This window comes from Pristis pectinata, chromosome 12, assembly GCF_009764475.1.
Source record: "Pristis pectinata isolate sPriPec2 chromosome 12, sPriPec2.1.pri, whole genome shotgun sequence".
Classification (NCBI taxonomy): domain Eukaryota; kingdom Metazoa; phylum Chordata; class Chondrichthyes; order Rhinopristiformes; family Pristidae; genus Pristis; species Pristis pectinata.
In genome coordinates, this window is record NC_067416.1 from 48,717,902 (window position 1) to 48,862,080 (window position 144,179).

The 144,179-nt window shown below is 44.2% G+C and overlaps 3 protein-coding genes across 15 annotated transcripts; 1 reads left to right on the forward strand and 2 right to left on the reverse strand.

Annotated features, from left to right (window-relative positions):
- Positions 1-4,071: 4,071 nt before the first annotated feature.
- On the forward strand, positions 4,072-20,985 carry LOC127576366 (zinc finger protein 79-like). 4 transcript variants are annotated; one of them, XR_007957232.1, is made up of 3 exons: positions 4,393-4,577; positions 5,020-7,355; positions 20,096-20,985. XR_007957232.1 is itself a non-coding variant. In XM_052026883.1 (2 exons), exon 2 carries the CDS (start codon positions 5,340-5,342, stop codon positions 6,264-6,266), a length of 927 nt encoding a protein of 308 aa, XP_051882843.1. In that variant the 5' UTR covers positions 4,072-4,206; positions 5,020-5,339; the 3' UTR covers positions 6,267-10,641. The 4 variants fall into 4 exon arrangements, 3 of the variants coding, with proteins under 3 accessions (XP_051882843.1, XP_051882842.1, XP_051882841.1); XM_052026883.1 differs by lacking the exons at positions 4,393-4,577; positions 20,096-20,985 and adding an exon at positions 4,072-4,206 and having other exon boundaries at positions 5,020-10,641; XM_052026882.1 differs by lacking the exon at positions 20,096-20,985 and having other exon boundaries at positions 4,392-4,560; positions 5,020-10,634.
- LOC127576365 (zinc finger protein 239-like) lies at positions 12,757-62,107 on the reverse strand. 10 transcript variants are annotated; one of them, XR_007957230.1, is made up of 3 exons: positions 44,682-44,713; positions 40,696-40,809; positions 12,757-14,644 (listed from the first exon to the last, which is right to left on the reverse strand). XR_007957230.1 is itself a non-coding variant. In XM_052026877.1 (3 exons), exon 3 carries the CDS (start codon positions 37,877-37,879, stop codon positions 36,953-36,955), a length of 927 nt encoding a protein of 308 aa, XP_051882837.1. In that variant the 5' UTR covers positions 37,880-38,215; positions 40,696-40,809; positions 61,229-61,299; the 3' UTR covers positions 36,869-36,952. The 10 variants fall into 10 exon arrangements, 8 of the variants coding, with proteins under 8 accessions (XP_051882837.1, XP_051882838.1, XP_051882836.1 ...); XR_007957231.1 differs by having other exon boundaries at positions 40,691-40,809; XM_052026877.1 differs by lacking the exons at positions 12,757-14,644; positions 44,682-44,713 and adding exons at positions 36,869-38,215; positions 61,229-61,299.
- A 12,207-nt stretch (positions 62,108-74,314) lies between these two features.
- Positions 74,315-81,375, reverse strand: LOC127576367 (zinc finger protein 235-like). Its single transcript, XM_052026884.1, has 2 exons — positions 81,326-81,375; positions 74,315-78,831 (listed from the first exon to the last, which is right to left on the reverse strand). Exon 2 carries the CDS (start codon positions 78,520-78,522, stop codon positions 77,596-77,598), a length of 927 nt encoding a protein of 308 aa, XP_051882844.1. The 5' UTR covers positions 78,523-78,831; positions 81,326-81,375; the 3' UTR covers positions 74,315-77,595.
- Between the last annotated feature and the right edge of the window lie 62,804 nt (positions 81,376-144,179).

Below are 144,179 nucleotides of genomic sequence, written 5' to 3' on the forward strand. Positions count from 1 at the left end.
CCCTTACTGTTTGTTATACTGTTTGTTATTATTGTCTGCGTGGGTTTCCTCCGGGTGCTCCGGTTTCTTCCCATGTTCCAAAGACATACGGGTTAGGAAGTTGTGGGCATGCTATGTTGGCACTGGAAGCATAGTGACACTTGTGGGCTGCCCCCAGAACACTCTATGCAAAGATGTATTTCACTGTGTGTTTCGATGTACGTGACGAATAAAGATATCGTGTCTTAATGATCTGGATGTGAATGAAGGGGGTATGATTACTAAATGTGCAGATGACGCAAAAGCTTGTGCTGTTGACAGTGAGGAGGTTAGTTTTGGCTACAGAACAATATCGACTTGTTGGTAGAAGGGCAGAGCAATGACGGCTGGAAATTGATCCTGATAATTGTGAGGTGATGCATCATGGAAGGACAGATAATGTTACGATGTAGATAATAAGCAGTAGGGCCTTAGTGAGTACAGGCTGCCCCCAGATAACCAACGGCTTCTGTGTTTACAGACATCCATAAGTCAATATTGTCTGTAAATCGGAAAATACACAAATCACTTGATGTTGTAACCACACCTCCACAGTCCTGTCATGAATGGCATTGAAAGAACATAGGACTGATAGGAAAGAACAATTGCTGAAAGTGGAGGGAGAGGGGGAAACTAGTTTCAGACATTGGTAGGAATGAACGTATACATGCACGTCAGACTTTTGAATTTAATAACATTATTGGAGCTCGTTTGCCTGTACAGTTGTTGGGTGTTCATAACCCAGGGACAGCCTGTGTTGAAGAGCTGTTGTGAAATCTCTAATTTTTACTACAATAAGAGACGGTAATTCCGAGTTTCGTTCCAAGGCTTTTATTTATACATGGTACCATGGAGAGTGGGCAGCGATCTCTACCGTCACCCAGACTCTAACTTACAGCTGGTTACAAGTTTATTTTATACTGTGAAATAACAGCTTATCCTGTGATTATTTTAGTTACAGTTGTAACATACTTAATCCTTAGTCAAGGTGTTACAAAAGATAAGAACTAGCCAGTTCCTCTTCTCAGCACATCCAAGACAGGATTCACATCCTGTTTATACGAAGGGTCTAGTTTCAGTAGTTCCTGCAGGACTGCTGACTGTAGGACCCAGTTCCCTTGTACAATGTCAAGTATCCCATCAGCCCCAGCATAGTCAAAGAAGGCTATTTTATTCTTCCACAAGAACAGAGGGACCTTGAGGGTACAAGACGAAGGATCCCTGAAGTTGGCAGCACAAGTAGATAAGGTGGTTAAGAAGGCATATGGTAGATTTGCCTTCATTAACTGAGCCACAGAATATAAGAGCAGGGACATTATGAACAACTGTATAAAACTTCAGTTAGGTTGCAGTTTTAGTTGCCATACTATAGGAAAGATGTGATAGCACTGGAGGGGGTGCATGGGTGTTTGACCAGGATGTTAAGTGGGCCGGAATGTTTCAGTTATGAGGTGAGACTGGATGGACTGGGCTTGTTTTCCTTGGAGTGGAGAATGAGGGACCTGACTGAGGTGTACAAAATTAAGAGGGGAATAGATAAGGTCTATAGTTTCCCCCAAGGAGAGCCATCATTGACCCCAGAGTATAGCTTTAATGTAAGGGGTAGGAGATTCAGAAGGGATCTGAAGAAGAATTCTTTCACCCAAAGAGAGTTGAAATCTAGAATTCACTGCCTGAGGAGGTGGTGGAGGCGGTTACTCTCACAACATTTAATGATATGTAGACAATTCGTTGAAATGTCAGTGCAAAAGAGGCTGTAGACCAAGTGCTGGAAAATGGGATTTATCCTTCTGTCCCTTTCTATAAGGAACGTGAATTTACCCTCACTGAACATCTCTTTACATACCTCCAGAGTTCCTACAGTCCACTTTTGTGTATCTTGCCTGTTTATGCTCATATTCTATCCTCCTGCTTTATCTCCTTTGCTGAGTTGTTTCCAATCCTCAGGCCGACTGTTAATTCTGGCAAACTTATAAACCTCCTCCTTGGATTTAATATGTCTTTAATTTCTCCTGTCAGCCACATCAGGATCACTTTTCCTGTCAGGTTTTTATACCTTAAAGCAATATCAACTTTTTTTTTGCAAATGATGTGTTATTTCTTTAAATTCTAGCCACTACCACCACACCTTTCAGTGTAGTTACCCAATCAACCTCGGCCAACTCGTTTGGACAGGTACATGGATTGGAAAGGTTCAGAGTGATATGGGCCAATGCAGGCAAATGGGTAAGCTCAGGAAGGCACCTTGGTTGGCATGGATGAGTTGGGCTGAAGGGCCTGTTTCCATGCTGTATAAAACTCATAACTCAGTTGTTCCCTTTGTTTATATTTCAGACCCCAGTTTCAGATTGAACTCGATCACTTTAAAACTCAGTATAAAATTCTATTATACTATGATGAGTTGTCCTTTAGATCAAGATTATCAATAAACCCTTTCTCTTTGTATATCATCAGATGGAAATAGCCTTTTAGTGGTTCCTCAACATATTGATCTAGAAAGGCATCCTGTATGTATACCACAAATTCATCCTTGACCTGATTACCGCTAATTTAACTTGATGCCTACATGTAAATTAAAGTCACCTGTGATTACTGTATTACCTTCCTGATTTAATACTGTGCCCAATATTACTACTACCACTGCAGCCCATAAATAACCCCAACAATATTTTCTGCCCTTTGTTGTTTCCTAGCCCCGCCCAAACTTATTCTAATTCATGATCTGCAGAGTCAAGATCATTTTTCACCACTGTACTGATTTCCTCCCTGACTGGTATGTATCCCATCTCCTTCTCCATTTTGCCCATCTTTCCTAATACCATAGAACATTCAGCTTCCAGCTTCGTTCAGGCTGCAGATACTCTGTCTAATGGCAATGAGGTCAATCCCATTAATGACTATTGTGCTGTTAATACATCTACTTTGTTGAAAGTCTGTCTGTATTTTGAAAGGGAAGTCATAAAGGAGAGGAAATGCAAATTAGAAAAGTAGAAAAGTTAAAATGCAAGTTTCCCACCCTCCCACCAGGCAGTCTCCTGCCCCCCACTGCCACATCTCAACAACCCTGGCAAACTCCCTTACTGGAGGTGAGAGGCTGGATAGTGTTGATGTTCAAAGAGAACCTGCACAACACGTAAGACCAACATGCAGGTGCAGTGAGTGATGAGGGGGGCAAATTGTATATTAACCTTTGTTTTGATAGTGTTTGAGTACAGCAGTAGGGAAGTCTATATTGCAATTGTATGGGACTGTATCTGGGGTATTATGTACAGTTTTGGTTGTCTTATCCAAGAAAGTCTGTATGCCATAGTATGAGTACTGCAAAGGTTCACTCAGATAGTTATAGGGATGGCAGGTTTGTTGTACAAGGAAAGATTGAGTAGACTTGGATAGCATCCTCTACAGTTTGGAAGAATAAGAGATCTCTTTGAATCTTACAAAATTGTTAAAGAGCTTGACAGACTGGATGCAGGGATGATGTTTCCTCTGGCCAAAGAGTCCAAGACCAAGAGGCACTTTTGAGGATAAAGGGGAGGCCATTTAGGGCTGAGATTAGGAAAGTTTCTTCACTCAGATGGTGAACCTTTTAACTTCGCTACCGAGTTAGTTCAAAACAAAGATCGATAGATCACTGGATATTAAGGGGGACAACGGATTTGGCGATAGCGCTGGAAGAAGGGCAGATGGCCTATCTCTTCAGCTATTGGTTCAAACAGCCCTCATGTTCTTCGGTGTTGATGTTTATCAACTGTTCCCCTGAAGCGCCTCGAAATGATTCTGCTGTAGCAGACGGCGAAATAATTAGAAATTGTTAATCACGCTGACTTCTAGTGCTGGGCTGGGCATTCGGGTTTCCGTAACAGTGATCGATTAGTTTAATCTGTTGCTTCTCCAGTCACGATGAAGTTTGCAGCAGACCCTAGAATTCTGACCAGCTGTAATAGTTTTGGGGGGGCGTGTTTCAATGGCGGTAGATCTTCCCAGAATTCGCTGCGCCACAGGTGGGCCCGTTCTGAGTGCAGGAGTCAAAGGCGCAGGCGCGGGTAATGCTGTGAGCATGCGCGTTGGGGCTGTAGGGGCGGACTGAGGTTGAACGGGTCGGTTGTTAGCTGGGGGGAGAGATGGTCGACGCTGGGGACGAATCGAAGCGCCGTGTGGACCGTCAACTTTTATAAACGTTTGAAGCAGGTATAAGGCTCGAATTAAGGATCCACGGCCCCACCGGTTACAAAGCGGTGCAGGGTCCCTTCGGTCATTACCCGGGGAGTGCGTAACCGGGCGCCATCTTTGTGCAGGAATTTACAGGGCGCATGCGCAGCCTGACTCGTTCCGGCCTCGGCTGCCGGGACTCCCGGGTTTTCCTGAAACCTGATTGGCTGATTGACCGCATTGACACCCCGCCCACGGCGGGTGGGGAGTTGAGCCCAAGCCAAGTTCCACCCTTCATCTGGAGTGCGGCTCCGTGTGGAGGATAGTTCTGGTTAGCGGGCAAAGAAGCCGGCGGGAGTCTTTGTAGAGACTAAACTCAGCTACACGAAGAAGGTACCAGGAAGTGCAAGGTCAGAAAGTGAAGGTGGATTTGTTTATACAACGTAGGGGAGCGCCCTAATAGAAGCCTTCAAAATTGAAAGCAAAGATTTAAATCGTGCGGACACAGTGGCAAAGAGCAGAACCACACGCCATCATTATTAGTGGCCAATGTATCTATTGAGGAATTATGAAGAAACTTACTTACTTGGAGAGCAGTGATACTGTGTCATTCAAGATCACTGAAGTGAATTGTGTTAGGAAGATGGTTATGCTGACAGTTAAAGGAAGAAGGATGGGAGGAGTTTTGAGGGGTGGAAAAGATGGTATGAACTGCTGAGATTGAATTTCCTACATCTTTTTTGTTGGTGGATTGGGTTTAGATTTGAGGAACCAAACTGTTCTATGGTGCCTAGAATTATCTGATCTACATTTGTATTACCGACTTACAATGATGTTTCTAAACTCTTGCAGGACAGTAGAAGCAGAGAATTTGCAGTCAGGAATTTCAAACTAAACATCACATCAAAGTTTGACACAGTCATTTGATTCTTCACAATCTGAATATCGTCGGCTGTGGGAAAACATTACAGAGATTAGTCTAGCTGGAAAAACATCGAGAGAGAGAGAGAAGCATACCTCCTGAGAGTGTTCCAAAGCACTGACCTGTGGAAAAAGGCTTGAACTGGTTGGGTAAGACTATTCATATTTGAGACAAACCATTGACGCGTTCAAAGTGTGGTCAAGGCTTCAACAGATTATGCAGTCTGGAGCGATGCAAGAGTACTTGCACCATGGAGAAACCATGTAAATGTGGGGACTGTGGGAAGGGATTCAGTTACCCATCCCAGCTGGAAACACATCGTCGCAGTCACACTGGGGAGAGGCCATTCACTTGCTCTGAATGTGGGAAGGGCTTTGCTCTGTCGTCCAGCCTCCAGTTGCACCAGCGGGTTCACAGTGACAAGAGACCCTTTAAATGCTCTGACTGTGGGAATTCTTTTAAAATATCTGCAGACCTAATTAAACACCAGCTTGTTCACACTGATGAGAGACCGTTTAGCTGCTCCCACTGTGAAAAGAGATTTAGGCAGTCATCACACCTCATCCAACACCGACGGGTTCACACTGGGGAGAGGCCGTTTACCTGTTCTGTGTGTGGGAAGGGATTCACGCATGCATCCAATCTTCGGACGCACCAGCGCGTCCACACAGGGGAGAGGATATTCACCTGCACTGTGTGTGGGAAAGGATTCACTCAGTCCTCCAATCTCAGGACACACCAGCGGGTTCACACTGGGGAGAGGCCGTTCACCTGCACCGTGTGTGAGAAGGGTTTCACAAATTCATCCCACCTTCTGACACACCAACTGGTTCACTTTGAAAAGAGGGCTTTTAAATGCTCTGACTGTGAAAAGAGCTTTAAAAGCACAAAGGACTTGCTGATACACCAGCGTGTTCACACTGGGGAGAGGCCATTCACCTGCTCCATCTGTGGGAAAGGATTCACTCTGTCATCTAATCTTCAGACACACCAACGGGCTCACAGTGGAGAGAGGCCTTTCAGCTGCTCTGTGTGTGGGAAGGGATTTAATCGGTCATCCAATTTACTGAGGCACCAGAGAGTTCACACCAGAGAGAGGCCGTTCACTTGCTCTGTGTGTGAGAAGGGATTTACTAGATCCTCCCACCTGTTGAGACACCAGCGAGTTCACAAGTGACTGTACGGGTTGGATCCTCCTGTATTCGTTGCTGTTCATCACGAGCAGGACTGCACCCTTCTCGCCCTGAGAGCCTGAATTTGTTCCTGCTGCTTGTTACACCCCTTGTAACTGAGCTGAAGTTTAATTCTGGATCTTCTGAAGTTTGGAAGGATGCACATCATATGTCTGCTTCTACCTTTCAAAAACAAGAGGTTAAATTATGTCCTGTTACTACTAGTTTGATTTTTATCCTCGTGCACTCAAGATTATTTCGGCTGCCGTGCCTGTGGTTCTACTTGTGAACAAGTTCCTGCTCGTCATCCTCTCTATGCATGGGATCAGGGAAGGGATTGACTACACACTCTGGATCCCTATACTCGAAACTGTCTGCAGGTTGCTGTCAGCTCCTGGACTGAGCATCTCTGTTGCCAGCACCATGGGAATAGAGCACCACTCCTGCAAACTTTACAAGAATTTAAATGTCATCCATTCAGTAAATGTATTTAACAAAAGATGAACAAGGAAACAAATAATCTAACTCTAGAAACACAGGACATATCCTTATCTAATTCCTAAATGGTTGAGATAAATGTTTTCAAAACTTGTTTGGAATTTAAATCCACTTGACAAATGTATCTGACTTAAGTCTGTCGACTCTTTGGATGCTGCTGTGCACTTCTGCATTGTGATGGGAAATGAACATGTCCCAGCATAACCTTGGCAGCTGTGAAAAGCTTGTGTACTTTAGAGTCTTGCCTCCTTCCTTCCGTCTACTGCAACTGTATTTGAAAGTGAACGTGTAAACAGATTGTATGTGGAGATATGAAGCAGGAAAACTGTTTGAGTGTGATGTGGTGCCCCAGCCTTCTGGTCAGAGTCAGAAAGCGCTCAGGTATCCAGATTACTGATGGAGCAAACAGATTTTAAAAATAAAAATAGCACCAGTGTAGCCACAGTTTGTTTGGATGGGAGGAGTTAAGAGCATTAAGTTCAGAGCAGGAATGTGCCACAGAGCACCTTAAGCCTTCTCCCACCATTCAGTGAGGCAGAAGCTGATCCAGTGCCTTGAGTCCACTGTCCAGTTGTGTCCTGTTTCTCCATGATCAGGTATGTGTACTCCATATTTCTTTTGTAGAACAGTTGCTAAAGACAGTAAAAGACAAGCTTGTAACAATGTTTTAAAAGACATTTGGATGGGTACATGGAAGAGAAAGGTTTAGAAGGGTATGGACTGAATGCAGGTAAATGTGACAAGCTCAGGCACCTAGGTTGGCATGGAAGAGTTGGGACGAAGGGCCTGTTTCCGTGCTGCATTACTCTATGGCTCTAACAGACTAATTGTACCATCGTTTGCTGCATCGCTGCATCTCTGCCTCACACTTCCATACCTGTGTCTTTTCCACACGGAGACAGAGCCAGACTCCTCCCCTGGGATATACCCCAAATCGGGAAAGGTTGGGTGAATCCAACCTTGCGCACATTCTGGCTGATCACAGGCCACCGTGCTCCCATTATCTTAGCTGTGGCTTTTCTGTTTCTGCTTGGGTAGCTGATCATGGCACTGCAAGTGTTTGAACCTGAGATGAAACCAGTGCTCTTCATCCCATATGCAGAGAAATTAAACTGAAGGAAGTGGACAACCAAACTTAATTTTAAGATCCAATATGGTAATGTGGAATACTTAAAATAATAAAATTGATCCTGGGAGGAAGTTGAGAACATGAGGTTTGAAGCCTATTTCAAGAAATTACAAAAGATCTTGGGTATCCACAGGGATGATATTGTACAAAGCTTTAAGTCAAGTCTCCCCTTTGGCTATTATAATTAGTTTTGCAATAACAACAGCTTGCATTCCTATAGCAACCTTTAACCTAGGAAAACTTGATTGAATCGTGCATTTTTGACACTAGGAGAAACAGGTGGAGAAGTTTTAGGAGGGGATACCACTGCATGCGTCCTTGAAAGTGGAAGGCATGGCCACCAATGGTGGAGCAATTAAAACCTGGGGATATTTGGGTGGTCAGAATGGAGCAGTGCAGAGATCTGAAAGGGTTATAGGGCTGGTGGGGATAGGAAGGGGTAAAACTGTGGAGGTCTTAAAATGTGAATGGGAATTTTGAATCCAAGGTTGTGTTTCACCAGAAGACGCTGTAACTCCACAGGCACATGATGATTTGATGAGTTCAGACGCGGTGGGCAGACCTTTACTGACCTCAGAGTGCCGGGAGTTTGGCCAGAAGTGCTTTCTGGTAGTCGAGGCCAATGATAACAAAGGCATGGATGGGGTGGGGGGGCTTCAGCAGTGGATGAGCTGAGGCAGGGATGGAATCAGATGACTAAATGGTAGAAATCAGTGGTCTTACAGATGGCCTGGAAATGTTCCAGACATCATTTCAGAGTCACGTATTCACTGCGTCTGATTCGCGTTCATTCAGTTGCCAGGGAGAGGATGGAGGATTTATTAGCCATCACAATATAGAGAAAGGCAATTGTAACATATTCGTAAAGAGAGCTCCATATTATAATATGTTTAGACCAGTCAAGGAGATTGTGGCTGATCTCTGACCTGACTCCACATCCATTAATATCTTCAGTTATCAAAAGTCTATTATACATTGATTTAAAAATTAATAATTGACCTGCCTTTTGCTGTTTGTATTAGTGTTTCCTAACTTCATACTGGAGAGCCTGGATCTGACTATATTGTGCCCTCTAGTTCCAGATTCCTCAACCTATGCATATAGTCTTTTCTCTATTTACCTAATAATTTCAAAGTCATATCCTGAAAGTAAATTGTTTATTTACCCAGATGTAACTACAAGTCTAATGTTGACTCTGCTGTGGTCTCTTAGAATGCTGGCAGAATGTTGCTTTTATGTTACTTGCCCTATTTTGCGTTTTCATTTTTGAATATAAAATCGCCTTCCCCACCAGTGATTGTAAAGGAGTATCTGAAGCTCTGAAACAAAGGTAAGATGAGGAGCATTATCCCATGGGCCCGAATACAACAGAGTGAACAATAGCTGGAGGTGCAAAACATAAAATAGGAAATGCTGGAAATTCTCAGTAGGTTGGGCAGGATCTGTGGAGAGAAGCCATGTGACCTGTCATCACAACCGTAGATATCATGTAGATATATATCCACTGATATATGGGGTGAATTCCTAGCAAGTGAACAGCTTGTTCCTGGATGTATATCAGTGAGAATTATCCTGGTCCATTTGTTTTATCTAGAATTTGGCTGTTTTTATTTTGTTGCCCATGTTTAGACCAAGACCGTAATGAGGCTTGAAGTTGGTTCCAGCAGGTTTCAGATTGGGCAGATTCTCAGTGAGTAAGTGCTGTTTGGTAGCCACCCCTTCTCCCTCCCCCAATCCATAACTGCTGGGCTAATGATTGTCCTGATTGGGTTTGATATACTATTTTTTTGTGAACAGGATACACTTGGACAATTTTCCACATCACCAGCTGCACTGGAACAGTTTGGCTAGAGATGGGGCTGGCTCTGGAGCACAAATTGGGATATTATCAAGGCCCCTGGTCAGTTTTGTCCAGTAGCATCTCAACATCACGTGACGTGAATTGAATTGCTAAGACCCGTAATGCTTACAGTGGAGATCACACAAGAAGCTAAGGTACATCTACCAGACACATTGGCCAGTTGCAAACACTTCAGCCTTGTCTGTCTTTTGCACCCGTCTTCCCCTCGTAACTCTTTCACCTTCGCCGCGTGCACAGAGCAGCATGCCTGGAAACCTTGTTAGAAATTTAAATTGGTTTTCCAAATACTGTATGTTTAGCAGTAACCTCGAGGCAGTGAGACCCTGTTTGGGTGCCAGTGTGCTCACTACCTGCTCTTTTCTGTCTCTAATGGACAATGAACATTTATCCCAATGTGACATCTGGGAGTATGACATGGGAGTGCATTTTAAAGGCCCTCACTCTCTGCCATTCCCTGCTTTTATAGTCAAATTGACAAACGAATGAATAACTAGCCTTGTACTTTTAGTATCTAACTCTGAGTTAAAAAACATCGTTCTGAGATCACCAAATCCATTTTTAAATATTTTTTTTGTATCCTGACTATGATGAAAGCAGATGTGTAAACCAGATGACTTTCAGCTGAGATGTGAAATAAGGAAGGGGTTTGTGTGGGCTTCTTATAGAGCCTTGTGGCCACAGTCCCAACTATGCATGGGTAGAGTTGTGGCTATGGTCTGAGTGGGGTAAAATAGCACATATGGTCAACAAGTTAAATATTGCCAGTGTAGATGCAGCTTGTTAGAATGGAACTGGGGAGAAGTATAAGATTGCTCCAAATCCGCTGTATTCTCTGGGTTGGATAACTATATTGTGTATTTTTATTGTAAAATGAATAAAATCAGTAAAAACGCAGCCTGTGATATGAATTCGATTATCCGATACCTGAAGACTTGATGTTTAGATTCAACTAAGTGAAAGGAGCTGGCCAATGCTCCAGCTCATTTTTCCAATTTTCCCATTGTTTTGCAAAAGTCTGTTTTCCGTCAGAGGAACTGTGGGGGGGGGGGGGGGGGGGGGGTCGAGGGAAGAAGTCGAAGGGTAGGAATGAAAGAGGGTTTGGTGTGAGGGAGAGCTGGGGTGCAGGGCTGGAGAGCTGGGAAAAGAGGATGGGAGGTTCACTGCCCATTGGCTGCCTTCTGTCAAATTATAATTGAGTTTATTTTCATGCTAAAATGCTTTGAATCCTCTGTTTAACTGAAGTCAGTCCAAAGGCTGTAGTATGTTGGAGACACTGAGCTGTTTCCAGGTAGTAAATGTGGATGCAGAGTGTCAACAGACGACTTTTGTTTTGAGAGATCATCCTGTGCCGATTAACATTCATTATATTTTGTGGGAGCATCCTGGACCACATGGGAAATGGGTAATGTGACTATCGTGACTGAAGAATATTGCTATTAATCCATTGCTTCTGACGGGAAAATGTGTTTTGCTGTCTCTTGGCCTTCCCAGTTTGTCACATATTGCATCTCAGTTCAGACTCTAAACCAATATCTCACTGCAAGTACGGAAGCAAGCCCTTTGGCCCACTGGGTTCCATGCTGACCATCGAGCACCCATCTACACTTACCCCATTTTATTCCCCCCCCGTATTCAAATCAATTCTCCCCCCCCACCACCCCCCCCCCCCCATCTGCACTCTAGGGGCAATTACAGTGGGTAGTTAACCTACTATCTTTGCGATGTGGAAGGAAACCAGGCTGCCCGGAGGGAACCCACTCAGTCACTGAAATAATATGCAAACCCCACACAGGTGGCAGCAGAGGTCAGGAGTGAACCCAGGTCTCCAGAGCTCTGAGGCAGCAATTCTATTAGCTGTGCCACTCTACCTGGTAACAGCGAAGTACTGTTGAAACGTGCCTGTGGCAGAAGTTAAACACAAGGCTGCTTTCTTCTAGTTCTGAAATACCTCAATTGTGTAACTGTTGCTAATGAAGATTCCTCTCCACTTGTGCTCACTGGCTCTCCATTCACAGCCTGAGCTTCTGATCATTTCTCCACCTCCACCTGCCAGTTTTTCCCACTGGCTTTGAACACTTATCTCACAATCTCTGGTGCATGAGCAGGTGAGGTGATGGGGTGAATTCCTAGCAAGTGAACAGCTTGTCCCTGCTTCAGTGCAGTGGAGTTTCACTTGATCATTTCTGCTGTTAAAGCTCAGAATTCATTTAAAATGTCAGGGAACAAAAAGTTAATGTGGTTAGATGGTATTTCATGGAGCAGGTAGGTGGTTTCTCTCGACTCCAGACTACATAGGCTGGGGCTGTTTTCCGTGGAGTGAAGGAGGCTGAGCATTGACTGTAGAGGTATATAAAATGAGGGACATTGATAAGGTGGATAGTCACAGACTTTTTCTCCCCAGGGTAAAACTAGAGGGAAAAGGGGGCTTGAGGGGCAAGCTTTTCACACAGAGGGTAGTGGGTATGTGGAACGAGCTGCCAGAGGAGGTGTAGAGGCGGTACAATTACAACGTTTAAAAAGAAATTTAGACAAATACATGGATGGGAAAGATTCAGGGATACGCAGGCAAATGGGACTAGCTCAGGTATGAACCTTGGTTGGCACAGATGTGTTGGGTTGAAGGGCCTGTTTCCTTGCTGTATAACCTGTAACTATGTCTAATGTGAACTTTTCCAAAAATGAATTGACTAGAAATGTAATTAATAGTCCAATGGAACTGTGACCTGTGCTCAGGAAAGATTACTAAGGTTAATGTATTTAGTGATCCTATTTCCGAAGTCAACAATCTCGTACAGCTCCTGAGCAGCCTTATCAAGTGCCTCGTCATCTTCACTGACCCCTTTGTGAATACAGATCCTTTCCCCTTCCAGCATGGTTACATAATTAGTAGAAGCAGCAGTTGGCCATTTGGACCCTTGTGACTGCTCTGTCATTCAATAACATCTTTGATCTCTGTCACTAACCCCATATCCTTGATTACCTCAATGTTTAATAATCTATCGATCTTTGTTTTGAACACGTTCAGTGACTAACCTTCCACATCTTCTCAGGTTGAGAATTCACCCTCTGACTGAAGAGATTATTTTATCTCAGTTTGGAAAGGCTGACGCCCTTAATTCTGAGAATGTGATACTTGGTCTGAGACACACCAACCTGAAGGAAGCATCATCCCTGCAACTACCCTGTCAAGTCTGTGTGAATTTTGCATGTTCTCCTAAACTGTCCCCCAACCACATCCCAGGATTCAATACAGTGAACCTTCGTGGTACTCCTATTGCAAACCATGTCCTTCCTCAGGTAGGGAGACCAATCTGTACATCGTACTCAAGATCCAGTCTCAGTAGAACCCCATACAATTGCAGTAAAATGTCTTTATACTCTTGTACTCAAATCCTCTTGCAATAAAGGCCAAGATACCATTTGCCTTCAAAGCTTTAGGTTCAGCAAGCAATAATTCAGTGATTTGTGAACAATGACACCCAGGTCCCAATGAATTTCAACACATTTCAATCTCTCACCATTTAAAAAAACCTCCATGTTTTTCATTTTATCCACCAAAGTAAATTGTCACATTTTTCTGAATTATATTCCATCTTCTATGTCATAACAGAACAGTACAGCACAGAACAGGTCCTTCGGCCCACAATGTTGTGCCGACATAGCTAATCGCTCATCCATTCACTTACCTTGTCCATATCCCCTTCAAATCCCTCGCATCCTCCTCACAACCTAGTACCACCCAGCCTAGTGTTATCAGACAGATTTTCTGCATCTTTGTTAGCTACAGGTGAGCTACCAGAAGCCTGGAGGAGAGCTAATGTTCCTTTATTTAAGAAGGGCAGCAGGAATAAGCCAGGTAACTACAAACAAGTGAGCCTAACATGAGTGGTAGAGAAATTAGTGGAGAAAATTCTAAGGGATCAGAAAAGAATCAGATTTATTATCACTGACATATGACGTGAAATTTGTTGTTGGGATGGTATTTATGTTTGGAAAGGCAGAGGCTGATCAGAGACGGCATGAGTTGATAGAGGTGATTGAAAGGCTCAATGTGAGGTCAGGTTGCATGAATTAATTCCTCAAGATGGATGCCAGAGGGATGTTCTGATCCAGGAACTGAAAATGCTAAAGAAGTTCAAGAGTGTAATTGTCAAAATCCATTCCCACGCTGGGAAATGTTATGAGTGACTGTCTTCAACTGCTGGCGCTTATCAATCACAGTCTGCATCCCCATAATTATCAGGAATTTTGGGGACTCCTGCACAAACTCCTGAAACTTGCTGACTTGCCATTGATTTTTTTTGGGCTGTACCACAAGGTTCCAAGTCCAGCAGCAGAAAGTAAACTTGCTCCAGGCCCCCAGCAGCTAAGCCAAGGAATCAGCCTGTTGGACCTGGACCAGGTTAGACTTGGGCAGGAACCGCAAGTCTCTAAATATGAATGAAGCACACTGCTATGGAAGAGGAGGGCCAGTAGAAGGTAGTTTAAGTTTTTTTAATGGGTTGAATTTGCTTTCATGTTTTAGATATATTTTAATCAAATGGGACTAGCTTAGGTGGGCACCTAGTTGACATAGATGAGTTGGGCCGAAGGGCCTGTTTCTGTGCTGCATTGCTATATGACTATATAATGTAATATTTTGTATTTTTAAAATTGTAGCTTTTCATACTTTAAGTGGGAAGTACGGGCAGACTCCGGGACTTTGGTAACTTGACAGCCGTTTTGTGTGTACTGGCCCGACTACTTGGTAACATTATGTTGGACGAGTTCCTGCCTCAGTGGCACTTAGTCAACATCATGTGGTTGCAAAACGAAGACTTTTTTTCCAGATGCCACTGGTGAAGATAGGCGTCTCGCTATTCTGGCCGATAACGATTTTCTTTGGTCCAGAAGACCTGAAAAAGAGGCACAACCTTAAAGAGAGAGTTCAATCAGAAAGCACTTATGTTGTCAAGGGCTTGTGAAAATCTGCTGTGGATGGTTGGAGAAGACCTTGTGATAGTTCCTAAATGGATTCCACTCAATTCAGAGCAAGCCCCCCCCCCCCCCCCCCCCCCCCCCCCCCCCCCCCCCCCACCCCTCCCCCCTCCTCCCTTCAGCTTGACTTTGGGATATCAAGACCAAAGACCCTTTGGTTAAAACTGTCAAATTTATTTGATGTACAGAAGTAGTAACTTTCAGACATAGGAGTTGTTAAAAATCTACAGAAACAGGCCCTACCTTTTAAAGTGATCATGAGTCAGTCCTGGATGCAACTAACAGCTGCAAAAATGATCATCTGTAATATCTACAGTCACACGTGAACTCGTTGATGTGTCAATAGATGGGATAACTGAGTGAATCCCTTCCCACACACAGAGCACATTAACAGTCTCTCCCCTATGTGAACTCGCCAGTGTGTCAGTAGATGAGATGACTGAGTGAATCGGCTTTCCCCACACGAAGCGGTAATGGGCTCTCCATTGTATGAAACTGTCTGGTGTGTCAGCAGGTTGGATGACTGTAAATCTCTTCACACACACAGAGCAGGTGAATGGCCCCTCCCCTGTGTGAACCCACTAGTGCATTAACAGGTTGGATGAACAGGTGAATCCCTTCCCACACACACAACAGGTGAATGGCCTCTTCTCGGTGTGAATTTGCTGGTGTATTTGCAGGTGGGTTGACTGAGTGAATCCCTTCCCACAGGAGCAGCAAGTGACTGGCCTCTCCCATGTGTGAATACGCTGGTGTCTCAGCAGATCCTTTGAACTTTTAAAGCTCTTCTCGCAATGAGAGCAATTAAATGTATCAGTGTGAAAAAAGTTGATGTTCATTGAGGCAGGATGAGCAAGTGAATCCCTTCCTGCACAAACAGCAAGTGAACAGCCTGTTGCCAGTGTGAAATTGCTGGTGGGCCGAAAGGTTAGATGACTGACTGAATCCCTTCCCACAGTTGGAGCAGGTAAATGGTCTCTCTGCAGTGTGAGTATGATGATGTTTTAGCAGTTCATTTGGGCTTCTCACAATCTGAACACTTAAATGGTCTCTTATCAGTGTGAACAAACTAGTGTTTCTGCAGGCTGGCTAACTGAGTGAATCCCTTCCTGCGTACAGAGAAGAATTCAAACATCAAAGGCTGCTGACATCCAGGTCTCAATAAATTGAGCAACTCATCCAGACTTTCATGTGAATTTTTGGTTGAGTTTCTCATCTGCAAATCCTCCCCTTTTACCCTATAAAAGGAGTTCATAAAAGCCAATCCAGTAAGTACAGGTTGAAGAATCAGATCAGACTATTCCAGGTGCTGATTCTGACTGGGTTCAGTTCCATAACTTTCTAGTTCTTCTGTAAAAGAGTGGCTGACAGAGAATTGATTTTCAGGAGGCACAAGAGACTGTAGATGCTGGAATCTGGAATGTGGAATCTGGAATGTACAATCTGGTGGAAGGACTCAACAGGCTGAGGAGTGTCTGTGGGAGGAAAGGAATTGTTGATGTCCTGATGCAGGGCTATGACCTGAAATGTTGACAGTTCCTTTCCTCCCACAGATGCTACTCGATCCATTGAGTTCCTCCAGCAGATTGATTTTCAGGAATAATGTAATGCTCCAGGAAATAGTGAAATGTGTCTTTGCAAGGATTAGTTGGGCCAGCAACAGAGAATGAATAGATTTGAGTGATTTGTATTTATATTAATAATTATTATTTCACATTTGTTAAATTGGGGAGTATGATTCTGAAGTTGTAATGTATATGGCTTACAATACCTTGGGCCTTTGAGGTACACTGTAAGGGAGGTTGACAGAAGCATCTTTGAATACACTTTGACAGAGAGACGTAATGAGCTATTGCGATAAGGAACCCACAGCTTGGGCAAGGACAAGGTTTGGCAGCTTCTGTAAGGAGGAAGGCAGTGCAGATCTTTGGGCCAATGAAAGGAAGGCACAGACAGTGATGAAATCTGCTGATGAACAGGAGGCCAGAACTGAAGAGTCACTGAGATCTCACAAGGTTGTCAGGCTGGCAAACAGATTGTGAGGAATAAGAAATGACCTGAAGATAAACATGAGAATTTTAAGGCAAGCAGCAGGAAGTCTGTGGTGCTTCATAGAACTGATATCAAATAAAAGTTGACACCAATGGACTTAAGAAGATATTAAGACTGATCACCAAATGCCAGGTTGAGATAGATTTTAGGATGGGGGAGAAATAGAGAATGAAGAGGTTTTCAGAGAATCGAGACTTTGGGACTCAACCACCAGTGATGGTGTGATTAAAATCATGACTGCATGATCAGGGTAGCACTGAGGTTTTGGATAGTCATTGTACTGGAGAAAGTTCAAGAGAGGGTCAAGCCCAAGTTAGGTTTGAAAACATAAATGAGAATTTTAAAATAGAGGGTTTGTGTCCAATCACTATTTTTCTTTCTGTTGGAACTCACTGGTACATCAACCATTATCCATCCTTTACAATCAATTCTTAGATATTTATCTCATACAAGTACTGGATTACTATGCTGACAAAGGGAGCTAATACCATTCATCTACTCTACATCTATGGTTCCCCATAGGTTACAGTAACATGTACAAAGAAGTGGTACTAAAAATCAGTTTCTTCCTCCAGTTCCCTCTTGGGCAGTGATCTGCAGATCTCAGTATACTAGGTGTTTTTTTTCCTTGATGTTCTTCTAATCCAATTAATAAATCTCTTGCCTATGTTCCCTAGTTAACCACTCTTTACTGAGGGAAGCATAATCACACTGCTCATCTTGTCTAAGTCTCTCATAACTTCATTAATCTTCATTACATTTCCTTTCAATGTCATGTTTTTCCAAGAAAATCATCCCTAGTCCAGCCAATAAATCTCTTCTTACATTCTTCAGGATTGGGAGAATCCTGGAAAATCTCCCGTGCCCTATCCCTGGTGCTATGAACGTCTTTCAATAAAGTGGTGACTATCTCATTAGCTCACTACCTTGGGTACTTGTCCTGCTAGGCTCCGTGGACCGCTATTCCAAGTGTCCTCTACACTTCTCAGAATCCTCCTGTTTTACATGTGTTCCCGTGTCTAATTTGCTTTCAACGATGCATAACCCTTTTTTTTACACTTGAGCAGTCCGTTGACATCTTTCTACAGGAAAATACTTTTTTTCTCTCTACTAATCAAATGCCCAGTGTCGGTATTATTCGCAAACTTCTTAATCGTTGTTCCGTTATTTAAGACCGCATCAGTACTGTATACTACTTAAGTGCAAGACATTCAAAAAAGAATCGGCCGACCAATATTGCACCATTTGAGGAGTTTCATGCCCAGTACCATTTCACCTGCACTTTATAGACGTCCCCTGGGGAAATTGATTTAGCGACGGTCCCTGAGTTCGAAGCTCGCGTCGCGCATGCGCTATCGGCGCCAACCGTCGCTGCGGGCGATTCGTCCGGAGCGAAACGGGAGAAAGCGGGTATTGGGACCGGGGAACAGTCATCGGTTCAAATTGGGGTCTGGGGGTAATGTTGGCAGTTTGATATTCGGATCTGGTGCCACATCCAGTGTTTGTGAAACCGATGTTTTGTTGGGAGTTTTTTCACCCATTCCCTGGCGGTCCCTTACCTCCCACGTCAGCATTTATCACCGTGGTTTGCGCATGCCCCGCTATCAAACTGCGATTTGATTGACGTTAGCTGTTGACCAATAGAAGGAATGGAGGAGGAAAAGGTCACCTGGTACTCCAACTAATCGGAGCGGGGCAGAGGCGGGACCTGGGCTGAGCCTGCAATGCTTGAAGCTCACCTTTCTGTTGCAGGTTTACACTGTTGAACTCCTGTGGGTGGGCCAAACATTGCAAAGTACATCCAATAAGGATCACCTGTGACCTCCTCCAGTTTTACAACCTCCAGATTCTTGCAGCCTGACACTGCTGTGTATCCTCGACTTCCTGAGCCCCACCACTTGCCACTGCCAATATTAAGTAACGTTTGTTTATGAGCCACTGCAATGGGAGAAGAGCGAAGCACATCTGGATCCAGTCTACATTTGACAGCTTCTCATTCTACACTTGCTCTGGATGTTAAGAGTCATAAAGTTGTACAGCACAAAAATGAGCCCTTGGTTGTTGTGAAAACAGATGTCTGGGAGTTTACACCACTTTGGGGGAGCTATGGACTTTAAGTCCAATGTCCCTCTGCTCATCAACATTCCATCAGGCCCTACCATTTACTGTACATTTCCTACCCTTATTTGACTTCCCAAAGTGCATCAACTTGCGCTTCTCAGAATTAAATTCCACCTGCCAATGCTCTGCCCAACTTTCCATCTGATCTAATTTCTGCTCTACCCTTAGACAACCTTCCTCGCCATTCACACCACCACCAATTTTCATGTCATCTGAAAACTTACCAATCATACCTCCTACGTTCATGTCCGTCATTATCATAGACCTGTGGTACACCACTGATCAAAGGTTTCCAGTGAGAGAAGCATCCTTCCACCACTGGAGTGTCCCGGCAGACCTATTGTCTCTGCATGCTATTGCCCCACGGAGCTCGTATCCTCGTACCTGTACACTAACATGTCCCCCCTCATCCAATCCCTTCCCACCTACGTCCGTGACACATAAGATAACATTATTAGTCGCATGTACATCGAAACACACAGTGAAATACATCTCTTTGCGTAGGGTGTTCTTGGGGGCAGCTCGCAAGTGTTGCCACGCTTCCGGCGGCAACATAGCACGCCCACAGCTTCCTAACCTGTACGTCTTTGGAATGTGGGAGGAAACCAAGAGCACCCAGAGGAAACCCACGCAGATACGGGGAGAACGTATAAACTCCTTACAGACAGTGGCCGGATTTGAACCCGGGTCGCTGGCGCTGTAAAGCGTTACGCTAACCACTACACTACCATGCCTGTCCGAACTCACCGGCTCTTCCATAGCTTTTAAGTTCTTCATCACGCACAACCACATCTTCACCATGGATGTCTGGTCCCTATATACCTCCATTTCCCATCGTGACAGCCTCACCACCCTCCGCTTCTTTCTGACCACAGACAAAACCAGTCCCCTTCCACTAACACTCTCCTCCGCCTGGCTGAACTTGTCCTCACCCTAAACAACTTCACGTTCCATTCCTCTCACTTTCTACAGACCAAGGGCATAGCTATGGGCACTTGCATGGGCCCCAGCTATGCCTGCCTCTTCGTTGGCTACATTGAACAGTCTCTGTTCCAAGCCTACTCTGGCTCAACCCCTCTTTTGTCCACCTATCTCTTCTCTGCCTTTCCCCCCTATAAAAGGCTTCCCCTTTTCCTATCTTCAGTCCTGAAGAAGGGTCCTGACCCAAAACGTTGACCGCCTGTTTTTCTCCACAGATACTGCCTGGCCTGCTGAGTTCCTCCAGCAACACAGTGTTTTTCATCTGGAGTCGTTTGTTTCTTCTTCCACTACTGTCCTCTGCCTTCTATCATCAAACCAATTTTGGATCCAATTAGACAGCACACCTTGGATTCCATGTCCCTCAACCTTCTGGACCAGCCTACCACGCAGGACCTCACTAAAATGCCTCACTAAAGTCCATATGGACAACGTCTGCCACCTTTCCTTCATCAATCCTTTTAGTTACCTCCTCAAAAAACTCAAGTGGAACTCCTATTTATTGCATCTGGTGTTTGTGTTGCGGCCTCCTCTACATCGAGGCTGGAAGCAGATTGGGGGACCGCTTCAATGAGCACCTTTGCTCCGTCCACTGTGCCAGCCAGGATCTCCCGGTGGCCAGCCATTTTAATTCCAGTTCCCATTTCCACACCGACATGTCTGTCCTTGGCCTCCTCCACTGCCACGTCGAGGCTAAGTTCAAATTAGAGAAACAGCACCTCATATACCCCCTGGGCAGTCTGCAACCTGGCAGCAAGAACATTCAAATTCTCCAACTTCTGATAACTGCTCCCCCTCTGTCCCTTTTTCCTTTCCTCTTTTCTCTCTTCTCCTGATCCAACTGGCCCCCATCACCCCCTCCCTTTCCCCTCCCCCACTCTCTCCATTTGCCCATCACCCTCACACTCCTCCCACTGGTTCCCCTCCCAACCTCCCTCCCTTTATTCCACCATCTCCTGTCAGATTTCATCATCTTCAGCCCTTTGTCACTTCCACCTATAACCTCCCAGCTTCTGACATCATTCCCACTCTTCCCCCTCCCTCATCTGCCTATCACCCCTCCTCCCCTGGATCCATCTATCACCTGCTCCACCCCCTCCTTCCACCTTTTTATACTGGCTTTCTCCCGTCTATCTCTCTGTCCAGATGAAGGGTCTCACAGTTAGTGTTAACGCTATTACAGCGCCAGCGACCCGGGTTCAATTCTGGCCGCTGTGTATAAGAAGTTTGTACATTCTCCCTGTGTCTGTGTGGGTTTCCTCCCACATCCCAAAGACGTACAGGTTAGGAAGTTGTCGGTGTGCTATGTTGGCACTGGAAGCATGGTGACACTTGCGGGCTGCCCCCAGAAAACTCTACGCAAAGAGATGCATTTCACTGTGTGTTTCGATGTACATGTGACTAATAGTTATCAACCCGAAATGTCGACTGTCCATTTTACTCCACAGATGTTGCCTGACCTGCTGAGTTTGTCCAGCATTTTGTGTGTCGCTCCAGCATCTGCTGTCTCTTGTGTCTCCTGGTGGGACAGGACTTCCCCTGCAGAAAGCCATGCTGATGAACCCTGATCAACCCCTGCCTTTCCAAATGTACATGAATCCTATCCAATAATTTCCCTACCACTGATGTAAGGTTCACTGGCTAATCCCTGCTCCAGTTATGACCGCACTCCAGCTCCACGCACCTAACCTTTGGGCATAGTTATGAAGTGAGGCAGATCAGTCAAAGGGACCACTTGGGCCTGGCCACAGTGACCATCCACTGGACCAGGCTGTGTGATGTCAGGGGGGGATCATCCACCTTTGTCTGCCTGCTTCTCCTCCAAGATTATGTTCATGGTTAGGTGTCCTTGGAGAGAGATGGGTTGTGTTCACTTCAGGCCTTTGCAATCAGTGGGTGCCAGAGAAGCTGGAGTGCACCTTGGACACTCAGGACGTTAAGTATAGGGTAGGTGGGTGACCTTCCAAGTATAGGGCAGGTGATCTACCACCTACAGGGCAGGTGGTCCTCCAAGTACAGTGCAGGTGATATCTATGGAGGGAAATGGACAGTCCACATCTCAGGTCGAGAGCTTTTACCTGGACTCAGACCATCTGGTCTCGACCCCAAAATGTTGACTGTCCATTCTCCTCCATAGATGCTGCCTGACCCACTGAGTTCCTCCAGTGTTTTGGGCATGGTTCCGGATTCTCACTGCGTCACAGCTTGAAGTGAAATGTTGGGAGCAGTAGCAGCCTTTTTTTTACCTCACCAAAGCCTTTCCACCAATTAGGAGGCACTGAGGAACACCCTTCAGCTGCTCAGTGAAATTCGTCTCCATCACCTAGACCACACGTGCAAGCCCTGATATTTACCAATGGATCTACAACAGAAACACTTCAGAACCAATGGGAAGCTACACTCCGGGACCAAGGACACCCCAGACCTCAGCAGTCGAGCGATGATAATTGCGATTGAACACAGAACGGGTCTTACACTCAACACCAACAAGACTAAGGTTGTCCACTCACCTGCCCCTGCAGTGCTACACTGCTCTCTAACAATAAAGGTTCACAGCAAGACCCTGGAAAACGTAGACCACTTCCAATTTTTTGGGAGCCAGCTCTCAGTGAAGGTGGAGATTGAAATCCATCACAGCCTTCAATGCAGTGACACAGCCTTTGGTCGATGAAGGAAAAGGGTATTTGAAGATCAAGACCTCAAACCTGGCGCAAAACTCAGGGTCTGTCAGACAACAGTGACCTCTGCCTTCCTTTATACTTTTGAGACAAGGACTAGCTACAGCAGGTACCTCAGGATACTGGAAAAATACCACCGATGCTGCCTCCACAAAATCCTCCAAATTCACTGCTAGGTTTAGCATACCTATATCAGTGTCTCTTCCAGGCCAACATCCTCATCACTGACGCTCTAGTTACTTTCAGTTGGCTAAGTCGGGCGTGCCACATTGTTCACATGCCTGACAATATATTCCCAAAGCAGACACTGTATTCTGAGGACTGTGATGGGAAGAGATTGTCAGGCAGAGAAAAGAATTCATGGACTGCTCAAAGCGTCCCTGAGGAAATCAATTTCTCCTGCACTATTTTCTTACCAAAATTAACTCACTTTACTTCCTCACCTTCATTTTATTCTCAGTTCCGCAAGATTTCTATAAAGCTTTTTGTATTTTCCTTTGTGATCTCAGAACCAAAATATTTGTTTAATTGCTCCACAAGTTCCCTGTTTCCCACTTTGAATTCTCCATATCTGACTGTCAGAGACCTACATTTGGGGTTAAAACAGAAAGTGCTTTTGATACTCAACAAATATTCCCTTTTGTTTTGTACATATTTATAGAAGCTTTTATAGTCCACTTTTATGTTCCCTGTAAGTTTATTCTTGGCTTTCTTTGCTGAGGTATGAACTGTTCCCTGTCCTCAGGTTTGCTACTTTGTCTGGTGATTACCATATTTCACTCCCCTTTAGATTCAATACAATCCTCAACATTTTGTTTGTTTGCCATGATTGAGTTGCTTTTCCTTTTGGATTTTTATGCCAGCCTGGAATGTATAACTGTCATTCCTTCATTTGTTCCTTGCATGTTAGCCATTGCCTATCCAACCTCATGCCCTTTCATGAAGCTCCCCATTCTGTCATAGCAACTCCCTCCTCATACCCTCGTGGTTTCCTTTGTTTAGATTTAGGAGCCCAGCTTCTGATTGAACGAATACACTTTTCACTTTAATGAAGAATTATATCATGTCATATTTATTAATATTTTTGAAAAATCATTTGATGCAAAATGACTTCCCAAATTAATGTACTCCTGGGTCTTTCTGAAATATATCCCAGTGTATAAGTGCAATGTGTTGCATTTTGGGAAGTCAAGCCAGGGTAGAACCTTTGCAATGAACGGTAAGGCCCTGGGGATTGTTGTAAAACAGAAGAACCTTGGAGTACAAGTACACGGTTCACTGAAAGTAGTGAAGAAGGCATTTGGCACACCGGCCTTCATCAGTTAGGACATTGAATATATGAGTTGGAATGTTATGTTGCAGTCATACAAGACGTTGGTGAGCCGTACCTGGAATATTGTGTACAGTTTTGGTTACCCTGTTATAAGAAAGATGTCATTAATCTGGAAAGAGTGCAGTGAAGATTTATGAAAATGTTGCCAGGGCTCGAGGGCCTGTTATCGGGAGTGGTTGGGTAACGTAAGATCAGATTAGATATCTTTATTAGTTGCATGTACATCGAAACACACTGTGAAATGCATCTTTTGCGTAGAGTGTTCTGGGGGCAACGCGTAAGTGTCGCCACGCTTCTGCCGCCAACGTAGCATGCCCACAACTTCCTAACCCGTACGTCTTTGGAATGTGGGAGGAAACCGGAGCACCCGGAGGAAACCCACGCAGTCACGGGGAGAACGTACAAACTCCTTACAGACAGCAGCTGGAACTGAACCTGGGTCGCTGGCGCTGTAATAGCGTTACGCTAACCGCTACATTAGGACTTTATTGCTTGAAGCGTAGGAGATTGAGGGGCGACCTTATAGAGGCAACTAAAATCATGAGGGGCATAGACAGGGGAATACACACAGTCTTTTTCCTAAGGAAAGGGAATCAAAAACTAGAGTGCATAGGCTTAAGGTGAGAGGGGAAAGATTTAAAAGGGACCCGAGGGGCAACTTCTCCACACAGAGGGTGGTGTGTATGTGAAACAAGCTGCCAGAGGAAGTGGTTGAGGCAGGTACATTAACAACGTTTAAAAGACATGTGGACAGGTACATTGATAGGAAAGGTTTAGAGGGACATGGGCCAAATACGGGCAACTGGATCTAGCTTAGAAGGGCATCTTGGTCAGCAGTTCGGCTGAAGGACCTGTTTCTTTCCTGTATTGCCCTATGATTCTCTGGCTCTAAATGCAAAATCCCCACTAACTCCTGGGAATCTTTGGCTGATGACCACTCAAACCGGAGAAGGAGTATTTAGGATAGTCTTGAGTCCGTGCACCAGGAGTACACGGAAGTCCTGCGTAAATGGTGGGAGGAACACACCACCTCACAAACTGCCGACCCACACACCTGCCATGTCAAGCACTTCCCACACCCTCTGTGGAAGAGTCTGTAATTCCCACATTGGTCTCGCTGTACATGTGAGAATCATAAAACCCAATGGAAGCAAGTCGTCCTTGATCCTGAGGCAATGCCTAGGTAGTAGGGTCAGGAGCCACAAGGATTGCTTGCAGAGAAAATGAGGGGTCGCTGCGCTAAAGGAAGGTGAGGTGACATGTTAGGGAGCTGGGTAAAGAACAAATAAAAACCAATGCTGGACTCGACGCCTCTTCTCTGCCAGTTCCCCATAACCCTCAATTTCTTGGCCTTTCAAATACTGGACTAGAGGGCCTGAGTTATAGGGAGAGGTTGGCCACTCTGGATTTTTTATTCCTTGGAGCGTAGGAGAATGAGGGGTGACCTCACAGAAGTTTATAAAATCATGAGGGATATGGATAAGGTGGGCGGTCACAGTCTTTTCCCCATGGTTGGGGAGTCCATAACCAGAGGACACAGATGCAAGGTAAAGAGGGAAGAGATTTAAAAGAGACCCGAGAGGTAACTTCTTCACACAGGGGGTAGTGAGGACCTGGAACGAGCTGCCAGAGGAAGTAGTCGAGGCAGGTACAGTTGTAACATTTAAGGGGCATTTGGATAGGTACATGGAGGGGAGGGGCTTGGAGGGTTATGGGCCGAATGCAGGGAACTGGGACAAGCAGGGAGCATGCTGTGGTCGGCATGGACCAGTTGGGCTGAAGGGCCTGTTTGCAGGCTGTGTTACTCTATGACTCTCCTTACCTATCTCCACCTGAGATACATTTAATGATCTGACCTCCACCATCGTCTGGGGCAGAGAACTCCACAGATCCACTACCCTCAGAGAAGAAATTTCTACACACCTGTTTTAAATGACCGGACCATTATTTTGTAACCAGGCCCCCTTGTTTATGTCTTTACCACCAGCAGAAACATCTCAACACCTATTCCATCAAGCCCCCTTGTGATCTTATTCAATCATATCAGATCCTCTCTCATTCTTCTAAACATAAAGACCCAGGTAGTCTTGCCTCTCTCAATAGGACAACCTTCTCATTCCAGGAATTAGCCTAGGGTAGAAAATGAGAAAATGGTGGTCAACAAATGCTCTTTAGACTGGATGGATGTAAAGGGAAGTCTTCTATAGTCAGTGTTACTCTAAATATAAAGAGATCAACTGGTATCTTGACAGGCAGGATCAAGAAGGATGGTCTGTGAGTGTACTTCACAAATTAGCAGGTCAGTTGGGTCAGAGGACACCAAAGGCTAGAAAATGGGAAGTGATGGATTTTGGGAGGGCGAAAGGGAGAGGAAATTTTCAGTCAAAAGAGCATTTCAAACGCAATTTTGAAACTCAACAATTCATACAGAGCTTGACAGGGTAGGTGCAGTGTTGATCTTTCCTCTGCTGGGTTGTTTAGAATTAAATTGGTTTATTATTGTCACATGTCTTGAGGTACAGTGAAAAACTTTGTTTTGCATGCCATCTGTACAGATCAATACATTACAACAGTGCATTGAGGTAGTACAAGGGAAAACAATAACAGAATGCAGAATAAAGTGTTACAGTTACAGAGAAAATGCAGTGCAGACAGTAAGGTGCAAGGTCATAACGAGGTAGATTGTGAGGTCAAGAGTCCATCTTATTGTACTAGGGTTCAATAGTCTTATAACGTCAGGATAGAAGCTGTCCTTGAGACTGGTGGTACGTGCTTTCAGGCTTTTGTATCTTCTGCCCAATGGGAGAGCAGGGAGAATGTCTGGGGTGAGTGGGGTCTTTGATTATGTTGGCTGCTTTACCGAGGCAGCAAGAAGAGTCTATGTAAGAGTATATGAAAATAATAGTGACACACTGGCGTAGCTAAGTAGAGCTGCTGCCACACTGCAGCAGAGACCCAGGTTCAATCCTGACCTCGGGTGCTGTCTGTGTGGAGTTTGCGCATTCTTTCTGTGACTTGCGTGGGTTTCCTCTGAGTGCTCCGGTTTCCTGCTACATCGCAAAGACATGCAGGTTTGCAGTTAGCTGGCCACTGTAAATTACCCCTAGTGTGTAGGTGAGTGGAAGAATTGAGGTGGAGTTGATGGGATTGTGGGGACAATACAGAATGGTATTAATGTAGGATTAGTGTAAATGGGGGCTTGATGGTCAGCATGGACTCGGTACGCCGAAGGGCCTGTTTCCTTGCTGTCTTTTTCTGTGACTCTAAGAGTCAGCCTTTCATTTCTGAGAAGAAATTTCTTGACCCAGAGGTATTGAATCATTGGATTTATACAGCACGGAAACAGGCCCTTCAGCCCATATTGTCCATGCTGACCAAAGTGCCTGTTCACTTTTGCTTGCATTTGGCCCATATCCCTCCAAACCCTTCCTATCACAAACCTGTCTAAATTTCTTTTAAACATTGTAATTGTACCCCTCTACCACTTCCTCTGGCAGCTTGTTCCACATCCCCACCAACCTCTGTGTGAAAAAGTTGCCCCTCAGGTCCCCTTTAAATCTTTCCCCTCTCACCTAAAACCTATGCATGCTTTATCGAAGAGGGCTGTGGAGGCTCAGTTGCAGAGATCAGAAGATTTTTGTTTATTATGGAAATGAAGGGATATGGAATTAGTGCTGGAAAGTCAGCAGAGGTAAAAGATCAGACATGATCTTGTTGAGTGGAGGTGTAAATGTTCATGAGGAATAGAGAAGCAGAGAGACGAAGGGGTGTCGGTTCACTAATCCCTTGTGTCGCTAATTCTATTCCAACGTCAGCAACTTTAATGGAAATCTAAACTACAGCAGATGCTGAAAATCTGAAATAAAGACAGAACAGGCTGGGAATACTTAGCAGGGCAGTCACATTCAACAACTCCAAAACAAAAATCAGCCATTCAGATCTCATACTGGTATGGCAACTGTTCTGCCCAGGACCATAAGAAACTGCAGAGAGTTGTGGACACAGCTCAGCGTATCACGGAAACCAGCCTCCTCTCCATGGACTCTTGTCTATACCTCTCGCTGCCTTGGTGAAGCAGCCAGCATAATCAAAGACCCCACCCACCCGGGTCATTCTCTCTTCTCCCCTCTCCCATCGGGCAGAAGATACAGGAGCTTGAGGGCACATACTATCGGGCTCAAGGACAGCTTCTATCCCACGATGATTGGACTATTGAATGGTTCCCTTATACGATGAGATGGACGTGTGTGACCTTGCACCTTATTGTCTACCTGCACTGAACTTCCCTGTAGCTGTGACACTTTACTCTGTATTCTGTTATTGTTTTTACCCTGTAATACCTCAATGCACTGTGTAATAAATTTATCTGTATGAACGGCATGCAAGACAAGTTTTTCACTGTACCTCGGTATAAGTGACAATAATAAACCAATACCTCAGATTTCCAGCATTCAGTTTTGTAAACTCCCTTCTCTTCTGGTAATTCAGATTTACCTCCTTCGAATGACAGCTCATCCAGACATTCTCTTACCACCATCTCTTTGCCACCACTTGTGTCGTTCAATCTCTCCTGGTCTCCACCCCACCAACGACATTCCCTTTTATTCTGTCCATCCTTCTAGCCTTACTCTGTGGCTTGTTTCATTGCAAGTTTCCTCCAGGCTCTAAGGAAAGGTCATCGACCCGAAACATGTTTCTCTTTCCGCAGATGCTGCCTGACCTGCTGTGTACTTCCACGGCTTCTGTTTTTATTCCAACAGCTTTAGCTTTGCATTTCTGCTCGCCGCATCGCAGGAAGGATGTGGAGGCTTTGGAGAGGGTGCAGAAGAGGTTCAGGAGGATGTTGCATGAATTAGACAATATTACCGACAAGGAGAGGTTGGACAAACTGGGATTGTTTTCTCTGGAGTGTTGGAGGCCGAGGAGACAACCTGATAGAAGTTTATAAAATTAAGAGAGGGATGGGTGGGGAAGACAGTCATTTCCCCGGGATGGAAATATCAAATGCTCAAGGGGAAAGCTTCAAGATGAGAGGGGGAAAGCTTAAAGGAGATTTACGAGGCAAGTTTTTATTCTCACAGAGAGTGGTAAGCACCTGGAACACGCTGCCAGGGAAAGTGGTGGAAGCAGGTATGATAGCAATAATTAAGATGCATTTAGACAGATACAAGCAGGGGAAGGAGGGATATGGACCATCTGCAGGCAGATGCACAGTTTTAATCGGCATCATGGCCGGCACGTACATGGTGGGCTGAAGGACCTGTTCCTGTGCTCTGCTCTTCTCTGTTGTAACTTTAATACCTTCATAGTAAGTTCTTCGTCCACTGCTGTTTCTTACTTTGACCCACAAATCCAAGCGATCATGAAAATCCCGCAGGTCTGCATTAACCTACAAGTTCAGTTTGCTGGATGATCTCAGGCTCCCTGAGTTTGTTCTTTGATGATTCTGGCCTCCATTTCCCCCCTAAAACAATAACTCCCTTGTTTTTATACCACGTAGTGACCCATTTCAGACCCATGACCTCTATTCAGTTTTAGCGGGAAAAGGGAGCTTGAATTCCTCTCATCTATTAATTCCAAGGACTCCTTCCCTGATTATCAGCTGTTATTTCTCTTCAGTATTTTTTTCATTATCGCTAAAACTACTTTTAGTTACCTTATCCCTTAAAGTTTCATGACTTCAGGTCTAAACACAAGACTTTGCGACCTAATCTTTAGATTTAAGTTAATATTCTGCTTAATAACTCAGAAACTGCTCGTCCTCCTCTTCTGATTAGAATTCCTACTTGAGTCTGGGGAATGAAATGTCTCATCACCATTGCCATAGCACCCTGCCCGCAGTGAAGCAGCTGTTTGAGTTTCTAATTCAGGCTGACCTTCTCTTTCTCATTATTGTGTAAGAGCAATAGTGTTATAGCACTGGGGAATTTTAACTTTTGTAGTAAATTTGTCAGAGTTGTACAGCACAGAATGGGCCCTGGTGATCATTGTACCTATTTACGCTCATCCAATTTGCCCACATTAGGATTGTATCCTTCTATGCCTTTCCTATTTGTGTCTGACTAAATGCTTCTTGAATGTAGTAATGGTATCTGATTCCATCACCTCGTCTGTCAGCCTGTTCCAGCATTGCCTGGGATTGTCTTAGTTCAAGGGGTGTAGAGGGGACCAATTTGTTCAGTGCGTCCAGCAGATGTTTTCTGAGACAATATGTAGACTGCTGGAGACGGGAGCAGCACTCAACCATATCTTTGGAAATGAAACTGTAAATCAGAAAGCAAAAATTGCAGATGCTGCAGAGTGTATGTTAAGTTCCAGACAACATGCACAGAAAACACAGCACAAGAAGAAAATAGGAGTAGCAGTCATCTGCTTGGTCTTGGATGGAATTGGATAGGCCTTGGATAAGCTGAAGAAGAAAATCACTGTGGTGACAGCATTGGAGAAACTGGGGCTGATTTCATTCAAACAGAAAGGAGATCTGAGGTAGTTGTTCAAAATTCATTCAGGGAAATCAGGCTTCCATAGAACCATAGAACCAAACAGCAAAAAACAGGCCCTTCGGCCCACCATGTTATGCCATCCATCAAACCACCCTCACACTAACCCTTTCCTCCCGCATATCCCTCTATCTCACATTCCTCCATATGCCTATCCAACAAACTCTTGAACCTGTCCAATGTATCTGCCTCCACCACCACCCCAGGCAGTGCATTCCATGCGCCAACCACTCTCTGGGTGGGAAACCTCCCCCTGACATCTCCCCTGAACCTCCCACCCATAACCTTAAAGCCATGCCCTCTTGTCTTGAGCATTGGTGCCCTGGGAAGGAGGCACTGACTGTCTACTCTATCTATTCCTCTCAATATTTTATATACCTCTATCATGTCTCCTCTCATCCTTCTCCTTTCCAGTGAATAAAGCCCTAGCACCTTAAGCCTCTCCTCATATTCCATACGCTCTAATCCAGGCAGCATCCTGGTAAATCTCCTCTGCACCCTCTCCAATGCCTCCACATCCTTCCTATAATGCGGCAACCAGAACTGAACACAGTACTCCAAGTGTGGTCTAACTAGAGTTTTGTAAAGCTGCATCATCACTTCGCGGCTCTTAAACTCAATCCCACGATTTATGAAAGCCAACATCCCATAGGCCTTATTAACTGCTCTATCCACCTGTGAGGCAACTTTCAGTGAACTGTGAATATGAACCCCCAGATCCCTCTGCTCCTCTACACTGCTAAGTACCTTGCCATTTACCCTGTACTCTGCCCTGGAGTTTGTCCTTCCAAAGTGTACTACCTCACACTTCTCCGGATTGAACTCCATCTGCCACTTGTCAGCCCAGATCTGCATCCTATCAATATCCCTCTGTAAGCTCCGACAGCCCTCCACACTATCCACAACACCGCCAATCTTAGTGTCGTCCGCAAACTTACTAACCCAGCCTTCCACCCCCTCATCTAAGTCATCTATAAATATCACAAAAAAGTAGAAGTCCCAGAACCGATCCCTGCGGGACACCACTAGTCACTGCCCTCCAATCCGAGGGCACTCCTTCCACCACAACCCTCTGCTTTCTACAGGCAAGCCAATTCCTAATCCACACAGCCAAGCTTCCCTGGATCCCTTGGCCTCTGACCTTCTGAAGAAGCCTACCATGAGGAACCTTATCAAACGCCTTACTAAAATCCATATAGACCACATCCACCGCACTACCCTTATCAATCTTCCTCGTCACCTCCTCAAAGAACTCTATCAGGCTTGTGAGGCAAGATCTTCCCTTCACAAAGCCATGCTGGCTGTCTCTAATCAGTCCATGATTCTCTAGGTGTTCATAGATCCTATCTCTTAGAATCCTTTCTAACAGCTTACCCACCACAGACGTGAGACTCACCGGTCTGTAATTCCCTGGACTATCCCTACTACCTTTTTTGAACAAGGGGACAACATTCGCCACCCTCCAATCCTCCGGCACCATCCCCGTAGACAACGAGGACTCAAAGATCCTTACCAGCGGTTCAACAATCTCCTCCCTCGCCTCTCGAAGCAGCCTGGGGAAAATCCCGTCAGGCCCTGGAGATTTATCTGTCTTCATATTATTTAACAACTTCAACACATCCTCCCTCTTGATATCTACAACCTTGAGAACATTACCCTTACCAGCACTCCCTTCCGCATCATCAAGACCCCTCTCCTTGGTGAATGCCGGAGAGAAGTATTCATTGAGAACTTCTCCCACTTCAGCCGCCTCCAGGCACATTTTCCCACCTTTGTCTTTAATCGGACCTACCTTTACCCTAGCCATCCTCCTACCCTTCACGTATGTGAAAAAGGCCTTGGGATTTTCCTTAATCCTACTAGCCAACGCCTTTTCATGTCCCCTTCTAGCTCTCCTCAGCCCTTTCTTAAGTTCCTTCCTCGCTACTCTATATTCCTCACGCGCCCTGTCTGAACCTTGCTGCTTATACCTTATGTATGCTACCTTCTTCTCCCTAACTAGTCGTTTCACCTCTCTCGTCACCCACGGTTCCTTCACCCTGCCATTCCTTCTCTGCCCCACTGGGATATATTTATCCCTAACATCCTGCATAAGATCCCTGAACATCGATCACATCTCCATAGTACATTTCCCTTCAAAAAGGACCCCAAGTTCTCTCCTTATAGCCTCATAGTTCGCCCTTCCCCAATTAAATATCTTCTTGTCCTCTCTACACCTGTCCCTGTCCATGACAATTTTAAAGGTTATGGAGCAATGGTCACTGTCCCCCAAATGCTCACCCACCAATAGATCATTCACCTGTCCCGGTTCATTTCCTAAAACTAGATCTAGCATGGCTTCAGTTAAATTGTTTCATCAAGAACTCCCAGGACAGGCACATCATAGGTTTGATACAGAGTGTAACCGCCTCTGCTCTGTGCCATCAAACAGTCTCGGGGGGCAGAATTTGCAGGTACAGAACGCAAAACAACGTAAAGCTCCTTCTGCCATGTCCCATTAAAGACTCAAAGACAGGTACAGCGCAGATTAAATACCGAGTAAAGCTCCCTCTGTGTTACCCCATGCAACACTCACAGCCCACAATGAGTGGGGCTCAGGGAGTTTGGTTGCCAAACAATGCAGTGACGACACAATGCGGGGTCAGTCAGGGATCTGGTATTCTCCTCGTCTCTTCCACAGTGCAGAGCTGGGAGACAGTGTCTCAAACACATCCTGTCTGGTTATACTGAGAATCCCGGGGCAGAACCCAGAGTATGGAACACAACCATGTGGGGAAGGAAAGAAGGCCCAGTAGGTGATGTATTGACTCAAACCAAGCTTCAGTTTTAGAGCCTTCAGACCTCAGCAGGGGTGATTGAATTCAGTAGCTTTCAGATTTGGAGGTGGGGGGGGGTTGGAAGAAAGGGACTATACAGCCATAAGATATAGGAGCAGATTTAGGCCCTTCGGCCCATCGAGTCTGCTCCGCCATTCGATTATGGCTGGTTTATTTTTCCCTCTCCACCCTGTTCTCCTGCCTCCTCCTCCTAACCTTTGATGCCCTTACCAATCAAGAACCTGTCAACCTCCACTTTAAATATACCCTGGGGCTAGGAGAGTGGTGTGCAAGGCAAGATTGTGTGAGGCATGTATTGGGGAATGTAGGAAGGAGAGGAAACATCAGAAGGTCAAACCACTGCATTGCTGTGGCTTAACGCAGGGGAAACCCAATGGTCTGGAGCAGGACCTTGCAATGTGTGTTAGAAAAGTGATTTCTTTTAACGAATAGAGTTTATTGACAGCAGCGAGTTAGGCTGTACATTAGAAAGTTGTGAGGATTTACTGATAAGATAAAGGGAAAGGGCAGAAACTGTAGAAGGGGATGCGTATTGTGGGGAAGTGAGAGCTCATCCAGTTTGGAGATAAGCAAGAAATATGTGATCACTGTCGAAATGCTCAGCGGTTAGGAAACATCCATGGGCAGAGAGATTTAGGGTTCTAAGTACAGTGGTGGATATGTGCAAATAATAATTAGAGGAGTGAATGTTGTGTTGGCCTTTGTTTGAAGGGGGCTGGAATACAAAGGGAACTCTGCTCCTCTGCAGTGATTTATTGGCCTTGGAGTGGATGACTTTGGAGATTCACCAAACTGACACCGAAGCTGAGAAAATTTAATTATGAGGACATTTGCTGGATGATGTTTCTATTACTTTGATTGTAGATGATGACCGTGCAGTCCCATGGAGGTGCATTCAAGGCATTTGTAGAGAGAAAGCATTTCCGCTGAGTTCAGGGCAAGGGGCGCAATCAAAGTGAAGGGGTTTACAGGTGATGTTCGGAAGAACTGTTGCACCTGAAGGGTGTGGAAAACCTGCAGCAATGCTCCCCCAAAGGGCTGCTGAGGTTAATGGTTAAATTAAATATTGAATAGCGAGATTTATAGATCTGTTTTTGATCTCAGCTAAAATTGCAGATTTTAGGTTTTCAGGTCTTCAAAATGAATTGATAGGGGAGATTATTTTTCTCGCTATGAAACTTCTTGAGAGAAGTTCCATGAGAAAAGTTTTTCTTCTACAAACCTTTTCCTGTTCAACAGGACACAAAACATTAAAATCAGAGCCAGGCCAATCAGAAGAAAAATCAGGAAACACTTGAGCACAGTAAGGGTGATAAAAGTGTGGAACAGTCTCCAATTAAAATTGGTGGAATGTGAAATAATAATTTTAAATCTGAGATGAACATGGTTTTGCCGCACAACAGCCTTAAAAAAGATGGAATGATCAGCCACAATGACAATGAATGTTGGACCAGGTCCAAGGGGCTGAGTGGTCTTTTCCTGTTCATATATTTGGCTGCAGGATGAAATGAATCGCACCTCATGGAATGGAAACAGCAGAATTTTACAGATAGTTGTGAAGTTATTGGCACTTATCATCAGAATAAATAATGATTGATCATAGGGAAGCAATGTAGGGCAGGCAACAGGTAGTGTACCAGTTAGCGTAACGTTATTACAGCGACAGCAATCTGGGTTCAATTCCCGCTGTTGTCTGTAAGGAGTTTGTAGGTTCTCCCTGTGTCTGCGTGGGTTTCCTCCGGGTGCTCCGGTTTCCTCCCACATTCCAAAGATGTACGAGTTAGGAAGTTGTGGGCATGCTATGTTGGCGCCAGAAGCGTGGCGACACTTGCGGGCTGCCCCCATAACACTCTACGCAGAAGATGCATTTCACAGTGTGTTTCGATGTACATGTAGCGAATAAAGATATCTTATCTGGTTCCATGGAGGGTTGGTTATGTTTGACTAAATGCATTGTTTTATTTAAATTGCAAGCAAGACATACACGATAGCGTCAACAGATGATATCTGAGTGGACTTTCAGGAGAAGCATTTGATAAGGGTTCGGGAAAGATATAACCAAAGGTCACAATAGGGTAACAAAAGATTTGTATTCGTGAGGTGTTTTCACAATCTCAGCTGAAAGTGTAGCACACTTGTAATCATGGAAATGTGGCAACCAATCTGTACCCAGCAAATTCCCACAGGGGCAACGTGATAGTGACAAGATAATCTGTAATGTTGGGGAACAACAATCTGTGCCCACACACACTGTGCAGGTATACAGCCTCTCTCCTTTTAAAAATTGAGGCTGTTTCCTCCATTACTTTTGCTCACTGGGGCCCTATTTCCCAAATCCCCTTTCCTCATCTAACTCGACTCCCTCCTCTCTCACACTACCCACGTTGACCACTCCCTGTTGTTCACCTTCTCACCACTGACTGCAGCACATGGTTCTTCTCGTTGGATTTAAGAGAGACTATCTTTATTTGGTGGTCTCTAGTTTTTGCACTTCCCTACCAGTGAAAACATTCAATAAAAATCTTCAATTTTAAAAGCTCTGAAGGTGGCTAAATGGAGATTTTTTTTTTCCAGAAAGAAAGCCAAGATGTTCTTCTGCTCTTTACAGACAAAGGGAATAATGTTGGGAGAAGGAGTTCAGTGTGGGATCCCTTCTCAGGAAAAGTGTGTTCCATTCTGGGCTCTGATCCACAGGAAGGATATTTTGTCTTTGGAATGGTGCAATTCAAGCATCAGATTGAAACTGGGGTTTGAAAGGTCGAATGAGGACAGGCTGCATAAACTGATCTTGAGTTTGGATGGCAGTAAGTTGGTCTGATTCAGGAGTTCAAAATGTTAAAAAGATTTGGCAAAGGGACAATATAAACGGCGTTCATGCAACAAGCAGTCTGCTGGAGGAACCCAGCAGGTCGAGAAGCATCTGTGGTGGGAAAGGAACTTTTGAAGTTTCGGGTCAAAACCTGCATCAGGATGTGATGCTGCTTGATGCCCCCCACCACCCCCACCCCTACCAACCACCCCCCCACCCCCACGTTCCTCCGGCAGATTGTTTAATGCTCCAGATCCCAACACCTGCGTTCCCATTAAATTATTTTCACAGGTGGAGTCCAGGAAAAATTGCTGCATCACCAAATTAGAATTAATATTCTGGGTGTAACACCAAAGAGTACTTATTTTCTTAATTTTTCTTGTCAACGTCTACCCTGAATGATTGTAAGACAAGATCTTTATTAGTCACATGTACATCGAAACACACAGTGAAATACATCTTTTGCGTAGTGATTTTGGGGGGCAGCCTACCAGTGTCGCCATGCTTCCGGCGCCAACATAGCATGCCCATAACTACCTAACCTGTACGTCTTTGGAATGTGGGAGGAAACCAGAGCACCCGGAAGAAACCCACACAGACACGGGGAGAACGTACAAACTCCTTACAGACAGTGGCCGGATTTGAACCTGGGTCGCTGGCGCTGTAAAGCATTGTGCTAACCACTATACAGAAAATTCTATGATGTTAGACTTGGCCAAGTTGTAGATCCATCCTTAAATAAGTTGAAGGACTCACTTCTCAGATGGATTCCACTCCATACACATTGTTTAAAAAAAGCCTATTTATTTAACATCTTTATAGAGTATTAATAAATTGTACAAATATTCTGTAGTTTAACAGCATCAGAATCAAACCCGAGAATGATCAACAGTCACAGCAGAATCTTGACCTTTGCAGTCAACTGTGAATTCTCTGGTGTGTCTGTAAATTAGACAACTGAGTGAATCCCTTCCCACAGATGGAGCAGGAGAACGGCCTCTCCCTCGTGTGAACCCGGCGGTGCACCAACAGGTTGGACGAACAAGTGAATCCCTTCCCACACACGGGGCAGGAGAAGGGCCGCTCCCCGGTGTGAACTCGCTGGTGCACCAACAGGTTGGAGGAGGAAATGAATCTCTTCCCACACACTGAGCAGGAGAACGGCCGCTCCCCAGTGTGGACTCGTTTGTGTATCAGAAGGCCGGCTAATTGGTTGAATCCCTTCCCACAGACGGAACAGGCGAATGGCCTCTTCCCAATGTGAACCCGCTCGTGAACCAGGAGATTGGATGAACGAGTGAATCCTTTCCCACACATGGAGCAAGTGAACGGCCTCTCCCCAGTGTGAACTCGCTGGTGTCTCAGCAGGTCAGATGACTGGTTGAATCCCTTCCCACACTTGGCACAGGTGTATGGCCTTTTCCCAGTGTGAACCCGCTCATGCAGCAGAAGGCTGTACGAACGGGTGAATCCTTTCCCACACACAGAGCAGGTGAACGGCCTCTCCGTTGTGTGAACTTGCTGATGTCTCCGCAGATATTGAGAGCTTTTAAAGCTCTTTTCACAATTAGAACAATTAAATGTTTTCTCGTCACTATGAACTTGGTGATGTGCCTTCAGCTTGGATGACTCGGTGAATCCCTTCCCACAGACTGTGCAGGTGTATGGCCTCTCCCCAGTGTGAATTCGCTGGTGTGTTAGCAGGTGGGACGAACGAGTGAATCCTTTCCCACACATGGAACAGATGAACGGCCTCTCCTTGGTGTGCGCCCGCTGGTGAATTTCCAGCTGGGATGGGTAACTGAATCCCATCCCACAGTCCCCACACTTACATGGTTTCTCCATGGTCTGAGTGTCCTTGTGACTCACCGGGTTGGGTAATTAATTGAAGCCTCGTCCACACACACACAGAACAGGTGCCAAGTTCCTTCTTCTTGCGAATATCTTGATGTTTGCTCAGGCCGTGCATCTGGTTGAACAGTGAGGGTACTGGGACATCCTGAGCCTGTGTATGTGTGTCTGTTTCTCTTTGTGCTTTTCCAGTCCCGCTGACACTTCCATGCACAGACAGACTTTTACTCAAAGGCCAACGGGTTGTCGTAACTTGATAAATCTCAAGTCAGATCTTGATATGAAGTTTAATTCAAGTCTCCCATCAGCAAATCCTCTGCAGATAACACTCTGTAAAGGAGTTCACCAAAGTCATCACTGTAAGTACAGGACAGATTCTTGGAACGGACAGTTCTATTCTTCTGTGATGCTTTATCAAAATAAAATTTAAGAGCCACAGAAGAAAATCTAAGGGCAAGTGACATAAAGAGGATGAATTTACAGAGAAAAGGAAGAAGTTCAGGAAGGAACTCCAGAGAGTATGTCCAAGCAGCTGAAGGCATACATGAGGGTGATGGTATGACTAACTGTGCCTGAATTAGGGTGATCCTGAGATCTTCGAGGTTACAAGGCCAGAGGAATTTATAGCGCTAGGTTTTGAAAACAAGGAGAGAATCTGCACCATGTCCGACCTCTACTTCTCCTTCCTCTGCTGATGCTCCCTGCCCCTTCAACAACTTCCCAATCCTTCCAATCTCTCACAGGTTCACTGACATTTCAGATGGAAGGAGGCTGTTTGACCCATTGTATTCATGCTGCCCGAAAGAACAACCACATCGTCCAAACCTGTTTCCCAGGCCTTTATCTCTATCAGTGTACATTACAGCATTCCAATGGTTCACCCTTGTGACATTTAAACCAAAGAAGGGTTGCTACCTCCTGCACAATTTCAGGCAGTAAATTCCAGACCGGCATCATTCTTCTCATGAAATAAGTATCCTCATGCCCCCAGTAATCCTTAACTCTATGTACCCTAGTTACTGACCTCTGTGCTAATGGGAATAAGTTCCTCCTTATACATGTTGATTAAATCTCCCATCAGCCTCCTTTTCCCAAAGAAAACAACCCCAGTCCAGCCAATCTTTATTAACAGCCAATATTCAACTGCCCTGAAAAATGGCAGATGGAGTTTAACCCAGACAAATGTGAGGTAATGCATTTTGGGAACACCAATGAGGCTAGGACATGCACCATGAATAGCAAAGTCTTGAGGAACAGAGGGATCTCAGAGTACAACTCCTTGAGGGTGGCAGATCCATGGGTAGGCAACGTGGTTGGGGAGGCTTACGGGATTCTGGTCAATGACTACAGAAGCATGGAGGTAATGCTCCAACTTTATAAAACCTTGGTCATACCTCAGCTGGAGTGCTGTGTGCAGTTCTGGTCATGAAGGTACAGGAAGGGACAGCGTTGGAGAGGTTGGACAGGAGACTCAACAAGACGTTGCCTGGGATGGAGCGTTTCAGTTACGAGAGACTGGAGGCGCTAGGCCTGTTCTCCCTGAGCAGGGAGGCTAAAAAGGGACATGACTGAGGTGAGACCTAAATGATGTGTGTAAAATTATGAGGGGATGGGATAAAATAGGAAGGATCTAGTTCCCCTAGCAGAGGAGTGAAAAACACTGCAGGTCTGAAACTATAGCACTCAGCAGGTCAAGCAGCATCAGTGGGGAGATAAACAGTTGGTGTTTTGGTCCTCGCCTTTTCTGTTTTTAGGGCAAAGTTGTACAGCACAGAAACCAACCCTTCCGTCTACCACATCTTTGCTAACCTTTTTGCCCATCTACACCGATCGCATTTACCTGCATGAGGACCGTATCCTTCCAAACCTTGCCGATTTAAGCGTCTGCCTTAATGCCTCTTAAACAAAGTGTCACAGCGTTATACAGCATGGAAACAGGCACTATGGCCCAGCTCATCCATGCCAACCAAGATGCCTTCCTGAACCAGTCCCATTTACCTGCATTGGACCCATATCCCTCCAAACCTTTCCTGTCCATGTTCCTGTCCAAATGTCTTTTAAACATTGTAATTGTACCCGCCTCTCCCACTTCCTCTGGCAGCTCGTTCCATTTACCCACCAACGTCTATGCGGAAAACTAGCCCCTTAGGTCCCCTTTAAATCTTTCCCCCCTCTCCTTTAACGGATGCCCTCTAGTTTTAGACTTCCCTACCCTGGGAAAAAGACTATGTCCGTCCACCTTATCTATGTCCTTTGTCATTTTATAAATGTCTGTATGGTCACCCCTCAGCTTTCTTTGCTCCAGGGAAAACCATCCCGGCCCATTCAGTCTCTCCTTATAACTCAAGGCCTCCAGTCCCTGCAACAGCATTCTGAATCTTTTCTGCACCCTCTCTGACTTAATCACATCCTTCCAATGGTATCGTGACCAGAACTTCCACATGATATTCCAGGTGCGGTCTCACCGATGTTTTGTGCAGCTGTAACATGACATCCCAACTCTTGTACTCAATGCCCTGTCCAACAAAGACAAGCATGCCATAGGCCTTCTACAAACCCTTGTTTACCTGGGTTGCCACTTTCAGGGAACTATGTACTTGTACCCCTCGGTCTCTCTGTTCCACAACACTCCCCAGGGCCCTGACATTCATTGTGTATGTCCTGCCCTGGTTTAATTTCCCAAAATGAATTACTTTGCACTTGTCTGAGTTAAATTCCCTGCACCTTTCCTTTGCCCACTCTCCCAGTTGATCTCAGTTCACTGGGGGTAATGTACAGCATAAAAAGAGAAGTTACTCAACCCACATCACCTCCATTCCAGAACCAAGGTAGCCACGATGACAGTTACCAAGCTGCTGCATCCAGATGTGCTTACATGTGCACGCTATTGGAGGACGAGCTCCAACACATCATCGACTCGTGCACTGAAACAAATATGAGAAAGGGCCTTGTGCTTAATATCTGGAACCAGAGGTCCTCTACCAACCTGTTCCCCCCGCGCTCCCCCGCCCCACTTGGAATGGTGCCTTCTGACCATAAAGATCATCAATGAGACCTTGAGAAACATGGGACAATTGCCATATCCCAGGAGCCAATCTCTCAGTGAAGGCCGACAGTGACAATACCCCTTCAGTATCAGAAAATCAGATCTCAAATGTAGCATAAAGTGACCAGGCAGCAGTGATCCCTGCCTTCCAGAATGCTCCTGAGACATACAGATCCCTTCTTTCCTGTAGGCTCCTGAGGCATACAGATCCTTGCCTTCCTGTAGGCTTCTGAGACAACACCGACATGTGGCACAGATAAGCATTGCACAGATACCTCCAATACAATAAAATCCTCCAAATCCTTTCGAAGGTCAAGTGAACTAATATCAGCATCCTTTCCCCAGCCAAATCTTTGGGACTGAGGCCCTATTGACACTCACTTGGCTCTGTTGGCCAGGTTTGCATGTCTGACAGCAGACTCCCCAAACATATCATCTATTCCGAGCCCTGTCATGACAAAAGAATTCCAGGTGGGCAGGGAAATTGATTCAAGGATGTCTTAAGATCATCCTTGAAAACATGAACCATTCCCACCCACTCATGGGAATGCCTTGCCTTTAACTTCTCAAAGTGGAGGAGCATTTGGGATGGCATTGAGAACCTGCAGTCCATTTGTAAGGAGCACACAGAATCCCAGTGCTAATGGTGGAAGGATTGCACCAATGCCCAACTATGGTAGAGTCCACAGATCCCACATTGGCCTCATCAGCTGCCTGAACGTCCACAGAATTGGAGTGGAAGGAAGTCATCCTCAATACCAAAGGCAAAGTTCCATAACACTGGGTTCAAGAACAGGGTCTTGGCCCAAAACGTAGACTCTTTATTTCCTTCCCTAGATGCTGCCTGACCTGCTGAGTTCCTCCAGCATTTATTGTGTATTACTTCCCTTCAACCATTCGGTTCTTGAACCAACATGCACAACCCTAATTACTACCTCAGCACAGCAACACTATGATTTTGTATAGAACACAGAACAGTACATCACTGACAGGCCATTCGGCCCACAATGTTCTGCCGATATCGATGCCAATTTCGACTAAATGTCCTCCTCCTGTGTATCATCCATATCCCTCCATTCCCTTCATAGTCATGTGACTACCTAAAACTCCACCAAACTACCTGCTTCCACTACTACCCCTGGTAACCCATTCCAGGCACCTACCACTCTCTGTGTAAAATATTTGCCCCACATGTCGCCTTTAAACTTCCTCCCTCTATCCTAAAAAGCATGTCCTCTGGTGTTTGACATTTTTACCCTGGGGAAAACATTCTGTCTACCCTATCTATGCGTTTCATAATTTTAAAAAACCTCTATCAGGTCTCCCCTCAGCACCCAAAGCTCTAGGGAGAACAAGTCAAGTCTGTCCAATCTCTCCTTTGTAGCTCATACCCTCTAATCCAGGCAGCGTCCTGGTAAAACTCTTCTGCACCCCTTCCACAGTCTCCAGATTCTTCCTATAATGGGGCGACCAGAATTGCACACAATACTCCAAGTGTGGCCTGACTAAAGTTTTATATAACTGCAGCATGACTTCCTTAGTCTTATACTCAACACCTCTACCAATAAAGGCAAGAATGCTATACACCTTCTTTATCCCACCTTATCCACTTTCAGTGAACTACTGACTTGGACCCAAAGATCCCAGAGTACTTCAATGCCTCCCAATAACTGTATACTGTCTCTTTTCATATGACCTCCCAAAGTGCAACATCTCGCACTTACCCGGAATAAATTCCATCTGCCACTTTTCTGCCCATATCTGTAACGTGTCCATATCCCGATGTACTCTTTGATAGTCCTTTATAATGTCCACAACCCCCTCAAGTTCTGAATCCAAACTTGCAATTCACCCTGGATCCCATGCTTCTGAATCAACCTACCAAGACGGACCTTGTCAAATGACTTACTGAAGTCCATGTAAATGACATCCACTGCCTTACCCTCATCAAGCACCTCTGCCATGTCTGCAGAAAAACTCAATCAAGTTTGTAAGGCATGATCTGCCCCAAAGCCATGCTGACTGTCCCTAAGAAGGCCGTGCCTTTCCATACATCCTATTCCTAAGTATCCTCTGCAGTAATTTCCCTACCACTGATGTAAGGTGCACTGGCCTATAATTACCTGGATTATTGAGAAACAAAGCACTGCAGATGCTGGAATCCAGATGAAAAACACGATGATGCTGGAGGAACTCAGCAGGCCAGGCAGCATCCGTGGAGAAAAGCAGGCAGTCAACGTTTCCGGTCAGGACCCTTCTTCAGGACTTCTTTTCCTTTCTATCCTTACCTTTGACCCATCCCCAGGTGGATCTGCTCTCCCCACCTCCCCCGCACCTATCTCTCACCTGCATCTACCACCACCCTGTGCCCACCCCGCCTCCCCTCTTTTGTCCACTTATCACTGCTCTGCTTTTCCCTCCTGTATGTCGGGCTTCCCTTTTCCTATCTTCAGTCCTGAAGAAGTGTCCTGACCCGAAACATTGACTGCCTGCTTTTCTCCACGGATGCTGCCTCGCCTGCTGAGTTCCTCCAGCATCATTGTGTTTTTGTTTACCTGGATTACTCCTATTTCCCTTCTTGAATAGAGGCAGAATATTTGCTACTCTCCAGTCCTTGGGGACCTCGTCTGTTGCTAGTATGGATACAAAGATCTTTATCAAAGCTCCAGCTATCTTTTCACTTGCTTCCTTCAATATTCTCCTCCTTAATCTCAAAATGTCCCAGCACATTAGCATGTCCCACTCTGTTTTTACTACCCTCCAAATCGTTCTCCTCGATAAATACCAATGCAAAATACTCATTTAGCACCTCAGCCACTTGCTCTGACTCCAAGCACAAATTCCCTCCTTTATCCTTGTGGACCTGCCCTCTCCTTAGTTATCCTCTTTTTTTCTTGATACAAGTATAAAAAGCCTTGGGATTCTCCTTGACCCTGCTCACTAAGGCCATTTCATGGCCCCTTTTGGGCTTCCTAAACACCTGCTTGAGCACTTTCCTGCTACCTTTATATTCCATAAGGACCCAGTCAAATTTTAGTTTCCTAAACCTTATGTATGCATCCTTTTTCTTCCCAACTAAATTTAGGACCTCTCGGGTCATCCAAGGTTCCCCTACCTTACCATCCTTGTCCTTACTAGAACATGCTGTTCCTGAACTCTGATCAGCTGTCTTTAAACAACTCCCACATCTTAGATGTGGACATGTCTAATAGCAGCTGCTCCCATATAATTTATGTTTTTCTTGTGGATGTTGTGTCTGATGCTATGTGCCCGTGATGCTGCTGCAAGTTAGTTTTTCACTACATACATGTACTTGTGCATATGACAATAAACTCGACTTTTGACTTTTTTTGACTTTTGATGTACAACAAAGATCTGATTTTGGCAGCTGTATATTCATGGAATCATACAGCACAGAAACAGTCCTTTCGTCCTATATGTCCGTGCCTTCCAGCAATCCTATGTATTCAATCCGTATTTTTCATTTTGCCACCTATTCGCCTTCACTTCCAGACGTCCCTCAAGTTGCGGGGCAGGTTGCGCATGCGCCTTGGGCCTTCCCGGCCCTTTCGGGAGATTGGCTGGGAGTGAATCGGGAGAAAGCAGAAAGTGGCGGCAGGCGTGGGGGAAATAGTCACCGTTTCATATCGGGATGTTGGGGCAAAGCCTCTGTTTTATCTCCGGCCAGACAGCCTCACTCGGTGTTTTGGGAAAGTGACGCCTCCCCGGAGATTACAAACCCCCTCTTACCTCCTGCGTCAGCCTGTCACCGTGGAGTGCGCATGCTCAGCTGGCTCTTCTCTCCCGCCCCCTTCCCTGTGAGTGACGCGCAGTCTGATCCAATAGAAAGCGGGGAGAAGGGATTGATTGAAAAGTTAACCTATTGGGCTGTGTGGAGGGCGGGGATGTTACTCCAAGGGAACAAAATGCACTTTTCATTGGTTATAAGGGGGGGAGGGGGGAGAGTCGATTCCATGCAAGCTCTGTGGCAGAACAACCTAGCTAGTCCTGCAAGTTCTTTCCTTTTAAACGCTTGAATTGGATCGGCATCTCCCACCGTACGTAATTCAACACCCTAACCACTCACTGTGTAAAAAGTTTTTCCACATCTTTGTTTTGGTTCTCTTGTCTTCATTCTATGTCCTCTAATCCTTGCCCCCTTCGACCAACGGGAACAGTTTCTACCTGTTCTGTATCCTACAGCAGTACTTTTTTCCAGATTTGAACATCTGCAGGCTGTTCTGTTTTCGTGATTTTAAATACCTCCACTAAATCCCTTTGTGACCTCTCGGGAAAACAACTGCAGGTTCTCGACTTTATCCAGATAACTAAAGTCCCTCACCACTTTCATAATTTTGATAATTCTGTTCTGCGCATTTACCAAAGCTGAACCATCTTTCTTAAAGCGTGGTGCCCAGAAATGAACGGAACATTTCAGTTGCAACTGAACTCTTTCAGAATCATAATCAGAAACTTTAGTCTGCACTGTTATTGTTTTTACCTGTACTACATCAATGCACTCTGTACTGACTCAATGTAGCTGCACTGCGTAATGAATTGACCTGTACAATCGGTTTGTAAGACAAGCTCTTCACTGTACCTCGGTCCAAGTGACAATAATAAACCAATACCAATATCACTGACATGTTGTGAAATTTGTTGTTTTGCAGCAGCAGTACAGTGTAAGACATAAAGACATAACATCACTATAAGTCACAGAAATAAATAAATAGTGCAAAAGAGGAATAACGAGGTGGTGTTCATGGACCATTCAGAAATCTGAAGGCAGAGGGGAAGAAGCAGTTCCTGAAACGTTGAGTGTGGTTCTTCAGGCTCCTGTACCTCCTCCCCAATGGTAGTAACGTGAAGAGGGCATGTCCTGGATGGTGAGGGTCCTTAATGATGGATGCCACCTTCTTGAGGCACCGCCTCTTGAAGATGTCCTCGATGGCGAGGAGGGTTGTGCCCGTGATGGAGCTGGCTGAGTCTGCAACCCTCTGCAGCCTCTTTTGGTCCTGCACATTGGAGCCTCCGTACCAGGCAGTGATGCAACCAGTCAGAATGCTCTCCACTGTACATCTATAGAAATTTTCAGGTCTTTGGTGACATACCAAATGTCCTCAAACTCCTAATGAAGTAGAGCTGCTGGCATGCCTTCTTCATCATTGCATCAATGTGTTGGGCCCAAGATCAATCCTCTGAGATGTTGATGCCCAGGAACTTGAAGCTGCTCACCCTTTCCACCACTGACTCCTCAATGAGGACTGGTGTGTGTTCTCCTGACTTCCCCTTCCCGAAGTCCACAATCAATTCCTTGGTCTTGCTGATGTTGGGTGTGAGGTTGTTGTCGCGACACCACGCAACCAGCCAATCTATCTCACTCCTGTATGTCTCCTTATCGCCATCTTAGATTCTGCCACCAACAGTTGTGTCATTGGTGAATTTATAGCTGCCGTTTGAGCTGTGCCTAGCCATGCTGTCATGAGTGTAGAGAGAGCGAGTAGAGCAGTGGGCTAAGCACACATCTCGAGTGTGTGCTTAGCCCACTGCTTTATATATCCTATATAAAACTCCTTTTATGTCGGTTCAACAAAGCTTCCCAGCTTTTGTGCCCTGTGCTGCATATTTATAAAACAATGTCTAAACCCACACAGCCATTTTCAATGAACTATGAACATATACAAACCCCCACCCCCAGATCTTTCTGTTCTTTTATCCATATTAGAATTTTGCCAAAGTTTACATTACCTCTCATTCTTCCTGCTATTTCTCAGCATTAAATTTCAAATGTCACCAATTCTCAATCTGGTCAATATCTCCTTGAAATCCATTACTATCGTCATAGTTCACGACAACTTCAAGTGTTGTGTCATCTCCAGATTCGGAATTTTTGGCCTGTACACCCAAGTACAAGTCATTAATTTGTAATAATATTATGTGGTTCCCAACACCAGGCTCTGGAAGCAGCACTCACCGCTTCCCTGCAGTCTGAAAAACAACCTTTCCCTGCCACTCAACAGGTCAGGCAGCACCCACCGAAAGAGAAACAGAGTCAAAGATCCTTCAATTTGCCTGACCTACTGAATTTTCAGCGTTTTCTATTTTTTTTATTTCAAATTTCCAGCATCTGCAGCTGCAAGTAAGTTTTTCATTGCACCTGTCCATATATGCACTTGTGCAGGTGACAATGAACTCCACTTTGACTTTGCCTTTTTTGATTTTCTTTTCATACTGCTTCTTGTGACCCAGCCAATTTTCTGGCCATGCTGTAGCAGCCCATTTTATTCCTTGGCTTTTAATCTTGGTTACAAGCACACTATGTTGCATCTTATGAAACTCCTTTTGGAAATACCACATCAACCTCATTTCTCTCATTGACTCTCTCTGCAATTTCATCAAAAAAACTGGAGTGGAGCAAAGCATTTGAATATCTGTTAGTAAAGTGACTTAGATGAAGGAATGGAGAGATGTTTAATGAGGTTTGTTGACAACACCAAGTTAGGTGGCTTAGTATATGTTGTGGCTGGGAGCAGGAAGTTGTAATGGGACACTGATCAATACAGCAAATGGGCAAAACTGCTCGAAGAGCTCATTGTAGGGTATTGAGATACCCTGGAGAGAAGAAATGGCTAGAAACATAGGAAATGTGAATGTGGAGGGATAATAAAGAGATCACTTAAAATGGGTGGATGCATACAGAACAACAATGGAAGTGAATGATGCTCCGGCCTGTATCTCAAGTGGGCTGTCATACAAAGGGATGGACATTCAGACCACTGCTTCTGGTGTGAGAATGGTTTTGGGAGATTCACCAAAATGGTACTGGAGCAATGAGGATTAAACATCAACTCGGTTGACAGACAACATGCAACACTTACATATGGAAGATCAGCATAGATTCATTCTGAGATGTTTACTGTCATCAAAGAAGTTGACAGACAGAATTATTTCCCATGAGGCAAGAACAAAGCCCTAATTTTAGAGTTGAGAGTTCATACCATTCTATTCAATGGTAGCCAATCCCACGGTCTCACCTGGCCCTGAATAGAGATGTTACTTCTGTATTCTCTTTTGAACTTCTTTCTGACTAGCTTATATTGATTGTGTTTATTTTGTTCTTCCACAGATAGAAAAAACTCTTTCTTCAACTCTATCAAAATGTAATTCTATAAACCCCTATCACATCATTCTTCAGCTTTTGCTTTTTAAAATGTTGGTTCAGGACATTCTTACTTTGCTGACAGATGAAGTGTGTGGGAAATGCTGGCAGCAAAGCATACTCACCTCTGAAAACCCTTGTTTGGTACTGAAATACAGGAAGGTCTCAGAGCAGGTTCAGTGCAGATTCACCAAAATGATACTGGAAATTGAAAGATTCGATGTGAGGTTGTTTTTCTTTAAATAAGTACAACCTGTGTGTTATGGAAAGTGTGACATCACAGAGTAAACACAATGAGGGTGGTCACTGAGGTCACATCATCAGATCAGGTGTACGCTTTGTTGTGTTATTGAAGTGGAATTACATGAGTGACCCCGTGTCTCTTTGCAACCTCAAGTAGTTGTCTGACTGATTTAACAGTAACATAATCATCATTCAACTATAAAGTGCTGACCTCTTTGCCAATCACAATTGCCACTCCTGATTCTTCCTCTGTTCTGGTCTTTTGTTTAAAATGGAGCAATTCTTTTTCACTTAACTTTTTTGCAAAATGATTGCCATTGCAGCATATGATGACATTTACCAAAATCAGGAGATCACTACCTTGTGCTTCCTTCTGTAGTTCCAAAATGTCTGTGTTGACCAGGATCCTTCAGCCTTATCTTAAAGCTTACTTGTTACACCTTGAGATATCCTTACGTTTACATACACTGCACTCACATTTTATCTCATTGCCTCACTGATGACTTTAATTTGAGCCTCCATACTTTCTGCCACATACAAATATCATCTGACTTATCGAAGGGCAGGTTAATCTCTTGAAGCAACCTTTCATGCACCATTGAGTCCACAACTCCAGATGGTAAACTCTTGGATGATAAAACACCACTTTGTTGAAGTCAGATGATTGAACATATTTAATTTTTAAGATGAAAATTCCTGTCTCAGAGAATTCTAGTTTTATCAAGGCTTTTAATAAACAAGTCCTTCTTATAATTTAATTCACTTGCTGCCATTACGAATTCACGTCTCTGGATCAATAGTTCAAAACTTTGGCAAATAGAGCAGTAGCAACCATTACCTCACTATACTTCCTACACAAGATAAAAGAATTGGACTAGTCCATCTAAAGCTTATTCCCCCATTCGATAAGATCATGTCTTATTCAGCTAGTCGTTACTTTCCTGACTGATCTCCAAAATCTTTGATGCCCCTGTCGTCTAAAAGATCTGAGCCCTGAACAGCACTCAGCACTCTCTGCTTACTGGGGTAAAGAATTCCATGTACTTACAAGTTTCAGTGAAGAAATTCTCCTCATCCTGATTTGGGTGGAGCAGCAAGGGACAACTAACCTGGGTGGGAGTGGTGAACAATGATTGTAAGTCATAGTATAACAGTGGAAATTAGAAGTGCATGCAATAGGAGTTAGACAACAAGCACTGAGGAATTTATGTATCAACTGGGGAAATCAAATTAGTACAGACATGAGTATTCCTGCATTGCAGAGTCATAGAGCACAGAAACAAGCCCTTCAGCCCAAGTTGTCCATATTGACAAAGTTGCCTACCTGAGCTAGACCCATGTGCCTGTGTGTGGCCCATAATCCCTCTAAACCTTTCCCATCCACATACCTGTCTAAATATCTTTTAAGTGTTGTAATTTGACCTGCCTCTACCACTTCCTCTGGCAGCTTGTTCCATATATCCACCTACGTCTGTGTGAAATAGTTGCCCCTCAGGTCCCCTTTAAATCTTTCCCCTCTCACCTTAATACTATGCCCTCTAGTTTTGGACTCCCCTACCCTAGGGAAAAAGAATGTGACCATTCACCTTTTTGATTCCCCTCATGATTTTATATACCTATATAAGGTTACCCCTCAACCTCCTACACTCCAGGGAGAAAATCTCCAGCCTATCCAGTCTCTCCTTGTAAGTGAGATGATTTCAATATGAGGGACTGATAAATGAACAGGCTATTTTAGATTTGGTTCTATACAATGAGAAAACATTAATTAATAATCTTTTTGTAAAGGGACCCCTTGGAAAGCATGACCATGACATTGTTCAAAAATGATGTGGCTCTCTGTGAAAACAGGGTTTTCAATCTCAGCGGAGTATGAACAGGATGCGAGGATCAGGTTGACCATGATTGATTGGAAAACCACTTTTCAGGATATGACAGTGGACAGGCAGCAGCTAGCTTTTGAAGAAATAAAGAAACGTAATTGTTGCAAATTATTTCTTAAGACAAAAAAAGGAACTGTGGCCCAACCATGGATTAAAAGGAGCAATTAAGTTAGTATTCAATATATGGAAATGTCTTATAAAGTTGTTGGAAAAGTTAGAAAGCCCAAGGATTGGGAATGTTTTACAAAGACGTCAATAGAGACAAGAAAGTAGAATGAGGTTAAACTAAAAAACAGACTGTGAGAGCTTCTGTGAAGTATACAGAAAGTCCAGTGAGAGCAAATGTGCATTCATTACAGATAAATCAGGAGAATTTTATGATGGGGAGTAAGGAAATAGCAGAGAGAATAAACAAATATTCTGTGTCTGGTTTCACAAAAGATCCAAAAACATCCCAGAAATGTTGGAGAACAAAGTCTCTGATGCAAATGGGGAAATAAAATTAGTATCAGCTTAAAAAACTCTACATAAGTTAATGACCCTAAAAATTTTAAGACTTTTGTAGAGACATAGAAAATGTGGTTATCAGCTGACCCATTTTGAATCAAACTATTCCAAACTATTGACCAAGAATTGTCTTAATCTTTTCTGGCAAATAACCTTAAGAAATTCTGCAATCATCTTGATTTCTGAAAAGTTTTGGAAACAATTAAAAAGAGCCAGCTAGCCAGAAAGGAAACTTGACTTTGGCAGTGCATTTATTTGTGAGCACATCTTTCTCTGCTATCAACATATCAAAACATTATCAGAAAAAGTCTTGAGGCACATATGCATCTAGAATGCGGTAAATAGAGACCATTCCCAGAACAGTCTTTTGGAAGCAGTGTAACACATCACATTAATCCCGAGAAGCATCCAAAAGCAAACCTATATTGTTTTCTTTTACTTTCTAAAGCAGCGAATATTTTTAAATCTATGATAAAATATTGAATGTATAAAAAAATAGAGATTGTTGCTGAGTTTCTTGGATTGATAAAGGCTGTACACATGATTTCAAACTATGATAGCAGACATCTATAAATATCAGTCACAATTTCATATTTTAAAAAAGGAAACAATTATTGGCTTGTTTTTGCTAGAAATCTTAGCAGAAAATATATTTATGTCTTCATGTCTATGATTAAAAATATCAGTATCCATTTACATATGAAAATATTTCATGAGTGAGATTTGATTTGGATTATTAATCTGGTCCTGGCTGTGAAAAATACAGGAGAGGTATTGTAGATCTCTCTCTTAACAAGCTGCAGGAATTCACTTTAAAGATGGATTTAGTTCAGCTTTTGAATTTCAAGGAGTAAACCCCAGTTATTTAAAAGAAAGCTGATCCTTACACTTTTATAGAATATGAAACTCCAGATGAGATATCGATATTACAAACAGAATCAAACCCAAAATGCCAGAATGATCAGCTCTGGATGTGATTCACAGCTGTTGTAAGAACAGAACCAAAACTCTACAATCACTTGTGAAATTGCTGGTGTGACAGTAGTCGGGACAACTGAGTGAATCCCTTCCCACACACTGAGCAGGACAGAGGTATCTTCCCAGGATGAATCCGCTGGTGCCGCAGCAGATTGGATGAATGACTGAATCCCTTTCCACAGACAGAACAACTGAACAGTTTCTCCCCCGAGTGAACAAGCTGGTGACTCAGCAGATCTCCTGAGTTTTTGAAGCTGTTCCCACATTTGGAGCAATGAAATGTTCTCTCATCGGTGTGAACTCGCTGGTGGTGGGACTGCAGGTGGGATAGCTGAGTGAATCCATTCCCACACAGGGAGCAGGTGAAAGGCCTCTCCCCAGTGTGAGCTCTCTGGTGTGTCAACAGGTTCGATGAGCAAGTGAATCCCTTCCCGCAAATGGAGCAGCTGAATGGCCTCTCCCCAGTGTGAACTCGCTCATGTATCTGCAGGTGGGTTGACTGTGTGAATCCCTTCCCACACACATTACAGGTGAATGGCCTCTCCCCTGTGTGTATACGCTGATGTCTCAGCAGAACCTCTGAGCTTTTAAAGCTTTTCTCACAGTGAGAACAATTAAATGTTCTCTTTTCAGAGTGAACGAGTTGATGTTTCTGGAGGCTGGACATCTGAGTAAATCTCTTCCCGCACAAGGAGCAGGTGAAAGGCCTTTCTCCAGTGTGAACTCGCTGGTGTCTCAGCAGGTTGGATGACCGAGTGAATTGCTTCCCACAAACCGAGCAGTTGAATGGTCTCTCGCCTGTGTGCGCGAGGACATGCGTCTCCAGGTGGGTTGACTGAGTGAAACCCTTCCCACACATGGAGCAGGTAAATGGCCTCTCCTTTGTGTGTGTACGCTGATGAGTTTCTAGCTGGGATGGATAACTGAATCCTTTCCCACACTCCCCACATTTACACAGTTTCTCCATGGTCCGAATGTCCTTGTGTCTTTCTAGATTGGGGAATGAATGGAAGCCTCCTCCACATGTGGAACCCGTACACAGCTCCTCTTCACTGCGAATGGTGCAAATTTTATTTCAGGTTGTTCATCTGCTTTAAGCTGTTTCCACAGTTGGTGAACTGGGACACTCCCAGTTCAGTACACGTGCCTCAGTGACACTCCATTCACCCTGATGTTAGAAACATTTTCCACAGGCAAAAGAGGTAAATATTCTCCTGTTCTGTTCAGTGATATCCAGATCCTGGTAAATAGAGTGACAGATTTTGATGTGATTTGAGTTCCCCATATGCAAACCCTCTACAAATAACACCATGAAAAACAAGTGTTAAAAATATCATTCAATAACTACAAAACAAGACTTCCCAACAAACAACACTACTTCCATGAAATATTATTTACGCTCATTCTTCCAAAGCTGCAGATCTGAGAACCACAAACTCTCCCTCCGCCCTGCAACAAAATTCGTATTTCTCACAATACCTCAAATATGTCACCCAACTTGTTTTCAGATTTGTTTCCTCCCCTAACTGGCTGGGCACTAACTAGTTCCTATAATACAGTGCAAAAGTTTATGAATTGAAGCCATGATCTTCAGGAATGAGTTTGTGGTCCAAGGAAAGTGAGAAGTAAATTGATTTATTATTGTCACATGTACCGAGCTACAGTGAAAAACCTTGTTTTGTACACCATCGATACAGATCATTTCATCATATCAGTACGTCGAGGTAGTACAAGGGAAAACAATAACAGAATGCAGAATAGAGTGTTGCAATTACAGAGAAAGTGCAATGCAGGCAGACAATAAGGTGCAAGGCCATGATGAGGTACATTGTGAGGTCAAGAGTCTATCTTATCGTACAAGATTGTGCCTCTTCAAGGAAAGAGTGAATCAGATCAGCAACAATGATTTGTAAACAGACGTGTACTAACCCTATGATGGGTGCTAATGTAATAATCTGAATGATTGTATTTACATTCATAGTTTCCCATTCAGTTTTCTGTACAGGGAAGTATGATGCCAGATTTGAAAAGCAACACGCTGCAATTATTTTCCACCTTCACTGTAGCAAACCTTCCCGCACTCCAGTGGGTGTATTATTTGATAATAGGCCCACTGGAGCATTATCAAATGAACTTTGACAGAGATACATAGCGACTCACTGAGACACATGAAAGAAAGTTGGTCAAAGAGAGGCTAATTTGCTTCATCTTTGTTTAATACATATTTTTCAGTTCTCCACTTGTTTCCTTCATGCCTCCTTTTATCCTTTGCAATTACAACCTATTAACAATATGCATTGATGGCTAAAATTGCAATATGGGGTGCTTCAAACCAAATTGTCAGAGGAGTGCTAATTGGTCATTGGCTTATTATTGTCACGTGTACTGAGTTACAGTGAAAAATTTTGCTTTGCATGCCATCCACACAGATCATTTCAAAACATAAGTACACTAAGGTAGTAAAAAGGGAAAGGCAATAACAGGTTAGAATTTAGATTTAAAAGAGTAGAACGATTATAACATATGAAATAAGTAGATCTGCTGAGAGCAGCTTGCAAAGAGTCTCCACGCTCCGGCACCATCTTGGGCACATCATGGAACAGCAGAAAGGAGGGATAAGGCGCCCATATATAGCATCAGGATAGAAAGTAGTACAGCATTAGGCAGACTGCAAGAAAGCCATGGACAGGTATAGAATGCATGTATGGAAACACACAAAGTATTGTAAATAATGTTGGTGAGTTGCAAGCACAAATAGCTCTGTGGGAATAGGATATTGTGTTAATGACTGAAATAGGTCAAAACAAAATACACGACTAGCCACTTAATATTCCTGGATACAAGATGTCCGGGAAAGGTAGGGAAGGGGGAAAAAAAGGAGACTGGGTTACAATACTGATGAAGGAAGATGCTGTGGTGCTGGAGAGAGAGAAAATGCACTTGAGGGATCAAGAACAGAATCTGAAAACAAAATAGAAAATGCTGGAAATAGCCAGCAAGTCAGACAACATCTGTGGAGGGAGAACTAGCCAACTTTTCAGGTCAATGACCTTCCATGAAAAAGTTAGAAATAAAACAAGTTTTAGGATGCAGAGAAAGGGCAGAACACAAAGAGGAGAGAATAAATGAGAAAAGGGGAGGAAAAAAAAGCCAGGTGAAAGAGAGCTGTAAAGATATTAGTGAGAAACAAAAAATGGTTTGGAGGAGGTGTAAATAGAACATAATTTAATTCATTAAGGATCAATAAAGCCCCTTTTGCACCACCAAGGTCATACTATAAGCGATAAAAGTGAGTGGGAGATAAGAGGAGCAAACCTGCTGGGAAATTGCAGTGTGTTGGCATCTACCTAATTCTGATTGGGATAATGTTAAAGGCAATAAAAAAAAAGGAATAACTTCCTGAAATGTAAATTTGGGGTCATACTATGAAGAGAATATTTGGACTCTTGTTGTGGGATGTGAAGAGGTTTAAGGACTGGGCAAAAATACTTGGCAAATGGAGTATAATGCAGTAAAGTGCAAAGTTATGCACTTCAATAAGAGGAGTCTAAAGGCAAACCATTATCTAAATAGAGAGAAACTGCAAATTAGTGGAGCACAGACAGATCTAAATGTTGTGCATGAGGCACGAAGTGTTAGCACACAGATGCAGCAAGCAGTTAGGAAGGCCATAGAGGCCAACACTCCATTTGAAAGGGGGCTGGAATTTTAAAATTCCGGTGTTGTTACAATTGTACTGCATACAGTTTTGATCCCCTTACTTAAGATATACAGGCAGTTCCCCAGTTACGCAAGGGTCCGTTCCTGAGAACTGTCCAGAAGCTTATGTCTCCGTAATTCAGAAATATTTGCTTTCCGCAGCTACTCATTTGTATTGCTCTGCATACACTTGCTATAATTCTTTTATTTCACTGAATATCCACTCGAATACTACCCACAATTAAACTAATGGAATATATACCGTGTTCAGTCATTAATGAATACCATGCCTCAATGACTACTACCGACTAGTGGCTCTGAGATCCGCCATCATGAAGTGCTTTGAGAGGCTGGTCATGGCACGCATCAACTCCAGCCTCCCAGACAACCTCGACCCACTGACAATCCGCCTATCACCAAAACAGGTCTACAGCGGACACCATCTCCCTGGCCCTACACTCAGCTCTGGAGCATCTGGACAGTAAAGACACCTACGTTAGACTATTGTTTATTGACGACAGCTCTGCCTTCAATACTATAATCCCAAGCAAACGTCACCAAACTCCGAGACCTAGGACTCAACACCTCCCTCCGTAACTGGATCCTTGACTTTATAACCAACAGACTGCAATCAGTGAGGATAGGCAGCAATACCTCCGGCATGATTATTCTCAACACTGGTGCCCCACAAGGCTGTGTCCTCAGCCCTCTACTCTACTCCCTATACACTCATGACTGAATGGCCAGATTCTGCTCTAACTCCATCTACAAGTTTGCAGATGATACCACCGTTGTAAGCCGTATCTCAAACAGTGTTGAGTCTGAGTACAGGAAGGAGATAGAGAGATTAGTGGAATGGTGTCATGACAACAACCTTTCCCTCAATGTTGACAAAACAAAAGAGCTGGTCATTGACTTCAGGAAAGGGGGTGGTGTACATGCACCTGTCTACATCAACGGTGCTGAGCTCGAGAGGGTTGAGAGCTTCAAAGTTCCTGGGAGTGAACACCACCAATAGCCTGTCCTGGTCAAATCACGTAGATTCCACGGCCAAGAAAGCTCACCAGCACCTTTACTTCCTCAAGAGGCTAAAGAAATTCGGCGACACTCACCAACTTTTATCGATGCACCATAGAAAGCATCCCATCTGAATGCATCACGGCTTGGTACGGCAACTGCTTTGCCCAGGACCACAAAAAACCGCAGAGAGTTGTGGACACAGCCCAGCGCATCGCGGAAACCAGCCTCCCCTTCTTGAACTCTGTCTTTACCTCTCGCTGCCTTGGCGAAGCAGACAGAATAATCAAAGACCCCACCCACCCGAGGCATTCTCTCTTCTCTCCTCTTCCATCGGGTAGGAGATACAGGAGCCTGAGGGCACGTACCACCAGACTTAAGGACAGCTTCTACCCCACTGTGATAAGACTATTGAACTTATACAATGAGATGGACTCTGACCTCACGATCTACCTTGCTGTGACCTTGCACCTTATTGCACTGCACTTTCTCTGTAGCTGTGACAGTTTGTACTGTTATTGTTTTTACCTGTACTACCTCAATGCACTCTGTACTAACTCAATGTAACAGCACTGTGTAATGAATTGACCTGTACGATCAGTATGCAAGACAAGTTTTTCACTGTACCTCAGTACAAGTGACAATAATAAACCAATACCAATTCCAGGGAAGATGGTTTTATAGAGTCATACATTAATACAACATGGAATAAGGCACTTTGGCCCAGCTCGTCCATGCCAACCAAGATGCCCATCTAAGCTTGTCCCATCTTCCTGCATTTGGCCCATATCCCTCTAAACCTTTTCCATCCACATAGCAGTACAAGTATCTTTTAAATGTTGTTATTGTACCTGCCTCAGCCACTTCCTCTGGTAGCTTGTTCCATATAAGCACCACCCTCTGCATGAAGTTGCTGCCTCTCGGGTCCTTTTCAAATCTTTCCCCTCTTATCTTAAACCTCTTCCCTTCCTCTGGGAAAAAGACTGTGTTGCTGAAATATCAGTAGAAGGTGAGGTGAGAGAAATAACGGATGGGGTGAAAATTGATGTGGAAATGGTACGAGAAAGGCTGGCTAATAGTCATCCGATCAGGATGGGATGCATCCCAGGCTGCTGAGGGAATTTATGGAGGTTGCCGAGAGACATGTCGTAACCTTCCATTTTTCTCTAGGTATAAGGTAAACGTCAAAGGACAGGTAAAAGGCAATTATAATAGCTGTTCAAAAGGTGCTGCAGGGACGTGCAGACAACAACGATAGAGTAGCCAGTTTAAACAAGTGTGGAAGATGCTTTGAGACACAATAATGAAGGAAAAATTTAAGTGAACTTGATAAAGACAGCTGGCATAGGTCTGTGAGGCATAAATCAAGTCTGACTAACCTGAATGATTTTTTTTTAAAGGGAGGTAACGGTGAAGGGAGCGCTGGAGATATCATCTACATCGATATTTTAGAAGGCTTTGATAAGGCTGTTTAGAAATATTGAAGCCATAACATAAAAGGGCACCTTGGACAGAAATTTGGCACAGAACAGGAACTGGTTGGAAAAGTTGCTTTGCAAACCGGGAGATGGTAGACAGTGGTATTTCACAGGAAACAAAGTTAGGACTGTTAATATGTGGGTGTGCAGGGTAAAATTTGAAATTTGAAAACGATACAAAACTTGGAAGTGCGATATACACTGAGGAGAATAGTAACAGAATGCAAAGGATTGCTGGCAGATGATAAGTAAGTTTGCAGATGACATGAAAATTGGTGGTGCTGTGATAAAGAGGAGGGTAGTCTTGGGCTATGTGACTATATTGATCAGTTAGTAAGATGGGAAGAGCAATGGCAGATGGAATTTAATCCTGACAATGCAGATTCTGCTGAGAGAAGTTGGATGGAGGTTGCAGAGAGACCACCTACTTCTCCCTAGGTACAGTCCCTGGCCCTGCTATTCATAGTAGGGCCAGGGACTAGCAAGGAACAGAATGTGCACAAATACAAGGATCCCTGAAGATAGCAACACACACATACAAAGCAACATAGAAGGCATACAAGATACCAGTATCAATTAGTTAGTGCATAAATTATAAGAGCAAGCAGAACTTTAGACAAACTTTGGTTAGGCCACAGCTGGAGTACTGTTTGCAATTCTGGTTTCAACACTGCCAGGAAGACAATGATTACACTGGCAAGAGTGTCGAGGAGATTGAGCAGGATATTGACAGAGAGTTATAGAGCAATACAGCACAGAAATAGGTCCTTCAGCTATCACATCGACTCTTTGGTACTTAGCTTACTGTACCTTGGCAATTCAGATGCAGGTGTTTCTTAAGTGTTATGGGAATAGCTACATCCACCAACTTCTCATTCATCCTCCAGGTCAACAAATTCTTCCTCAGATCTCCTCTAAACACTTTGTTCCTTAAACCTCATCATTTTGTATATTGCTATCCAATATTGCCAGCCTCCTCTGCTACAAGGAAAATGAACGCAGCCTACCCAGTGTCTGCCCACAACTGAAGCATTCCATTCCAGGAGCATCCTAGTGAATCTCTTCTGCACCTCTCCAGTGCAGTCACATCCTTTATACAATGTGGTGACCGGAACTACACACAATATTCTATAATTTTGTGTTTCAGTTGTGAGGAGTGACTGGATGGGCTGGGTTTATTTTCATTGGAGGCTTGGAGGCTGAGTGGGGAGCTGATAGTGGCACATAAAATTTATGAGGGCATAGATATCAATAAGCTTGAAAGAGTGCAGAGAAAATTCACAAGGATGTCACCGGGACTTGAGGACCTGAGTTATAGGGAAAGGTTGAAAAGGTTAGGACTTTATTCCCTGGAGTGCAGGAGAATGAGGAGAGATCTTACAGAGGTAGACATCTTATGAGGGGTATAGATAGGGTGAATGCAAACAGGCTTTTTCCCCTCGGATTGGGTGAGATGAGAACTAGAGGTCATAGATTTAGGGTGAAAGATGAAATATTTTAGGGGAATCTGAGGGGAAACTTCTTCATTCAAAGGGTGGTGCGAGTGTGGAACGAGCTGCCAGCGGAAGTGGTAGATGCCGGTTCAATTGTAACATTTAAGAGAAGTTTGGATAGGTACATGGATGGGAGGGGTTTGGAGGGATATGGTCCGGGTGCGGGTAGATGGGATTAGTCAGAAGATCAGGTCGGCATGGACTAGATGGGCCTGTTTCTGTGCTGTAGGACTCTATGACTCTAGATAGGATAGATAGTAAAAAGCTTTTTCTCCAAAGAAGTATGTAAAACTAATAGTCATAGGCTTAGGGTAAGAAGTTTAGAGGGGATCCGAGGAAGCACTAGCCGAGGGATGGTGAAGACAGTTACTCTTACAAAATTAAGTATCTAGACAGGTTTATTTCCTGTTTATACTGTGTTTAATTCCAATAGATGCTGCCCGACCTGCTGAGTTCCTCCAGCATTTTGTGTGTGTTGCTCCAGATTCCAGCATCTGCAGAATCTCTCATGTATCTGGACAGGTGCTTGAATTGCCAAGGCATAGAAGGCTATGGACCAAGTGCTGGTAATTGGGGTTAGTAGAGATGATGGCTGGCATTAGCATGTTTCTGTATGTTGCCTGACCTATAAAGTAAAATGAAAACACAAAATAATGGGAGTGTTACACTGTAGAGCATCCCAAGGTGCTTCACAAGGGCTCAGTGCTGTTGGTTCAGCACATAACATCAGCAAATTTGCAGATGACACCAAGACTGGGAGCGTAGTGGACAGCGAGGAAGGCTATCAAAGCTTGCAAAGTGATCTGGACCAGCTGGGAAAATAGGCTGAAAGATGGCAGATGGAACTTAATGCAGACAAGTGTGAGGTGATGTATTTTGGGAGGACAAACCAGGGTAAGACTTACACAGTGAATGGTACGGCACTGAGGTGTGCGGTCGAACAAGGGGACCTGGGAATACAGATCCATAGTTCCTTGAAAGTGGCATCACAGGTAGATAGGGTCGTAAAGAGAGCTTTTGGCACTTTGGCCTTCATAAATCAGGGCATTGAGTACAGCAGTTGGGATGTTATGTTGAAGCTGTACAAGACATTGGTGAGGCTGAATTTAGAGTATTGTGTGCAGTTCTGGTCACCTACCTGCAGGAAACATATCAATAAGCTTGAAAGAGTGCAGAGAGAATTTATACAGATGTTGCCAAGACGAGGACCTGAGTTATAGGGAAAGGTTGAATAGGTGAGGACTTTATTCCCTGGAGCGCAGGAGAATGAGGGGAGATCTTCTAGAGGTATACAAAATTATGAGGGGTATAGATAGGGTGAATGCATAAGAACTGGAGGTCATAGGTTTAGGGTTGAAAGGCGAAATATTTAAGGGGAACTACTTCACTTAGAGGGTGGTGCGCGTGTGGGACGAGCTGCCAGCGGATGCGGGTTCAATTGTAACATTTAAGAGAAGTTTGGATAGGTACATGGATGGGAGGGGTTTGGAGGATATGGTCCGGGTGCAGGTAGATGGGACTAGGCAGATCAGGTCGGCATGGACTAGATGGGCCGAAGGGCCTGTTTCTGTGCCGTAAATGCTGGAAAAACATTCACAGTTGGTCATCTGCAGTTTTTATTGATTTAGAGACGCTCCCCGAGTACTTCCCTCAACAGAGACGCTCCCTGCCTCACGTTACGCATGCGCCGTAGATGTCAACCACCGTTTCTGGAGGTTTGTCCGGTGCGAAACGTTAGGAAGAGGAGTGTGGCGGCGATGGTTAATGAGGAAAACAGTTATCATTTTAAAAGTTGGGGTCAGGGCGTAAAGTTTGCAGCACTGCGTTCGCAGCTTCCTACCTGCAATTTACAAAAACAATGATATTTCCGCAGTTTGTCAAGCTGCTCCCTCACGGTCTCCTACCTGTTGCGTCACCCTCCGGCACCGGAAATGCGCATGCTCAGTTGACATTGCCCGTGTGATTGACGTGTGTATCTGCACCAATAGGATGAAGGGCGGTCTCCGCTGGCGGCCGGTCGTCCAGCCAATTGGGGACGTGCGGCAGCGGGAAGTGAGCGCGTTCGCTGAAAACCTGCGTCGGTATTTAATGTGAATTATTTGCACATTAACTGTGTGCAAAAGTTGCACTTTTCAGTGTTGTCTTCAAGCGCTTGATATTCTTGCAGTTTGAAACAAATCATCGCTCTGAGCGTTATGAGAGAATTTAGATAAAGGCGCATTTTAAACAAAGTTTGTGGAAAACATTAAGGGGCGGAGTAAATAGTGCAGATGGGAACAGAATTGCAAAGGAACGTTGATGGACTCAATGAGTGGGCGAAACGGCAGCAGGATAAGTTCACACTGAATTTATCCTGCTGAAGACCCGACTGAAGATTTCCAACCATCCGATGCACCTGTGTGCAAGTTTGGTGTCTTATTGGGGTGTGGTTTCCAGAACCAGGAATCAGCCTCATAATTAAGGACTTGGATGGGAAAGTACTTCTTCATCTTGAGAATCAAAATTGAGATTGCTTCCATAATATCGGATGACAGGTCCTGGGCCCAGCATATAGATGCAATCATAAGGAAAGCGCGCAGGTGTCTTCACTTTCTGGGCAGGTTAAGGAGGTTCTGCGTATCACTGAACAGTTATACAGATGTACTGTTGAAAGTATCCTGACTGGTTGAATCATGGTCTGGTACAGCAATTTTAATGTGCAGGAATGTAAGAAGCTGCAGAGAGTAGTGGACTCAGCCCAATACATCACGGGCACATCCCTCCCCACCATCAGTAGTATCTATAGGAGGCGCTATCCATCATCAAAGATCCCCACCATCTGGACCATGCCATCTTCTCGCAGCTAACATCGAGCAGAAGCCTGAAGTTCCACACCGCCAGGTACAAGAACAGCTACGTCCCTTCAACCATTTGGTTCTTGAACCAACCAGCAAAACCCTAATCACCACTACAGTTTAGCAACACTATGACCACTCTGATCACTTTGCACTAAAATGGACATTGTTTTTCTTGTTCTAATTGTTTTTATTCATGTAAAAATTGTGTATAATTTGTGTTTATGTTTTTCTTGTGAATGCTGCTTAGATGATGCGATGTGCCTGTGATGCTAAGATTTTCATTGCAACGGTGCATGCATGTACTTGTGCAGATGACAATAAACTCGACTTTGATTTAATATCCATTGAAAATCTAATGTATGTGTGGTTAGTGCAGGAAAGTGACACTGAGGTAAAAAGATCAACCATGATCTTAGTGAATGACCAAGCAAGAGTAATTTCTTATGTTTTATGACGTGTCAGCCTAAGAATCAGAATGGATTTTTTTAAAACGAGATAGAGGTCTCTGGCTGCCAATTTTGTGGGGTACCAGAAATAATTTGTTAAGCTATCTCATCAGAGAAAGATTGATAGAATTAATATAGGGATTGGCCATAATCTCATTGCATGGTGGAACAGACCATGTTCGGCAACGGAACAAGTTGCCAAATGGCCTGCTCCTATTTCTTGTTCAATCTCCAGAGTGTGACCAAAGATATTAAAAGAAACCACGGAGTTGATCACAGACAGTCCATGTGGATTCAGAAGGGATGGCCTTGTTTTGACCATCAAAGTTAGACAATGTGAAGGAATGGGAGGCACAGTGGCCCTGCTCCAGCAGCTTAGGTTTGGTTCTGATCCAGGGTGCTGTCTGTGTGGAGTTTGCATATTATCCCTATGACTATGTGTATCCCCCAAGATGAGTTGGTTTCCCCTGTGGATCCTAGAGGTGTGCTACTGGTAGGTAGGTGGCAGGAGAAATGGTGCGGTGGGGGGGTTAGTTGATGGCCATGTGAGGGGAAATGGGGGAATAGGACTGATGGGAATGCTCTCAGAACTAGAACAGACCTGATGGGCTTATACATCTCCTAATTTGTCAGAAAATATCTGAATAAACTAACAAAGTGGACACTGAGGCGTCGACGGCTGTTCAAATGAAAGGTTTGACTTGAGACCATCAGCAAAACTTGTGCAGAGACACAAGATATTCTGCAGATGCTGGTATCTGGAGCAACACAGACAAGATGCTGGAGGGAAATGAAGAGTCGACGTTTCTGGTCGAGACCCTTCATCAGGATTGGAAAGGAAGAGGGTAGAAGCCAGAATAAGAAGGGAGGGGGAGGAGCACAGGCTGGCAGGTGACAGGTGAGTCCAGGTGAGGGTGGAAGGTAGGTGGGTGGGGGAGGGGATGAAAGGGAGTGATGTACATTTTATTTTATAAAAGGGGAAAGTCTGGAAAGTAAGGGGATTTACAAATCAACGTTCATGAATTAGACCACACAGCACACATTCCCTCATGGGAATGGAATATTGGTCTTTATCCTGTGGGCTGGAATATGAAGGGTTGGAATTTATTCCTCAGTTTCATTTGGTGAGTAGTTTGGTAACATTTATTTGATTGTACAACTTAACCCTGAAAAGTTTATTGCAGTGGTGTCACAAAACTTCCAAATTGGCTAAAACAGCGTTTTCAATGAAGAATGCATCAATTCATTCCACTGCCACTTTCTACACTTAAACTATGTAGTAACTTGTTGAAAACCACTTTATTTGATGTATTTCATGGTGCTGAGTCGTTTGGTACCATATTCAGTTCTGATCCTTGGGGAGGATATAGCTGTCTTGGAGTGGGCATACTTCACATTTGTCAGAACGATACTGACAGTTAAAGTTGAATATGAGGTTGGTTTGCATTGACTTGGCCTGCATGCCCTTGTTGGGTGCTCTGATTCGGCAGTTCCAACTGAAGGGATTTCAATAAATAGTCATATAAACTATTCTCTCTGGTGATGGAGTTCTGAACAAAAAGTTAAACTTTAACTTAAGAGTTGGATATTCTGGGAACAAAATTAGAAATCAGAAAGCACCATTTTCGCAAAGGATGTGGAAATCTGCTGAGAATGATTGATGTAATTTTTTGTTCTGTCCAGACTTGAACAACTTATAGATACATTTTTAACACATTGTAAGAACTTGGTTCTAAAAGGTAGAACAGCTTGGTTTTGCTCATATCAGCAACACATTATTTGAAAGCAAGTTGATTTAACATTTACAGAGGAGATTAAACTCCAGTTTGGATAGAGGAGTTAATAGCATCCACAGAATCAAATTCCAGCTATCAGAATGATAGCTCAGTTCTAGATGTGATTAACAGCCACAGTAAAAGCAGAATCTAAACCTTGCTTGCGAATTCGCCAGTGTGTTTGCAGCTGGGATAACTGAGTGAGTCTCTTCCCACGTACAGAGCAAAGGAATGGCTTTTCTCCAGTGTGAACCCGCTCATGCACCAACATGTTGGGTGAATGAGCAAAGCCTTTCCCACAGCGGTTGAAAGGCCTCTCTCCAGTGTGAACTCACTGGTGTATCAGCAGGCTGGATGAACAAGCCTGCAGTGTGGGCAGGCACGGTAGTGTAGTGGTTAGTGTAATGCTTTGCAGTGCCAGTGACCTGGGTTCAATTCTAGCCACTGTCTGTAAGGGGTTTGTACGTTCTCCCCTTGTCTGCGTGGGTTTCCTCCGGGTTCTCTAGTTTCCTCTCACATTCCAAAGACGGACAGGTTAGGAAGTTGTGGGCATGTTATGTTGGCACTGGAAGCATGGCGACACTTGCGGGCTGCCCCCAGAACACTCTATGCAAAAGATGCACTTCACTGTGTGTTTTGATGTACAGGTGACTAATAAAGATATCAAGTGAATCCTTTCCCACACACCGAGTAGTGGAACAGCCGCTCCCCACTGTGAACTTGTGCGCGCGTCTGCAGGTGGGTTGACTGAGTGAATCCCTTCCCGCACACAGAGCAGCTGAAAGGCCTCAGCCTGTGTGAATATGCTACTGTCACAGTAGTTCCCCCTGAACTCTTAAAGCTCTTCTCACAATCAGAACAATTAAATGTTCTCCTATCAGTTTGTAACCCATTGGTGTGAATGTAGATGGGAGGACTGAGTGAATCTCTTGCCACACTCTGAGCAGATGAACGGACTCTTTCCCCTGTGTGAGTATGCTGGTGCCTTAGCAGATCTCCTGACTTCTTAAAGGTCTTCCCACAATTAGAACATTTAAATGTTCTCTTATGAGTGTGTACTCATTGGTGTGAACGTAGCTGGGAGGACTGAGTAAATCCTTTCCTGCACACGGAGCGGGAAAAAGGCTTCTCCCCACCATGGGTTCTCCAGCGCCTCAGTAGGATGGATGACTGAATGAATCCTTTCCCACACACCGAGCAGGTACACAGTCTCTCCTTGGTGCAATTACACTGATGAGAGTCCAACTGAAATGGGTACTGGAATCCTTTCCCCACAGTCCCCACATTCCTACTCGTTCTCCATGGGCTGAGTGCCCTTGTGTCTCTTGGAGTGAAGCCTTGTAAAATGTGTACTGTTTCTCACCACTGTGAATGGGCTGATAATTTTTCAGGCTGTGTAGGCTGACAAAAGCCCTTTCCAGTCAGTGCATAGAAAAACTCTCACTCAGGCATACAAGCCTCAGAACCAAATAGAATGGATAAATATTTCTCCCTTCTTGTTCAAAGACCAATGATATCCAAGTCTTGATTAATTGAGAGACAGATTTTGATGTGATTTGGTCTGTTTCCTGTCTGCATATCCTTTACTTATATTTACCCTATAAAAAGAGTTTCAAAGGTCATGACTGTAAGTATAAGATGGAAATTCAGAACAGAAAATTCTATTTTCAATGGAATATTCCTACTTGTTTTCTCGAGGTTGTAAATTCCCACTCCACAAATTCTCCACCTATGCTTAAGTTCAAATTTCCTACAACATCTCCAACACTCATTCCTTCACCCTCTGTTTTGTCCTTCCCCAGAAGAAATTGACACTGGCTGGCTTCAGTTGTACACTCAATGGTTCACACTGGTGGGTGACAGGGAACCAACCGCATGGTGTTCAATAATGAGTTCAAAACCCAGGAGACAGTGGGAGGAGTTGAATCTCTTCAAGGAAAAAGTAAACCAGGCCCACACCTGTGATTAGGAAATGGACTTCCATAATTTTTCTTAGAGTGGACGCATCGGAAGGGAGTAGGGGGGGGGGTGGAGGGGGCAGTGGGAAACCCTCTTGAGGTAATCAAAAATACGAGGGGCATAGATAGGGTCGATATCTATAGCAGAGTTATCTAAAACTAAAATCATAGAAATGTATAGCGGCTCACCTTGTCTTTGCCAACCATGATGCCAGTCTATGCTAATCTCACATTTGCCCTGCATCCCTCTAATTTCCCATCCACCTACCCAAGCACCTTTTAAGTGCATCTGCCTCCACCACGTCTGGCAGCTTGTTCCTCTCTGTGGAAAAACTTACCCCTCAGATCTCTTTTAAGTTTCTCCCCTCTCACCTTAAACCCATGCTCTCTAGTTCTACACCCTGGGAAAAAGGTTCTATCAGATCTGTGTTCCCCAAATAAGGGCAGAGCTTTAGGTTAAAGGGGTAAGAAGTTTAGTAAGGAACTGAAAAAGAACTTTTTTTTCACCATGAGGGTGGTTGAACTCTGGAACACACTGACTGGGTGGGTGTTGGAGGCAGGTACTTTCACAATATTTTAACAACTATGCAGAGAAGAACTTGGATCACCAATAGATAGAAGGCCACAGACCAAGTGCTGGTAAATAGGGTTTATCCGGATGGATACCTGATGGTCAGAATGAAAATGATGGGCCAAAGGGTCTGTTTCTTGTTGATGACTCTCTGACACAAACTATGAAGAGTAAGGAATCTGATGTTGGCGTGGCAAGATAAATGTACCATTTTCAGGTCCATCACCATTTCTCTTGGATTGAGCGACCCTCCCTGACTTCCATCTTCCTTTGATTTAGGGACGCCCCCTGAGTGCAAGGCTCACCGCGAATGCGCGCCGGCAGCCACCTCCGGAACGAAGCGGGAATATTCATCATTTCATTTGGTGGTCAGCTTTGGAGTTTTATCTTCCGGCCCTGGAGCCGCAGCCACGGTTTGTGTCAACAACGGCCCGTCCCGGGTTGGATCACCCGCCCCCATCGGCCCGACCTCCGGCAACGGCTGCCGGCTGTCACACGTCCGCGCATGCTCAGCTGGCGCTGCCCGAGTCTGGAGGAGCAAGCGAACTGGAGGTCCTCCGGCTTCAGGGGGCAAGGCAGAGCCGCTCTAAATCACCAGCAGCAGAAGTTCATAAGCCTGAAAAGCAAGGACCTGGTGATATGCAATCCAACGTTTTTAAAGAGTTGGCTGTGGTGGATGCTCATCTCCCAGATTTCTATGGATTCTGGATTGATTCTTACAGACTAGAAGGTGGCAAATGTGACCCCACTCTTTAAGAAAGGAGGCAGAGAGAAAATTGTCTACAGACCTGGTAGCATGACATTGGTAGTAAGGAACTTGTTGGAATCTATAATAAAGGATGATATCAAGAGACTTAGAAAATAATGATATGATTGATTGAACAGAACGTATTCATGAAAGGGAAAACCTGTCTGATTTCCATTTCTGTGCACCTGTCGGAGTTCTTTGAGGATGTGTCTACAGTGGAGGTGAAGGGGAAACCAGCGGAGGTCGTAACATTGGATTTTCAGAAAGCCTTCAATGTGGCCCCACACTCAACATCGGTCAACAGGTTACAGCCCATGGAATGGGGGTAATATACTTATGGATTAAGAATTGTTTAACAAATAGTAATAAATACGTCTTTCTTGGGTCAGTAGACTGTGAATGGTGGGATAGTAGAGGGATGTGTGAATGGGACCCAACTATTTACAAGCTGTATTGACCATATGGCTGAGTGGATCAAATGTTCCACTCAAAAGTTTGTTGAAAAGTCAAAACTAAGTAGGAATGTGATGAGGCTTCAAGGGGATATAGACAAGCTAAATGAGTACAATGTAGAAAGTGTGACTCTGTTCACTTTATTAAACAAAAATCAGAACTGCTGAGTATTTTTAAATGGTGAGATGTTCAAGGGAAGTGACTGAAAGCCAATGTGCAGGTGCAGCAGGCAATTAGGATGGCAAATGATACGATGGCCTGTGTTGCAAAAATGGAAAGTTAAAAATGTAAAAATAAAATTACATAGGACCTCAGTGAGACCACACCTGTCACCTGGTTCTTCAACCACACTAGTGTTTGGGGCACGTGTTTGACTATGTTTTGAACGCTGGCCGGAGCAATGCAGGCAAATAGAACATAGAATATTACAGCACAGTACAGGCCCTTTGGCCCACAAGGTTGCCCACAATGAGAGCTTCAAGTTCCTGCGAGTGAACATCACCAATAGCCTGTCGTGGTCAAATCACGTAGATGCCACGGCCAAGAAAGCTCATCAGCGCCTCTACTTCCTCAGGAGGCTAAAGAAATTCGGTATGTCCACTTTGACACTCACCAACTTTTATCGATGCACCACAGAAAGCATCATATCTGGATGCATCATGGCTCGGTACGGCAACTGCTCTGCCCAGGACCAGAAGAAACTGCAGACTTGTGGATGCAGCCCAGTTCATCATGGAAACCAACCTCCCCTCCTTGGAATCCGTCTTTACTTCTCGCTGTCTTGGTGAAGCAGCCAGCATAGTCAAAGACCCCACCCACCCAGGTCATTCTTACTTCTCTCCTCTTTCATCACGTAGAAGAATCAGGAGCCTGAGGGCACGTACCACCAGGCTTAAGGACAGCTTCTGCCCCACTGTGATATGACTATTGAATGGTTCCCTTTATACAATGAGATGGGCTCTGACCTCACGACCTACCTTGTTGTGACCTTGCACCTTATTGCACTGCACTTTCTCTGTAGCTGTGACACTTTGTACTGTTATTGTTTTTTCCTGTACTACCTCAATGCACTCTGTACTAACTCAATGTAACTGCACTGTGTAATATAATGTAATGTACGATCGGTACGCAAGACAAGTTTTTCACTGTACCTCTGTACACGTGACAATAATAAACCAATACCAATACATTTTATCCTGCTCTAAGATTTATCTAACCCTTCCTTCCCACATAGCCCCCCATTTCTCTATCATTCATGTGTCTATTTAAGAGTCTCTTAAATATCCCTAATATATCTGCCCCCACAACCTCTGCCGGCAGTGTGTTCCATGCACCCATGACTCTGTGTATAGAAAACTTACCCCGATATCCCCCTTATATCTTCCTCCAGTCACCTCAAAAGTATGTCCCCTTGTGTTAGCCGTTGTCACCCTGGGAAAAAGTCCACTCAATCTATGCCCCTTATACCCTATACTCTGCTTCTCATTAAATAAAAATAAAGAAAAAAAATGCTCAATACAAGAGGCCATGGCTTTAAAGTAATGGGTGGGAAGTTCAAGGGAGATATCAGAGGGAGGCTTTTTACCCAGAGAGTGGTTGGGGCATGGAATGCGCTGCCTGGGGTGGTGGTGGAGGCAGGTACATTGGTCAAATTGAAGAGATTGTTAGATAAGCATATGGAGGAATTTAAAATAGAGGGATATGTGGGAGGAAAGGGTTAGATAGTTGTAGGTGAGGTTTAAAGGTCGGCACAACATTGTGGGCCGAAGGGCCTGTATTGTGCTGTACTGTTCTATGATTCATCTTGTACACCTCGATCAAGTCACCTCTCATCCTCCTTCTCTCCAAAGAGAAAAGCCCTAGCTCAGTCAACCTGTCCTCATAAGACATGCTCTCCAATCCAGGCAGCATCCTGGTAAATCTCCTCTGCACCCTCTCTAAAGCTTCCACATCCTTCCTATAAAGAGGTGACCAGAACTGAACACAAGTAACCAAATGAATACTTTCAAGGAAATGTTGCAGTGCTTGTTACATTTGCTGCACTCTCCCTTCTGATACAAGGTCTCTCTTTGCATCTTGCATTTCTTGGAGTCAAAGAAGGAGTTCAGGAAGATGTTGTGGGAGTCACCAACTTCCTGTGCTTGAGTTTTCACAGAGTGTCATTATCATCGGGAATTCTTCACATGATAACTGAGCAATATTTTTACTAAACCCCTCAGCTGTGTGTTCAGTATCCAGTGCTTCTAGGTCATGCTTGGCTCTTGGAGTCTTGAGCCTCCTTAATGATGGTATTTTCCCAGGAGTACAACTTCTAGTGTTCTACCTTCTCTCCAACTGTTTATTGCGTTGGTGATGCCCTCTCCTGTGTTTTCAATGGACCTCTTACTGTTCTGATCTCAATATATGTGCTTCAAGCATTCTCTGTGTCAGAGGACAACTGGATGCTCTGACGTAGATGTACTCTGTAGTACAGTTAAATAGCCAGACTAAAAATTCAGAGGCCTGGACTAATAATCCAGATTCCCAGGTTCAAATCTACCACAGCAGTTGTGGAATTTCACATTCAGCTAATCTGGAATTTGGGGGAAAAAGTCTTCCTAAAGCCACAAAAAATAACCAATTGTGGTAAAAACCCTGCAGATTCACTAATGTCAGAGGAGGAACATCTGCAGTCCTTACCTGGCCTCAAAACGACTTCACACCCACCAGTGTGGCTGATTCTCTCAAAATCAGACTGCATTTGGAAGATTGTAGGCAACTTTGGACCCGGTATCTGAGGAAAGACATGCTGGCCCTGGAGACAGTCCAGAGGAGGTTCACAGAAATCATCCTCACAAGAATCATTCACAAGAAAGGCTGAACCTACGAGGGGCATTTGATGGCTCTGGGCCTGTACTCGATGGAGTTCAGAGGGCTATCTCATTGAAACCTACCAGATACCGAAAGGCCTAGATAGAGTGGGTGAGGAGAGGATGTTTCCATTAGTAGGAGAGTCTGGGCTCTGAGGGCACAGCCTCACAATAAAAGTACTTCCCTTCAAAACTTAGATGAGGAGGAATTTCTTCAGCCAGAAGGTGGTGAATCTGTGGAATTCATTGCCACAGAGAGCTGTGGAGGCCAAGTCATTGGATATATTTAAGGTAAAGATTGATAGGTTCTTGATTGGTAAGGGGTTAAGGATTAAGGGGAGAAGGCGGGAGAATGGGGTTGAAAAAAAGTCAGCCATGATTGAACGGCCGAGCAGACTCGATGGGCCGAATGGCCAAATTCTGCTCCTATAATCTTATTGCCCTATGATTCTCAAATGCCATCAAACACAGAGCTCAGGGGCAAATAGGAATGGCAACAATGCTGGCTTTGCCAGGGTCTCACCAGTCCTGGAAAACAGAATACATTGGCACAGTTCCTAGTGGTTTGTGGAGCTTTGAGGAGCTCTTAATGCATTTGGCAGATCATTTGACCGCACTGACAGGTTCCATTCCAGTGATGTTGGCCTTGAGCAGGTCCACCCTTTTCTGCTCTTGATTCTCATATATTGAAGGTGGAGAATTACAGATGCTGCATTGAACTTTACTATAACTCACTCATGGGAATGCTGGGGAAAACTTGTTCAGAGAAATCAAGAAACTGTTGGTCCCTGTCTGGCTGAGGAGTGTGGCTGATATTGACACAGGGATGGCCTTCTGCTTTGAAAGGAAAAGCTTCAAGGATTACATCCTGTTCCTGGTGCACACTAGGGTGATGTTTTGAAGATGGTGTTGAGTATCACATCCACTAGTGACCAGATCCAGCAAGTGTTAATGTCCACAGTGCAGAGGTTTCCAGGACACCTTAGGCCATGATTTTTTTCTGGAAGTATTAGTTACACAGAGCTCAAGACATCAAAATAGCTCAAGTACTCTCTGTCCATTTTCATTTCTATTTCCCAGGGCACAGTGTTGAATGCGTAGGCTTTGCCTCATGGTCCACTTCCATTCTTACTGGTCTGTGTCTGGATCAGTGCTGGGACCTCATATATGATTAGGTGGAAAACGTAGGTGGTCCCACTAGTAAGTTTGCAGACGACACGAAAATTGGTGGATTTGTGGATGGTGAGTTAGTTTGTCAAAGGATACAGCAGGGTATCGATCAGTTGGAAATTTGGGCAGAGGAATGGCAGATGGAGTTTAATTGGAACAAGCGTGAAGTGTTGCATTTTGGAAAGTCAAATGCAAGAGGCAAATATACAGTGAATGGCAGGACCTTTAGGAGTATTGATGGATCTTGGAGTGCAAATCAGCAGCTCCCTGAAAGTGGAAACACATGTGAATATGGTGGTTAGGAAGGCGTACATCATACTTGCCTTCATCAGTCAGGGCACTGAGTACAAAAGTCATGAAATCATGTTGCAGCTGTATAAACCCTGAGTTGTGCCACAGTTGCGTACTGCATGCAGATCTGGTCACCACACTGCAGGAGGGATGTGGAGGCTTTGGAGAAAGTGCATAAGAGGTTTACTAGGATGTATACATTGGAGAGTATTGGCAATAAGGAGAGATTGAAAAAACTTGCAGAGTTCTCTCTGGAGTGTTGGAGGCCGATGGGCGACCTGAAAAATGTATATAAAATTAAGAGAGGCACACATAGGGTCAATAGCCATAGTCTTTTCTTCTCCAGGATAGAAACGTCCAATACTACAGGGCATGGATTCGTGAGAGGGGGAAGGTTTAAAGGAGATTTTTGAGGCGTTTGTTTTTTTAAAAATCCAGAGAGTGGTAGGTGTCTGGATTGTGCTCCCTGAGGAGGTGGTAGCAGATATGATAAGTGTTTGAGAAGCATTTAGACAGACATATAAACTGGCAGGAATTGTCAGTGTTTCGGGACGAGACCCTTGCACTCAGAGAGGGAAGATAGAGAAGAGGGGAGGGGTCAGACGGGCTGGTAGGTGATTGGAGCACCGAGGAGGGGTGAAGGATGAGGGACAGAAGCAGCCAGGTGGGGGAGGGGGGAGGAGTGGAGCTGGGAAACAGGTGGGTGATAGACGGAAACAGACCAGGGAATAAAGGGGCAGATGGAGCCTCTTCTTCTACTGATCCATTTTCAGGAAGTCTACTCTCTTGTAAGGCTCTGTTGATGTTGCACGTCAACCTCCACTGTCTTGCGTTGTCAATCAGTGGCGGGTCATCTACTAATCCTGTGCATACTGGTCATCCCCAGGCTATGGCAGGGCTGTGAACGATTCGTAGGCCAAACAGTTCGCAAGTCGGAAATGTGGCCGCAAACTGAGTTCCCAGGCGGCAGAAGGTGCCTGCATCCCCACAGCACCCATGATATCCATCCCACTGGTCTCCCAAACATTCATTCATATGTACAGACTGTACACAGGTCGGGCGTTCTAAACCGGGCAGATCTGTATGCCGCTGACATACTAACTTGGCAAACAGAACAATGGCAACTCTAATTGGCTAGTGTGGTGCTTCCAAGCACCATTGAAGGAGTTGGACGGTGGCAGGTCAGCACTCAGCTTGAACTGACCTATGGGACTAAATGGCCTCTTCTACTAGTGGAGGTAGCACTTGACCTGTTCTCTATCTTGCCGATCAAGTTGGGCTCATCTTTCATTACTACGGTCTCCTGTGTTAACACTTTATATACAGATCTTCTACAGGGTGAATCTATGGACACTCAGGGCTTCATAAATGTCAGGGTTCCCCCCCCACCCCCCGCCACCTCTCTCGACTACCCCAGTTGGTCTTGTTAAGCCGATTTTGAAGTTCCCCTTCTGTCTGTTGGAAGGCATCTTAAGATATGAAAACAGTTATAGTTTATTAATCCTACACCTCCTCAGTCTAAAGGAACACAGTACAACATCTGGGGGTCAGCTTGGTTGCAAAAGTTGCCAGAAAGATGACAAGTTAGTCATCAATACACAAAAAGTGCTGGAGGAACTCAGCAGGTCAGGCAGCATCCATGGAGGGAAATAAACAGTCAACACTTCAGGCCGAGACCCTTCATTAGGACTGGAAAGGAAGAAGGCAGAAGCCAGAATAAGAAGGTGGGGGGAGGGGGAGGAGCACATGCAGGCAGGGGAGAGGTGAGTTCAGGTGATAGGTGAGTCCAGGTGAAAGGGGGAAGGAAGGTGGGGGTGGGGGGATTGAGAAGATGTAATTAGCTGCACGGAAGGGGAGCAGTGAGAGAGGGTCCCACAGAACTCTCGTCAAAGAGAGGAGGAAAACTTCAGGGTAGGCATCCCTGGAAGGGACTTCGGAGTGGAGCAGCAAGATGGAGATACAGAGTTCTGTAGATGCCGGAATCTGGAGCAATACACAAAATGTGCTGGAGGAACTCAGCAGGCATCAGTTAGGCATCATTCGCCTTTGGACATCACTTAATATTATATCACCAGGAAAACTAAGGGTGTAACCTCTATCTGCCAAGGTACCAACAGACAATGGGGCAATTTATCCATAGCTGAGGATTGATTCACTACAACCATGGGGTCCTCACGTCTGTCCCCGTGGGCTGCATATGTGGGACTGAACCTCCCAAATCTTCCTGAAGCATCAGCCTCAGACCACAAGGTTCCCTGTCACCATATGGAGGTGCAAGTGAGCACTTCTTGAAGGACAGGCTATGCACCAACAGGACAAGGCTTAATCACCTGGCATCCCTACCAGCCAGTGGAATATGCACACACGCATCTAACAGTGACTGACAAACTAACATCTTTCCACCTGCATGGTGGACCATTATATTCATCCGCGATACACTGGAATGTGGGATATGGAGTGCATGTCCACAAAACCCTGAAGGCAGTAGAACAGGTAGATAATAATGGCCAAGGCAGAAAATGAGATTGGCCAGTCATAAATACTAAAGCAGGCAGGATATGTCAATCTGTACAAAACACTGGTTTGGCAAGAATGTACTGTGTGTGCAGTTCTCTCCACCAGACCACAAGGAGGATGTGATGGCAACAGAGAAGGTGCAGAGATTTACTCCATATGGTCAGAGCTGGACAATTATAAGGGACAAAAGACCAATCGAAGCGTACAAAGTTATGAAGGCTTGGACATGGGAAAGTACCAAGGACCAATTCTCTTTGCAGGGAGGTCGGTAACTAGGTGACATAAATGAAAGAAAATTGGTGGATTTTCCACTTTTTTTGAGTGGAGTTAATAAATATTATTTCATTCAATGTGTGGTGGGTCTGGAACTCACTGCCTGAAAGGATGGTGAAGCAGGAACCCACAAGAAATTGACAGAAATTGCCTGGGTTGGCGATAGTCCACAGGCAATAGACCAAGAGCTGGAAGTGGGATTAACCCAAATTCCATTTTGGGTCAGCACTTATGTCCATGATGTACATTCATGTCCTTCTGTGATTACAATAGGCATTTAGCAAGAAACTTAACGTTACCACGCTATAAATAAAATTCAAATTTTAAAATCTTTAAAAATCCAATATCAGTGGATTGAAAGACTGAGAATTGTGACATAATGGGATTTGGATGCCAATTATTAAAAGCTAGAAGAGAGAACATTACAGCACATGAACAGGCCCCTCAGTCCATGATGTTGTGCCAAAATAATTAAACGCCTAACTAAACCAGTCCTTTCTGCTTACAAAATGTCCATATCCCTCCATTCTCTGCACATTCATGTGCTTACCTGAGCCTCCTGAATGCATCTATTGTATTTGCTTCCACCACCACCACTCTGCAAAAACTTGTCCCTCTCACCTTAAGTGCATGCCCTCTAGTGTTAGACGTTTCAACCCTGGGGAAAAATACCGACTGTCCACTCTACCTGTGCCTCTCATAATCTTATAAACTCTATCAGGTCTCCCCTCAGCCTCCGCCGCTCCAGAGAAAACAACCCAAGTCTGTCCAACCTCTCCTTATAGCACATGCCCTCTAATCCAGGCAGCCTCCTGGTGAACCTCTCCTACACCCTCTCCAAAGCCTCCTCATCCTTCCTCCAACATCCCGACTCTTGAGCTCACTGCCTTGGAAAAGAAGACATGCCATATGCCTTCTTTACCACCCTATCAACTTGTGCAGCCACTTTCAGGAAGCAACGGACTTGGACCCCAAGATTCCTCTGGACATCAACACTTAAGGGTCCTGTTGTTAACTGTGTACTGTTCCTTTACATTTGATCTCCCAAACTGCAGCACCTTACATTTGGTCGGATTACGGTAGTGTAGCAGTTAGCGTGATGCTATTACAGCGCCAGCAATCGGGGTTCGATTCCCGTCACTGTCTGTAAGGAGTTTGTACGTTCTCCCGTGTCTGTGTGGGTTTCCTCCGGGTGCTCCAGTTTCCTCCCACATTGCAAAGACGTACGGGTAGGTTAATTTGGGTTTAAAATGGGCGGTGCGGACTCGTTGGGCCAGAAGGGCCTGTTACCACGCTGTAAATAAAATTTAAAAAAATTTAAACTCCATCTGCCACTTCTCTGCTCATATCTGCAACTGATTTATATCCTGCCTATCCTTTGGCAATCTCCTACACTATCCACAACACCACCAATCTTTGTATCGCTTGCAAACTTACTAACCCACCCATCTACATTTTCATCCAGGTCATCTTATATACATCACAAACAGCAGAGGACCCAGTATGGATCCCTGCAGAACACCACCAGTCATGGACCTCCAGCCAGAATAAGTCCCATCAACCACCACCCTCTGTCTTCTATGGGCAAGCCAATTCTGAATCCAAATGGCCAGTTCACCATGGATCCCATGCATCTTAGAGATCAGATGTAAAATTTAACCATATGGGCTGATGGAATATTTATCTTGAGGGGCTGGAATAGAAATAGACTTCCCTTGGCCAGAAAAAGAAATATTGTTCTAAGCTGGTCCTCAGGCCTTAGAGGGAGCATTGTCCAGGTTCCAGAGGAAAACACATCCAGCAGTTATGCCCTTGAGACAGAGGTTAGGGCTGGGCAAGTAATCCAAGTGAGAGAAGGTTCTGACGGAATGGACATAGTAAATTATTTCCTCTGGCGTCCACAACAAAGTATATTCCATCATAGTTACGAGTTAGGCAATACAGCGATTAAATCAGAAGCTATTCCCTCCACACCCTCCCAAACCCCAACAAAAGATTAGTGAAGATCGGCCCCTGATATTGAAGTTGAAGTGATAGCAACAGAATTTTCTGTCTTGAGAGACATGGAATTCTTTTAGATCCACATTTTTACAAGGTGTAGGAACTCTGCTCAGAGATGGGTTCCATTTACTTAATATAGTCAATCTGGTAGACATTTGGAGAAAAACACCTGATATTTACTTGACATGAAAAGAATATTAGACCAGATCAGAGACAAGAGTTAATGGCACCAGCAAAATTACTCATCTTTCAGAATGATCACGGGTCTGTTCTGATGCAGTGAACAGCTATTGTAGCAGCAGGATCCAAACCTCATCATCACTTGTGAACTCGCTTGTGTGACTGGAGATGGGAGAACTGAGTGAATCCCTTCCCACACACAGAGCAGGCGAATGGCTTCTCCCCGGTGTGAACCCGTTGGTGTATTAGCAGGGTGGATGAACAAGTGAATCCCTTCCCACACACAGAGCAGGTAAATGGCCTCTCCCCGGTGTGAATTTGCTGATGTTTGAGGAGGCTAGACGAACAAGTGAATCCCTTCCCACACATGGAGCACGTAAACGGCCTCTCCCCTGTGTGAACCAGCCCATGTATCTGCAAGTGGGTTGACTGAGTGAATCGCTTTCCACACACAGTGCATGTGAAAGGCCTCTCCCCAGTATGAATGCGCTGATGCCTAAGCAGATCCTCTGAGCTTTTAAAGCTCTTCTCACAGTCAGAACAATTAAATGTTCTCTCATCAGTGTGGACACGCTGGTGTGCCTTTAAATGGGATGACTGTGTGAATCCTTTCCCACACACACTGCAGGTGAATGGCTTCTCTCCCGTGTGAATGCGCTGGTGTCTCAGCAGAACCTCCGAGCTTTTAAAGCTCTTCTCACAGCTAGAACAATTGAATGTCCTCTCTTCAGTGTGGACTTGCTGATGTGACTGCAGATGAGATGACTGAGTGAATCCCTTCCCACACACCATGCAGGAAAACGGCCTCTCTCCGGTGTGAATTCGTTGGTGTCGCAGGAGATCAGATAGCTGAATGAATCCCTTCTTGCATGTGGAACAGGTGTACGGTCTCTCCCCAGTATGAGCTCGCTGGTGTCTCAGCTGGTCAGAAAACTGCAGGAATCTCTTCCCACACACGGTGCAGGTGAACGGCCTCTCCTTGGTGCAGGCGCATTGATGGTGTTCTAACTGAGATGGACAGCTGAATCCCTTCCCACAGTCCACACATTTACATGGATTCTCCATGGCCAGAGTGTCCCTGTGTCTCTTGAATCCTCATCCACACACATGCACTATTCCTCCCCACTGTGAATGTTTCTGTTCCTCCCCAGCTGTATAATTTGTTGCACCTCTTCCCACAGGCAGTGCACTGGGAGACTTTTACTCCTGTGCCTCAATGCTTGTCCAATCACAGTGTGCAAAATCTTTTCCAGAAACAAGAACAGATAAATAGTTCTCGTTTTCTATTCAAAGGCCAATGATATTGAGGTCCTGATAAGTTGTGTCACAGTCAAATACTAAGGTGGTCTCCTTTGAATTTCCCGTTGTAATATCCTGTAAAAAGAGTTTGCAAAACTCATCACCAACTACAGAGAAGAAACTCAGAACGGTTAATTCTATACTTCAGTGAAATTTACATTCTACTCATTTTGCCAAAGGTTTAAATCATTATCACACACATTCTCTCTCCATCCTGTACTGAAATTCAAATTTCTTACATCTCCAATCCTTATTCCCGGCTTCTCTCTTTTCGGGTAGTGCTGACCTGCTGTGTTCCGTTCTGGTACTGTCTGATTCCAGTCCTACAATGATGGTCAGTGCACTGATGATGTGGCATTCAGGAATGAGATCATGGTCCAGAAATGGCAAGAAGAGTTGATTCTCTTCAAGGGCAAATCAGACCAGCTACAGCAATTAGAAAACTGACCAACCTGATGACTGGTGCTAACATATTGTGAATGGTTTGACGAAATGAACTTATTATTTAACCTTTGTTAATCAGGGAAGTACAGTTCTGTAACTGTAGTATGATAGACCAAAGACAGTTTGTTTTTAAATTAATCTTTGGGAACTGAGCATTGCTAGCAGTGGTTTTTAGTCAAGGTACATCCACAGTGCTAGTGGGGAGGGAGTTCCAGGATTTAGACCTCACGATGAAGGAATGCCACTGTATTTCCAAGTCAGGATGGTGTGTGACTTGGAAGGAAACTGCTGGTGGTGGTGTTCCCATTGAAATCTAACCTTTCAGCCAGTAGCACCTTGTAATGTGACATCACTGTTGGTTAATTAAATAACCTAACTGGAAATGTTCAAAGAACTCAGGAACTAACATGGGATGAATCTCAAACCCAGGGCAAGGGTAAAGAGATTTTGAAAAGAGAAAACCAAAGCCATATTGCAACAAAATGTTTCACGTGGAATAAGATTTAAATGACAAATGTTTGACCAGAGAATGAAACAGGAAATTAGACTATTCCCATCAGACCAAAGGAAAAAGAATTGTTAATGAAGAATCCAAGTAGGGGACTGAGGTAGTTCTCCCGTTTTGAGTGTTCTTGAACTTTTGATCTCAAGAACTAATAAGAGAAAAATACGCCCCATCTTGGAATAGCTAAGGGTCTACAACATACTATAAGAATTTGGATTTGAAAGCCTTGATGAACTTAAATGCCAAAAGGGACCTGTTCCATTACAGAGTACCAGTCACATCTAACTGTGTGGTATTAAGTATCCTCACTTTTGATCCTTAATGATCCAAGAATCCCATCAATTTTAAGGCCAGATACAATATCTGTAAACTAATAAAATATTCCCCATTATATCCAACCCAGCAGTTTCAATTGTTTAATGCACAACTTTCAGTCCCTTTTCCTGGCAAACCTCCTTTTGTTTCTCACTATTGCAACTGGCAACTTGCAGGGACCTTTAACGTGGTCCTTATAGGAGTTTTACCAAATAAAATTTGAACCCAGCCACATAAAATACCAGAACATGACCAAAACCTTGGTCAAAGGGGTAGATCATAAGGATTATTAGCGAGTCATACAGCATGGAAACAGGCCATTCAGCCCAACAGGTCCATGCCAACCAGTCTGCACCCAGCCATATTAATTACAGCTTCCAGCACTTTGCCCCAATCTTCTATGCCCAGGTGATTCAAGTGCTCACTCACACACTTCTTTAATGCTGTCAGTGACTCTGCTTCCACCAGTGTCTTCAGCAGTGCAGTCCAGGTACTCAACACTCTGGGTGAAAAAGGTCCCCCTCAAATCCCTCCTAAATTTCTTACCACTTACCCTAAATCTATGTTCGCTCGTTTTATCTATATCTGATATGGGGAAGTGTTTCCTGCGGTCTACCGCATCTATACCCTTCATAATGTTATATACCTCAATCACGCCCGCTCTTACCCTTCTCTCTGGGTGAAACAGACCTAGCCTTTCCCGTCTCTCCTCATAACTGAAATACTCCGTCTCAGGCTACAGCCTTTGCATCCCCTCCAGCGTTATAACATCTTTCCTAATGGGGAGGTGATCAGAAATGCACATTATTGAAGAAGAGGAAGTAGAAGACCTGAGGAGATGGGGGAAGGTGTCTGGGACTCAGGGAATTGAAACTGAAGACGCAGTCAATGGTGGTGCGATTCCACCTGCGCCGAACTTGTGTGTGTGGCAACTAAGGAGGGCTGAAGGGATCACAGAAATAGGTCAAGCCCAAATCGGGATTTGAAAACATGTACGACCAATCCCCATAATATATGAAATCTCTAGGTTCATCGGCATTTCTCAATGTAGAGATGCTCCCTGACCTTGTGCACGTTTCCTTGATTTAAGGACGCTCCCTGAGGGAGACCAACACTGCGCATGCGTTGTAGACGGCCAACAGCCGTTCCCGCAGCAAAACGGAAGAGAGCAGTGGAAAAGATAAATATTATTTCATATATATTGTGGGGGGCGGTAAAATGCGCAGTTTTATATTCGCCTGAAGAGGCACAGACTGCAAAGCAGACAGTATGACCAAAGTCTATCAAAACAGTCCTCACTCTTACCTCCGTGCCGCAGTCCAGTATCACACCCTGCGCATGCTCAGACGACGCCGTTCCTGTGAGTGACGTTATCCCTGACAAATAGCGAACAAAGGTCGGGGAAAGATGCGTACGTGAGTGGCAGCTTCTATAACCAATCGGAATGCGTGGAGGGTGGGGGTTCGCCCGTTTTCGCCTTGGTGGGCGGGGCTTGTGACCCTAGTGGGCGTGACTAATCCTGGATCCCTCTTTGCTTCAATTCTGCATTGGATTAAAACCTCGCTGTCCTCGGTTGAGAGGAAACAAAGGTTGCAGCCTTTGGCAGTAAAGTTATCTTTCTTTTAATCCATTCACAACACGAAGGTTTTTTTCTTTGACAAACCCAATGTAGAAGCTGTTTATTGCAAGGGTCAGTTTGTAAATGCCAGCGAGAACCAGGCAGATTACAAAAAGAAACAGAAGGGGGAGAGAAAATTAGAATAAAAGAGGCAAAGGGAGCGGATGTGAAGAGGTTGGGAATCCAAAAGTTATCTACAGGTATACAAACAGTAAAAGGGTGCTTTATGGAGGAGTGGGTGCTATTAAAGACATAGATGGGAACTTGCACATGGATGCAAGTTCATTAGGACAAGGAAGTACACGGAATACTCAAAATCTCGTTAAAACTATTTATAATTGGAGCAAGAGATGCATCCTCTTGTACTCAAATTCTCTTGTAATAAAGGCCAACATGACATTTACCATCCTAGTTGCCTAATACACATATACTGTATGTCAGCATTCAGTGATTTGTGTACCCATGTTACTTTGAACATCAATATCTCTAAATCTCTTACATTTATATAAAAAAAACTGTATTTCTGTTCTTTTTTCAACCAAAGGGGACAATCTGCCACTCACTTGTATTGAATATATTTACTTGAGGCCTGTTTCCTCGTCCTTAATCACATTCCCTCTTATTACATTTAACCATCTAAGCCAAAATCCTTGACATAGATCGTGAATAGTTGGGGCCCAAGCACAGATCCCGTAGGATCCCACCAGTCACAACCTAACAATCGGAGATGGGTCCATTTATTCTTACTCTCTTTTTTCTATTTGTTAACTCAATCCATAGGAGTATATCTACATATCCCACGTGCTCTAGCATTGTTTATCAACCTCCTATGTGAGACCTTATCAAAGGCCTTCTGAAAATCCAAATCCTCCACATCTATCGGTGTCTTCTCGTCTACTCCTCTAAATACATCCTCAAGGAATTTCAATAGATTAGTCAAACATGATTTCCCTTTCATATTTCCCTGTTGACTCCGCTAAACAATATTATTTTCTAAGGTCTTGATATCACATCCTTTATGATTGATTTCAGGATTTTTCCAACTACTGGTATCGAGCTAACAGGTCATTAGTTCCGTGTTTTCTCTCTCCCTCCATTCTTAAACAGTGGGATCACATTTGCTACCCTCCAATCAGCTCATCTATGTTTTCATTTTTGTGGATCCCACTGGGAAGACGAACATTTATCTCTCATCCCTACTTGCCCTTTCGAAGGCAATGTTTAGTTATCTTTTTGAATTGCTTCCGGTGAAACTAATGCTGGGCAAGGAATTGCAGGACTTAGACTCAGCAACAATGAAAGAACAGTAATATATTTCCAAGTCAAGGTGATGTGTGACCAGGGGAACATGCTGATAATTACGTTCCCAAGTGACTGATACCCTCGTCTTTCTCGGTGATGGAGATCACAGATTAGCAGAGTGCTGTCAGAGCAGCCAGGGCGAGTAACTGCAGTGCATTTTGCGGGTACTACACATTGCGGCCACCGTGCAGCGGTGGAAAACATGTCCATATTTATTTAATTAAGTAAGTACAGAGAATGAAGGGATTGGAAATAGTGACTACAGATCAGTAATCAAGGCATTTGGATATTAGTCCAATAACTTAGCAACTGTGCCACTTAGCCCAATATGTAGTCATAGAGTTTTACTGCACAAAAATGTCCCTTCGGTCCACTCTGATCATGCTGACCATCAAACATCTGTCTATACTAATCTAGTTTACCAGTGCTAGCTCCGTGGGCTTCTGTGCCTTGGTGATTCAAGTGCTCATCTTGATGTATCTTAAATGTTGTGACCGGAGCTGCCTCCGCCAGCCCCCAGGAGATAAGTTCTGTGTTCCAGTCACCGTCTGGATGAAAAAAAATTCTTCGTCAGACCCCCTCAGAACCTTTTACCCCTTCCCTTTCCGATGCCTCTAGGTTTAGATACTTCTGATATGGAGAAAACTACAAATCCATTCTTTAAATCCATGGGGAGGTTGAGATTACACTGCAGCAATATCAAGCATTGGTTAGAGTGTTGAAACGTTCTCTGCACCACACTTAAGGAAAGATGGATTTGGCCTCAGAGGGAGAGCAACATGATACTCCATCTTAACACCTGGACCTATTAAATGATGAGAAGATGTTACAGAAACTAGAGCTGCATTCCTGGAATTTGCTAATTCAACAAACTCACAAGAAAGTAATAAAAACGCCTTTTTCTTGGACATTTCCATGTTGTGCTGCTCTTGAATGTAACTTTGAACAAGCTCTCCAAGTCAGTGACCTTACATTGAAGACCCATCAGCGTTACAGTACGAATGGCCTCCCATGTGGATTTTTTTTTACAAAATTCCAGTTAATAGAATTGTTAACAAAAATTTAAGCCCACGTGATTGAAGGGCTGGTTGGGCGAATGGTAATGAAGTTCACGAGGAGACAAAAGGAAGTGTAGTCATAAAATTTAGTTGTCACATATTATATATAGTATGTTTCTCGCATATTTGTTTCTGACACAGAGGGGAGACACTCAGCTCGTCAAGTCCACGGCTACTCTTCCAGCACTCCAACCACTTCTTTCCCTATTGGCTCTTCTCAATAATTGGAGGGACGTAATTATAACTTACCCCCCACCCGCGACCTCTCCAATTCTGTGGCCACCCACCTGCACCAGGGACAATTTGCAGTTGACAATTGACCCATGAATTCAATGCCAGTTGGGAATACTTCCCTTTTTGATTTCCTGATGATATTAACCTTATACCTTTACGAAACAGCAAGGATGATAGTAATAGTCTTCAGAGGGCCTTACACAGACTAAAGAAAGCAGGCAGACACCTAGCAAATAAAACTGAAGGCAGCCAATGGTAATAAATTACATTTTGAAAGGTGGAATACATAGAACATTACAGCACAGTAGAGGCCCTTCGGCCCACGATGTCGTGCCAACATTTTATCCTGCTCTAATATCTATCTAACGCTTCCCTCCCACATAGCCCTCCATTTCTCTATCATTCATATGTCTATCTAAGAGTCTCTTAAATGTCCCTAATGTATCTGCCCCCACAACCTCTGCCGGCAGTGCGTTCCATGCACCCACCAATCTCTGTGTAAAAAACTTACCTCTGACATCCCCCTTATGTCTTCCTCCAATCGCCTTAAAATTATGTCCATTTTCGCCCTGGGAAAAAGTCTATATTGTTGTAATATTCAACGTATGCAGGAACAAATGGAACAGAAGTACTCTGGGTTTCATGCTCCAAAATCTTTGAAGGTGATAGGATGCGTCGAATGCATAGTTAAAAGTAGAAACATCATTTGGTAAATAACTGGAAGCAGAAGGGAAATGACGAAAGTGACTAAAGCTGCATCTTTAAAAATCACTGGTTGAATTTTCATTTGATTTCAATTGTGAAAAATTCTAATCATCACAATTTTGGAAGTGGAACTTCTGTGCACTGATAGAATTGTAACATAGCTATTCAATTGTGGACCATACGTATGAGGTAATTAGACTCCGCTCCCTCCTGCAGACCAGGGATAGATTGGATAAAGAGGCTTCTGTTTGACCCGAGTTTGGTCGCGTGAGAATGATTACGTTACTCCACAGCAGGTGGATGAATATATACGTTTTGCATTGTAGGATTCCTGTTTGCAAGCATAGCATAGAACATAGAAGAGTGCGGCTCAGGAACAGGCGCTTCAGCCCACGATGTCGGGGCCGATCATGATGCCAATTTAAACCGCACATCTGCTTGCACGTGGTCTATATCCTTCCACTTCCTGCCTGTTCACATGTCTGTCTAAATGCCTCAAACGTTGCTATTGTATCTACTTTCGCACTCCACCGTCAGCACGTTCCAGACACCTACCCCTCTTTGCGTAAAAATATTGTCTCATAAATCTCACTTCAAAATCTATGGCACCCCAGTATTTAACATTTCCACCCTGGGAAAAATACTCTGCCTACCCCATCTATTTTTACAGTTTTATACACTTCAATCAGGTCGCCAGTCAGCCTCTAACGCTCCAGAGAAAACAATCCAAGTTCAGAACCATAGAACCATAGAACAATACAGCACAATACAGGACTTTCGGCCCACCACTCCTAAGACTATCTAACTCCTTCCTCCCACATATCCCTCTATCTTAAATTCCTCCATATGCTTATCTTTATTTTTCAATCTTATTAGTTTTCAAATTAATACAGATTAATATATCAATGTTTATACAAGTAATACAAAGAGATCAGAACAATCATGACATGGATAATCATAAAGAACAATAAAGTATAAAAAATCTGTAGATCCAACGATCTGTTAGTGAATGAATATAATATAAAAGAAAAAAGATTTATTATAAAATATAAAAGAAAGAAAAAAAGTCCCCAAAACAATACGAAAAATTATAAACAATATATCGAACCAAACTAAGCTAAAGAAAAAAAAATTAAAAAAAAACAGAAAAAAACTGGACTAAAATTTCTCAATAGAAACAGAGCAATATTGTGTTGTCAACTCCGTTCCTCTAAATCTAAAGGTTACTGTGTGGATCTATATCATGTGAAAATATTGAATAAATGGACTCCAAACTTGCTCAAATTTAAGCGAAGGATCAACAGTACCACTCCTAATTTTTTCCAAGTTTAAACATGATATAGTTTGAGAGAACCATTGAAAAGTAGTAGGGGGTATTGGATCCTTCCTTTTAAGCAAAATGGATCGTTTGGCCATTAATGTAACAAAGGCAATCATACGGTTAGCGGAGACAGATAGATGGCCAGATTCTATCCTTGGGAAACCAAAAATTGCAGTCATAGGATGAGATTGTAAATCAATTTTCAATACATTTGAAATAATGTTAAAAATATTTTCCCAATATTTTTCCAAAAGAGGACAAGACCAAAACATTTGTGTCAAAGAAGCCACATTTGATTCACATCTGTCACATATAGGATTTATATGTTGATAAAAACGAGCTAGCTTATCTTTTGACATATGGGTCCTGTGAACTACCTTAAACTGTATCAAAGAATGTCTGGCACACATTGAAGATGTATTAACTAACTGAAGAATTTTCTTCCAAGTCTCTGTATGGAGTTCACTTTCTCATTCATTCTTAACTTTGTCCAGTGGTTCTGAACGAATTTTCATAATTAAATCATAAATTATTGCTGTCAAGCCCTTCTGACAAGGATTAAAACCAAAATTTTTTTCTGTAGTTTCAGTATTGTAAGGTGTGGGAAACGAGGGTATAGTAGCTTTTTAAAAAATTCTAATTTTCAAATATCGAAATAAGTGTGATCTAGGCAAATTGTATTTGTTAGGCAATTGCTCAAAAGATGAAAAATAGTTATCAATGAATAAATCACCAAAACATACTATTCCCTTCCTTTTCCATATGGAAAAAGCTGAGTCAACTCTGGATGGATGAAAGAAAAAATTGGATTGAATGGGACTTGATAGATTAAATTTATTCAATCCAAAAATTTACGAAATTGAAACCATATTCGTATTGTATGTTTAGATATGCTTATCCAACAATCTTTTGAACTTGACCAATGTATCAGCCTCCAACATCACCCCAGGCAGAGCATTCCATGCACCAACCACTGTCTGGTGAAAAACCTCCCTCTGACATCTCCCTTGAACTTCCCACCCATTACCTTAAAGCCATGTGCTCTTGTACTGAGCATTGGTGCCCTGGGAAAGAGGCGCTGGCTGTCCACTCTATCAATTCCTCTTAATATTTTGTATACCTTATGTCTCCCCTCATCCTCCTTCTCTCCAATGAGAACAGCCCTAGCTCCTTTAGTCCCTCCTCATAATCCATACTCTCTAATCCAGGCAGCATCCTGGTAAATCTCCTCTGCACCCTTTTCAACGCCTCCACATCCTTCCTAAAATGAGTCGACCAGAATTAGACACAGTGATCAAAGTGTGGCCTAACCAGAGTTTTGTAAGGCTGCATCATTACTTCGTGGCTCTTAAACTCTATCCCACGACTTATGAAAGCTAACATCCCACCAGTTTTCTTAACTATCCTATCCACCTGTGTGGCAACTTTCAGTGATCTGTGGATATGAACCCCCAGATCCCTCTGCTCCTCTACACTACCCAGAATCCTGCCATTTACCTTGTATTCCGCCTTGGAGTTTGTCCTTCCAAAGCGTACCACCTCACACTTCTCCGGATTGAACTCCATCTGCCACTTGTCAGCCCAGCTCTGCATCTTATCGATATCCCTCTGTAAGCTTCGACAGGCCTCCACACTATCCACAACACCACCGATCTTTGTGTCATCTGCAAACTTGCTAACCCACCCTTCGACCCCCTCATCTAAGTCATTAATAAATATCACAGAAAGTAGAGGTCCCAGAACTGATCCCTGCGGGACACCACTAGTCACAGCCCTCCAATCTGAATGCACGCCCTCCACCACAACCCTCTGCTTTCTACAGGCAAGCCAATTCTGAATCCACACGGCCAAGCCCCCCTGGATCTCTTAGCCTCTGACCTTCTGAAGAAACCTACCATGCGGAACCTTGTCAAACACCTTACTAAAATCCATGTAGACCACATCTACTGCACTACCCTCATCAATCTTCCTGGTCGCCTCCTCAAAGAACCCTATCAGGCTAGTGAGGCAAGATCTTCCCTTCACAAATCCATATTGACTGTCCCTAATCAGTCCATGATTCTCTAAATGATCATAGATCCTATCTCTGAGAATCCTTCCTCGCAGCTTACCCACCATAGACGTAAGGCTCACTGGTCTGTAATTCCCTGGACTATCCCTACTACCTATTTTGAATAAGGGGACAACATTCGCCACCCCCCAATCCTCCGGTACCATCCCGGTGGACAACGAGGACTCAAAGATCCTAACCAACGGTTCAGCAATCTCCTGCCTCGCCTCCCGAAGCAGCCTGGGGAATATTCCGTTAGACCCCGGGGACTTATCTGTCCTAATATTTTCTAACAGCTCCAACACATTCTCTCTCTTGATATCTACATACTCTAGAATATTACCCTCACCAACACTGTCCTCAGCGTCATCAAGACCCCTCTCTTTGGTGAATACTGAAGTATTCATTGAGGACCTCACCCACTTCCACAGCTTTCAGTCACATCTTCCCACCTTTGTCTTTAATCGGACCTACCTTTACTCTAACCATCCTTCTGCTCTACACGTACGAGTAAAAAGCCTTGGGATTCTCCTTAACCCTACTCGACAAAGCCTTTTCATGTCCCCTTCTCGCTCTCCTCAGCCCCTTCTTAAGTTCCTTCCTTGCTACTCTATATTCCTCACGAGCCCTATCTGATCCTTGCTGCTTACACCTTATGTATGCTGTCTTCTTCTTCCTAACTAGTTGTTCCACCTCCCTTGTCAGCCATGGTTCTTTCACCCTGCCACTCCTTCTCTGCCTCACTGGGAAAAATTTATCCCTAACTTTTTTGCAATTCCATTCTCTCTAATCCAGGCAACATCCTGGCGAATTTCTTCAGCACCATCCCCAAAGCCTCCACATTCTTCTTGTAATGTGGCGACCAGAACTGAACACAATGAATTAGAAGGATATGTTGGAATCTGTTCCAAGTAACCACTGTCAGTTGTATGGTAAAAGGGATGAATAAGTTATGGTTTGTAGGTATGAATTGAATGCCATCGGTGGGAATACTTCCCTTTTTGATTTGCTGATGATATAAACCTTATACCTTCACGAAACAGCAAGGATGATAGTAATAGTCTTCAGAGGGTCTTACATAGACTCACGAAACAGGCTAGTTTGTAGATATGAAGTTTTTTTTTAATAGGAGATTTCTGTAAGATTCTGACCCCAGAAACAGTTATCCGTTCCAATACAAAGGCGATGAGTATGAGGCAAATATTGTCATGAAACACGGTCTTTTACAGAATAAGGCAGATGAGTTTGCCCCGAAGAGCCCTGGTATTCTACAAGACGAAGCACTGTACTGTACTCAGCAAAAATGCACCTCCAGGGCCCCAGGTGATTGACGTGATAATGGGATTGGTCTGCAGAAATTTCACCCTTTGAATTGTGGTCTGTATTCGGACAACGCCCGTCCGAATTCGGCCGCCCGTCAGCCCCTGGGAGGTGTAGGATGCAAGTGATGAAGCAATGCTTGTCCACCTGAACTGCAGCCAAGTGATATCACGGGATACGCGATTGTTGTCTGCCCCCAGGATCTTGTGCGCACTACAAGATCAGTATGATGAGCTTGATCCTTATTTTTTTCTTACGGAGGTAGAATTGGGTTCGTAGGACCCCATCCCGTAATTGATGTTTATGAAGAACAACCCAAGTTGTTCTTCATAAAGCAAATAGATTTATGGATGTCCGACTCTCTGAATTCTCTATGATACAAAACGAGGAGAGCGATTTACATTTGCACAGAATTTACAATCTCTGGTCATCCCATAGCGATTCACTGACTACGAAATGTTTTTGAGGTGTAGTCGCCGTTGTAATGTAGGAAACGCGCAGATAATTTATACACAGCAAGCTCCCACCAACACCAATGTATGAATGACCTGGTTCGACCTGGTTTGATAAAAACACCCGGAATAATTCGCCAGCTGTACTTCAAGAAGCTGCCAAATGGGACCAGATATGAAGTGGTTGACAAGATCCAGGGGAGCTGTAAGTGAAACTTCAAGCAGTGATCGGTTTTGCTCTGGGATGCAGTTCCTGAAAGTTTAGTGGATGCAACAAACAAACCACAGGGGGAACTCAGCGAGTCGAGCAGCATCTGTGGTGGTGGTGGGGAGGGGGGAGGGGGGAGGGGGGGAATTGTCGGCGTTTCGGGTCGAGAACCTGCATCAGGACTGAGAGTGGAAGATAGCCAGTACAAAGAGGAGAGCGGGGTGGGGAGCTGGGGACGTGTTAGGTGGACCGACGATGGGCGAGGGATGACGGGCAGGTTGTGACAGGTGGGGGAGGAGGAGGATTGGAGTTGGGAGACAGAGGCAGGTGGGTGATAGGTGGAAGCAGACAAGGGAAAAAGAGGCAGATGGGTTAGTGGATGCAGACTCAATGGTGCCTTCTTCTGAAAGACAATTAGATACGTATATGTTGACCGGGAAAGAAGACAGACTGGATGGTTCTACAAAGTGGAAGGAGAATCTAAAGGATTGAATGACCTCTTTATTCAATGATTCAATTTACATTCACCTGTAAGCAGAGAGCGGACCTCGGTTTAAGGTGTCATACGAAAGACCATACATACGCCAGAGTGGCACCCTCTCAATAACGCATTGGAATGCTGTGTAAAATTTAGTCTTCAAGCCTCTGAGGCGACATTTCTACTCACCACTTTCCAGATGACGGGAGTGACGGATGACAAATCATGGACATGTCTTCCTTTGTTTCTGCTCCTAAGAATCCCCGCCTTTCACAGAATAAAAGTCACTCTCTTTTTCTGAGGTGTCTATCATAGTGAATCCTCGTCTATTACTGGACAACCGAAATGGTTTGCGTGAGTCTGTCACGCGTACGCGTTTTTGTCACTGCAAAAGAGAGGTGCATCTTTAATGTTCTGCGTTGGAAAGGACTTGACTATCACGGGAAAAATGTATTGGGTCGGGAGGGGATCGCATGCAAGTTGCGCCATGAGCAAAATTAGTCTGTGGGTGGCTTATTGCCGTGAGAATTGGTCCTCCATTGGATAGGAAACGTAGGAGTGATGGAAACTGTCTCAAGGAACAGTTGTTTTCATAGGATACAGTGAAGAGATGGTGATGCTTGTAACCCAATGTGCGTTAATGGGCGTTAATCTAACTCATCAGGACAAACAAACGTATTCTCTGAGGACAGGCCCTGTTCAGTTGTGAGTTGCAGATAGGTCTTAGCAAGCAGTATGAATGTACTGGGAAGTGCGTTAATATCACGATAACAATCCTTGACCTGAACAGGGGAAAATCAACTGGTGCCCTGGTATTGAACATGAGATTGACTGATCCAACAATTCAGTTTTATGTGGAGGATATCAGAGATACTTTTCCATGCGGATCCCGCACTGGATTGAAAATTTGGGAGATTCTGCGCAGGAGTGTGACTAAAACCTTTGTCCCCATTAACTCGCAACTGCTGGAACTATTTTTAAAGGTGAATTATTGCACATGGTTTGCATAGGGACGGAAGTTCCTCCGCACACTATGCGTGTGATCCGTGTCCCAGCTGTCATGTCAGTCAGTTCGCCGCTTAGAGAGAATCTTCTTGAATTATGAACTTTACTGCTTCACTGAAAAGGCATCAAGCAGATTATCGGACTGCTGGGAACGCGAAGACGATAATTTCAACATGAGGATTAAAAAAAAAACTTTATTCCAGATCTAATAAGCAGCTATAGGTTGTTCGAAACTCAGTACCCCACACGCACTTAACATCAAACAAGGCCTACTTTAGGGAAAGCCCGGAGCAGATCATAATGAAAGTGCAGTTTATATCCGCCAGTCTCTAGGGCCCAAACCGGAATGACTTGAAATATCCCAGAGCACAAAGTGGTGACCAGTTTCTGTGCTAATAAGAAACACCAGTAAATTGGGATGTTTTGTTACATAGATGCATAAATGTCACCTCACAACTGGGATGTTTTATTTGTCAGTGGCACAGTAAGGTGGTCCGTCACATGACAATGCTCGTGGCTGGTAAAGGATGGCCACCAGTCAGTAAATTGGGATCGGCTCTGCCACCGGACAGGAAGGCAACTAGTCGTAAATTGTGAGCCTAGTTATTGCTGTAAGGCTATTTGTCAATAAACTGGGAGCTCTGTTGGAGGAAGTTCACTTATGCCTCAGATACGGGAAGCGCATCCGTTAGTAAACTGAGATGATGTCTCTAATACAGGAAGTCACCTCTCAGTAAACTAGGATATTTCCACTCCAGGTCAGCTGCCGGTAAACCAGATGGTTATGCATCGATACAGATCAGTAAACTGTGACATTCGCGCTTTAGAATTTCAAGTCACTGCATGATCCCGACCTTAGATTATAATTACCTTACCGATACCACAAAACAATGACAGATTACGTATTCCGATTCTTCAATTTAGAAGCCCATCTTTCCCAAGTATTCATTTCTGAGCGGTTGCTATTTGAATGACGTGGAATTCATGTTGGGATTTATTTCTTTCGCGGAATAAATAATTTAGAAATCAGATTCAGTTGGTACTTGGCCGCCTTCTTTAACTCCTCTCTGAATTTGCTCTGGATCGCTGCATAAATAAAGGTGTTGGTGCAAGAACTCAGGAGCTGAAGCATGTTTCCGGCTTCCTGCAGAATAAAGCGGGGGTCACTGAAGCTTTGGAAGTTATAGTCATTCATAATGCGCACCCGCAGGAACTGAATAACATACGTCATCCACAACAGGATGAAACTTGCCGAGATGGTAAACAGTAAAACGATGGACTTTTTCCGGCTCTCCATCTCTGGGTCACTCTGGGTCTCTCCGTTGCTCTGCGCCCGGAGCCTCCGGCGGGCTCTACTGGCCGCCAGGATGTACCTGACCGTCAATGCATTGAGCAGCAAAATCAAGAGGAACGGGAGACATGGGGTCAAAATACTGTCGAACCAGTCAAATGCCGTCCATACGGGCGAGGTGTAGCGGATTTCCTTCATTCGGCAATACCACGGCACATTGTCAACTATATAGATCGGTTCGTGTATGAAGTAAAAAGGAATGTTGGTTAAACAGCCCAGCGTACAGATGGTGGCTGTAACCACCGCCGCCGTCCGTTCGGTGCAATATTTTGTTTTTAGTTTCTGGCAACAAATAGCTACAAATCGATCAAAGGTAAAGCTGACTGTCAACCAGACTGAACTGACCCTGGCTGCAAAAGTTAGCACGTTGCTGACACTACACACTGGGGTGATTGACAGGAAGCTGCCCGGAAAATACATCCCACCGAGCCGGTTGATGATCACAGCGGTGACAATGACCAGCAGATCGGTCACCGCCATGGATACCAGGTACCTCGTGATGCATCGGGAGAGGCCGCACTTCCCTCTGGACAGGATCACAATCGCCACTAAATTCGCTGCAGGGGAGGGAGAGAGAGAGAGGATGATAACCACGGGGTTATAGATATGCACGGCGTAGAAGGAGCCCATTCAGGCCACTGCGTTCACACTGGCCAATGTTGGAGTTACCCTGGGTTACCATCATTCGATCACTAGATCGGTAGAAACCCAACGGCGTGAACAGTGAAATCTCAGGTAACCCGCACCCCTTCTGTTCCTTACCCCCCCCCCACCCCGATCCACCCCCAACCTGTTAACCAGTTAATTTCCCCTCCCATCTGCATATCACCCACAAACTCTACTGTCACGAACCAGCAACAAAAGAAACACACTGATTCAGTGTTAAAAACTATTTTATTAATTACTACTTATGATAATACGTAAAATAAAAGTAAAAATGTTAGTATGTTAGAATTCAAAAATGTTAAACCTTGAATGTTAACCCCCAAAACGAAACTCTTCGTGTGTGTGTGTGTGTGTGTGTGTGTGTGTGTGTGTGTGTGTGTGTGTGTGTGTGTGTGTGTGTGTGTGTGTGGCAAAGTCCAAAACTCCCAGTTCCGGAATGGTTCTTAAAGTTCAGTTCCGCAAGCCATAAGGTGAAACATGAGCAAGGGCTTCTTCAACAACCACCGTTGTCTGAAGATAAGACGTAGATGTAGAGAAACATAGGGAGAGTAAATACGAAATCCAAATGTTCCACGATGGAACCCAAGTGTTTACTCGGTAGTGACTTCCTCATCCCGAAAAGCATCCGAATCGTGGTCGTCCACACACAAATACCTGTTTCCTTCTGCAGGTCAGCAACAAAGTGAACTCCACCGGATTACTTCCAACTTCCATACATGGATTTCAGTGGCAGACGCAGTTATCGTTTCTCATCCATCGATAGAGAAGACTAGCAGGCTGGTGTCTCTCTCCCTTCTCTCTCTCTCTCTCCTACCTCTGACCTCTTCAACAACGTCATTACGTCCTTTATCTTCGATAGACGTAAGCACGCCCCACACACACATTCTCTATCTTAAAGGGACTTTCACTGAGTCCGTAACACTACCCACTCGGTCCCCTTTCCCCTCTCCTACCCCACTGATCCCATCTGACCAGCGCCCCTCCCTTATGTGGTTCGACGCATCACCTTCCTCACTCGTCAGATGCCATAATCTGCAGCCCTTCCTTGTCTTCACCAATCACCTCCCAGCCTCTGTCGCTATCTCCGCCCCTCCCTCCCCCAACATCCACCTATCGCCTGCCAGCCCCTGCCTCACCCCTCACCTCTCTATACTGGCTCTCTCCCCGCTACACCCTCATGCCTGATGCAGGCTCTCGGCCCGAAACGGCGACTATCCCTTTGCCTCCATACAGGCTGCCGGAGTTCCGTTGAGTTCCTCCAGCAGATTGTCGTTTTTTTTTGGTGTTTTGTTTTACACTCGATCAGTGGCTATTCGGGTAGTTATTCAGGCACTTTGTAAATGTCATCACGGTTTCTGGTCCCGGCCTTTTTAGAAATACCAGTCCTCACTGCCATCGGATGATCTTGTTTTCTTCATTGTCTCTTCCTTCTCCGACCTGACCTTAGATCGACGCGCCCTGGCTATCGGCCAAAGGGCCATTCTTGTTCAATGCTTTATTCACTTCAATTAATCTCCCCCCACCGCCACCCCACTTATTCCAGAGAAATTAGCTCAGCCTAGTCAGTCTCTCTTCATAATTCTCCAGCCTGTCAACGTTCGCTCTACCGTTGGCACATTATCCCTGTTGTGCGGTGAGCACAGCTATGCGCTGCAGTCCAGGAAATGTTTTATACATTTCTGGCTTGACCTCGCTGGTCTTGTCTTCTGTTCCTTGTTCGTTAAAGTAAGCACGTCATATCCCCTCTTAGCCATCTTCTCTACCTGTCTTGTTACCTTCAAGGATCTGTGAACGTCCACTGCAAGGTCCCCCGATTCCTCTACACTTCTCAGTACCACCCCTTTTTTCATGGATTCCCTTCCCTTATTACTTTCACCAGTTGTGTTCGCTCATACATCATCCGATTGAATTCCACTTGCCACTTCTGTACCAATAAAGCAGTCCATTGACTCCTTCCTCCAAAGTGGAACTTTCTTCCTCATTACTGAGTACACTACTAATTTTAGTATCACTTGCAAGTTTGTTATTCTTGGCCTCTACATTTATTTGTCATGAATAAAAAGTGATCTGGTACTGAACATTACATAACCGCAGTGAAAACAGTCCACCTGTCTCTAAAACTCCGGTTGACTATTTGCCTTTAATTTCTGCCGTGAAACCAATTTTCAATCCAATTTCCCTCTTTCTGTTTGATCTCGTGGACATTTACTTTGCTGAGCAATCTGAAATGTGGGACTTTGTTAAAAGCCTTGTTTTTGTGTGTCTTGATTTTGCTAGGCTTTTGCGTGTCACTCCTTGTTAGCTCCTCAAAAATCCAGTTTGGTGAGACACGACCAATGCTGACCAATATCAATGCTGACCGCTCTGTTTGACTAGGTACTCGACTGAGCGAAGGTGATCAAGCTGAGATTGCACTGTGGACTTTCTAAAACCACCAAAAGTTTTGATAGGGTAGGAACTTGGAAAAATTAGAAATAAACTGGTTATTTTCCAATTGTCAATGTCCTTTGGGGTGCTGCAGGGATGGATGCAGGGGTCCTCTTCCTTCACCGTTTATATCAATGAGTGTCAAAATGTATCGTGTCTAAAGTTGCTGATGATACAATGATGGGTGGCAGGGTGAGTTGTAACGAGGAGGAGGAGAAGATACAAGGGGATATAGGCAGGTTAAGGGCATGGATCCGGGCATGGCAGATGGAATATAGTGTGGAAGAAAGAGAAGTCATTTACTTTGGTAGACAAATATAGAGAAACAGAATGTTTTCAAAATGCCAAGAACCTGAGAATTCCTGGGTTTCAGAGAACCTTTCACAAGAAGCACTGCCAGTTAACGTGGAGGTCCAGCGTGCAAGTAATGAGGGAAAGATATGTTGGGCTTTCATGCAAGAGGATTTGAGTACAAGAGCAAAGACTTCTTTCTGCAATTGTTTAAGGCTTTGGTAAATAAAAGTGGTTGGAAGACTGTGTACAGGTCTGGTCTCCCTACCTGGGGAAGGATCAACATGATAAAGAAGGTGTAAAGATGGTTCCCTAGATTGATTCCTGGGACGGGGGTACGGATTGTCTTTGGAGAAACATTAAGCAGAATTTAGACGAATGAAACATCATTTACCGAGGCAGCGAGTATATACAGAGACCAGCCTCCACTCCATGGACTCTGTCTACACTTCTCACTACTTCATTAAAGCAGCCAACATAATCAAAGACCCCACCAACCCCGGACATTCTCTCTGCTCCCTTCCTCCCATCGGGCAGAAGATAGAAAAGCCTGAAAGCACGTACCAGCAGGTTCAAGGAAAGCTTCTATCCCGCTGTTATAAGACTGTTAAACGGTTCTCTAGTACAATAAGGTGGACTCTTGACTTCACAATCGACCTCGCTATGACTTTGTACCTTATTGTCTGCCTGCACTGAACTTCCTCTGTAGCTGTTACACTTTATTCTGCATTTTGTATTGTTTTACCTTGTACTACTTCAATGCACTGTGTAATGAATTGATCTGTACAAATCGTATGCAAGACGTTTTTCACTGTACCTCGGTACAAGTGACAGTAATAAACCTATTCCAATAATTCCAATCATCTTTTGAATCATACGGAATTCTTACAGACTTAGTCGTTGAGTATATATAAGACAGAGATCGATAGATGTGTGAATATATGGGATGTGGTTAATACAGGGATAATCAAACTGATTGAACAGCGGAGCAGGAACGAGGGTCCCAATTGCCTACCTCTGCTTCTACTTAATATGTTTGTAAGTTTCTGCAGAATTTACACAGTACTCACTCCTCCGCGGATATATCTGTCCTCGCACACACTGCCCAGGAGTGAACAGATTTCATCAGATGAGCTCTGATCAAGTGCTTGTGTAACTGTAACCCAAATATTACCCTTTTACAGTCCAGTCCTCGCGAAGTAAAGGCTACAGTCTCAATAATTAATAAGTAAATCATTGACGTCGTTTACCTGGGATAGCGATTGCGGCAAGAGCGGTGTAGTAAATGGCATAGGGTAGTCCCGTAGGTGGAGCGTGCATTTTCTGTTCTCAGCACCCCCTGTGATCTGTTCAACTTCCAAAGGATCTCCCTTTATAGCTGATTTCAGTATGCCCCTATGGACAGCCGGCAAGCATCACCATTGAAGTTAGTTAAATTAAGTTAATAAACAAGGTTACATCATCACTAATATTAGTTACAGCGACTGAACAAACAGGGAATAAAGGTGGGTATCAAGAGTTTTAAACCGAAATGTTCGATCCTTTGGAGAGCGAATATGTCTCCGAAACCCGTTTGACCTTTGTGGGGTTCCCGTCTCATGTTAAGACAGAGCAGGTGGCGGTGACAGCCTCACACTCCTGACCCCGCCCTCTGTCCGCCCCCCGTGACCGTGCGGGGGACCTCCCCGGCGTAAAACCCGCGCCATCACGGGGGGTTAATTGACCACTGTAAATTACCTCTTAGTGGAAGCAAGTGGCAAAAGCGAATCAAAGGCGAGTTGATGGGAATGCGAGAGAGAATACGTTGTACATATAAGGAGAGCGGGATTGTATTGGTATTAGTTTATTATTGTCACTTGTACCGAGGTACAGTGAAAAACTTGTCTTGCATACCAATCGGTCAATTCATTGCATAGTACAGAGTGCATTGAGGTAGTACAGGTAAAAACAATAACAGTGCAGAGTAAAGTGTCCGAGCTACAGAGGAAGTGCAGTGTAGTAAGGTGCAACGTCACAAGGTAGATCGTGAGGTCAGAGTCCATCTCACTGTATAAGGGAACCGTTCAATAGTCTTATCACAGTGGGATAGAAGCTGTCGTTAAACCTGGTGGTATGTGCCCGCAGGCTCCTGTATCTTCTACTTGATGGGAGAGGAGAGAAGAGAGAATGACCCGGGTGGGTGGGGTCTTTGATTATGCTGGCTGCTTCGCCAAGGCAGCAAGAGGTAAAGACAGAGTCCAAGAAGGTTACTCTGCGGGGAGCCGGCATGAACTCGTTAGCTTCTTTCTGTGTCGTGCTGAGTAAATATGGCTGTCTATTAACTCACAACTCACAGAATTGTACATCAGAAGGAAATAAATGGATTGCTGGGCTGCAGCTTGGGATATGTGTCAGAGCCAAACTGAAGGCACATCCGGCTCCATTGATCCTCTCGCTTGGGCATTGGAACAAGAACTTTGAAAGCTTCCTGGAACCACCCAATATTTCCAACACGGAATAACTACCAGTCAACATGCTTCGCCCCGAAGTCACCACAGAGGGGCATGTCCTGTCCTGCCCCACCAATGTGAAGGCAGAGCGATATGAAGCCAAGGTTTGATGGGCAGGAGACTGGTTACGTAGTAGAATCTGGGGGTCGGGAGTTAAATGGGAATGTGACGAGAATTAGTTAGGATTAGTGTAAAAGTGTGCGTGATGGTCGGCACGGACTCGGTGAGACTGAAGGGCCTGTTTCTGTGTTGTATGACTCTGTGACGCCTTAAGTGGCACCTAAAGTACTGAACATTTGAGCTGCACTTCATACAATGTCACGACTTCGGGTTCAAACATGGGCGGGGACGCCGGCTGCTGTGTTAAACTGACTGCCTTTCCTCCAGTGAAGAATCAGCAGTTCGCCAAGTTGAAAACAACAACGAGCCACGGAATATATTCTGGCGGATACTTCAGCGTGCACCAAGAAAGTTGTCTCGATGGATCCACCACTGACCCAGATGGCCTCGATGTGAAGGACACGGTCACTAGATAGGGCTTCCACAGAGTGAGCTACAGTGTCAAAGAAGTCTGACACTCAGGGTAGAGATGAGAATTTCTTTTGGTGGAGAATGAACGGCGCTATGGAGCCTCAGTTGCTGAGTATAATCAGTAAAGGGAAAATAGACTTTTAGATACGAAAGGAGTTAAAAGGCATGTGCGGGACAGTGGCACTCTAGTAAAAGATCTGACACCATCTCGTTGAGCTTCAGAGTACGTAAGAGGGGCTGAATGGCCCACCCTGTCTTTCTATTTCGAATGAGATAACTAAAACAAATTTGTCATCTACTTGCATGGCTTTCGCCGCTCTACCTCCCATGGATGCACTTGCCCACGAATGCAATTGAAATAGTTACAGGGCGCACGGTCGTCATGCGCTGAAGATGCCCACCGTTGCGTCTTGTGACTTTGCTGCTCCGAGAAGTGGCTTTGATGAAGAACGGGCCTGGGCGCTCAGAACGTGGGTCCAAGGGGTGCTTTTGTCTCATCAGCCGCAAAGAAGTTTCATTTCACCGCAGGTAACCCACCATATCCTTCATTCTTTCATCTTCCTGAGCTCAGTCATGCATGGTTTGAGGAGCCGTGTGGAAAATCAATAATATCCATTCCCGAAAATGAAGAGCGGAACTGTTGAGATTACAACGCGGAGCCACAATCTACCTTGTTTGACCTTGCACCTTATTGTCTACCTGCAATGCACTTCCCTGCAGCTGTGACACTTTACTCTGTATTCTCTTGTGGCTTTTACCCTGTACTACCTCAGTTCACTCTGTACTCCCTCAATGCATTGTGTAATGAATTGATCTGTACGAACGGTATGCGAGACAAGTTTTTCACTGTACCTCTGTACAAGTGAAAATAATAAACCAATACCAATGCATACATGTGGACAACATCAGCTACGGTCAGTATTAGTCATTCAATTGGATTCTGTTCGCTATTAATAAGCCCCTAGCGTATCAACACCTTAACCTGGCGGCTACAATTCCCTTAAAGTCTTTACCTAAAATATATTAAAAGAAACAATTTTGAAAAAAAATATTTGGCATTGATAACTTTTTTAAGGTGTGTGTGGGGGGTGCGAACGAGTATTACTCTTCGTGTGAAGTGTTTCCTGACATCATCTGCCAAAACTTAAGACTATGCATCCTTGTTCTACACTTGCTCGGCAAATAAAATAATCATACAGTCATAGAACAATACAGCACAAATGCAGGCCCTTCGGCCCAATGAATTCATGCCGACCACGGTGCCCACCCACTTCGTCCCAATTTTCCGCGTTCGGCAGGAAATTGGGACAAGACCCAAGCCCCGCCCCTGCATGTACCTATCCAAGTGCTTCTTAAATGATACTATTGTCCCTGCCTCAACCACTTCCTCTGGCAGCTAGTTCCATATACTTACTACCCTCTGCGTGAAAAAGTTGCCTCTCAAGTCCTTTTAAATCTTTCCCCTCTCACTCTAAATCTGTGACCTCTATTTTTGGACTCTCCTACGCTGGGAAGAAGGTAGGAGAGTCCAGAAACACTGCTACCATCCACTTTATTATGCTGTCATGATTATATAAACCTATATAAGGTCACCCCTCATTCTCCTACACTCCAAGGAATAAAGCCCTGCCCTGGCCAACCTCTCCCTATAACTCAGGCCCTCTGGTCATGGCAACATTCTCCTAAATCTTTTCTGCACTCTTTCCAGTTTAACCACGACTTTCCTATAACAGAGTGACCAAAACTGTACTCATCAACGACTTATACAACTGCACATAATGATCCAACTCCAATACTCAATGCCCTGACTGATGACCAATGTGCTAAACGCCTTTTTCTCCTTCCTGTCTACCTGTGACGCTTCTTTCAACGAGCTATGAACTTGTACTCCTAGGTTCCTCTGTTCCATTGCACCCCCTATTGCCCCAACATTCATAATATAAGTCCTAAGCTGGTCTAAAACGCATCAGATCACATTTATCTGTATTGAAATTCATTTGCCACTCCTCGGCCCACTTCTCTAACAGATCAAGACCCCCCTGTAATCTACAATACACTTCTTCACTATCAACAACACCTCCAGATTTCGTGTCATCCACAAACTTACTAACCAAGCCTCGTGCATTCGCATCCAAATCATTTATGTAAATAACGTATAACTTATACAAATAACGAATAATTAACGAATAGTTTACCTCTATCCCATTAGACCGTCCAATCAGCCCAAAGGTCCAATCAGATCATCCTTCTACCCGCGAGCAAATGTATATCTCTGCAATCTAAACTGTCCTCAAATTTAATCCTTTGAGCTTTGTTGACACATTGGTAAATCTGCTTTTTACCAACTTCAAGGCCGAAATATCCTTCCTGGGGCAGTGTGCCTGTAACTGAATGGGGTGGTGAATAGCATCCTTCCTCCACCCCGCATCTACCCAATATCGTATGTGTATGTGTTATGTGCACCGAGTTATGTGTACCTGTTATTTGACCCTGAGATGAACTCCTGACCACACGTCCATTGCATTTCGCGAAAACCTCCCACTCCCACCAACGCAACATCTCCCGAATTGTTTCTGCTTCACCTCCACCATGGCACCAAGGAAAGAAGGGATAACTTGCGTTCAACTAGGGCAATTCGCAGCCTGGGGAAGTATCAAACCAATCCGTAGTTGAATAACTACTTTAGACGTGCGGTGGCCTCCGAAGCAACACTTCTTGCAAAGCAGTAGAAATCAGAAAGATTGCCACGGTTAGACCCATGCCTATTGCAAGAGAAAATGTCTGTGGTTGTTGGATTCCAGTGAACCCACCCATCAGACTTCATCGTCTTTGGTCCTGGCATTATCACCTCTTTTCTTAATGTATTGTCCTCCGTCAGATGACCAGAAAACCACTGGCGGTTCCTCATGTAATGAAACAGCCCACTCCCACTACAGACTCGGCTTCACGTGGCAGAAACCTGCAAACAAGTTCCAGGCAATGGCCATCTTCAGGCTAACGGTGGGAAGGACCGCATTGGTGCTACTGTCTGCTCTCACAGGGAACTCCGATGTTCATCACCTTTCGTGTCGATATTCACCTGTCTCTAACTTTCACATCTCTTCCTTTCACTTGCTTGATTTCTCTGAGGATAGTTTCGTGACTAATATCCATCGGAAGCTCTCCGGCTGTCTTGATCACACCTCCTCTTCCTGCTTCCTGTGAAAGATTTCTTGCTTTCTCCGAGTTTCACAGGCTCCATAGTATCTCGTAGTATGACGGCACTTCCGACACCAATGCTTCCACTATATCTTTCCCTTTTCTCATCCGTGTAGTTGACAAGGTTCTCAACCTCCTCTGTTCCATTTCCGTATATCTGCCACCCACTCCTCCCACCCAGAGCAAGGAGACTGTGCCCCGTCCTTACCTTCTACCCTACGAGCATCGACAACCAATTCCCGCCATCTCCGACGCTATTCCACCTCCAGGGAATCTTCCGCTACCCTTCATTTCCAACATTACAAAGGAGTTGTTCCCCCCGTGACTCCCTAGTTCACTCTTCCATTCCCACCAACACCTAATCAGTTCCTCAAAACACCTTCCAGTGAGTCAATAAATCAACACTAGCCCGTCTTTCCCTTTCACCACCCAGGAACCTAATCACTCATTCCAGGTTTAAAAGCGATTCATTTTTGCTTCTTCCAATTTAGTGCATTACGTTAGGTACCCACATTATGGTTTCTTCCACACTGGATTGATGCAATGCAGATTGGGTGACAGCTTTAGAGAACATTTCTGTTCAGTCCGCAAGGATTACCCCAAATATCCAGCAGTCTGTCACTTTAATTCCCTGTCTCATTCTGACTTCCTGGTGTTTGCCCTTACACCGTTGCAACAATGCCCAACATCAGCACGAGCAACTGCAAATTATCTGGGACGTTACAGTCTCGAGGGCTCAACCGTTTCAGATGACCAGCCTTTCCAGTTTGTATCAGACTCGAGAAACAAAGGACTGCAGATGCTGGAATCTGGATGAAAGACACGATGATGCTGGAGGACGACGTGCGGATTGTAGAACAAGAGTAAGGACTGTACAGGGTTTGGTCACACCACAGCTGGAGTGTCTTGCAAAACGTTGCTCTTCTTATCTCAGCAAGAAAGCACTTGCCTTTGAGGCAGCGCAACCAGTGTTTGGTAGACTAATCCATGGAATGAGAGGGCATATCAGGAAATTTTGAGACACAAGGGACTGCAGATGTCGGAATCTGGAGCAGCACGCAAAGCGCTGGAGGAACTCAACGGGTCGGGCAGCATCTGTGGACGGAAATGGGCAGTCGACGTTTCGGGTCGAGACCCTGCATCAGGACCAAGAGTGGAGAGGGGAGATAGCCGGTATAAAGAGAAGAAGGGGATTGGTGAGAAAGAGGCCGAGGACAAAGACAGAATCCAGCATCTGCACTCTCTCGCCTTACATTTTATTTTCAGGCAATCAGTTGGTCTAAATTAGATTTTAGTTGAATTGATTAAATTTATTGAACATTTTAAATGCTCAGATTTCTGTATTGAAATCCATTTGAAATAGTTGCACCGCCTTTATTGTTTGGAGAGCTCTTGCTTTCTTTGAATATTAAGGACATTCCACGCCAGTGACCTCTCTGACAGCCAGCCCAGGCATAGGCAGCGGGTGAAGGTTTGTGAAGGGTTTCATCAGTTCTGTAGGTGGGCTTGTATTTAATCCATTTCTCACGTGATATCATCAGGACACTGAGCACGGGCTTCGCCATGGTATCTTGAGTGGTTTTCCTCTGGATCTAACCCCTAGGTGGAAAGTCCAATCACTGCGGACTTGGGCGGAAAACTGCTGACGGTAAGTTAGGAGTCAGTATATCCTTAATTCCATATGCGAAAAGGATAGGTAGGAATGTAAACCCCGAAGTATTGCAAAAGGCTGAAGAAGCAAGTGCATAAAATTGCGGTTAATGGACATGATGTCGTAATAGGAAAAGGGAGTTTAAAACGTTCAAGAAGCGTGATATGTTGGTGCTCGCAGAGACTTCGGAGTCTTCCTTCGTGAATTGCAAAATAAGTACACCGGACCATTAGAACGACGTGCGGATTGTAGAACAATAGTAAGGCCTGTACAGGGTTTGGTCACACCACAGCTAGAGTATCTTGCAAAACGATGTTCTTCTTATCTCAGCAAGCAAGCACTTGCCTTTGAGGCAGCGCAACCAGTGTTTGGCAGACTAATCCATGGAATGAGGAAATTTCAGGAAATATCAAGAGACTGCAGATGTCGGAATCTGGAGCAGCACGCAAAGCGATGGAGGAACTCAGCGGGTCGGGCAGCATCTGTGGAGGGAAATGGGCAGTCGAAATTTCGGGTCGAGACCCTGCATCTGGACTGATGAGGAAATTTTGAGCTGATTCGGCCTTTATCTTCTCCATTTTAGAAGCAGGAGAGGTGATATAAGATCCTGAAGGAGACTGACAACGTGGATGCCAAGAGATTGTTTCCCATTGGTTGGAAACAGCGACCAGTCTCAGGAGGTCAGATATTTAGCACTGACGTCAGCAAGAATTTACTGTGAGCCTTTGGAATTCTGTACCCCAGTGGATGAAGCACTGAAGGCTAAAATCGATAGATCGTTGGCACCCGAGGGCCACAAGAGATAATGAAAGGAAAGGGCAGTGTGATCTTCCCTCCTTATACTTCTGTTCGTATTAGCTTCGAAGCAATTCACCTATTTTTCTGTTGCCATTTTACAAGGGAGGGAGGCACATTGTTCAGGAGACCGATCTGGTCGAGCAGACGGCTGACCTGGTCCGTTCAACTGTCACTGAAAGTTGGGGGATTTAATAGAGGAAGGCAAGGTAAAAAAAAATGTGCAAGCATAAATTAAACGGTACAATTTAAAGTGAGTGCAGGATCTAAGAAAACGTGAATACACCTCCTGAAATTTGTGAATGTGGGAGGAGAAGTCGTGAGGCGGTGAGAAATCTGGAGCCGCTTTGGCTTCATTAACCAAGGCACGGGATAGAAAACGAATTCTTGTTTTGCCGGCCCTTACCTAATTTCTCTGAAATTTGTCCATTCCCCCACCCCGCCCCCACCCAAATCCTGATAAATCTCATGAAGTTAATGCCAAGGTTCAATATGTGTACGGTTGTCCTGCGAACTACTGTCTTTTGCTACATTCACTGAACGCATCTTTCTGCAAAAATTAGTGATCTTCAATGTCGATAAATTGTTAAAGATTACTTCTGGAGCAACGCTGACGAGGCTCGTTAACAAACAGGGAGAGCGAACTGTGAACTTTGGAAAACGGGCGCTGAAACAACCAGCTCGGAAGATTGATTGTGTCTCCAGTGGTTCCGCACAGTCGCGTCACGGAGTTATCCGCCATGGAGTGGCCCGTCGCTTCAACCCATCCATACCGACGGTGAGGCCGAACGACGCGGATCCCTTTTGCCTATGTAGGGCCCGTATCGGTTTACAACTTCCATATACCCACCACCCTTGGTGTGATAAACCTGCTTTCAGATCCCCTTTAAATTTCTCGCCACTCACCTTAAACCTATTCCCCCAGGTTTTAGACTCCGCTAACCCGGCATAAAGACTGACTACCCTATGTGTGCCCCTCGTAATCTTATAAATCTCTATAAAGTCATCCCTCAGCTACCCAGCGGGAACAGACCCAGCCCATCTAATCTCTCGTCGTAAATGAAACGGTTCATTCCAGGGAAAATCCTGATGAATCTCTTCTCTCTGTTGCTCGTACGTGCTTCCTGCAGTGTCGTGACTAGAACTCCAGACAATACTCCAAATGGAGGAGTAACCAGTTTTGGCCTGAGCCACCAGCTGCGACCGACTGCTAGAAACGTAATTGGAAGCCCACTCGGAAGGTAACATAAATTCATTCTCGACACTTCGCTTCACCTCTCTGTCAGCTGATCTCATAAACACTACTCCAGAGCATGACTTTCAACGTTGGTTTATTGATGATGAAAATCTCTAAAGATCTGTTTGTTGGAAATAACAGATGACAACAACTCGCAGGAAATGCCGTGCAACCGTTGAACCTTGGTATGAGCTTCATGGGAGGTGCCAGGATTTGGGGGGTGGGGGGGGGGGGTGGGTAGGGCTGATAAATTTCACAGAAAGTAGGGAAGGGATGGCAAAATTTCGGAATTTGTCCTCCGCTAAATTCTGTAGTATGTTTACATTTGCCCCTGTTCTTTAGGAATTAGTTGTGCCCCTCTCTCTTCCTCGGCACGGTTTTATCGGTAACATTCATTCTCAAGGAACGAAGCGCTCATTTTGAGATTTCAGTGTGACAACATACCTCTGTGAAAATATGCACCATTTATCATTTTTAGAGGCTGAGGTTACGTAATTTGGTAGTTGGTTTATTATTGTCACATGTACCGCGGTACACTGAAAAATTTTGTTTTGCGTACCGCCCATACAGATCATTTCATTACAACAGTGCATTGAGGTAGTACAAGGGAAAACAATAACCGAATGCAGAATAAAGTGTTACAATTTCAGACAAAGTGCAGTGCAGGCAAACAATAAGGTGCAAGGTCATAACGAGGTAGATTGTGAGGTCAAGAGTCCATTTTTATTGTAACAGGAGGCCGTTCAATAGTCTTATTACAGCGGGATAGAAGCTGTCCTTGAGCCTGGCTGTAGGTGCTTTCAGGCGTTTGTATCTTCTGCCCGATGGGAGTGGGGGGTGGGGGGAGGAGAAGAGAGAATGTCCGGAGTGGGAGGGGTCTTTGATTATGTTGGCTGCTCTACCGAAGCAGCGAGAAATGTAGACCATGGAGGGGAGGCTAGTTTCCGTGATGTGCTGAGCTGTGTCCGCAACTCTCTGCAGTTGAAACTATCCCGCGCGGCGTGGCCAGGCCACTTATTGCTGCTGTAACGTTGGGGAAAATGTTTCAGCCTCAAGAATATCAGGGCCGCATGCAATTGCCTCTGAAAAATATCGAGTGTTATTCTCTCAGAATGGTGGTTTTGCGGTTCTTGAAGCAACCGGCACAATCCTAATCACTGCTGTTTCGCAATACTATGACAACTTTGCACTAAAATGCACTTTGTTTTTGTTTGTTATAATTGTGTTGTTTCTTGTAAAAACTGTGTTTAATGTATGTTTTTCTTGTGAATGCTGCTTATACGATGCTATTTGCCTATGATGCTGCTGCAGGTAAGTTTTTCATTGCACCTGTGCACACATGTACTTGTGCACATGACAATAAACTCGACTTTGACTTTGCAATGTCATGTTTTTAGAGAATAAAAGCAGTAATTTTATAAGTGTATGTATCTTTTAGTTAACTTAAATGCAAACCTATGTGTATCCCCATCCCTTTGGTTTCATTATCGGCAAAATTATAAAAGGTGGGTGCAAATTTGGAGTATATTGCCCCAACGTCTTCACATGAACGTCTGCTCAATCTGTTTATGACATCACTGCTTTTTGATGTCAGAAATCCGCATAGATGACAACGATATTAAATTCGCATTTGAAAGGGGGAAATATGCATTGCAGAGGTTGATGGATCTTAGCTGGAAGTTTTCTTTACGACCAGAAGTAAACAGAAGCATCTTACCTGATTTAGAATATGAAATACAATATATTTTAAAATCATTTTGCATGCACGTTTACCCCTCAACATCCTTCCTGAACTGTCGCACCCAAATCGGAGCACAATATTTTATATAGTATTTTATGACTGTCTGCCTTTCTTCCATTTTTGTTGCACTCTAAATCTTGATTTATAACGACAGGATGCCAAAAAATAAAACTAAAAAGGAGAAAGAGAGTAAACGGGGAATTAAAGACCAGACAGGCCGACATCAGTTACAAGGAAAATGCTGAAAACGGCTATTCAGGAAGCGGTAACAAGGCACTTAAAATTAATAAAATTAATGCCAGCGCGGATTTATAAAATAGACATCATGTTTGAGGTTGTAACCGGCAGACTAAACAAAGGTGAAGCGGTGGGTGGGGTGTATTTAGACTTTCAGAGGGCGAAAGATAAGATGTCATATCAGAGATTATTGAACAGAAATAGAGCACATGGTCTTAGAGATAATAAACTAGCGTGGATTGAGACTTGAGAGTTGGTTAACGGCTGGAGTACAGGGAGTCAGAATAAACGGGTTATCAGGGATTCAGTAGTTATGGAATTATGTGAGTGTAGTAGACATTAATTCAAGCAAGGGCCAGTCTTCATTTCTTAATGTAAATTGCAAGCAGTAATTAGTTTGAAGTTAGAAGGACAGCTTTGTAAACTAACAGCACTGTCTACAGAGCACAGGCTGCTGCATCGCAGCAGGGGGTTGGCTGCTCAAGAGACATGGTTTGCCGTGTGATGTGACCACGAGACGTTCTCATAAGCATCAGCGAAAAGTAAGACAATAGAGGTATGTTAATTGGCCTACATCAATCCGGGCAACTGTGGTTAAGTTATTTTTCACCATTGTGACCGAGATCAAGGAAGCTTGCAGACCAGACTGATATTGTCACTCAGCACATCAAACATGGTCACAGGCATATTTGGTCAATCAACAGCTGGGATATTTGTGCACTCAGAGAGTCAGCCCTCACAGAATTAATTTTGGGTGTCGGGGTTCTCTGTCCTCAGAAGGTTTCAGACCATCTGTGTGAATTACTTTGTCCCCGTAAAGGTGTTTGAACATTGAGAGGTGTCTCCCATTGGTATTGGTATTGGTTTATTATTGTCACTTGTACCGAGGTACAGTGAAAAACTTGTCTTGCATACCGTTCGTACAGGTCAAGTCATTGCACAGTGCATTGAGGTAGTACAGAGTGCATTGAGGTAGTACAGGGTAAAACCAATAACAGAATACAGAGTAAAGTATCACAGCTACAGGGTAGTGCATTGCAGGTAGACAATAAGATGCAAGGTCAAACAAAGTAGATTGTGAGGTCAAGAGTCCATCTCATTGTAAAAGGGAACCGTTCAATGGTCATCACAGTGGGATAGAAGCTGCCCTTGAATCTGGTGTTTTGTGCCCTCAAGCTCCTGTATCTTATGCCTGATGGGAGAGGAGACAAGAGAGAATGACCCGGGTGGGTGGGGTCCTTGATTATGCTGGTTGCTTCACCAAGTCAGCGAGAGGTACAGAGAGAGCCCATGGAGGGGAGGCTGGTTTCCGTGATGCGCTTGGCTGTGTCCACAACTCTCTGCTGTTTCTTGCGGTCCTGGGTAGAGCAGTTGGGGCACCAAGCTGTGATACATCCAGATAGGATGCTTTCTATGGTGCATAGATAAAGTTGGTGAGTGTCGACGGGGACATGCCAAATTTCTTTAGCCTCCTGAGGAAGTAGAGGCGCTGGTGAGCTTTCTTGACCTTGGCGTCTACGTGGTTGGACCAGGACAGGCTATGGGTGATTTTCACTCCTAGGAACTTGAAGCTCTCAGCCCTCTCAACCTCAGCACCATGTAGACAGGAGCATGTACACTGACCCCTTTCCTGAAGTCAATGACCAGCTCTTTTGTTTTGCTGACATTGAGGGAAAGGTTGTTGTCAAGACACCATGTCACTAAGCTCTCTATCACTTTCCTGTACTCCAACTCATCATTATTTGAGATACGGTATACTACAGTGCTGTCATCTGCAAACTTGTAGATGGAGATAGCACAGAATCTGGCCACACAGTCATGAGTATATAGGGAGTAGAGTAGGGGTCTGAGGATGCAGCCTTGTGGGGCACCAGTGTTGAGAATAATCGTGCTGGAGGTGTTGCTGCCTATCCTCACTGATTGCCGTCTGTTGGTCAGAAAGTCAAGGATCCAGTTGCAGAGGGAGGTGTTGAGTCCCCGGTCTCGGAGCTTGGTGATGAGTTTGCTTGGAATTATGGTATTTAAGGCAGACCTGTAGTCAATAATCAATAGTCTAAAGTAGGTGTTTTTACTGTCCAGATGTTCCAGAGATGAATGTAGGGCCAGGGAGATGGTGTCCATATAGACCCGTTTCGGCGGTAGGCTAATTGCAGTGGGTCGAGGTTGTCTTTTGTCTGGGAGATATGTAACTCATTGTAACTTTTGTTAGACTCAAAATATTGGAGTGAACAAAGTCATTATCGCCATTGAAATTGTATTCAGTCACCTGCTGTTACCATTGTTTGAAAGAGTATAAAAATTTGATGTACAAAGTGCCTCCAAGAGAATGCCTGTTCATTGTGATGAATAAAGAGTTTTATATCACCAGCTTCAGTGACTCTCAGGTTACTCAGTTCACAGTCACAACACGGGTCTGTTTCGGGTTGGGAGTTGGTGGTTCCTGGGATGTCATGAGGATCAGTAATGGGGCCCCAGCTGTTCACAATCTATAGCAATGATTTGGTTATACAAAGGCAGTTGATACTTCGGGCTGTGAGCAGGGTGAAGAAGGGCTTTATAGGTGGATGCAGGCTGATAAAGTGAATGGGCAAGGGCATGGCATAGAATAATGCCTGTTAGAAAAGACGGTGGTGGCTTTGTTCCTGTGGGAGTTGAGTAAATGTAACATTGGATCGGTTCATGCTGGATGCAGCCTGGTAGCTCGGACTCGCCGGCCTCCCTACATCATCCTGAAGTTATTAGCCACTTCAAATATCACATTTGCCTAGCTCTATTCGCACTTTCCAGTACATTTTACAAATCCTGAATGTGTAGATTGGTTAATGAATTGGATCTTTAACATATTTCAACAAGGCGCATATGGATCACAATTGCGTAATTCCCACTAACCTGAAAACAAGTTTTCCTCTATAGTATCCACGTTTCAGTCAATTTGATGTCCATATTGCCGCTTTCAATTTAATTTTACTTTATTGACTGCCTTTTGAAAGTCCGTGTGCCCAGCCCGACCCTCGCTCTCCTTTTCATTTAATTTCATCGTACCTATTAGTTACAAGGATTCTATTTTTAGCTGAATCACCTTTTATTCGGTCTTAAATTTTAGCGTATTCTACTGGATTAATTAACATAGCGTGAAAACGACTGCTTTAATTTGTTTGTTCAGAAAATTGTAATGAACGATTATGATGATACAAGCTAATTGCCACTATGGTAGTTGACATCAGATATAAATAGACGTGGCAAAGACATTTCTTAGAGACTAAGACTTACCACCGCGTCGTCACGAAACATGCATGCGCCTGGAAATGGACCAGTCTTTGCGATTTATTATTCCGTTCTTGCAGCCTTCGGTGTTCTAGGTAAAGTTTGTATGAATAAGAGGACATTGAGTGTTTGACCATGTTGTCGCTGAATATACGGTTATTAAAACTTTCCTTTTCAGCCGCCACCTGGGTGCCGAACTCAAACAGTGTTGTACCCTGATCGTCCAATGTTTATCCGTTAGGTTCTCTTCATAAAATACGAAGGTAACCAAGTCTGTTGACGAAGGGAAGCTCGTTATAATAAATATTCTCTTTATATTATCACAGGAAGAATTTGCTTTACAGCATCGTCTCGTGCTTGCAAGCCACGTTCAATGTATAATCATAGAAATCTAATGTTGTTCTGAGGTCAGTTTTAATAATTTGTTGAATGCTTCTTGTTTTACGTCCAGCTTGACTTCCTCTAGGTTCACTTTCTACCCGTTGGATAATTGGAGTGCACAGCAGTTCACAGAGTACTCTGCTTCACGTTATATAATGGCAATAATTCTGTCACGATGATGAATTCTGCAACTGGGTCGTTAAAATGATCACCTGGCATTATTTTCTGCATCACTTTCCTTCTATCTCCTTCTCACCTGTTCTTCCAGTATCAACTGCTTATTATCTACCGATTGACTGTTATTGGTTTTGTTTTGGGTATCCGTAAAATAGTTATTCACTGCAAACAAAAATGTGACTGGGGATATTAAACTAACAACATTCATGCACATTGTAGATGCATTATCTGTATCACCTTCTGCTTCTGTTTCCCCTTTACGGATGCTTTCTGACTGGTTATTTGCACCTAATTATATTAAATTAATTTCCTGTTACTGGTTACATATCGAATAGGATTTTCGGTGAATTTTATAACAAACTAGTATCAAGACAACAGATATCTGCTTTTCTTCTCATTTGTTGTTGAAAGCCGAATCCAGAGCCGACAATAGACATATCTACTTTTCCAGGGGATATAAGGTTATCGGACGCCAAACCTCACTGTATTTACACGTAATGGCTTTATTTAGTGAAGTACATCATAAAATCATAACACGTATTCAGAAGGTCTTGTGTTCGATTCCGATCAATTCCAGAAGGTTACGAGCGGAGCACCGTCTGACCTGTGGCCTTGCTAACGAGGAATTTGACTACGACGCCAGAGGGTGAAGGATCCCGTCTATTTCTTGTCTGTGAAAGCTGAAGCATTCTTGTGACAAAACCAGGGAAAGGAATAACAGTAGGAAAATCTTTCAAATATTATGTGCTGTTTCAAGACCTCGCTGGCCGCTGCAGGACAGAATCGGAACAAACATCTGATTTCCTCTTGACATGTTTCCATTATTCAACACGCACTGTATCAACGTCATTTACTGAAGAAAATTTCTTGTATCTTCATTATTTATGGCAGTTTATAATCAGATTCAATACCTTTATAGTTCTGTTTGGTTTCTTATTGACACTGCGACTGTATAGTTCACTGTTTGTATTGTAATTTATTAGAGGTCTTGTTTAATATTATTGGTCGGTTTGACATTTTAATGATTGATTCGTTCTGATGCAATACAGGAATCTTCATAAGCGTGGAAATAATTTTTACGTCTTATTTTATATTCGATATTTCATGTGCGTTTGGGATAATTATTTTAATGCAGGAACATATAACCATCGATAAACCAATCAAATTTAATCGCCTAGTCAACTGTCAAAGTTGCGAATTTGGTATTGGTTTGGTATTGGTATTGGTTTATTATTGTCACTTGTACCGAGGTACGGTGAAAAACTTGTCTTGCATACCGATCGGACAGGTCAATTCAATACACAGTACAGTTACATTGATTTACTACAGAGTGCATTGAGGTAGTACAGGTAAAAGCAATAACAGTACAGAGTAAAGATTCACAGCTACAGAAAAAGTGCAGTGCAGGTAGACAATAAGGTGCAAAGTCACAAGGTAGATCGTCCATCACATCGTTTAAGGGAACCGTTCAATAGTTTTATCACAGTGGGATAGAAGCTGTCCTTGAGCCTGGTGGTATGTGCCCTCAGGCTCCTGTATCTTCTGCCTGATGGGTGATGAGAGAAGAGAGAATGACCCGGGTGGGTGGGGTCTTTGATTATGCTGGCTGCTTCACCAAGGCAGCAAGAGGGAGACAGAGTCCATGAAGGAGAGGCTGGTTTCCGTGACGTGCTGGGCTGCGTCCACAGCTCTGCATTCTCGTGCGGTCTTGGGCAGAGCAGTTGTCGTACCAAGCCGTGATGCGTCCGGATAGGATGCTTTCTACCCTCCTCTATCTAGTAAGCTTGCCAGTAGACTGACTACTAATTGTCTTCTGGTCTCTCCGTCTCTCTTACAGCTAACTTTGTGACGATTGTGATCCTCTCGCAAGGAAAGTGCGGCCTCTCGAAATGTATCACTCGCTACCTGGTGTTCATGGCGGTAACGGATTTCCTGGTCATCATCACCGCTGTGATATTAAGCCGGCTTCGGGCTATTTATTTCCCAATTAGTTTCCTGTCCACCACCCCGGCCTGCAGTCTTGTTATTGTCCTCAGCTGCGCTTCCAGAGACACTTCCGTCTGGTTAACGGTCGCTTTCACCTTCGACCGCTTTATCGCCATTTGCTGCCAACAGCTGAAACTAAGATATTGCACCGAGAAAACCGCCGCTATTGTGATCGGAATAGTTTGCGTGCTGGGCTGCTTGAAAAATGTCCCCTTCTACTTTATATATGAGCCGGTTTATGTTACGAATAACGTACCCTGGTACTGCAGCATAAAAGAAATAAATTACACTGCAGTTGGATGGAGAGTTTATGACTGGCTGGACCGCATTTTAAACCCCTGCCTCCCGTTCCTCCTGATCTTGCTGTTTAACGTTCTGACAGTCAGGTTCATTCTCGCGGCCAGTCGAGCCCGCAGGAGACTCCGCGCCCAGAGCAATGGGGAGAAACAGAGTGACCCCGAGATGGAGAGCAGGAGGAAGTCCATCATTTTACTCTTCGCCATCTCGGGCAGTTTTATCCTCTTATGGTTGATCTATGTAGTGAATTTTGCGTTTGTTCAAATAACAAGCAACACCTACTCCGTCGTTTCCAATGGCAACGACCCGAAGTTTATCCTCCAGGAGAGCGGATACATGCTGCAGCTTCTCAGTTCCTGCACCAACACGTGTATTTATGCAGGGACGCAGACCAAATTTAGAGAGCAGTTGAAGTGCGCGGTGAAATATCCATTCGATTTAATTAGCAAACGGTTCAAATAACGGTATTGGAGGGAAAAGATGTTTCTTTCAATTGCAATATCAATAAAGAGGAAGAATAAAGTTAGTCCGTATTGGAACTGCGTGTGAGCTGGTGCCTTACAATTTACCGTCAGCTACAATGTTAATAAGAGGTGCCTATGAAGTACAGGCAATGTAGACCGTAGGTTATAGTATAGGGGTGCAAATAGTTTAAATCCCCAGGTTAAAAATTTCGAAATAAAAATCCTTTGAATTAAGCTTGCATTTTCTGTGGTTTTTTTGTAAAAATAACGATTTAAGGATTGCTGGCAAGGAAAACTTATATTGTTCGTCAGTTCATCGCAACCGCTTTGCTGTATATTTGGAGTCATGTATAGGAATAAACAAGACCATGCCATGCACTTCATGGTTCAAAGGACATTATTGGCCGGGATTCTACTGACGTGCAGCCGCTGGCTAGATCGAGAACGACCGGCCAGTGGCATCGCGCAGCTTAGAGTTTTCCCGACTTCTTCTGCTTGACCTGCTGGGTTCCTCCAGCACTTTTTGTGTATTGCTCTCGACTTCCTTGCCTGACAGCATGAAAAATTGAGACGCATGAGAGGTCGAAGGCCAACGCATCTGAACGCCATCTCCTCTGCCCGACCCCGCACTGTGGCCACGGCTCGACTGAATCGTGTTGATCTAATGAGCCAGCGATCACATTTTTCTGACCCTTCAAAAATGGCTTCTGTATGGATTGCTTCCCCATTAGTTCAAACTGAGCCTCTGTCCTGGATTGAAAAGGAGAGCGCAAGTAAGTTATTTAAATTGTAGTTATTATTAAGATGAAAATATCTAAATAATTCCTTCCAGTTTAACGTATGTTAAAGTAAATTTGTATTGAATTATTTTGATCATCTTAATTTTTAAAATGACTTGAATCTACTTCATCGGGTTTTAAACGTCTTCCATCATTAAAAAAAAAACGTTTGGAAAGAGTTGAGCGGGCGTTTGACAGCAGCAGCTATCCAAAAATCGTCAGGGTCAGGACAGGGCTATAGCATCTCCGCGAGTAGCAATGATACACCTCTTCAGTTCTCGGGACGTCGAGGGCAGCGAGAAAAGGCGCTCGATTTGGCCCGTGGTGTCCAAAATTCAATATGCCAATGAGAGGGGAGAGTGCGAGGAGGGGCTGGATCACATTAAATTCCGTCCAATGAACCAGTTGGATTTGAGGACAAAGTATTAGTTCCCGTGGTTTAACTGCATTGAAATCGCCTAAGTTATGATGAAATTTGAATTGTTCAGGCAAACCCTCTGACAATCAGATCAGTGAATTGAGTTGAGACTTGGCATCAGAAAGTGTTGGTGAAATGCAGGATCAAAACGAATTTAAGACGCACGAGTACGGAACAAATGCAAGGACTCTCTTGCCCGCTTCATTTGCGGCTGATTTTCTCCTGCAGCTCCACCGTCGCGTCCGATCCCCGTATCTCTTCGTGGCCGTAGACGCCCCCACCCCTCTGCAAAAAAATCTACCGATATTCGGCTTCGATAGCCAACAAATTTATCCTCCGTCTTCTGGGGACAGCACACCAAAGACCTACAGGCCCTGAACAAAGAAATTCTTGCTTCAGTCAATTACCTTTTATCCTGAGATTTCGCTCTGTGTTTTCAACTAAGATAAGAATCTTTTCTGCATCCGCATGATCTTGCCCTTCAGAATTTCATGGCACTTCTAATTCTCCCGAAAATAAAGGTCTATACAACTCAATATTTTCTAACGTGAAAGTCGTTTCTTGTCATGGAAGTGATGCGGCAAAAATCGTTGCACTCTCTCAAAAGCAAGTGCATGCTATCTGAGGCAAGGAGAGCGGAGCTGCTCAGAGTGCGCTGCTGTAGACTCAGCTAAAGCCTGCACTGCCTCAAAAATGCTTCCTTGCTCTTGTTCTCCAATTCCTTGTCATCCTGGACTTGATGCATCCGCAAAATAACTGTTTGTGATTCATGGATGAGGTCACCACATTCTCCCGGAACTATGGAATTTAATACCTCCTGTGTCCCTCCTTTCTTCTTCCGATGCACCACCGGTCCTCTCATTTCTGTTCCCTTTCCCATTACCTCCCCTCCTATCCCCCTTCACCCCTTTCGTCCCTCTCCCACTCCTGGTTCTACTCACCTACTACCCACACATTTCACCCACCGGATCCCTTCGACCCGTCTAGTTCCATCTGTCCTTCATCTCTCCCCTAATCATTCACCTTCCTTACTTATTGCAGCACTGGCTTATCACCTTCCAACCGCTGTCTCCACCTCCACCCTCCCCTCTTCCTAACTGGCTCCATCTGCCTTTTATCTCCTTGTCTGCTTCTACCTGTCACGCACCTGTCTCTGCAGCTCAACTCCACTCTCCCTTCTCCCCCACCTGGCGTCATCTTACCGTCATCTGCCCTTTACCCCTCCTCGGTCCACCTATCACCTGCCGGCCCCTGTCGCACCACACCCCTTCTCCTTTTTATGCGGGCTTTCTCCTCTCTCCGCTCTCAGTCCTGATGCCGGGTCTCGACCCGAAACGTCGACAATTCTATTTCCAACCTCAGATGCTGCTGGTCCAGCCGAATTCCTCCTGCAGTTTGGTGTTTTGCAATGTGATTTAATAGCTTTTAAATTTTCATTTCCCCCAACTAGGCAAAATAAGATTACACTAAAAAAAACATTCCGGAATTTAGGCATCGGTGGTACAGCCGGCATTTATTGCCCTTCTCTAAAATCGCTTCAGAAGGTGGCGCTGAGCTACCTTCAAGAACCGCCGGAGTCCTTCTGGTGAAGTTACGCCGACAGTGCTGTTGGGTGGAGAGTTCCAGGATTTAGATCCAGTAGTGATGAAGGACCTATGATATATCCCCCTCGTCAGGATGGTGGGCGATTTAGGGAGGAACTTGCAGGTGGTAATGCTCCCGCACTCAGGCATCTGTGCATATCCCTTCGCGATCTCTCTGCATCTCCAGAAAGATGTTTCTCCACCTAGGTTTCTAGTACCTGAAATGGAACACGCATTGCCCTGTAATCTGCAGTCAGAGATTTGCTGTACATGCTCACTACTGACCTGCGCAGAGGTCGGACAATACACGTGATATTTCCCAAGTGGGAACGGGTGAAGAGCATCGCTGGGTCTGGATTGTGCAGAAACTCTGCGGACAGAGTCTTGGATGACCTGTTAGTATCACGCCAGCAAGCGATAATATTCCTACCCACAGAACTGATGAAAAATCTTTGACAACCGTTCGGCTACGGCCCACGTCTATGCCTGCTTTCAAAGCTATCTGAATGATCTAAACGCGAAAAACTTTCAAAAATTATTAGAAACTGGGCTCACTACTTTAAAAATACATTTAAACTGGAGCATGTAAAACACATAAGGTATTAATCAGTTGAAATGAAAGCTATATTAAGTAATGCAGCTGTTCTTGATTTTTCCAATGAACGGAAAACCTGACGCTTTGATAGGTCAAACTTAGAGCAGAATGTCCCTACGGGTTCCCTAACATGGCTTCAAGGGGACCAGCATTGGAGCAGCAATGTGAGAAATTCTGCAAAATCTGCGGAGTTTCTCTATTCGCACGTATGGTTCAAGCGGCTGAAAGTTATCAACGGAATGTTGACGGTTCACCGGGCGCCGAAATAGCTTCACTGTGATAAAAGACAGAAAATGCTGAAAACACTCAGAAGGTCGGGTAACATCTGTAGAAAGAGAGCCAAGAGGTAAAGTTTCACGCTGAAGGCTACTAACTGCAGTCCCCTCTTTAAAATTTCTAAGGTCCTGACAAAGTGCCTTCAACTTGAAAGGTGAACCTCGGTTCCCTTTCTAAAGCGTAATCTGCTGAATGCTTCCACTACTTTCTGTTTATATCACACTCACCTGAATTATTAACGCAAATTGTAAATAGATGACCCCAAGAACTTTTCACTCACTATCCCAATAGTTCCAACCAACCTGAAAATTACCTTGTACATTTTTTTTCTTGCTAATATGTCACTCCAACGGGAGCTGGTCGTTTACCTGGCATCTTTCTAAATGACATATACATGTAGAAACAATCTTATTTCCCTTGCTATTTCCAGGCATCCACAAAAACACTATTATATTATTGCACAATTTCCTTTTCCCCAAACCATGTTGAATCTATCTAATCGTGATGTGCCTTTCCATAACCCATATTATTGCTTCCTTTATTATGGATTTTCGCGAAAGTGGTGCGCAGATATTTGTTTTTTTATTCAGCATCCATCCTTTCTTGGGTAGCGTTGAAGCACTTGTAGCTTTCCCATTCTGTTGGTGACTTTTCCAGGATCTGAAAGTAGATCACAATCTACCCGTCTGTTATCTTTGCAGCCTAGAAAATCTAGCTCCAGACCTTCTATAGGGAATTGCAGATGGATGATTAAAATGTAGAAGCAATTTGGAGACATCAGTATAAATGAGCAGGCAATCACTTGTCAGTCAGCAAGAGTAATAGCTGAGGCAGCGGAATAACTGGTCAATGACAGAGCCTGTGAGGAAGCAGTAACATAAAATTTAGAGACTGTGTGTTGGCAGTGGTGTAAATATTACAGACAATATTCAGACTAGGCGGAGACAGAATGTAGTCGGGGAGACAATGTGCACCAAGGTAAAAGAGATAGGTGTGAACACAGCAACTTGCATATCGGGGGCTTTGTTTAAACAGCAGGATAAATCAGCGAGGACGTGAGGAGATGTCAGCAACAACGGTTGAGGGAACCTGATGGCAACAAACAAAAATGCGCTAAGTAATGTGAATACATCGGGATAAATGGATCGGGCAGTGCGGAGACCACGGAGCTAATTGGAGAGGTGCTTTTTATCAAGGTTAAGTAGTATAGGAAGTCGGCGGATGGGATGCTAACTGGTAGGAACAGCGTAGAGAAAGCAGGCAATGAGGACATGACAACATAAAATATAGTCAGCGTAGCGGCAGTTATTTAAAAGTTAGATGCGGAGGTAGCAGGATAATTGTTGCTGCCTGTGTAAAGGCAGAAGGAGAAATATGAACGAGGCGGGAAGACAGGCGGCAGAGAAAGTAGACGAAACAACGTGATTACCTCAAGGTGAACGGACGAGCAAGCGTAGAAGCAGGAGGCCACATGATGGAGATGACGTATCGACATGGCGCTCAATGGTACACAGTTTACGCACGCACCAGGTGAAATGGTAGAGGGGTGTGTGGAGTTTAAATGAGACTGACAGTGTAAAGATAGCATGTTCATTGCTTGAGGCAGTGTGGGTTCCACAGGATAAATGCACGGGGTAGTGTTGATGGACAGTAAATTGGAAAGGCATCAGGACGAACAGCGGAGACAACGTGCAGATTAAACGGCAGACGCGATGTGAAAACAACTCGGTTCATGTTCCTAATATTTAAAAAAAAACTGCTGATGTTGGAAACCTGAAGCAAAAGCAGAAAATGCTGGAAACACCCAGCAGGTCAGGCTGCGTCTGCGGGAAGAGAAACAAGAGTCAACGTTTCAGGTTGGCGAACCTTTACTCAAGTGGGGAGTTGGGGGGGGGGGGAGGGATGTCTCCGGGAGGGTAAAACCGAGGTGACCATTGGGATAAGCTGTAAACAATGTTATCTAGTCAATGAGTGAATATTGAATTCTACCTCAGGTAACTTGATTTTTCCTTCTGTATCAGTTATCCTGCTGTAATATTAGCCCAGCTTGTCTTTTTTTCTTCCCCGTTTCTCTCTGGGAGCGGAGGCATGCCAAACCTGACCTGCCGGGCTTGTCCTTCCGCTCTCCATTTCACTCATTGACTAGATAACATTGTTCTATTGTCTATCTTCTCACTCTCTCACTGCTCCCATTCACTCATCAATCAGATAAGACTGTTTGCAGGTTATCCTCAGGACAAGAGGTAGTTTTATCCATTCAGAGACCCCCCCCCCCCCACCTCCCTGCTGCTCTTCGCATAGCTGTGGCCCGGCTTAGTGAGTATTTCCAGCACTTTCCATTTTTGCTTTAGATTTCCAATCTCTGCAGTTTCTTTTGATTTACAGCATTAATCCCGTCGTACAGGGCCCCGTACAGGGCAGGCACGGTAGTGTAGCGGTTAGCGTAATACTTTACAGCACCAGTGACCCGGGTTCAATTCCAGCCGCTGTCTGTAAGGAGTTTGTGCGTTCTCCCCGTGTCTGAGTGGGTTTCCTCCGGGTGCTCCGGCTTCCTCCCACATTCCAAAGACGTACGGGTTAGGAAGTTGTGGGCATGCTATGTTGGCGCTGGAAGCGTGGTGACACTTGCGGGCTGCCCCCTGAATATTCCACGCAAAAAAAGTGCATTTCACTGTGTGTTTCGATGTACATGTGACTAATAAAGACATTTTCTCATCCACATTGCGTCTGCCTTTTAATCTGCCGTCTGCACATTGTCTCTGCTATTCGTCCTATTCCCTCTGCATTTTAATGTCCCTCAACACTACCTCGTCCATTTATCCTGACCTATCCACACTGCCCCAACCATTGACCCTGCTATTATAAAATATATAGAAAGTAGAGGTTATACTTTTTATTCATAATCTGCTCTGTGCTTAAGATGGCTGCTGATCTCCTTAAGATGGCCGCTGGGCCTCCTTCTTCTTCAGCTCAAGCGCGGGAAACTCTTAGTGCGGGAAACATATAGCTCATTAAAGAAATAGTTAGACCATTCTTAGGGAGACGCTTTTGATTTAGTGTAGTTCATTCAGTGTAATGTAGCACATTACTAGGAAGACACTATTGATCTATTGTGTAGCTAAGGGTAGTTAGGGTTAGAGCGACTAATGATTCTACAGCAGTTCTGAAGCTGGTAGTTTTTTTTAACTGATAAGCCAGATGCTAGCAAGTCTCAGAGGTCATAGGTTATAGGGGCACATCGTAATGTTTTATAACCACTAGCCTTGTAGCGAATAAGCCTAGTATTGTTTTATAACTGATAACTCTGCAGCCTAGTACCAGGACTCCCAATGCCCATAAATAATTGGGGCACCCTGTGACTGAGTCATAGTTCTGTAACCTAGTACCAATACCCCCAATACCCATAAATAATTGGGGCACTCTGCGATTGAGTCAGGAAATGACTGTGCGAAAGACAAATGGTTGTGAGCTAGGAGACAATTGTGAGAGGAGGCAAATGGTGAAGGATGAAACTGTGAAGATAAGAGAGAACATGATGGATTGTAACAATATAAATAAGCTAAGAAAAAGGTATAAAAAAGGCCCTCGAGCTTTGCTCGGGGGCAGTCAGAGAGGGCAGTAGTCAGAGTGTGACTAGTAACTGACTGCCTGTCACAACTTTTCTTTGCAAATAGAAGTTTAACTTCTTGAGTAATCTTCTGCTTCTCCTGGTCATCTATCTATTGCGGGTAACCACGACACTATCTCTACACTGTCAGTCTCATTTAAACTCCTTCTTTAATTTCTTCCTTGTCCTGACAAAGTCTTCGACTTGAAACGTTAGCTCTTTTTCTCTTCACACAGATGCTGACTATTCCCAGCATTTTCTATGTTTGTTTGAGGGTTAATGTTGTAACCTCGGCGAAAGAATGGTAAATAGATCACATCGCGTCCTTACCTGGTAGAAGCAAAGTGTTCCCTGACATACTCGAAAACTATAGATTACACTGAAAGTTTTCGAACAAGAGTGTATTTATAGCACAACAACACTCCTGAGAAATACCCCACTGGACAGCACTCCGTCGGGTCCCGTTCGATTGGTGACTTCGCCTTTTAGGACAGGTATTTTCGCCCGTTTCATGACAGGTAGGTAACATTTTTGAGACATCCGCTGCAGGATGTTACAGCTCTGTTTAAAGAGAAAAAGGATACCTGCCGCATGCTGAACAATTATGCGATAAGATTAAAAGGACAAATGTCACCCTCTGCTGGTGAATTCTGAACGACAGTTGTGTTGCAGGAACTACGCGTGCGACCCGAGAAGACAAGATGCGGATCCTACTAAGGCAGAACGTGTTTCAGCATAACCTGCAGTGCACAACGGGTTCAGCCACGACGGAGTGTGGGCTTTGGTGCTCAAGGGACTTTGGTGAGGTCAGAGCCACTGTGCAGCTTTACATTTAAAGAATGGAATAATTTCAGATTTCCTTATGACATAGAAAGAGGCCATTCAGCCCAATGAGTCTCGCTTGTGCAACCCCATCCCTGCTGTTGCTCCACTTACTTTCCTGCAACTCATTGCTTCGCACATGCCTATTAATGCGAGCTTTATTTCTCCCATGAACGTTCACAGTGGGGGTATTCAGAGCAGCCAATTAATCTAACAACATACACACTTTTAGAATGTGAGAGAAAACCGAATCACTGGAAGGAAACTCACAGTCACAAGGAGAACATGTAAAATCCCACACACCCTGTAAAAGAGGCCAGTATTACACCAAGACTGACGAAGCTGTAAGACAGCTGCACTACCTACAGCTCCACCAGTTAAATCCATTACATAACTTAATTAAATTCCGGAATGGAAAGGAAGGTAAGGCTGCAACCGTATGACGTGGGAGTGAAGGAACCCTTTGTGATACACAGCCACGACATCTGCAGTAAGCTTCTGCATCTTGAGAAATTTTGGCTCGGAGCTGCTGAGTTGGTGTCAGCGATACGAACACCACGAAGCATGAGGAACGTCTTTGTGCGCATGTGTGTGACTGCGCGCGCACGTGTGCGCGGTTTAGTCATAGAGTTATACAGCACGGAAACAGGCCCTTCAGCCCAACTAGTCCATGCCTACCAAGTCAGTCCCTTTTGCCAGCATTTTGCTTCCAATCCATGTACCTGCCCAACTGTCTTTTAAAAGTTGTTATTGTACCTGCCTCAACCGTCTCCTCTGGCAGCTCGTTCCACATAGATACCAGCGTTGGTGTAAAAAAAAGTTGCCTCTCAGGTTCCTAATAAATCTCTCCCCTCCCACCTTAAACCTGTGCCCTCTAGTTCTTGATTCCCCAACCCTGGGAAAAAGGCAGTGCATATTCACCCTATCTATGCCCCTCATGATTTTATACACCTCTATAAGGTCATCTCTCAGTCCCCTATGCTCCAAGGAATAAAGTCCTACCTCTCCTGTCCAGCCTGTCCAACTCCATTTGCCATTCCTGGGCCCAATTACCCAGCTGATCAAGATCCTCCTGTAATTTTTGGGGGTGGGAGCGGAGTGTTCTGGTAAAGGGAAATCGGACAAAGTCAGCGATTTGTGTATTGACAACCAGATCAATTGGTAGGGTAAGTGCATACAAACATTGGCGTGGTTCTCCATTCAGAATCAGTGGAGGGGAAATAATGTAGAAGGTCTGAGGTTCTTCACATGAATTCACGGATCATTCGTAACAAGATAGATGAAATAATGCAGCAAAGAACTGAATAAATTGGTAGGATCGAGTAGCTATTCGTGACAGGTGTTTGAAAAGTGACCAATTTTGGGAATTAAATATTCAGGCATTCTTCACATGTGGAAGAGATGAGCAGGATTAGTAGAGGAGTGACATTTGTAACAAAAAATGGGAAGAATCATAGCTTGGAACATTAAGAAGTAGAAATAGCTTGAGTGTATCTACGTAACTGTTAGGGGCAGAAAACGTTGTTGAGAGCGAACTGATATATATAAAGACATTGCTGGGCATTCTTTATATCATGAAATTAGGGAACATGTAACAAGGTAATAGCATAATCATCGTGTACCTTAATGTACGTACAGACTGGGTAAAAACGAAGTGGCAATAACGGTGTGGAAGATGAATTTATTGGGTACATAAGAGATCGTTTTCCAGCCTCGTATGCTTAATAACTAACAATAGTACATGTTTTTACATATAACATTCTGTAATGAGAGGAGAATAACTAGTAATGTTGGAGCTAAGGTGCCTTTAGAGACTGAACACAATATGACAACTTTTTATATAAAGATTGAAGGAATTTACTCAATCTGAAACCCGGGCCTTAAATCTCAGCAAAGCAGACTAGGAGATGATGAGTCATGTGTTGGCTTTGGTAGATTGGGAAGCTACATAACAAGTAATGACAGTAATCGGGCAATGCTAACATTTAAAGAACTAATACTTAGTTTGCAACACAACTGTAACACTGTATTCTGCATCCCGTTTTCCTTTTCCTTCCAACCCCCTCGATGTAATTATGAGTGGAATAATCTGTCTGGATGGCATGCAAACAAAAGGTTTTCACTGTGTCTCGGTACATGTGACAATAGTAATAAACCAAACCAAACCTTAAGCTACAAAATCGGAAAGTGGTTAGAGAGAAACATAAAAACTTCTGTGGATACGTAAGAAGTAAAATATTAGCTAAAGAAAATAAGAGGAAAGAAACTTTTATTGGGGAATAAGGTAATGACGGAGAAAGTAAGCATGCATTTTCCATCCGGCTGCATGGTAACCATCTCAGAAAACCTCCCAGAGGAATTCAAAGAAATTAGGATTAATGAAAATGATTAGTTTTAAAGAACTTAATGGGACAGAAAGATGATAAGTTCCCAGGACCTGATGATCTGCACATAATGGTATGCACGGGGGTGGCTATGGACGTAGTCAAGGCACTGTGTCTCACCATCCAAAATTCTATGCTGTCCAGAATGGTTTCAACAGGTTGGAAAGTAACACATGTAACACCATAATTTTTTTTTAATAAAGGGGGAAAAACACAGAGCTATGGACCATTTAGATTGATATCAGTGGTAGTACAAGTGCGAAAATCTACCATTGAGGGCGTTGTAACAGAATAGTTGTGAAAATATTGGACAATATTGAAAAGGATAATATTGACAAAATTTTGAAAAGGGTTGGACAAATTCAACGCGGTTTATGAACGCGAAATCATGTCCACCGTAAAGCAAACTTCAGCGGGTCAAACAGCATCTGTGGAGGCAAAGGGATGGTCGATGTTTTGAGTCGTGAGCTGAGAGTGTGGAGGGAAGATAGCCAGTGCAAAGAGGTGAGAGATATGGGTGGGACAGGGCCCGGTAGGTGACAGGTGAAACCCAGGTGAGGTGAGATGAGGACGGAGGGTGGAAAGTAGAGGCAGAGGCTGGTAGATTACCTAATTTGTGAAATAGTTTTAAAATGAGGAACGACGAAAAGTTAAAGCTATTTGACCCGACTGGTTTCGTCCAAGGCAGCCAAAAAAGTCCCACGTGAAACAATGACATTTGCAGAATCGGTAATGAGAGGAGCGGCAATGAGCGAGGGTCAATCGCCCTGAGTTTCTTGATCTGATAGATAACCAGGAAATTTCTACTGAAATAACCCTCCCTGAATCAAGGTTCTTGATTGTTTTTGAGCTCGGCTCTGATGCAGCCGAATGGAACAAGAAGAAACATCACACGTTGGATGAAACTGAAGTTTTCTGGAAGAACCCGAAGGAAACATCAACACGCAAAATGGAGGGTGACAGATATACAAGAGGACCAATAGAATATTTCATTAATAGAACACCGTGAAATAATAGCCAACCAAAGAATCAATGGGTATCTGGGTCCAATTATACTGAAATTTGCATCGTGATTTTAATTCCTTCACAGCTTAGCTATTCACCCGCCCCTTGCCTATGCTTCACCTATCAGTTACAAGATTGCGCCCAGTACCGAAAATTGACGGCTGAAATATACATATTGCAGTTAATCCCGCAGGAGTCATGTAATTGAATACAACAGGCGAGCAACTTTTATTTCTTTCAGTAGAGATCTTGCGTGTGAAACAAAATATGGACGTGGACCTTAATTTCCACTGCACATTATGGGTCCTTAAATTATGCATCAAAACGTCTGTTTTCTTCGTATCTAGACTAGCGGGTATGTATTTAATGAGATTGTAATATTTAGTTGTTTTAGCGATTTTCTTTTTAAATTATTAATAACAGATTCTATTGCGGTGGTGAATTGACACGCGTTTTTAAGGCATTTTCAGGAGGGTTAGTGGCTGTGCAGAACATTCCTTGCAGCCACGAACTCTCCGCTCTTAGGCGGGCGCGCACACACACACACGTGCATCACACCCACGCACACAGCCACACACACACACACACACACAGCCACACACACACACACACACACACACACACACACACACACACACACACACACACACACGTCCACCTCAGCAGCTATTAACCACACAAAGCTGTGAATCAAAATTCGAACTCACAAATATCTTGAACACACTAATTTAGTTGTTCCCAGACGCCGGGTGGAGGTGAGGATGTGATTATAATGTTATAATTTGACTCAATGTATGTAGTTTAATCACCTGGTTGTTTTTTTCTTCTGGAAATTTCGATTCTGCATTTCTCGCGTTTACTTTTTTTTGAATATGCATGTCGCATAAGTTATAAAATGACTGTATTTTTATACGTTATATCAATCGACGTTTTGCAATTTAATTTCAGAAGCTAGCTCTCAGGACAGCTTGTCACAAGTGCCTTCAGCTTCGGTGGTAAGTGAAGGAAATACTGCGATTTTGCCCTGTGTCTACCCCGCCACCTACACCGCTGCTTACTTTTTCTGGTACGTCCAGTACGCGGGTAACGGACTGCAGTATGTGCTGGTCATGCACACAGCCAATTTTGATGAGAGAGCTCCAGCTTTTAGAAAGCGGTTTTCTGCGCTACAGGACAGATTGAACACAAGCGTTCCTTTAAACATTTCACACACAGAAGTGTCGGACTCCGCCGTGTATTACTGCGCGGCCATGAGGCACCAAGTTGCAAGATCCCCGGGCACCAATACAAAAACTAGCGCTTCAAGGCCTTGCCAGCTCTGTGAATTCTAAACACATAAATCCAGTATATCAGCGGCGGAGTCCGTCAGCACGTGGCGTTAATAGAGGATTTACTTTTTAATTTGCGATTTTTGGCGGATTCGGTGAAGGATGTTGGATAAATAAAATAAGTTCTAACACCCTGCTATTTATTACTCAAATAAATCCCCTTATGAGTTTTACTGACCCCTTAATTGCCGCGGTTCCACATTGCCTCGTACGTCCGCGTAATGTCAGGATAAAAGAATACCTTCTGTCTTCACTTCAATCAATAAAATGTTCCGGGAACTAACCCAGAAGCATGAAGGTAAAATCGTCTCATCCAACTTGTTTCAGTAGTACAGAGCAGTGAAGGAAATCCGGCTGGGTCAACATTCTGTCTCCAGAAGTGATCAGGATGGGCAGCAGAATGTGCATCTAAACTCACCATTCATGACAGTAATAGCCAGTGCGAATAGTGAAGATCTGACAATATGACAATAAACTCGGCTTGACTTGACATTACAATTGATACCGGCATGAAAATCAATTTGTCACAGATTCCTCCAGTTTAATTAATCAACCAACGTTTCTCTGTAATGTTAAAGTCAAAGTCGAGTTTATTGTCATATGCACAAGTACATGTATCCACAGGTGCAATGAAGAACTGACTTGCAGCAACGTCACAGGCACACAGCATCAGATAAGCAGCATTCACAAGAAAAGCATAAATTCAATATAAATTATGTACAATTTTTACAAGAAAGAACACAATCAGAACAAGAAAAAGTCAATTTTAGTGCAAAGTGGTCACAGTGTTGCAAAACTGAGGTAGTGATTAGGGTCGTGCAGGTTGGTTCAAGAACCGAATGAGTGAAGATGAGCAGCTATTCCTGAACTTGGTGGTGTGGGATTTCAGGCTTCTGTACATCCTGCCCGGTGGTAGCTGCGAGAAAATGACATGGCCCGGATGGTGGGGATCTTTGATAATAGATGCTGCTTTCTTGAGGCTGCACCTCATGTAGATACTACAGATTGTGAGGAGGGATGTGCCCATGATGTATTGGGCAGAGTCCACTACTCTCTGCAACTTCTTACGTTCCTGCGCATTCAACTTGCCCTACCAGACCATGATTATCCAGTCAACAGTACATCTGTAAAAGTTTGTTAGAGTGCTTGGTTAACAGCCGAAACTCCTTAACCTTCTAAGAAAGTACAAAAGCTGGTGCATCTTTTTTGTGATTGGATCTATGTGCTGGGCCTGGACAGGTCATCCGATATGTTAACGCCCAGGAGTTTAAAGCTGCTAACTCTCTCCACTGCTGATCCACCAATGTATACTAGTGCGTGTCTTCTGTCCTTCCCCTTCCTGAAGTCAACAATAAGTTCTTTATTTGCAATGAGGTTGAGCAAGAGATTGTTGTTGTGGCACCACTCAACCAGGTCTTCTATTTCACTTCTGTACGCTGATTCATCACCACCTGTAATTCGTCCAACAACATTGGAGTTGTCCGAAAAATTGTATATGGCATTGGAGCTGTGCTTAGCCACATAGTCATGTGTGTACGGGGAGTAGAGCAGGGGGCTAAGCATGCAGCCTTGAGGTGCACCTGTGTTGATGGTCAGTGAGGAGGGGATGTTGTTACCAATCCTCACTGATTGAGGTCTGCCGATCAAGAAGCTGAAGATCCCGTTGTAGAGGGAGGTACAGAGGCCCAGGTCTTTAAGTTTGATTATGTTTGGATGGGATGATTGTGTTGAATGTCAAGCTGTAGTCGATAAATAGCAGTCTGACGCATGTGTTTCTGTTGTCCAGATGGCCCCGAGCAGAGTGAGGAGACAGAGAAATTCCATCTGTTGTTGACCTGTTGTAACAGTCGGCAAATTGGAGAGAATCCGGGTGATTTCTGAGGCAGGAGTTGATTCATGCCAAAACCAACCTCTTGCCGCACTTAATTATGGCTGTTGCAAGAGCTACCGGATGATAGTCGTTGAAGCAAGTCACCACACTCTTCTTTGGCAGTGGTACAATAGATGCAGGTGAGAATCTCAGACCACAAAAGCAAGAGGTTGAATATGTCCCTAAAACCTCCAGCCAGTTGATCAAAACAGATCTTTAGTACTCGGCCAGGTACATTGTCTGGACCAGACGCCTTTCATGGGTTCACACCCTCTTGAAGGATGCTCCAACGCTGACCTCACAGACTGATATCCAGAAAGGTGGGGGTTCATGTGGATGTGTCGTAGTTGTCCCTATCAAAGCGTGCATAAAAGGCATTCTCATCAGGGAGTGATCGGTCGTTGCCACTTATGCTACCCGATCTCGCCTTGTAGGAAGTAATATTGAGCAAGCCCTGCCACAGCTGTCGAGAGTCCATCCGTGATTCCTGTTTAGTCCGAAATTGCTTCTTTGCACTTGCAATGGCCTTCTGGAGGTCATACCTGGACTTCTTTTATAACTCTGGGTCGCCAGTCCTAAAAGCCACAGATCTAGCCCGCAGCAGATTGCAGATCTATTTGTTCATCCAGAGCTTCTGGTTGGGGAAGATTCGTCCACTCATGTCCTTGTGTCGTCGCTGACGACTGTGACATATTCATTTAGGTCCGCTGACGAACCTGGTCCAGTCCACCGACTCGAAGTGATGCCGAATTCGCTCCTTCACCTCTCCCGTCCAGCTCTTCGTGGTCCTCTTCATCGATTCCACGCTCTTCAGTCTCTGTCAGTACTGAGGTAGAAACTGTTATGATTTATTCTATGGTGTTTGTTCTTTTTTTCCACCTTTTTTTTAATCACCAGCACGTTTTGGATCCATTTCTCTTCATTGTTATCCAATGCACGAATTGGTACAAAAACGGCTTCAAACGTCGTTTTGAGACAACATTATTATTTATTAGAGTATAAATACTGGGGACGATATATTCTTCGGTTGGGGTATCCGGAACGAGGGGTTACTGTAACTACAGGGAGGAGCAGGACCCTGGGGACGCGAAGTTCAATAATTTTTTAAAGTGAGAGAGCAGTGTCACAGGATGTGAAGGGGAGAATAAAAATCAAATAGTGAGAGGAAAGGGCAACGCTTTGAGACACAAAATGAATCCAGAGTAAGTAAAGATTGTCAAAAGTTTAAGGTCCTTTACCTGAACGTTAAAAGAGTTGACCAAAAACAAGTGGTGAAGATGAATTAAATAAGTTATAGGAATAAATTCATAAGAAATATATAAATTTTCAAAAGCCTCTGTAACTATATAAAATGAAGAGACGAGCATAAATAACACTGATTCCAATAACGACGATGGCGTAAGAAATTAGTATGCTGAATGAACAAAAAAAAAACAGGCAAAGCATTAAGGAGGTATTTTGTGTCCAACCACATTTCCGAATGTAAAATAAGTATAGCACAAACAGAGGAGACTCGGGAGTACAATGACAGCGGGAAACGTAAGTTAGGGTGTTTTATTAAAGAAAGTGTACTACAGATATTAGGGCAGCTAAAATAAGGCAGATCCCATGCACCCGATAGTCTGCGTCCCAGAGTTCGAAGAGAGATGGCAACAGAGTTAGTGAATGAAATTGGTGACGATCTTCCAAAGTAACCGAGTATTTAGAACAGATCCAAAGATTAGAAGGTAGGAAACTTACGAAGCAAGGAGAGAAAAATATAGATCTACAGACCATTCGATCTGTTATATCAGAACTGTGGAGTGAGGATGTTCAACGAAGTATTTATTAGACATTGAAGAAATGCCAACGTAGGAACATGCGAATTGAGAGAAGAAGTAGGCAACTCGGGTGTTAAGTCTGCTCCGTCATTTAATAATTATAACCTCAACTCCACATTACCACCTACTTTCACTCCTTTCTTTTAAAACATCTATCTGTGTTGGCCTTAAAAAATACTCACGGAGTTTCTTCCACCGCTCTTCATGGCAGAGAGTTTTCTCTTGGAGAAAACAACTGCCCGTCTTAAATGGGCGACCCCTTATTTGAAAAAGAAATGACTCCTAGTTCCATATTCTTACTCAAGAAGAAAAATGACTCCTAGTTCCATATTCTTACTCAAGAAGAAAAATTCTCTGGCCGTCTATCCAGCCTGGACCCCCGCTCTACCCCCAGGAATTTATGTGTTTCATTAAGCCAACACGGTGTTTCCTGAAGATGTGACCAAAATGACGGATGACGTGCAACCGGGACTAATATTTCAAAATCACAATCAGATTTATTATCACTGTCTTATGATGAGAAATTTATTGTTTTGCGTCAGCAGGACAATGCAAAGACATAAAATTAGTATAAATTACAAAATAAATAAATAGTCAAAAACGGAATAACGAGGTAGTGTTTATGGGTTCATGGACCATTCATAAATCTGATGGCGGAGGGTAGGTAGCTGTTTCTGAATTGTTGAGTGTGGGTCTTCAGGCTCCTATACCTCCTCCCTGATGGTAGCAACGAGAAGAGGGATGGTTAGAATCCTTGGTGATGCATGCCTCCTTCTTGAGGCACCGCCTCCTGAAAATGTGCTCGATGGTGGGAAGGGTTGTGCCTGTGATGGAGCTAGCTGAGTCTCTGCAGCCTCTTACGATCCTGTGCATTGGAGCCTCCATACCAGGCGGTGATGCAACCAGTCAGAATGCTCTCCACCGTACATCTATAGAAATTTGCAAGAGTCTTTTGGTGACATACCAGATCTCCTCAAACTCCGAAGGAAGTGGAGCCACTGGTGTGCCTTCTTCGTGATTGCATCAATGTGTTGAGCCCAGGACAGATAATACTTCCGGATTCTTCAAAGTTAAAGGGTTTCCGGGATTGAGGTCAACAAGTTAACAGGGATGAAGAATTAGATAAAAGGCAGAGAATAGGTATAAAAGTATTGACTTTGATTGGCACACTTGTGTATTATTTATGGTATGCCACGGGGAACAATACTGTGTGGCAGAGTGTTTACACAGGAACATCAATGGGTTAAGCGAGCGGGGAAGGAGATCCAAGTGGAGTGCAATTTGCAGTAAAGTGAATTTATCGCCCACAGCAGGAAGATTTTTCTAAAATAAATCAACAAAGGCTGAAGAACCAGTCGATGACGGTATTCAGCGGGATGCTGCTTTGCTTGTGCACGACATGCAGAGAATGCAGAAATTTTAAAAGAACACAAATGGCAAGAATGCCTTTATTACAGCACGTCTGGAGTACAAATAGAAGTTAGCCCTGCTGAAAATGTGTGGAACTTTAATGAGACAATTTCTGCATCGGTATCCAACGAAGCGTTTACTTACTTTGGCCTCAGTACATTCGCTGTTATGATCCTTGTAAAGGGGCTGATCTCCTTTGAAAGGAGTCTCCGTTTGAGAGAAGTTGCCTTCCTCAATCTAGGGGGCATAGTCTAGGGATCGGTGATTTCGGCGGAGTTGAGGGGGAAAAGGAGAATTATATTTTGTTCAGAATCATCTTTTCTCTCTTTTGCCGGCTGAGTCCGTTCGATTGACTAATTTGAGGATTTGTGCATCAGGCAACCAAGTTCGTGCTGCACAGGATGGACCATGATATTGAATAGCAGAATATGTTTAAGGGGCCGATTAGTCTCCTAATACTTCTATTTCGTGCTCTTACTGTATTATGTTAATGCGACCGTTGTCTTAATATTTCTGATTCTGGAATGTTTCGACTTTAATTGACCCAGTTGCATTTTCTACCCCATTTAGTATTCATCTCAGAGATCTTCAGCTCATAAATGTATCCAACGCTTGAAAGGTGATGTCAGGCGTATTGAACACATTGTGCATCATCTGTCATGTGTAATCGTTATCTATCCCTCTACTCAATATATTCCCGTCGTTTCCACGGCCCCCTTGGTTCCAACCTCTCTTTAAAAGATCTTCGTAAATTCGTATGTCCGTTTCTTTGGCCATGTCCAGTTTTGCGCCCACAGCAAAACTGCTAACTTGCACAAGAGAAGTGCACGTGAATGTTCAAAGTTTTCCAATTGTTTTTAACTAGTGTTCTAGTATTCGCAGTATATAATGGGGAATGTAGTACTGTTACTCTATCCTCGTATAATAAATTTTCATATTCTAATACAGAACTTCGAAGTCTTGAAGAGCAATCTAAGTATCACAGATTTGGAAGGATTGCGGAGACAACTTTCCAGTGCCTCGAAGTCGTTGTTTCAGGTGTTTCAGGTAACTCAGGTCTCAGAAGCGTGGAAGAGGGCAGGGATCACGGTTACCCGGTAGATATTGAGTTTTGTGCCAGGGTTACAACCAAATACCCCTTTCGACGAACGCATGTATTTGGCACATTGAAGGTGGTTTCATCATCCCTAACGGGCTTTGCTGACAGGTGGCTCCCGGAATATGAGAACAGAATTTGCATTTCCCAGGGTCCCGCTGCGAACCTTTATTGTTGCAGAGCGTTGTTGTTAAGTGGGGGCAAGTTGGAAGAAGGCTTCTGTCTTGTTGATGTTAAGTGTAAGGCCCATCCCTGAATGAGCTTCCGTGAACGAGGAGATAATGGTTTAGGCTTGCCAGTGTGAAAACGAGCAAATACATGTACCTTCTGCACACTGTAGTGAACTGCTGAGGTTGAGCGAGCTTGTCATGCTGAAAAGTTTCACATTGGTTCTGAAGATTATCTCCACTCTTGCGGGAAGTTTGCTGGAGGTATGCTACAGGATTTCCTGCGAGATGGACTGAATAAAAGTGTAAGGGCAATGACTCGGCCCCAAATGCACATAGTTGGTTCCGTTGGGCAGACAGGTCATTTGCGTGACCGACCGAGAGCCCGAAATAGACGTTCTGTCACGGGGAGAGATTGCTCGGCATTCCTAGGGAAAGATCCAAGGATGCTGTTCAAAACCTTCTTAAAAAATGCAGTATCTCCATTGATTCACGGGAGTGCCTGGCCTGTGACCGCTCAAAGTGGAGAAGGAGCACTGGATCCTTTTTAAATTGGTAAGTTGGTTATTGTTGTCACATGCACCAAGGTACAACAAAAAACTTTGTTTTGCATGCCATCTATACAGATCATTTCATTACAACAGCGCATTGAATTAGGATAAGGAAAAACAATAACAGAATATAGAACAATAACAGAATGCTACAGGGAATGTGCAGTGCAGGCAGACAATAATGTGCAAGATCATAACAAGGTAGATTGTGAGGTCAAGTCCATCTTATCGTTGTGGGGAACCGTTCAATATTCTTCTAACAGCAGGATCCTTGAGCCTTGTGGTATGTGCTTTCAGACTTTTGTATCTTCTGCCAAATGGGAGAGGGGAGAAGAGAGAATGTCCGGGGTGGGTAGGGTCTTTGATTGTGCTGGCTGCTTTACCGAGGCAGCGAGAAGTGTAGGCAGAGTCCATGGAGGGGTGGCTGGTTTCCGTTATGTGCTGAGCTGAGCCCACAACTCTCTGCAGTTTCTTGTGGTCTCTGACAGAGCAGTTGCCATAACAAGAACCAAGAACCATACCAAGAACAAATAGTCAATGAAACGGAGACACTCAGATTTCCTAGTACTACATGGGAGGGTTTGAATTAGTCTGGCAATGGGCTGGACCCAAAGCAGTAGTGTGGCAGATGTGAAAGTTGAGGCACATATAAACGTTAAAGTGCAACGTTCAGTAGGGGCAGGCAGGGGCTCGACTGGGAGTGAGGAAGGTCTGATTGACTAAACTGCATTTATTTTAATGCAATAAGCCTGACAGGTAAGGCTGATGAACTCTGGGCATGGACTGGTACGTGGGACTGTGATATTAAAGGGAGGGGCAGGGTTTGCAGCTCAATATTCCAGGGTACAGATGCTACAGATGTGATAGAGTTGGAGATAAGAAAGCAGGGGGTGGTTGGTTTTGATTAGGGATAACGTCATGGCAGTTATTAGGAAGTATATTATTGGGGGATCGCCCAGTGAGTATATCCGTGGAACTTAGAAGTAAGAAGTGAGTGATCACTTTGATGGCGTTGTACTATAATCCCTCAAGCAGTTCGTGGGATTTAAGAGAGCAAATATGTAGGGAGATAGCAAATGACTGTAAGAGTAAAAGGGTTATAAAAGCAGATGACTTCAACTTCCCGCACATTGACTGGGACTGCCATAATGCAAAGGGCTTGGGTGGGGCGGAATATGTGTTCAGGAAAGTTTTCTCAAACAATTTGTGGATAACCCTGCTAGAGAGGGGGCAATCCTTGACCTCCTATTAGGAAAGGAGGCGGGGCAAGTGATGGAGGTGTCGGTGGGAGAGCACTTTGGGACTAGTGGCCATAATTTTATTAGTTTTAAAATCGTTATGGAAAAAATATGGGACTGATCCACAAGTCCTGAAGTGGGGCAAGGCAAATTTGAAGACATGAGAGAGAAATTTGCAAAGATTGATTGGGAGAGGCTGTTTCTAAGTAAAGGGACGTCTGGATTTTAAAAGTGAGATAGGGAGAGTTCAGGGACAGCATGTTCATGTTACAGAGAAGGACAAGGCTGGCAGGATTAGGGAACCCTGGTTGACAATGGATATTGAGGCTCTAATCAAGAAAAAGAAGGCGGCCTCGGACAGAGATAGGCAGCTGATATCAAGCGAATCCCTTGAGGAGTATGAGATGTAGGAGTACACTTAGGAGGGGAATCAGGGGGGAAAAAAGAAAACATGACAGAACTCTGGCAGATAAGGTAAAAGAGAATCCTAAGAGATTCTAGAAGTATAATAAGAGCAAAAGGCTAACTAGGGAGAGAATAGGTCTCCCTAAGGATCAATGTTGTCGTCTAGGTGAGAGCCACAGACTATGGCCGAGATCTGAAATGAACATTCCTTGTCTGTATTTACCATGGAGAAGGTCATGGAAGCTAGGGGATTAAGGAAAATGAATAGTGATGTCTTGAATCATGTCCATATTATAAAAGAGGAGATGCTATCAGTGTTAAGGCATATTAAACTGGACAAATCCCCGAGGCATGACTAAGTGTATTTTACGATGTTGTGGGAAGCAAGAGAAAAAATTGCTGAGACCCTGGCAGAGATTTTTATATCTTCTTTAGCCATGGGTGAGCTACCAGAAGACTCGATGGTGGCTGATGTTGTACATTTATTTAAGAGGGATTGCAAGGATAAGCAAGGGAACTTGCTTATGGGTGGCACAGTAGTGTAGCGCTTAGCGTAACGCTATTACAGCGCCATCCACCCGGGTTCAATTCCCGCCGCTGTCTGTAAGGAGCTTGTACGTTCTCCCCGTGTGTCTGCGTGGGTTTCCTCCGGGTGCTCCGGTTTCCTCCCACATTCCAAGGATGTACGGGTTAGGAGCTGTGGGCATGCTATGTTGGCGCCGGAAGAGTGGCGACACTTGTGGGCTGCCCCCAGCACATTCTGAGCAACGCAAAAAGACACATTGCTCTGTGTTTTTCGATATACATGTGACTAATAACTATCGAAAAATATTTACAAGCAGGCGGGCCTTGAATGAGTGGTGGGAAAGTTACTGGAGGGGATTCTGAGAGAGAGGATCTATCAGCACTGGGAAAGGCAAGGACTAATAATGGATAATCAACATGGCTCTGTGAGTGTAAAATCGTGTCTCACTAATTTGATTGAAGAGTTGATGAAGAGCACTGACGAGGGCAGAGTGGTGACTGTTGTCTACTTTGACTTTAGCGATGACTTTGACAAAGTCGCGGATGGCAGAATGGTCTGGAAGATTAGATCAGGTGGGATGCAGGTTGAGCTAGCCAGTTGCGTACAAAATTGGTCTGTTGGGAGGAATCAGAGGGTGGTCCTGGAGGATTGTTCTTCATACTGGAGGCATGTGACCAGTGGTGTGTGCTGCAGGGATCGGTGCTGATTCCACTGTTGTTTATCATCTACGTTGACGGTTTGGATGAGAATGTACTTGTCATGATTAGTAAGTTTTCAGATGACAGCAAAATTGCTGGTATGGTGGACAGCGAAGAGGGTTATCTAAGATTACAACGGGATCTAGATCAACTGGGAAAGTGGACCAAAGAATGGCAGAAGGAATTTAATTCGGACAAGTCCGAGGCGTTGCACTTCGGTAAGTTCAAGCAGTGCAGGACTTAAAGAGTAAGTTGTTAGGGCCTTCAAAGTGCAGTAGAATAGAGAGACTTAGGGATACATATACGTATATAGTTTCATGAACGAGAAAACACAAGTAGACAGGGTTATGAAGAAAGCGTTTGGCACCCTTACCTTCATCGGTCAGGGCAGTGAGTACAGATGTTGGGACGTCATGTTACAAGTATACAAGTCGATGGTGAGAGCACACCTGGAGTATCGTGTGCAGTTCTTATCGCCCAGCTCTTGGAAGGATGTCATTCTGCTGGTAAGGGTGTAGAAATTTACGACAATGTTACCAGGTTTTTGGGGGCGGGGGGCTTGAGTTATAAGGAAAGGCTGTATAGGCTGGAACTTTTTTAATCTGGAGCATAGGAGGCCGAGGTGTGACCTTATATATAAAATCATGAAGGGCATAGAGAAGGTGAATGCTCGCAGTGTTTTTCCTAGGGTGGGAGAGTCTAAAACTAGAGGGCATGGGTTTAAGGTAAGAGGGGAAAGATCTTAAATGAACGCGAGGGGCAACTTTTTCACACAGGGTGTGGTGGGTATATGGAAAGAGCTGAAAAGGAAGCTGTAGAGGAGGTTACAATCACAACGTTTAAAAGACATGTTGCCAATTCAGTGGATTAACCTTCAGAGGAAAAAACATTTGGTGGATTTGTGATATAAACTCACTTTCATTTTCCACGTATGTTGCTTCGTTTACTGATTGGTCTTTATGTGGCTGTCGTTTGAAAGGCTGGGCTATCTAGTTAGGTTTGTGGATAGGAAGGGCTTAAAGCGATATGGGTCAAAAGCAGGCAAATAGGACTAGCTCAGGTCGGCAAATCTGTCGGCATGGGCGAGTTGGGCCGAAGGACCTGTTTTCGTGCTATGACACTATGGCTCGATAAGAATCCCGCGATCAATGCTGGAAGAGGACACCACCTCACACATTCCTCAGAAGCCCGATCCGTCAGACATCTCCTAACCCATCTGTGAAGTTATAGAGTAATACAGCACGGAAACAGACCCTTCCATCCAAATCTTAATACCGACCAGATGCCCATCGAAGCGAGTCCCATTTGCCCGCCTATGGCCCGTATCTCTCTAAATCTTTCCTATTCATGTACTTGTCCAAATACCTTTTAAATGTTGTTATTGTACCTGCCTCAACAACTTCCTCTGCCAGCTCGTTCCATATGCCGACCACCCTCTGTCTGAGAATTTGCCCCTCAGGTCCCCTTTAAATCGTTCCCCATTCATTTTAAACCGATGTCATCTTGTTTTTAATTCCCTTTCCCTGGGGACAAAAAAAAAGCTCTGTGCATTCGCCCTATCTGAGTCCTTCATGATTTTATACATCCCTATAATGTCAGCACTCAGTCTCCTACGCTCCAAGGAATAAAGTCCCAGCCCACCTCACCTCGACCCATAACTCAAGGCCCTCGAGTCCTGGCAACATTCTCGTAAACCTTCCTAGCACTCGTTCTAGCCTAATGACATATTTCCTATAACAGGGTGACCAAAATTGTGCACAGTACTCCACGTGCGGCCTCACCAAGTGTGTCCATTTCAATATTCGACTCATCATTTGTCTCAAAACCCAGACAACCGGGGCGGAAACAAATTATCCTCGATCCCGAGGGAAGGGGAAGGAGAAGGAGGAGAAGAAGGAGGGGGAGGGGAGGAGGAGAATGAGGAGGAGGAGAAGAAGAAGAATGAAAAGAGGGAGCTCGGGCTTTACTCTTTGGAGAGAAGGAGGATGAGGGGAGACATGATAGAGGTATACAAAATATTAAGGGGAAAAGATAGAGTGGACAGCCAACACCTCTTTCCCAGGGCACCAATGCTCAATACAAGCGGGCATGGCTTTAAAGTAATGGGTGAGAAGTTCAAGAGAGATATCAGAGGGAGGTGTTTTTATCCAGAGAGTGGTTGGGGCATGGAATGCGCTGCCTGGGGTGGTGGTGGAGGCAGCTACACTGGTCAAATTCAAGAGATTGCTAGATAAGCATATGGAGGAATTTAAAATAGAGGGATATGTGGGAGGAAGGCTTTAGATAGTCTTAGGTGAGGTTTAAAGGTCAGCACAACATTGTGGGCCGAAGGGCCTGTATTGTGCTGCACTGTTCTATGTTTCTATGATTCTAAGAAGAAGAAGAAGAAAAAGAATCCGTTTCCGAATGTCAGTAATAAAACATGGCTTGATACTTCATTGTATCTAAGTTACAGACTTGTTTCTGACCGATTTCATAAGCGGGTCAACAATGTATAACAATGATTCGCGTACGAGACCGTTAAGGTCCTCATAGCAACATGATTTCCTCCTCTTTGTTGTACCCATTTATAATATTACGCCACCACCCCGTAAACTACACGTTTCCAACTCCACTCAAACATGCAAGCACACAGCTTCCAAATACCACGCACGAAAACGCCGACCAGGGCTAAATCAATCTGATCCTCGTGTTACTTTTCACGAATTGCACCCGGACTTGAAGTGTTAACCTTTGACCCTTGGTCCTCATACTCGATTCCCATGAGGTTATCTGGATCCAAATTCTCCACAGTAGCTAACATCTGCATGTTTTCTATAAGGTCAAAATACTATCGTATACTTAACTTTAAAACTTTTCTCTTAAACCGAACAGTAGAGTAAAACATCTGTGTTCCCAAAACACAACATAAATTTCTGGTCAGAACGATATCCCCTTGCCAATTGCGATTTTAATTGATATACTTTAAGGTTTTCTCCCTGTCCTGATTATTATGTGCATAATGTCGCAAACAAAAACCTCAGTCCTTCAAATGTGATGTCGCTGGTGTTCAGTCGTCTTCCATCAATTCTCTGTCCGGCTCCAATCTTCTCTCGAATAATTTCAGATGTGAAACTACCGTTGAAACCGGAAGCGCACCTGCATCATGATGACATACCTTAAACGGTAAATGTTCCACCCAGGTATCGGCAAAAGTCCCCCGATCACACAGCGTGGTTTCTTATAAACCACAACTATTACAAACAAGGCTTCTACTTACTCGGAGAAACGTCGCTTTGAAAGTGGCGCAGTGGGCGTTGTGTTCATTGGATAGATAATGTCAGAGATATAAACCGCAGAGAGGACGTCTGGCGCGGACGTTCTTCCTGACAAACAGGTGACACATTGAGAATTTAACGGAATTAATTTTGTATTAAAATTATCCAAGAGCCTGAAAAAAATCCTAATGCCTCACGTGGAACAAACACCAAAAGGAAAGCTTTAATATTTGCGCAATAACTCATCCAAGGTAATACTTACTGTTCTATTAGCTGATGCTACTTTTTATTCAGAAGAACTTCGCAAACTTTAATGCCTATTCTTGAATAAGCAAAGATGTAAGGCGGACAATTCAGTAGATTAACATACAGAGAACAAAGTATTTGTGGCACAGAACTCCTTACCCTTTCCATGTTATTAACGTCATTCCCCTGATTGGACCTCATGGGCTATCTACATTTTCATTGGCTGGAGACTGCGGACTGCGGACTGCATTTTACTTAGGAGTTTAAACATTTCGCCGCATGAGCGGAAGCACTAAATCTGTAATGTTTGTTATTTCAGGGAACAATTCACATTAACTTCCAAAAGTTACAATGTTAACACAGCGGGGCTAATGTGAACATGAAAAATAAACTGCAAATACTGGAAATCTGAAATCAAAACAGAAAACGTTGTGAACACTCAGCAGGTCAGGCAGCATATGTGGAAGGAGAAACAGAAGTAACATATTGGGTCAGAGATCCTTCGATAATATTGATAATAATTGTAATTTGGTAATTAATTGGTCCTTGCTTTTGTGACAATATTCACAGATGATTATTCTGGGATCGAATTTCGCGTCGATTGAGATTGTTCTTAGTTTTAAAGTGGTTTAGCTTTCGCCTATCCACTTAATGACTTAATGTAACTCTGTAACAGAGCGGAATTCGGCAGTGAGAGGGACAGAAATATGAATTGTGACTTTATACTGAAACTATATCAAGAAGAAGAATTCCGACACCCGACTGTGCTCATTGGCCTCACTCTCCATGTGCAATATCACGGTAAACCAACTCGTCAACTACGACCACAACTACTTCTACTACTATTACTACCACCACCAGTACGGTGACTACCACCACCACTGTAACAACTACTACTATTACCACCACCACTATTACTACTTTTATACTACTACCACCACCATAACTTCAACTATCAATGCTATTACTACTACTACCACCACAACTACAACTACCAATGTTGTTACTACTGCCACCACCGCCACAACTACCACTACTTCTACTCTATGATCACTATTATACAACTAGTACCACTACCACAACTTCTACTACTGCTACCAATAACCACAAAAACTGCAACAGCAACTACAGCAATAGTAGTGATAGTATTAGTAATAACAATGCCAATAACAATCCCAGAAACAAAGAAAGCGAATATGACTGTTGTTGTGGCCTTAACTATACCCGCATTCACTTGCCCACAAATTCAACTCAAGCCTGCTTCGCTTCTTGGCCCTGCGTCTCGAAAGTACGCGCTGGATTTTTTTAACCCATTATTGCGGCGGTGCTACTAATTCAATCATGTGAATGTGTTCTATGTTGCATGGTAATCTGAAGCTGCATGTGATAACCCTGCTCAGGACTGAATCGATGTTGCTGATTTCTCAATGACGCAAATGCTGATGCAAGCAGCACATGACGATGCAAAAACAAGTTTGAGATGTTTATCGGTCAGATGGTTCAGCGAAGCAGACGCCTGGTAATCCATGCCTGAATACTCTGGTCGGATTTGAGTAAGAAACAAAGCAAAGCATGCTGGAATTCTGCAGATGGACTTTAATGTTTGCTATTCGAATCAGCTTTATGAGATGTAAGTATTGAAATATAAAAGCTAATACAAGGAGGTCGTGTTAAGGTACGGATAGTTGCTATCAGATTTAATGATGACTCGGATTAAGGAGCACAAAGTTTCACATCCAGCTTCAGAGCGGCACTGAAGTGTAGCGGTTAGCGTAACGCTATTACAGCGCCAGCGTTCGGGGTTCAACTCCCGCCGCTGTCTGTCAGGAGTTTGTCCGTTCTCCCCGTGACTGCTTGGGTTTCGTCCGGGTAGCTCCGGTTTCCTCCCACATTCCAAAGATGTACGGGTTAGTTGGTGTAATTGGGCGGCGCAGCCTCCCTGGGCCTGAAGGCCCTGTTACTGTGCTGTATAAATAAAGTTTAAAACTTTGTAAATAACATTGAATTGGAAGCACAAGCGAACTTTAGAAATAAAAGGAGTAAGTGAGCAGACGCAACTGTGGCAAACTGAGGTTGGAAATTAATTGTCCCTGGAACTAAGAAGGATAATTCCGAGTATTTTTCTAAATAGTGAATTTATTACAGGGAATAATAGTGAATTACACATTACAATATATGAAATCCAAGTTAATAATTCATTAAAAGTGAGAACATGGTTATAAAATTGATTCGCGTAAGCTGATAAAATGTTGATCTTTTTCTGAGGGACCGGAATACAGAAGAGTGACATTTCTGTTTTGAAATTCAGCACACGGCAGTTCTGATGCAGGATTTCGACCCAAAACTTCGACAGTCTTTCCACGCTCCCCCGCCCCCCTATAGATGCTGATCGACCTGCTGAGGCAGATTGTTTGTTCTCCATATTCCAGCGCCTCTTGTCGCTTATGCCTCCAAACTGCATTTCTGATGACGTCTTTGCCCTGAAATATTAAATGTGTTTCTCTTTCCACGGATGCTTCCTAGCTTTCTGAATATTTCCAACAATTTCTATTTCTATTTTGAACTTATATTTTTTGTTCTGCAAGGTCTTACTTCGACCGTATCTGGTGCACAACATCCAGATCTGGTCACCGCATTTCGGGAAGGTTACCTTTGCCAAGGAGCGGTCGTAGCGCAGATTCTGCAGAAAGATATGCACAGAATAATGGCTTGAGTAAAAGTAGTGTGCGGTGATGCAATTGATACATTTTTAAAACATTAAACGTATTTTGATAAGTTAGCGAGGAGGAAGTGTTTCCTCTGAACACCAAATAAAGAGCAAGGAAATATAATCTCGAAAGTGGTGTTCCGCAGGGATCTGTTCTGGGACGCCTGCTCTTTGTGAGTTTTAAAAATGACTTAGACGAGGATGTGGAAGGGTTGGTTAGTAAATTTGATGATGATACAAAGGTTGATGGTATTGTAGATAGTGTAGAATGTTGCTGTAGATTACAACAGGACATCGATTGGATTCAGAGCTGGGCTGAGAAGTGGCAGATGGAGTTCAACCCTGTTAAGTGTGAAGTGATACACTTCGGGAGATCGAATTCGAAGGCAAAATACAAGGTTAATGGCAGTGTGAAGGAACAGAGGGATCTTGGGGTC

What these genes read in the sequence shown, in the direction of transcription:
- LOC127576365 (XM_052026874.1), bottom strand. Translation starts at nt 52,668, where the DNA reads ATGGAGAAACTGTGTAAATGTGGGGAGTGTGGGAAAGGATTCAGTTAT.
- LOC127576366 (XM_052026883.1), top strand. Translation starts at nt 5,340, where the DNA reads ATGGAGAAACCATGTAAATGTGGGGACTGTGGGAAGGGATTCAGTTAC.
- LOC127576367 (XM_052026884.1), bottom strand. Translation starts at nt 78,522, where the DNA reads ATGGAGAATCCATGTAAATGTGTGGACTGTGGGAAGGGATTCAGCTGT.